This window comes from Rhyacophila brunnea, unplaced genomic scaffold (genome assembly GCF_057557595.1).
Source record: "Rhyacophila brunnea isolate RB1 unplaced genomic scaffold, BYU_Rbru_1.0 scaffold_18, whole genome shotgun sequence".
In the NCBI taxonomy this organism is placed as follows: Eukaryota; Metazoa; Arthropoda; class Insecta; order Trichoptera; family Rhyacophilidae; genus Rhyacophila; species Rhyacophila brunnea.
In genome coordinates, this window is record NW_028232837.1 from 26,690,060 (window position 1) to 26,811,955 (window position 121,896).

At 32.2% G+C, this 121,896-nt stretch overlaps 1 protein-coding gene across 1 annotated transcript; it reads right to left on the reverse strand.

Annotated features, from left to right (window-relative positions):
* Positions 1–16,615: 16,615 nt before the first annotated feature.
* Scr (homeobox sex combs reduced) lies at positions 16,616–120,901 on the reverse strand. The gene is made up of 2 exons (XM_085945483.1): positions 118,652–120,901; positions 16,616–17,899 (listed from the first exon to the last, which is right to left on the reverse strand). Exons 1-2 carry the CDS (start codon positions 119,250–119,252, stop codon positions 17,595–17,597), a joined length of 906 nt encoding a protein of 301 aa, XP_085801609.1. The 5' UTR covers positions 119,253–120,901; the 3' UTR covers positions 16,616–17,594.
* Between the last annotated feature and the right edge of the window lie 995 nt (positions 120,902–121,896).

The following is a 121,896-nucleotide window of genomic DNA, read 5'->3' on the forward strand; positions in this document are numbered from 1 at the left end:
TGGAAGTGTTCTAAGTTCAATAAATCAGTGTCGAGTCGACTAATTATTATTATATTATGTTATATTATGTACATACATAACAGTTGACACTTTTTATCAATTCAAAATTTTATATTATACAATTAGTTAGTCGAAACTGATGTAATAAGTAACGAAAATTCCTCATCTCTAGCGATGACGTTTACCTATACAAAGTGTTTTCATTGTTTTACATTTAAAATGTATCTTAACCTTGAACTGACTTTTCTAACAATCAATTCAATGAACAACAATACGTCTTAAATGCCGATCAGAACTTAGTTGGGCTAATTTATATACCTAGTAGGCATATTAATTTACTGTTTAATCAGCTCAATCAAATTATGCGTTGATTGTTAGGTACCTACTTCAAAAACAGACCACATACATCCGTGCCTTCTATTTTAATTGATAAATAAATAATACAAAGAAAAATGGATATAATTATCTAATAACGAAAAAACTTATGTAAGACGATTAAGCCCGACTGACGAAAAACCACCCGCTAACGTAACATACGACCCGATTTCGTCAGACCGTTTGAGACGGTTCGATGGTGCATCTACCCAATATCATTCATCCCACCTGACAGAATTGTGCTACACAATTCATCTACACGTGACCTGATATTACATCGAATACAACCAAAAAACCGTGTGGAGGGCCCTTTAGTTTTAAGGGGGGGGCGTAAATTTTAAAAATAAATATCCATAATAGGCGGCGGGTGAGGCCGGGGTTGACAAATCTAGCAAGTGGGACTGACTTCCGTATTTACCCTGTATACTACATATAGCTTCTCGATGCTTTAAACGTACTATCAAAATTTTCCGGGTACATTCCCCATATAGCGACACACTGCACTTAGAGCCTGCAACTCGAACTAGCTGTGCATGTTGCATCCTCAAATGGTTATCGAATGTGCCTGGTCTAACAGGCATAATTATTAGGATCGTTAATGTCCGTTTGTGTCGTCCACACTGCCTTGTCTTTTAGACATGCTGCGTCGGAATATTCAAGCAGACATTCGATATCCCTGATGACTGTACCAAGATAATACCCAACGGGGTCAACCCGTTGAGAAGGCTGTTCGACAGTCAAATTATCCGTCAATAGGTCCTGATAGACAACCCCCCGCCCCCAGTTGACTTATTCAAACTGGTTTCATTCATAATCTATCATGGATACGGATACCTTCATATGCCGATACATACTCCAGTTCACATATGAATATGGTGACAAACGTTAAATTGTGTCTAAATATTTTGAAATGGACACTAATAACGGCCTTCAATTTCTTTCATAGTGGTCTCTCCATACTTTATTCAATCTCATTCTTCATGACATAGTTCATAAAAAATGCGCATTATGTGAGGTTGCATACCCACCTTTATATCACTTTATGGTTTTTTTTGTATAGAAAAGCTATCAGCAACCATCGTCCACTCATCATTAGCGTAGTTAGTTAGGTAGATATTTTAAGCCTTAGCCCGGTCGCACATGGAAATTCGTTGCGACTGCAACAGACAACTGAATAGCAAAATGTCACATCGTGCAGAAGCTGCTTTCTTCGGCTAGAAGTTGAGACGATTTAGTATGTGCGACCGGGCTTAGTAATAAAATGTCTCCCTATTTTTATATTGTTGCAAGAAGGTGAAATGACATAATTTATTTTCATATTGAGAACTCATATCCCGGAGAAATCATCGGGCAGGTAGGTAGCAGTGGCGAAGGGTGGTAGTAGGCTGTGCATACTAAAATTTGTCCGTCAAACGTGTTTGTTTTCATTGCACTAACAGGCGTATGCATATAACAGCAAACTGCGTTCAAGCTATTTACTGCAAATTTGCATGCATAAACCTAAATGTATCTGACGGATAGTGACGTCACGTCGCGGACGTAATACGCGTCATGCCATGGATAATGTTACCTAACTTTAAATTTAAATTTCCCGAAAATTAATTTAAAATTTTGAAATTGTGAATCGGTGTAAAAATGTGCAAACGGTACCATATAAATTTAATAATTATAAATAAATAATTATCATGACCTTTAAATAATTTATTTTTTATAAAATCATATTTATTTCATACATTATACACATATGTGTAACTTTTTGCAGGTCACTTCTCACCATCGGGAATATCGCGTTTCGAACGACATCTTTCGAAAATCGAAACTTGTTTCGAAATTCCACCGCACTATACCTTGAGTATGGGTTGTCCATATCTCTGATGTATCTTTTTTGCAGTCGCAAGCGTCTCCTCCTTTCTGTTTCACACACATTTTCGCAATAATTTATAGAACCTACGAAGGTTTCAAGCCTCCTACTAAACGTTTGTTGTGATGAAGTCATTGTGTATTAAAGTGAAACTGACAGCTCGCGCAGATCGCCGCCATTTTAAGTTTGGTGCGCATTTCTGTGCGCATCTCGTGACGTATGCATTTTTTATAGTTTCCTTAATCGGCCGATAAACGGCTTACTACGTTGAACGCAGTTCAAATGTATATGAATACGGCAGTAAGACTACAATGTGTAGATAGTGTTTGTTAGTTTTTATAATTCAATTTGACACTGCTTAATTCAACCCTTGGTAGATAATAGTAAAAAAAATAATCATTTATCTATAAAATATCTATAAAACATAAATTTTAGATATTTTATAGATAGAAGAATGTTTTTTGTCGATTATGGTATGGTGAGAGAGGCCTTAATGAATCTAAAAAAACTAACCAACAACATTTGTAATATGTAGGTATTCTTAATTCAACGAAAAGAAATAAGTACCTATGACTGACAAAGTTAAGTGTGCACTATTAATGTCAAATCTTAACAGCCTATCTATTGCAGTCAAATCAGATCACAAAAGCTTTGGAGCCACATACGAAGATTGCATTACTAACGCTTCTGTTACCCTCTACCTTTCCATGAATTATGAGTTGGATTTAATCATATTTATCATTATATGCTAAAATATGCAGCCGTTCTGCGTTTGATGGTATCTACTGTATATTTATATTGGTTTATTGACTTGTCTTCAAACGTCAGAGTGTGTAACGAGATTTCAATGCTTTCAATAGGTTCTGTGTGAGGACGATGTGATACAAACAGTTCTAACTTGTGAGCTTTCACCTCCAGGCAATCGTAGAGAATGTGATGGAAATCTACCTACTAATTCTTAGATAAGATTAACATTAAAACAGAGCATATTTATTTTCTCAGTTAAAAGCTAAATAATTTCTATGTGTTTGACTAAAGCTATTTAATAATTAAAATCAACGAATCAATTATAAATATTCTTTTAAAAGTCGTCCTACATAATCCACAAAATTTTATTTTCCTTAACAGAAAACTAAGAAAAATAGCAAAATAAAATTACAGGTGTCTTATTAATTGTTTGTTAGGATATCTATATTAGGTACTCATTTCAAATCATTAGTAATCAAAGTATTTTTTCTGGGTACAGGCACACAGAATTATAAAGTTATATATTATCTACATTAAATAATACCTACTACATTTTTTCGTACTATAAAAATACAATATCATGTTGAATAGTTGTCAACTTCTGAAAGTAATAAAAATAAAAGAGTAAAATATCTGTATAGAAATTGTAGCCATTATTCGTGTAGACGGGTTTTCGTATTCGCCATACAAGGAAGTGATTATTAAAACACCACTGAGAAATGATTTCTATTAAATTGAATTGATACATCGGTGTCGTCAAAGTCATATTACATTAACCAATGGGATATATATATATATATATATATATATATATATATAATATACCTACCCTTCTTTCGTGATGTAAGAGAAGTTATAAGTTTTTCAAGAAATATTTTCACAAGAATCTAGTCTGTGAGTAGGTAGATAATACGAGGATGGAAAAAAATACACGTATAAGCTTATTATTGATCCATTTAATGTCATTTATCTTCGTATTATGATAGCAATCATAATTTTAATTTAATTATAATACGGTGTTTTGTATTGCACTTTATTGTTGAGAACTATTACTGCTTATAATATTCCAACCTAAATATAATTCTCAACCCGCTCATGGGCTGGATTAAACCAGTCCAAGGCTCTACTCGCAGGGATAGTTGCCCCCCCCCCCCCTACCATGGCCCCCTCAAGGGGGTGAGGGTGACAGAGCTCTAGCCTAGGGGCCCGGGCTCATGGGGGGGGGGGGGGTGGCGCCGTTGTGGGACGACCAAATAAATGAGATAAACACACATCTTAAATTTAATTTGCTTTAATAGTAAAAAAAGTCGCCTGCGGGGCTAGTTTACTTTGGGGTTATTACCATTTTAAAATATATGGTTGTGCGATGCATTTTTTGGTTGTAATGTGTTGATCGAAAAATACACTGAATTTTATTTGACCTTGAACTCCATTTCAAGCGAAAACGCCAATGTAGAACGTCAGACTACCTTTAACCTTAGCGATAGGTAGAGGGATCTGTCAAATATCCTGGCCTGAGGACCCCGCTTCAGGATGTGGGGGCCATGCCCTAGTTAAAAATATGTGAATTAACTGTACCAAAGCCATCTGTCAATATGTTGTGATTAGACAGTCATTTGTGACTGTCGTGTAACTGTTGAAAATTAAAATGTGTCACTTGCATTGTATCTACCAACCTACCTATTGGTGGGAGATCTAATACTACTACATTAGGAAAGTATTTTTCAGAATAATGTGGTGACGGATTTTCCCAATGAAGATATGACTAACAGCTGACTTATACCTATGTGTTGAGGTTACGGTGCTTATATTAAATCTGTTTAGGTATATTATCACCTCTTGTATACAAATATAACATCTTAAAAATGTTAAATTTATGTATTTTCTATATTTATATCGCAACCTTGCCAATCTCTAATCTCCAGCGAGAGCCGCAAAACATAACCAAGTCAGAGGTAGAATTGATATTGGATACATTGAATGACAATTCGTCGACGAATTTAACTTATTTATTTAACTTATTTATTAAAATGCTAAATGTTAGTCGGGAAGACTTGAGTTGCAAAGAAAATCAACTAGAATTTCGAGTTTATTAAAATGCTGAATGTCATAATATTATGTAGGTACTCGTCGGGTGGTGAATTGGTGAATACGATGTTTACATCTCGTTTTACATATTATAAGTTATAAGCAGAGTGTTGGAGCGGACCCTTTTTTGAGTTGCTCCGCTCCAGCTCCGCTCCGGGACCTAATACTTGCTCCGGCTCCGCTCCAGGGTCTGCTCCGCTCTGGTTAAACGTTTTAATAAGTATTATATGTAGGTATACAAATCTTAAAAAAAATAAAAAAATAAGTAGTTTTAAAATAATCGTCATTTTCATTATCAATTCTATTAAACAAAATTCCGATAGCAAATCGTCTCTCATTATTTGCCTCTTCTGTCAAAAAAGTGAGGTTATTTATCACTTGGCAGTGTTGCCATATTTCAAATTATTCCATTGTTGCAAAGTGTCAATATATACTATTTTCATTGGATTTTAGTCTCCAGTGCTCCGTGCTTCTGCTCCGAGGTCCGCCCCAACGCTCTGGTTATAAGATCTATTATTTCGTAGGTCATTTCTGCGATTGAGACCTTTTAGCCTGGTCTCACGAGAGATGGTTTCCAATATTGACATCCTAAAGAATTTGAATTTATATGCACCCGTCAATTACCTGCGTGGTTGCAGCCATGACATCTTCTAGGTACCATTGGAGAGGGCTGCGAGATTAGTCAATGCGCTCCCTAAAGACAGACATTTTCAGTGTATGTGCTATGTATTTTGTATTTGAAATATCAATTTATTGTTAAACATTGTTTATTTTAATTTTTTTCGTCTCTATTGGGTATTAAAAACTATAATATATTACTAGGACTTACCTATATGTATTTGTATTTAACTTGTTTGAATAGAACTAGTTTTTTTCAAGTTAAATCTCATGTTGTGAACGTCCTGAATTATGTTGTGTTACGTCCATAGCCCACAATGTGTTTTTAATAAATAAATAAATCATTATGAATCTACATAAATATTTAAAAATATTTTTTTGCAATTAATAAATAATAATATTTTCTAATGGATTCAATAAATTCAAATTCCATCAAGTACCTTCAGTCGATAGTATTAATGTAATAATATTTTCCTTAAATTTAAGTTTTATATAGATATGCTATCTCTATCGATTATTTAACATGTGTTTCGATTCCGTTCCTTCTAAAAAATGTATGTATGTATATAGTTGTAGGAATTTTATGAAGATATTGCGAGAGATGAGGGATGCTAAGTGGGTGTTATATTTATGCGATCGTGCAATAAAGACGCAAACTTTCTCGCATGAAAATTTACGTGAGTCAGAAAGAGACAGCTTATACTTTACAGACAGGCAGATATTAATATAATAATAGGCGAGTAAACGGTGAGGATAGTTAATATAGTTAGTAAAAATATTAAGACAATAAAAATAGCAATGCAATCTCCGGAACTCCGATATTTTTAAGGGTTTTCGGTTTCAGTTCGTCGTTCGACTTAAAGAAAAGTTTCCTTTTCCGCTACCAAAATTATTAATCGGTTTCCGGAGTTCCAGGGTTCTGTGCAGATGTTATTTCCAGCTCTGTGTGGTAGGTAATTAAATGATGAATGAAAGAAAAAAAAACGAATACGAACTGTGGTGGCTGTAATCATCGAGTATGCTTCTATTTAATATTGGTGTACAATAGCCATTACGGCAGAAGTCATTAGTCAATATGTCAGGCTGTTATTGTGAACGGTACCTCGCGGACGAGTGGAGCATTGTCTTACCTGCTTCAAGTCGAGTCAGGTTCACGTTCTCCCGGACTGCTGAGATGTTATGCCGTTCCATCAGATTGGTAAACGCTTGTGGTGATCATTTTAATATCTTCGGAAGCTGTGGATTCTTAAGAAAGATTAGGCGAATTCCTTAACATTAGAGTTATTGCACTGGTTAGTTGTGTTTAATTACCGATTTGGGTATCTATTCACAGCTTAGTCAAATTTATTCACAAGAATGTAGGTAAGCAAGATTTTCATTCTTGAGTTTTGTTAAGGCTATACTTCAGCTGGGGCACGGTCTAAAACGATCGAGACTACGCGACACGAAGATTGTACAAACGACGCGGGCAGAATAAAACATAATTCGTCATAACAATTCAACATGCGTCATTTTATGTTATGTTTATTGTTCTATTAGTAATAATAATATTATATTCATTGACATGTTTTCTTTCTCAAGTAAATGGGTAACGTTTTTTAATCATCTTTACACGATTTACGAGTTAATTCCCCGGACGCCAACATAAAACAAATTGACGTGTTCACAGCTCGACTTTCGCTCTCTGATTGGCAGCCAGTCCGAAATTTCGTCGCACCTATAGTTGAAAATAATTTTCCGTTTCACTGAAGTATGCTCTTAAGACATAATTTTATTTGGAAAAAGTCTACGGTACCTACTTATATAATGATAATTTTAATACCAGCGGAAACTGTGCATTTTTCAGTGGTATAATGCTAATTAAAATTTTAAAAATCCAACCACTTTTTCAATTTTCCGAATGTATACTTTTTAATGTGTCGATGGTAAAGTACAGAAAATTCGAAATTTCACCTTTCTAAGTAAAAAAATGTTAATTAATAATTAACCATAATCACATCGGAGTTGAACTGGCTCATAGTTTCTCTTGAATATACCTACCCTCTATATTTACCCGGTATAGTTACATACATTTAGGTTCTTGATTATTTTCCCAAGTTAAAAATAAGAATAATATAAATGTTTATAGTCACCTGATTAAAAATTATTATATTGATGAGAATTATTTGGCGTTCCGGCCCTGAAAAAAGTCCCGGGCGCTCCGGCTCCACTACACGAATATATTCATTCTTAATAATATAGGTAGTTCATACTTGTTTAACTTCGACCGTTTTCTTGGTTTACTCGAACTGTTTCAGACGGGACACCGGTGTCGCGCTCGTATATAATAAGGAAGCCTCTGTATTCGAATGAAGGGGCATTTGTATTATGTTTATGAACGACCCAGAGTTAATGAGTCAACGCGTGTCCGGTACATTTTTCCGTCGGCCGCTACATTCTCAAGCCGCCGATACACTTGGTTTTATTACCGCAGCCAGTTTTATGTTTTAATTTATAACGCGAAATTATGCGTTGACTCATTAGCTCTGGGGCGTTCATAAACATAATACAAAGACCCCTTTATTCGAATACAAATGCCTCCTATATTATATATGTGCGCGACACCGGTGTCCCGTCTGCAACGGGCCTTACTGATTTGTATCACAGTTGTATGCAAAAGCTCTGTATGGTGGATAAAGTACCACGCTGTAACGCATTTTCTACCGGCCCAATCGGAGAAATCGACACTATACTGAAATTTTGTTTCAATATTTTAGACTTTTCAATCAAAAAACAATCGTCGTTAAAAAAAAGTCGAGACTTCAACGGGAAAATTAAGAATTTACGTTGTTTTTCTAAAAAAGTCCCGTCGAATTTCAAAAGTTCCGGTTGCGGACGGGAGTACCTAGTACTAGTTTCTCGATTTCTCAAGAATCTTGTAGTTGATTTCTCGAGAAATACGAATTTTCAAAATTTCGGAAAATTTATTTCTCGAGATTTGAGATTGGCATTTTTTGATTATTCCTTGAGAATTCTGGAGATTTATCGATCACAACCACAACCTCTAGGACCTCTAGGTCCTCTAGGGGTAGTCGTATATTAATATATACCCATACGAGTTATTGAATGCAAATACCTAATTAATGCCTTCTTCGATCGGTATATAAAACTTAAAAACCCCGATCTCCGCCATAGCTTCTGTCAATCTGGCTTGCACCTCTAAGCGAAGTCAACCTCGGTTTTTGTGGCATTCTGTGCTTGCAGTTTCACTCGTATCTTTGTTACTGAGTTCTGTGAAACATAATGTATACTACTATTATATGCAGGAAAAGAGGTCAAATCAACGTGATAAATTAGTATATATATATAACTCAAAAATATAGAAGTTCACAAAATACAGTTGCATATTATATAAAACTCAATTATTATTTAATTCTCCTGAAAAGTTATATTCCGGTTAATTTCGTCTGCATATTAAATTTTAGAGGATATTCATAGTCGGACACCATATGTGTTTTCTATCGTGTGCCATACGTATTTAACTTATGATTTCTGTTCATAATAACATCTTGTATTGAAGTGGTACTGTAGCCGATATATTTAAAATTCAATTCACAATCGCTATTGTCAAAACATATGGCACTTATGCAATAATAATGATCTTATTGAAAATGATTGTGGTGAGATGATGCTTAAATCATATTATGCATTTTTTATATGCTGTGTAAGTGAGAGATAAATCATTAGAGGTAATTAAATTCACATCGTAAAGCAAAATGGACAGGACTTTGATCCGGGCCGACCCTGCTTAGTTTACGAGTGCGGATCTGGTGGATAGATTATCCGAAAACACTGCAGCGACATGTGCGCTGATGGATAATTTTATTTTTCATTTAATTAACTGTGGAATAAAAACATGTAATAAAAAAGACGTGTCGTGCAGCACAATTAATTGATTTTAGGCAAGTACGGATTAAAAATGAGAAAACTTTTAATATTATGTCATTTGCATCGAGTAGTATGACGAATTTTTCGTTAAGAAAAATAGCACCATAACGTGTTCTAATGTGTTGACCATTTAAGATTGTTGGCATTGACTTAAGTAAGTATATTTTATGATAAATCATTTCGTAGTAGATAATAATGTGTTTGTATAGAAATAGTCCATCTGTTTACTTAACTTAAAATCAGATTTTTAGGCTGAGTAACACCGGCTGCAAAAATAAGTCAATGTTGACGAAAAAACTAGGACCGCGATTTTAATTTTAATACTATATTTGTGAAAATGTAGTTGAATGAGGTCGGTCGGTCGAAATCCACGTTAGCCTAATTGGCGTAGAGCGCCTTTGTATACGTACGAAACCGTGAGCAGCTACCAAGTGGTTAAAAAATTGTGTTGTTTTTTCAACGTATATTTTATCCAGTGAAAAAAAATCATGCTTCAGATCAAACGTAGGGTCCCGAGTAAGACCAGGTGTGGTGTAAGGTGTAAGGCGGGTGTGGTTTGGTGGGTTCATTAACTTCAATGGTCCAGTGTAAGACCCAATGTATTGGACGTATAGTTATCAACCAATCAAAAATCTGTTAATACAACTTTCTCTCTGTGGAGGCCCATATGGTCAGGATAGGATCAAACATGGTAAAAATACTTACTATACTTACCCCACCCTGCAGCGTTGCTATAAGAGTGATCAACGTGCTATTGTGAAATGGTAGGGCATCTAGAAAAATTACTTGACATTCTGCTTGCTATGTTGTGAATGACAGTGTGGAGTAGTAGTAGGTACGTATCTGTAGTAGTAATATTTAATTTCGTGAAACCGGGTGGCAAAAGAAGAGTTAGTTGAACTCGTACAAGATGAGTTGAGTACAAGATGAGAAGGATTGGAAGAAACCTGGATGAATGTTGGAGGGAGCCATGACCCGCATAGAATTGTAGCATAAGGAAGAAGAATGGCTACCTAGTATTAGTAGCAGTGAGATGTATCTATAGTCTATGAGTAGTGACCAATTGTTATGGCTATTATTGTGCCACTGCTTTATGAGTGAGCATATGATGCTTCGGGATACGACAGATATTTATAGCTACAAATTAATTTTCTGAAGATGGGATAAGAGACCGAAACAGGTGACTACATTGATAACTTGAAAATTATAAAATTAAAAAAACCATGAGTGGTTGTTAAAGTTGACGAAAACGCGATGACATGAGTTGAGACCGGTGCTTTCCTGGTGACAACCATATGCTTTTGTGTTGGTGACACTAGTAGGTTTTGTTTCTGTAGATATTTATATATTATCGTCTATATACTGCCGCCATATGAGTGATTGAGTAAATGAATTGAAAATATAAAAAAACAACATATCTATTATTACCAGATCATACAAGATATTGCAATTATTGTCTTTCGATTTCATCATACAATTGTGCTTATTATATGCAGCGATATGAAGTAACTGAAGACCACATAGCAAGTATAACAATTGTTCACAAATCGTAATCCACGGTATACAGGACACTGAGCCAAAAGGGAAAAAGATAGTTATTTATACAATCAGCATGTCTACCATGCTAATCTTCGAGACTATTCCGTGGCGAAGTAACAATTATTTGTTGTTAGTGAAGAATATAATATGCACTAAAACCAATAAAGTTATTATTTAAAATCGCTCTTTTGTAAATTTCGGTTAAGAAAATCGATCCAAAAACTTTAAAAATCACTATTAAGTATTCATCGGTCTTTGCATTATTTGATTGGTTTCAATATTAATTAAACAATTCAACTAAAATATATTCTTCTTTTCTTCTTTCCACCATGTCCGATCCTAATAAGATCATATTATGGGCCTCCACAGAGTGGAGGTTTGTATTAACAGATTCTATTTTTACGAGAAATGGATGTCATCCACTTGCTCAACCTTTTAGGTCCATACTCTGACTCATACACAAATTGAAAAATAATATGTGTACGCCAGACCCAGGATTCGAACCTGGGACCCTTGACACTACAGACCGGTGCTTAAGCCACGCGGCTATCGTGGGTGTTAGTGGGTGGAGGGGGGGAATATATAACCACTAGAAAAAATCCTCTGAGACTATTGTAAAAAAAAAAATAGTTAATTTCGTCGTAATTAGATAAGATACGTATAGCTTAGTGATCTGAGCATACGGGTGAAAATCCTGAGCGGCGCAGGTTTGAAACCTGCTGAATATTTCTCAGAAGTAATGTATGTTCAATAAAAGAATGTTACATTCTTAAATTTTGTGAATTATTCATTGTATCAAAAAAAAAGTTTATTAAATTCAACAAGTCAGTCTGCTTAACTCATCCGGTGTACTTCCTTGTACCTATCTAATTTATATTTTTTTGTATTTACACATTTCTACTGTTTAATAACTTACTATCTATCACTATACTGATCTATCTCTTTTTTTATGTAATACTGTTTTATATTTCTTTGTTTCTAAATATCATGTTGTGAACGTCTTACACTTATAATTTTTAATGTCCACAATATGTTAAAAATAAATAAATCAATTGAATTGAATTGAATTGAATCTTTTTAATATAAATATAATTATTGTTATCGACGCAGTGGTCTCGGGGTTCTATGTGACATTGTTCCCCGCCGTCTCATTGCGATTTTATTCATTAATCATTTTTCAATACTATCAAAGTCGCTTTTTACCGCTGCTGACATGGCGACTCTTCGAAAAGGTTTTTATTCAATATTACCAGCTAAACACACGTTGCCCCAAACGACTCTCAGATTAATTGATTCAACAACTGCGAATGCTTTTTTCTCCTCTCTCAGTACGCCACTGGAAAAATGTAATTAGTGTAAAAATGGGGGATATACGAATAATAATATATTATTAATGATGTATTGAATTATATGTTTTTATATTATATTATGTAATCTTTGGACATTTTATCATTATCATACTGAGTCATGAGTCCTGGATCTATCCACTGTTGGATGCAGGCTTCTACTATATTTCATTTCTGTGACTACGTTTCCACATTGGTACTTACGTCCTACTTAAGAGCATACTTCAGTGAAACGGCAAATAATTTTTAACTATAGGTGCGACGATATTTCGGACTCGCTGGCAATCGGAGAGCGAAAGTCGAGCTGTGAACACATCAATTTATTTTGTGATGGCGACGGGGGAATTAATTCTTAAATCGTGTAAAGATGATTAAAAAATATTACCCATTTACTTAAAAAAGAAAACATGTCAATGAATATATTATTTTTATTACTAATAGAATAATGAACGTTACATTAAATGGACGGGTGTTGACTTTTTATGACAAATTATGTTTTGTTCTGCACGCGTCGTTTGCACAATCTTTGCGTCGCGTAGTCACGATCGTTTTAGACCAGAGGTATTCAACCTGGTCCCTACCGCCCACTAGTGGGCGTTCCAGCTTTCATGGTGGGCGGTAGGGGTTTTAAAAATACTTAAAACTACTTTAAAATTTACTTTCCTACATTCTAAATCACCATTACTGTGGATTTAACTAATCTAATGTCGTAAATCTGCGACACCACGCAGTAACATACTTATACAGAATTTTCAAAAAAAAATTTTTTTTATTATTTTCTTTCATTCACAAGAAAATTTGGCACCTAGAAAAAATAAAAATTTTCAAAAAAAAATCATGCAGTGACGGCGTAACTCACAGAAAAGAAAATAATTTATTTATTTCTGATGGCTGATGCTGGCTCGTTTACACGTGTATGGATTTACTGCTGACACTACGTAGTATGGCGGCCATAAGAAAATGCGCGTGTAAACATGTATTATTAAGTTGCAAGATTATATGCATGGATCAAAAAAGTTAAGTGGCTTCTGGATTTTCACGCGATTGTTGGAACTTGTGCGATATCTGCGCCTGCGCAGTAGTAGATACGATATTGGCAAACATTTTGACGTTTATTATTTTTCACAAACTGTCAAATACCACCATACAATGACAACAACGCGTCTCGCTTACGACTGAAGAATGCAATTGTCGATATAGTCAGCAATTTTGCGTGTAAATAGGTATTATCGCGATAGTTTAATTTACACACTATTGGTGCCAGTACATCCATACACGTGTACAGGCGCTAGAAGGCATTAGGAGAGCATTCTCTGAGATGGTCTATTTTTGTAGGACACATTGATAATGTAGTATGGTTTGATTAAGAAAATAAAAGAATATTCGTGTACTTTGTCATTATTTTTATTATATTGATTTATTATAATGTATATCAATCACTTTAAGTTACTTATACAATAATAATTTATTTATAATAATAATATTACGATACAATATTATATTCATAGCTTTACATGGAATGAATAATAAAACCTATCAAACACTGTCTATGAAAATTTTCACTTTCACACATACATAGGAAAATCAGTGTATTGTCTGGATAAGTAATTATGTATAACAAACATATTATACAGAAATATATATTAATTTTTATAGTTCGAGAAACAGTTGAAAATGGATATTTTGACAGTTTTAGAACCCAAGTATTATTGACGCATTTTATAACTTCAATTTGGAAATTATGTAATGTGTTAATTTACTCTTATTTATTTTCAATGCGTATTATAAAATCAGTATTGAAACAAAAAAGACTTGATTTCGCGATAGGTACTTATTGAAATATTAAAACGTAAATTAGAATTCATTTAGAATCTTAATCATCTAATTGGTATATATGCAAGTGATATGTAGTGGAAAAAAATATTTTTAAATATTCGTGAATAAACGGATGTCGTAGCTAATTTTTAGCAATGCATGATTTTAGCTGCATAATAACAAAATTATACAGAACCTTTTTTGGTTTAAAAAAATCAAAATAACTTAGTTACATATATTTTTTTTACAATAAAATCGTTAATCATCCCCCCTTTGAAACAGTGGTAAATAAAAACATCGAGATACAATTTATACCTTTTATTTCTAGGATTTTTTTTATTCGTAAACAGTATGTGAGGTGACAACATTTTTTATTTTTTTTATTTGTACAGTGAAATTTTTCACAAACATCACAAATTTCAAACAGCGGAATTGTCCGCTTCTTTCACATCCATAAATAAACCTATATGATTAGTCATACTACATTACTTTCAAATACAATCTATCAATATAATCACAAATATTTTTTTGAGAAAAATATCTTACAAAACTTCTTAAGTGAAGTATTTTTTTTAATAAATTTTCATTTGGTTCTCGATGAGCTTGACACCATGCAATTGTATTGTTAAAATATTTAGAAGATATAAATTACAAAATGAATTTTATACCAAGAGCTAGATTAACATTTATTTTTTTCATACCAATAAAATACGAGCCGCAATTGAACTCCAGTGCAGTGGAAAAAATATAATATTATTTTAAACTTATAATTAGGTTTACATATTATGTTCTTCATCTATCGGAACTAAATTGAACTGAAAGCTTATTTAAAGTTCTTTTAAGTAAATGATATTGTTTTCAATACATATAATAACTGTTTTTTTTTAAGTAGGCATCAAGCTCATGCGATTAGTCAATACTGAAGTTGTCATTATAAACTGGGTATTCAGTTTTTTTTATAATAATTTATTACGAGAAAAATACAAAGAGAACCTTTCAATTTGGCTTGGATCAATAATTGTTTATTGATTTATTTTCAAAAAGAAACAAATAGTGAGAATTTTTTGGATATTTCTGTAGGCATATTATAATTTAAAGTGAATTTTATTGCGTATAACCAGACATGTAAATAATTATTGTAAACAGAGGAAACGAAATTAAAATATTCGTTTTCGAATGTGTTTTTATATAAATAATACAATTTTGCAAAAATTTCAAAAGTTGGCCTATTTTTAAACGGCAATCGATATTCGATTGTCAATAATAAAAAAAAATGCTGACACACTTTCTCGTGAAATATTTCGCAAATAACTCATTTTGGATTCAGATTCGCATCATGTTGTGACTGAGTAAAACGCACCTCATAAATATGTCTACAAGCTTACGCAAATATTTTTTTGCTGCGTAGTTTTTTTTAACAATGTGATACCGGCCTAGGTTATGTTAACTGTAATCAATTGAGAATTGTTATCAAAATCATATCAGAAAGATATTCGTGTAAAAACGTAACAAAATTCTTGTTTTAGTAAGTACCAAAGTACATTTGTTGTTGGAAAAAAAATCAAAGTAGCTGCCATTTTTTACGAAAGATTCATCTTCTGTTTCTTCCCAAAGAAACTATTTTATATATTTACATGAGCATATTATTATTATATTAAGTACTACTAACACTGGTAAGTACTATATTTTTGATTCGAATTAATCATTCATTTTATTTATAAATACAACATGGCAAATTAAGTAATATGTACAATACTATATATCTTTTTTTGCTCACAAATTATGTATACTTACCATAATTTATATTTACTAAATAATGAATGTGCAATATTTTCAATTAACAAAATCGCACATTGTGAATTGAAAATACTTTAGAAAACATCTTTATACAACACATAGTGTTATATTACTTTATTTGTGACACATCAACAAACAATAATAACTGTAAGCAAAATATAATAAAAACACGTTTAAAAAAAAACATTGAATTTAATAATAGAAAGATAGATTTAATAAAATATGAGGTTTTTGAACAAGGAAAAGGAGGCTTTTTTTCATTGATTCATTATAATTTATATTTTAACGAAAAATTTAATAAAGAGATGATAAATTAATAAGTCCGTATTATTATATTGCAATTAAAAGAAAAGATTTTTTTATTGAAAATTGCAATAAGTGAAAAAGCCTTTAATAAAGTTGAATTACTGATGAGCTTTGACTGTCAAAGCTCCCTGTATATATCCGAATTTGTTTTTGATATATTGTACATAACAAAAAATATTATTTTTTATTTGAATTTAATGAAGAAAAAAACAAACCACCGTAAAAATTAATTAAACCGTCAAAAAGGAAATCAGTAAGGAGGAAAATAAAGTTAAACAAAGCATTAAAATTTCAACAAAACCTAGTAACGAACATATTCCTATGAAAACTTGATTTTTTTTCAGGAACTTAACACCACCAACATAAAATATTAACATTTCAAATATTAAAAAAGAAACTTTTACACATTTTAACATCGACGCACAATTTTTTTTTTTACACAAAACGAATTTTGAATGAAATTTTATATTAATTTTTTACTGTCTGATGATAAATATTATTTAATAAAAAATGAATTGTATTACTTTTGTATTGTTACAATTGATGTAAACTTTTTTTAATTTTACCGAAATTATCAAATGTAGAGATTTTTTAGCCTCACACACACACACTCAAAAATTTAATAGAATAGTTTTAATGACGATGATTGGTGAACACTCAAAATATTATAGATATACATTTATTATGTACTTCGTTTGATTAAACTTTGGAACAAGAATTAAAACATAAATACGATAGTCACTAAATTACATAATATTCACTTTTGAAATACAAACTAATTCCGCGTAGCAATTAATACGTCTAAAAATTTACAGAAAAACTTTCACTAACCTATTAAAAAATTTACAGTTATTTTAATATTCAATACACATTAGTAGTTTAAACCAAAAATCACAATAATTATAATATTATAATATCTTCACAACGTAGTGTTTAATAGTCTTTTTTTAAATGTCTATTTTTTAAAATACCGTTTCGGTATTTGGGTCGCGTAGGAAATTTTTCGAACAGCGGATAACATATTGAACCCCATATAACGATTAAAGATAAAAATTGCATTATGTGTTTTTTATTTTTAACCGTTCACGGGATCTCCAGTAGTGGAATTTGCATTCGTCTACCGGATTACACTTTTAGTAAATATGTTATCCACTATTCGAAAAATTCCACTGATCCTATGCGGACAAATGGGCGAACTGACTGGGATGGAGGTCGAACTGGTAGGGGTGACCATACGGGTTCATGTGGTAAGGGACGATGTTCATGGACGCCATCTTGTGCTCCTTCTTCCACTTCATGCGGCGGTTCTGGAACCAGATCTTGATCTGGCGCTCCGTGAGGCAGAGGGCGTGCGCGATCTCTATTCGGCGCCTGCGCGTCAGGTAGCGGTTGAAGTGGAACTCCTTCTCCAGCTCCAGGGTTTGGTATCGGGTGTAGGAGGTCCTCTGTCTCTTCGTCTCACCGTTTGCGTTCACCGTACCTGGAATTTGTCAAAAAATAATATTAGCTTTATTAACAGACAAGATTATAACCAGAAGTATTTGTCAAAAAATTGAAAAGGGGGCTTCAAAACAGTTTAAATCAGTTATAAAAATATTAAATTCTACCAAAATTTATAAAATATACGTATTTCTCCCAAATTGATGATTGTATATATTTTAATATTATCAATTTTGATTTCACAGAACAAACGCTAGGTAGATCATGATCATACGTTGCTATAGATAACGAATAAAGGCAGAAATGCCTGCATATTTTATAGTAGATTTTGTGGACGTGAAATAATAATTATCTTTTATAGTAAGAATCCTCAAAATTAGTCAATGCATCGGGCCTCTACGTCACTGCGCTACTGTAGACAGGTGTTTCATAATATGCGGTTTCACAAGAAGACTTGATTATTCGAGATTCCTCATAACACCATATTACTTAAAGTACGCCCTACCATGGTTACTAGTAAGACCTTCAAAAACTATATTCGCTTCCCATGCAGATAGTCGCCCTTTTTCGGGTAGGACGGACATAGGTTTAGTTGTTAATGTAAAGCTGAATTTAAATCTTGTTAAATGAATGTATGAAATATCGTGGAACCTTCTGTTGAGCAGTCATTTATCATTATTTTTTATAAATTGATATATTGTAAGCCAGCATAAATAAATAATATATAAATCTTCAAATCAATATCAGCTAGTAGTTGTCAACGAAGAATTTAACTAATTGTCGTACAAGCGCGAAGTAATACTTTGAAAAAGTGTTTGCCGTAATTTGAAAATTAAACAAAAAGTCGAAAGTGTCCGTTGAGACTGTCCACGGTGAATTTGGTCGTCTCTCAGCGTCGTGGCACGTTGCCAGGAGCGCCGCGACGCTTCTATCAACGAATTCACTTTGTTTATTTTCCCTCTACAATCTACATGTGATTTTAACAACATATCGCTTAGCCTTGTTGGCTGGCATTATCTTAAATATTCAAGCGCATACCTGCTTAATCAAGATATGCACATATTTAAATTAACTAAGTGCTTATATTATATTAGGTATATTATAATTTGTCGCATGCATGTATTAAAAAAAGAAATTTCATTGTAACAGAAAAAAATCAATTTGAAATATAAGTATTAGGTATTATTTATATAAACTCATCGAATCCATTATAAATTCCTGCCTCCTCCATTAAAATAATAACCAGATGGTTTTAAATTATTATAAATTATTAAAAATCAACAAAAATTAATCTTTTTCTTAATGAAATCTGTATAATACAGCGTTGATTAGAAAATATTATGTTAAATTTGTAGCAGTTTAAGTTTGAGTTCATTAAAAATTTTGTTTGAAGATGTCGAAAGTGAAAAGTAGAGATCCGGGTCGCTAAGACCAATATCTATGAAGCAGTACAACTTTCATAAGTTATAGACTTTAAATTAAATTAATATCACGGACCTTCAGTAGACAGTATCGAATTTGAATCAGATTGTTTATTGGTTACCATCGTTACCGTAATGTGCTCAGTTCATTTGAAGCAGTATTTTAGACTGATAAAAAATGTTTAAATGTAGTTAGGTACACTATAATATGTGGGAGATATATAATAGCAATTAAAAATTAATATAAGTAAATATGCCAATTTCTCATATAATAATATTATATAAAGTATTTTTTATTCAATAGGGTTCTAAGTTCTACAACATTCACCGATTTTCACCTTTTTTCTGAATTCCTCAATTCTTTGAATGGTTTATACTTCTCTAGCGGCTAGCCTAATCAACTCGATAATTTTAAATATAAAGCCCTTTGATACATTAAAGATATGGGTAGGCCTATAGAAAGTTATAGATTATAACAGACCTATGCCATCCCGATTATTGTTTTTTCATGTTTGTCTACAATATATTATTATTAAAGATTTTTTAAATTACATAATTATGTTCAGTTTCTTTTGCGCACAAATGCAAATGCAGTACCTAGATAAACATATAAGGAATGATGCCCTTGAGTGCAACGACATTTACAGCGATACGTAATTTTTATTCTAGATTCAAAATGGGATTTTAACTGTTGAGTTCCTATAGTTACAGTTAACGAAAAAATCATGGAAAATATATAAAAATAAAGGTGCTTTCACATGTCGTTCGCGAGACGTCATCGGTCCGGTTCTGAGATTCGTTGATCCGGACACGAATGCGCCGCGAAGTGAATAAATCCTTCCAGAATAAACATGGAAACGACAGGTGACATATGCAACGTTTGCTCTCCGACTCTCTCGTCTCTACATGGAAGCCAGAAAACTCTTAGACTATGTGAGCAATGTGCTTTACAATCATCGCGAGAGAACTTTTGCTAGAATTTATAATAGGAAAAACTTAAGACATTAATTTTGTTGATATTTTTATGGTGATATTGAGTAAACGGTTTTGATACATCGTCACTGTACAGGCCAAGTAGCGTAACTCTCAAATATCAAATTGTTCAGGAAGTGAAAAAAACTGTAGGTACTTATTAATATTTTATTACAAATTGAGTGGCTTACTCTGTACGTACTCGTACCATTGGGTCTATTCTATACATATCGACCGCTAAAGTGATAAAGTGATAAATATTATCAAACTTAGGGTAGGTTTGTATCAAAGTATTAGCACTTATTGTCACAATTACAATAAGTTGGTCGTAATTGTTGCAATAATTGCTATATTTTAACAGCATCTCTCTTTGTTGCTGTTAAAATATATCACTTATTGCAACAATTACAGCCAACTTATTGTTATTGTCACAATAAGTGCTAATATCTACTTTGATACAAAACTACCGTAGTTAACCGTCGTATTTATCACTTTATCACTTTTAGCGGTCGATAAGTATAGAATATAGTGAATTGACCTACATGTGGCTTACGTTTGGAGAAGGTTACAGCATTTGGCTGGAATATTTTTTGTCAAGTTTAGTTACAAATGGCTTAAAAAATAGTTTTGAATTATTTTGATATGAAATATTTTTTTGGGATTTATGATACTTGGCCAGTTCGTGTAAGAGTATGCAATAAGTCCATTACCATCAACATGTCACTTTGGTGAAAAGTGAGAGTTACGGCGATTGGCCTGTACAGTGACGATATGATACAATTGTATACCTACAGTATTTTATACAACTACCACGTTATGTCAGCGATTTCATAGAGATGTATAAATAATGTAGATACTATGTATAAGAGCGAGAGGATTTTCAGTTTCACAGATCGCCGCCAAGTCGTCCGCAGCCACGATATAATAATGGTGATCAGCGCTCGAAATGGAATATTTCACCAACCGGAGCGCTCAATATTTTATGAAAACGTTAACATAGTTAACATAGTTATCTAATTGCTGGTGTATTTTATAAAAATAAGTGTGTTATGCCGTGTTCACATTGGCAACAAGTTGCTGGCAACCTCATTAAATTTCGATTAAAATAATTTTTGGTCAAACAAATTTTGATAATTATCGTGAAATTTAATGAGGTTACCAGTGTGGACAAACTTTTAGATTTTTACATTAAATGGAAAATCTAGCTCACTGTCAATTTAATAAGTCCACGAGACGGAGCGATAATTTTGGGGATTTTACGAACCGGAACGGCGCTCCGGTGCGTTCCGGTCCATTTCGAGCCCTGATGGTGATACAGAGTTGATCATATTCTAAGGACTGTCTTGAAATGTTTACAGAAGTGGAAGACTTGCTCAAGTCGGTTTAATCAGGTGTTTTAATACACTTAAAAATGTGGCATCATACAGCGATTGAGAGGATTTCTCGTGAATTCGATTTTAATAAAAACTGCTGACATCTTACGTCATACATCACCTATTTGTATTTTGTGATACGCCCGTTAAAGATCGGGTGTGGTACGAGGTGGGATGGATGGTGAGTTTTATTAAGTACCGAGCCGTATTAGCCATAAACATCCGAAACTTTCTTATTTCTCCAACGTGTGGTGCTAGTTATTTTCATAAAAATATTAGATTGCATACCAATAATTTTCCACTATTTTCAGATGTTGCCAGCTCCTGGCGTCTTAATTTTATTACTTACGTATGAAATAATTTTTTTTTTTTTTGCGATATTCGTGGCAATTGCATTGTGTAAGTAAGGTACGAGTATTATACGCTAAAAATGAGGTAAGGATCTAACCTTCTTCAGTGTGTTTCTTACTATTATAATATACTAAAGTAGAATATACGTTTTATAACTTTGCACTTTTTTTGTACTTTTATACTACACTGATACGCCTCTTTGCTTGATTACCTCGCATAAATTAGATTGAATGATATTCACTTGTATTAACATTTGCAGTAATAAGAAAATAAATAGATATATCTAAACAAATAAAATATATTTAGAATATATATTACATAATTTTCATCATAGAGCTGGTGTACAAAGTTATGAAGCAGCAACTCTACTATTGTAATAAATCATATAGAAATATTAATTTCTGATGTGTAGGTACATTGGAATATTGTGCTCGGTTTCAAATAAAATTTTCGAATAAAAATACATACTTATTAAAAATTCTTTCAATCATATTTTTGAGACTTATGACGTATTCTTCAGATTGTTTTTATTATATTATTATTAATACATAAAGAAATGAATCAAGAAAACATCTGCTAAACAATTTGTCATTTTCGGTGTACAATAATTATATTAATTTATATAGAAAAGATTTATTCCTCAAAAATAATGATCTTTTAATTCAGTCGAAGTTTTTGGAGCGTTACATTAGTTGGTTCTCTTTGATTCCAACACTTTGATGTGACGAAAAACCCACTTTTGAATTAAGTGAACATATAAAATGATTTATAGCTAGCTATACCACAAATAGTTTTAATTATGATCTTTCACACAGTGTTTTCCTTTGAGACTACAGTCACAAAGAATACAAAAAACTAACCATCAAAAGGGGATCACTGACAAATTTGTGTAAATTATTGCTTATGCAGAGCAATATAACACATGTTTATATTATGTACTATTACTATAATATGCAAACCTAATAAACAAGAAAAGAGGAATAATAATATATATATATATATATAAGTAGGCATTCAAGTGTATGGTCATGATCAACATAATGAAGTAGATACAATGCCTCAACAAAAACGAAACAGAAGTGCGAATAAGAAAATATACGTCACGCTTATATCTCCGCAATACGGGTTAGACTAAGATAGAATTTCTACGGCTGAATTAAATATGTTTTGTACGCGTCGCCGGTAAATATTGATTTGAATGACTAGATTTATTTAAGAACTGCGAGGGTTGCTGAAATTTATTGTTGTGTTAAATATAAAGTAAGTGATAATTTAGTACAAAACATGGTTAATTATGTTGTGTTTATATGGTAGCTCTGCTGAAAAGCAACATGATGGTATAACGTTTCTCTATAACTTTTCAGTAAATACACTTTGTTTACATTAAATAAGCTGACTATTTAATTAACATAAAAAGTATTTTTCTGTACTGCATGTATATTGTAGGTAGGTACCTACCTACTTAAAAATGCTGTACCTATATATTATCTATATGGGATGGTTAAAAAAATTATGAAAATAAACCAAGATTAACTGTTATTATAATAATTATTGGTCACCCTATTTTCACCCTAGTCACACAAAAAATGTGCGAGTTTATTGCAGTGTTATTAAAAACCTTAGGTAGGTAAGTATATCTATGTATTGCATTATTTTTAGAACAAATTCCATGCTTGTATAATATAGTCTTCGAGGATTTATAATTTACATTATTTATGTTTCATCATGCGCTAATCAAATCAATCGATGAATTAGGTAGGCCTTAGGAGGACGTAACAAATTTTTTATTCACCAAGAACGCCGTGAAACGAAAAAGTTTGAGCTCTGCTGGGCCATAGTTCAAATATTTCTCTCGCATCATGTGTTGCAATATTGGCATTCTTTTGTTTAAAAATAATATGGAATTTATAATATATACCTACACCTAACCAATGGGCAGTCGGTTATGTTATATTTGTAACGAAATAAGAATAACTAAATGGCCAGGTGCCGCTATATGACATGGCTTCCTGATTTATTGAATTATAAAACAGCTCAGTTGATAGGGATTAACTCTTGGATTTATCGTATGAGCAGCCATTATTTCTGCATACCAAGTGCTGACAAAATGGTTGTGTAAATGTAAATGCTAAATATTATTGCGTGGAGGAGGTATGTGTTGTGGGAAAGATGTAATATGATTGCAAATGCAAGATATAGTTGAGTAGAGGGGGTGGGAATTTTTAATTGGAAAATCATCACAAGTAGGGAGTTATTGGGATTTAAAATGTTATTTAACTAATGCAGTGTTTTCCAACCCTTTTGATTTAGTGATACGTTTTATATCTCATTAGTATTTCACGATACATAATCATTGTTAAATTAAGTTTGCTTGTAAGAATAACATATTTTTCGTAACAAAATTCTCCACAAACTGGTTATATTGAATTAAGGATTATTTCACACTGTACAGTTTAAACAGTACGGAAAAGAGTCGAATGGTAAAAATCCGAATCGGCAACAAGTTCACACTCTTTTCACACTATACGGTTATGCACGGATTTTTTTCCGTCAAAAGCTCAGTTTGTGGTTGAGTGTTGTGCTGACCGTACGATTTAAAACCGTCTATGTGAAAAGGTGCATAAGGTCATGTATACCACTGAATCATCAGTGGCCGTCTGGGCGCCGTGAATGCACTGGAAATGGACGGCTGCTACACGGTGCCGTTTTGGTTTTCAAGTGTCGCCGTGTAATGTGAAATGAAAAGGGCCATGCTCTTCTTCGCGCCACTAAAAGAATGTCGCCGTTCGATTTTTTGCCGTACGGTTAAAACCGTATAAGGTGCATTGGGGTAATTCCGAATATGGGTATATTCCGAAAGTTCAAAAATTCTACCAATCGAAGCGATATTTTCCTATTGGCAACATTTAGTCGAGACACCATGTTCATTGTGCTCACCTCGACAGTCGTCGCTAGTCGCTAGTGTCAACAATGCGTGCATACCATCAAGTTTTTTCGGAGAAGTGTTTTTCGCGCCATTTTTGCTGATTCGTAATTACCCCAACTTACATATCTCGGAATTCTGGTAAATTATTTGAATAAGTGATTGCTTTTACGATAGATTGTCGTTTTTTACGAATTGTGAGAGGAACACAATGTCCTAGCTCTGTTTTTAATTTTTTTTCGGAAATACCCCTTTGGGGTTATTCTGATATATATTCATTCCGCAATAGCCTACTTAACTTTTTCATAGTAATTGGCAGTGCTTCTCAATCTGTAAAGATACTAAAATTATATCTAATTTAGATGTACATAATATACTTCATTAAATTAATATTAAAGTAAGTAAATTTAGCGTCGTCCTAATAAGAAGCTATCGCACGTCCTATTATATATAATCTTGGGTAAGTGCGGTAACACCAGCCTTCACTTAACAGCATAACTAGTGTATCCGACATCATGAGCGAATATAGCGATTCTGATATTATAGATTATCTTGATTTTGAAGTATTGATGGGTGAATACTCTGAAGATGATTTAAAAATATACATGGAAGAACCAAGGTCACAAAAAAAACAAAAGATGTGAAATATGGTGAAAGTTTAACTGACGAAAAGATGCTCACCAACAACGATTCAAATTCTCTCTGTACTAAGAGTAAAGGTGTTGGCAAAAAAAGTAAAGGTAAAGAAAATCAAGCGGATAAAACAAACAAAAAAAACGAAGAGAAAAGACACATTGAAAGAGATGACAAAGACAACGTTGATGTTTTTATAAATGGAAAAAAAAATATCACAACTAGAGAAGACTCAGAAGAAAAGGGCAAAGATGAACAACTGCTACTAAAACTGAAAAATAAAGATATAGTATACAAAACTCAAGAAAAAGACCCTCAAGAAGAAGGAAAATTACAAATTAAATGATTCAGTGCTTGTCAGATATTCAATCAGAAAAAAATGGAGGTACTATATTGGGTACATAGAAGAAATAATAAAACATGAGGAAACATACTTCTCTATCAACTTCTTAAAAACTATGAGACCACAGCAGTAGCTAACCTTTATTACGACCAAAAGAAAAGATAGTGACAAAGTTCCAGGGTCATTATAGTGAAGAAGATAGATATACAAAAAAAAAGTGCTGATGAAAAAGAATATTACTTATGTAATGATAAAGATAGAATTTATTTTGACTGATTGCGTACCAAACCAATAGATCATTATTATGTATATGTGAGGCTTTCAGACCGTGTCTTAATCAATTCTGTTATATTTTTTTAACAGTGTAGCCCGCATTTTAGTTTTAGGTTTGCTAGCAGGAATAAATTATAAGTTTATGCCATAAAAGTAGATGAAAATGATTAAAAAGACAAGTTCCGACTTTGATTTACCATTTTTAATGTTGACTAATTTAATTGTATGGGTATAAAGAAAGTTTATTTTGCTATGCAAAAAGCAGTAAGTAAACAAAAGACATCTTTATAAAAAATATTGTTCTATCAAGGTAGGCAAATGAGAATGTAGACTCAAATAAAAATTGATTTTTAAAATTATCACTTTCTTTGATTTTCCTCGTCTTTATTTTATTGATTTAAGGTGGTAGGTACTTGTGTCATATTGGGATATTTTTTCTCATTATTTGTCACCGGTGGGAACAAAACTGGTAGTGACAACCGGGAATAAACCTGCTCTGCTCCATCCCGTTCCACAATCCCTATAATCCTAAGTACTTAACTGAAATGTTGAGAACCACTATCTTTTTTTGGGGTAATTCCGAACTAATAGTATCAAAAGTTAGGGATTATGGAAACTATTAACAAAATTGATGATATTTTGTGTTAGGAGTAATTACGGTCGAAAAAGAAAGGTAAACCTTTGGTCAAAGTGCAATAAAATCAACTTTTGAATAATTTCGGAATTACCCCAAGATAGTTCGTAATTTCCCCAATGCCAAAAAAAAATGACTCAATATTTCAAATTCTCAATTCAAAGAACCCAACTATATATTCAAGAATCTAATATATATTTATCATACATCTTTTCTTTAAGTACACAGGGGTAAAACAATAATGGCAGTAAATATAAAACACTTTGAATAATTAACCGAAATATATAACCTCTAGTCATCTCATAGAAATTTCTGTCGGAATTACCCCATTGCACCTTACTGTGAAAAGAGCGTTATTGCTGTTATGGTCATTTTCAATAAGGTGGTTATGAAAGTAGGTATTAATATATTTTTAAATATCTATGTCTCTTAAACCGTTAATGCAAAAACGCGGTCTAGTTAATTGTTATATATTGTTAAAAACGAATCATATTCAGAGTATGAAAAATGTACTGTAAATTAGCTGTCAGTAATAAATTAAAATTAAAAATATATACATCTAACTTAGTACCTATATAATATGTACGGATTTTATTAGCATTAAGTAAAGCTATTAACAATTATTCTCATATAAGACAAGTAGCCTAATAAACTAGGCAATTTGAATAATTTTAATAAAGCATAATATCAAACTTGTTTTATTTCTTTACATAAAAAATGTCAGGTTTAATTTTTTTCCAAGCATCCAATTATAATTAACTGAATAAAGAAGTCGTAAATAACATTTGCGCGGTGGCTTGGCAGTACGATTTCGCCTACATGTTTTACAATTTGAGCAAGTCTATGATAAAAAAAAACCACATCTCTTTAATAGACTATGAGAGACAATTTAATGAAATATCCGGCTAATCTGAGAAATATGTACCAGTGGATATAGATAAATAGACTCATAGGTATTATTGTTATTAAAACTCTTAATTTTGAATCAACTATATATTCATAAGATTTAGTTTGTAAGTGGAAATCTATAGTTATAGCTAATATAATAGATAACTACATAAGAGATTATTAATTACACAAATAATACTGTGTGACCTTGAAATTTCCGCCTAGTTGGTGTTATATCTACTTAATATTATTGCAAATTAAGGTAACATCTCGCGTCAGAATTAGGCAAGTGTGTGATAGCGCGACTTATAATTTAAATTAATTATACGCATTTTGGCTTCATGTTTAATCTACTAAAACTGTTTAGATGCCTTCACTTTAGTAGAGGATTCCATATTTATGAGAAAGTTATGTGTTAAGTTAATATGTTATATAATACAGTGCTCAGAAAAACACAGTAGAATTTAATTACTTAATTAAGGTGCAATTAATTTTAATGTGATTGATGAATGAAAATCGTCAGTATTATTAATAAGGAATCATGCGTTTTTGAATGGATCTAGGGAACCTTTTTTGGTCATAATTCATATACCATATTTCTTACTGTCTTTAAAAAGATATACTTTTATATGTGTGTTAAATTCTACTCGATCGATTTAAGTTTTTTTATGACCCGGGTTTCGCCTTTTGGCATCTTCAAGCACTATGAAAACTCGCCAATGGTAATTGTACACTGACAGAGGGCGAAACTGGGGTCGCAAAAAATGAGTCAAAAGGAATATTTACAAAACTTAAATCCATTAGAATTTAAATTCAAATTCCATCAAGCACCTACCCTCGGTCGATAGTACCTAATTATTATTTCTATATTATCTAAATATGAATTAATGTAATTATCGTAAAACATTAGCATCTGGACGGAAAATGTTTTTTGCCCAAGAATGCAGTTCTTCATATCTAGCTGCAAATATCATATCATTGGCGATCACAATATGGTTTGTATTATTTACATATTAAATGCTAGATCGCTTATCATTAGCGAGGATTATACATTGATTGATGAAAGAATCCATTTAATACGACTGCAGGCAATCGCATACCGATATCTGCATACCGATGACGTTTTCCATCACAGAGTGCCCGTCGCATTCCTTGACCCGAAATCCATTTGAATAATTGACTGCAAGGTCTCTCATATGGGAGTTCGCTCGCATCATCTGTCAGGCGGAGGACATTCGTGCATTCAACATTTGGACAATTTTACAAAAGGATTTGTCAAATATCTCGTGGACGATCGCAGCTCGTGGTCTGCAGAAGAACTATTTTTAGTGCCGTTTACAGCGTCCACAGGCGGTAATTGGCAACCAGCGAAAATATAGTTGATTAAAAAAAGAAGATTTGGTGAATATATACGTACAGTATACTCATCTCAAGAAGGCTTCTTCACATAGAGGTATTATAACTTCTTCCACTTTGCTAGGTAGGATGTGCAGTAGCAACATTCGAGCGATATACTGCCCTTCCAAGGAAGAAGACAGTAACTCGCAAAATTTGTGAAATTGAATTATGAATGCCATCCGTTAGGTAATTTTGAAAGCTATTATTATATTCTGTTCACTTTAAAATCAGTATTATCACTAAAATACCGTTAAAATCCTTAATTTAAAAAAAAAATGGACATCTGCTATGGACACTAAAATGGACCCATTTCTTAGCAAAAAGGCAGTCATAGTAGGTACCTATTTATTGCAGTTATGTATAATACTGCTTGTTTATTATTACCTATTTTGTTTGTATTTTAACATCTTCCTACTAATAAATAAATAAATTGAATTTTGACTCGTATTTTCGTTTGTCCATCAAGACGTGATAATATTGTTTATGTTTATTTTTATTGAACATTTTATAAATGAATTATTGATCAAATTTTATTGTGTTATTAAATATTAATCATAAATATTTGTGTTATAATATAAGTGCTTTTTGCTCCATTTTTTGTTTTGTGTTATGTTAATAATTTTAGAATATTTTGTGTAGTTGTCCTTAATGATGTAGTATGAAATATTAATATCCAATCTCATTAATTTAAATTTAATTGTTAGCGACAAAGTACTATTGGACGGATAATGCTATGTATTGGTAGATTATATGTGTCGCCTTTTTGAATTTGTTTTGGTAAATGCCTGTTTTATAAATATTATTCAGTTGAAAATGTCCTTCTGAGGCGGACAAAACTGGTCCAGATTTATTAAATAATAAAAGTGGAATAGGTACTTAAAAAAATTGCGTTTTATTAAATTAATCAATACGAAATATTACAGTGTTTTATTAATTCACAGTAAGTACAAAAATTTCAAAACAACACATGTCATTTATCTCGAAAGTGTGTGAGAGTCAGTTACTGCCAATGACATTATTAATGGACGACGCACTCAATACAGTAGCTAGCTAGTAAATTCGCGCATTCGCATGTATAGGTAGACGTCACGCAATTTCCATTATGCGATATCACGCATCGGGAATTTATAGCAATATGACCTTTATTGTGATGGCGTTAGAGCAGTGTTTCTAGTGTCAATGTTCATTTGAGCGAACCGAACCATTCGGCAGACCCAACAAAAAGCATCAGGAATTTATAGTAATATCACCTTTATTGTAATGGCGTTAGAACAGATTATGCCATTCGGCAGACCCGACAATAAAGTGAGTGTCATTTTCTTTTCCAGATGATTCGTCCATATTAATGTCATTGGTTACTGCCTTCTTCCTTGGAAGGGCAGTACCTACACTAGTCTGTAGGTACACGCAGTCGGTGGAGTGGGAGCGTGATATAAATAAACAATATGTATTTTTGAACCAGTTATCTATTCAGAAGGTACCTTTTGGTGATAATGAGAGTTTATGATTTTATTTCCGACTGCAATCATTTATCCAAGACCTTTTCCTTGATTTAATTTGAGGTCTTTTTATAATTCAAGCAAAGTAGCAGAAGAGACTAGAGAAGCCAATTTAAGGCTCTATCCCTCAATGGGCACTGACCAGGCGGCTCTCGTGGTGCAGTGCGTAAGGCGCTTGCCTTCCACCCGAAAGTTCCGGGTTCGATACCCGGTGAGGACACAACATTTATGTGTTTTTCTCAAAGCATGGGTGTTTCTGATTGTTGAAAATTACTATCAACCACCTTGTACGAAAAAGCAGGGACATGGTTATTAATAATTCTAAAAAATATATGGACACTGACCATTCTTAGAGGTTGATATATAATAAAAATACATTTAAAATTAGGTACCTATGGGTATGACCAAAATGGAAGTACTTATTGTCGAACAAGAACTTCTTGTCCACGTGTTAAAACTGTGAAATAGAAATCTCCTCCTGTGTAGTTAATCGCACATCCGTTTTCAAATAAAGAACGCCCCCAAATTTATTATTTCATTTTATGCTTCCGTGGTGCAGTACAAATCTATCAAGTTACGTAATTTGATGCTTTTATAATAAAAATATGTCTAAAACGATCAGGAGTGATGTTAGAATTATTATTAGTAAACTTTTGGTTTAGTGCGAAGAGGAAAAGGAGTCGCATCTAAAAAGAGAGCCGATACATTATTTAAACACGCGTTGCTGCCATGACACGTACGTCACTGAGAATTCTTCTATATGCGACTACAGCGACTTCCTGTTATCGACGAGATCTTGTTGTCGGACAGTACCTTTATATTTGACGCATTTAAAATAACCATTAAAAGCTTCATGGCAGTAGGTAATTGCAAGAATATGTACCTATATCCTAATTATAGATTATTGAAAACGATTGAATTATGGCACGAGTCTTATGAGAATTAAATTGACTTTACTATCCATTGGTAATCTTGTTTTTTTTTATTACTTGTTAATATTTATTAGTGATTCGCTAATATTTAGCAGACGTTCTCTACCACTACTTCACCGCGGACGCGTATAAACAGAACCGATGCTTAATATAGGTGGCAGTGCCATCTGTAAATATGTTTACTCCACATACAGAGAGATAGAAAGAGTGTACGCTGTGCTACGTTGCGTTGCGTTACAGACAGATAAATCATTACAAATGTATGATGTGATGATGCCTACGTAGAAAATCGAATATAATTTGTATTAAAATTCTGCATAAAAATTACTGAAACGAATACAATCATGTATTATTGGTTGCCAACCACTGATTAAGAATGTTAAACAGGTATCTGCCATATTATAGTTTAAACGTTTGATAAACTGACTGTTATTAATAACGTGGATATATATCCTGTAATCTTAAGTATGCAGGAAGTTACACTTGTACCTACAAGAAGGCATGATATGTACCTTCATACATAGAAAGCTCACAATGAGCTTTAAGCTTTTAACACTACACTTATGTAAGTATAACAATGTGATAATTTAGTAAGTACTATTGTTTTACGAAAATGTCTTTTGAATACAATAAAAATGCAAACAACATCTTTTCCAATGTAACTTTTTAAAATAGACAATTTCTATTGAATTATTAAGATCAAATCTAAAATAATAACAAAGTAATTAATTGACTGAATATGCGGTGAAAAGTCAGTGGTTCAATAAATGCGACTACACAGCAGTAGCAAAGGGTGGAGGTAGGCTGTTAATATTCATCATAAATAGTGTAAATTAAACTTTGTTAGTCATACATATTTGTTTTTATTGAACTAAGTTACAATTTACAGATGGTATTGTTTGGTACCAAACCATACTATTTTTGTTATACTTTGTGCGATAGCTGCAACAAAATTGTGCACATTTTTTCATTCATACTTATTATTGCTTTCGTTGGTTTAAGCATACATATTATAAATTTAATATTGTTGGTTAGTTTTTTTAAATTCATTAAGCCCTGCCTAATTCAAACTAAAATAGAAAAAAATATTATTCTATCTATAAAATATCCAATGTTATGTATGATTTAATTGCATAATTTTAGACATTATATATATAGACGACTATTTTTTAACTATTATTTATTATGGCTTAGTTTTCGCAATGTTTAATTGAATTTTAAAAACTAATTAACACCATCTGTAAATAATTGCAATCTTATTTCAATGAATACAAATATGTACCTATGACTGGCAAAGTTTAGTGTGCACAATTTATGGCAGATCTTAACAGCCTACATCCACACTTCGCCACTGCTACACAGCCTTCCCAATGATGATGCCAGGTGAGAAACTTCTACCTATGCCTGTGCAGGACTTTGCAGCTTGGAAGATGATAAACGGCGTACGGATAGGAATAAACAAAATTCATGGTAATCTTATGAAGAAGTTGGGATAATCTGATGTCTTACACTTGCTACGTTCATCTATTGACACAGTTCACAGGTACCATCGACGGTATATTGACTTTAAATGAGACAGCTATAGCGGTGACTTAAGAGTGGAAAAGTCTAGCTCTATGAAGAGAATATATTATTTTTTAATTAATTAAACTGAAGCCTAAGTAAGCGAGTATTAGTTTGATTGTTTTAATAGCTACCTATGATACAGCAATAGAAAAAAAATGTATCCCTAACATATGCCATAGATAAATTCTATATAAAGGTATCATGTATTGTAGGTACCTATAAGTGATTTGTCAAACTCGTGTCAAACTTGAATGAAACAGTCCATATATTAACACATCATGAAAATATAGTTCACAAGAAATTACTGACCGTATCTAACTGAGAATTCAGTAAATATAATCTATTCATAATAGATATGTACGTTATTTAGTTCTGCAAAAACAATCTTTAAAAAATATGTAATATTCGAGTGAGTAAAAATTGTCTCACGTCCGTCTCAATTCGCTTCAATATTCCTTGTATGGCTAAGGAATGTTTATGCATATTAATCTGTGCTTGAATTTTTTTACTAATTTTTTAACCCGCGAAGAATCAAAGATTGATTTTATTGTTTAGCACAAATTTAATTTATGAGAGAGAGGGGGTTGTTTCATATCGCAGGGTGATCCAATGTGGAAGATCATGGTAATAAGTCTCGCCTGGAACGTGTCGAATACGTCGATGTGACGTCATCGTCATTTACAAAACACACGTTGCACAAATGGAGATTGATCGAATGCGACTATTTAGTTAGGGAAAAAAATCTGCTGTTGCAATCGACAAGTTGCATGTTTCTCGGGATCCGAGTCGAAGACGCCAGGACGCATACAAACACATACGAATTGGTCATTCCTATACCGGCTCGCCAAAAGCCGCATGCAAATATCTATACGTTTCGAAGGTTACGTGCGACTGTCGCTAGGTAGATCTGCACGGTCTTCATATGCAACACCGGATCACCGTTCTTGGAAGGTATTTTAATGTACCTCCGAACACAGTTCGAATGCGTCATTTTAGTATGAAAAAACAGCTGGTGTCGCAAGCAACAAATTTCATCCAAAATGTGATGCAGGTAAAATACCAACATGTCGCACGTTTCATTTTCGCTAGCCGTGACATCACTGTCCCGGCATGGCATCGCCTATGCGCACAGAAAAAAGATGCAACATTGCGCATAGTTTTTATTTATGACTATATCCCAGTCGAAACGATTTTAAATGTGCGATTGGGCTAAGTCTATCAGGAAAATAAATAATGTGATGCATACGAGGTATAAATGAGAACTCTGCCATTCTGAGCAGTGTTGACCCGTGTGTCCCAGATAACTATCTTAGAAATAGAGAACATCAGTTGTTTATTCTCTCAAGGTGCAGAACCAACCTGCGACTAGTAATGCCAATTGGGAGGGCGATAACTATGTTCAACCAAATTGCTTCGGGTGTTGATATATTCCACTTGCGTGAGGGTGCGTTTGGGTGGACGTATATTCTTAAAATAGGGTCTCCTCAGCACACTCGGTGTACTTCTTTAAACTTTTATAGATGTATAATTGTATTTTCACTGCTTTCGTATGCTTATATTATGTTCTATTTTTATATTTTCATTTTTATCGCTTTTATTACGTTTTTCTTTTTCTTTATAATAATGTTTCATGTCATGTTATGAACGTCTTAAACTTATAATTTGTAATGTCTTCAATATGTTAAAAAAAATGAATTGAATTGAACTATTGTGAGAAGATACCGAGGACATGTTTTACCTGCGGCTTTAATGAGATTACATATTTGTATTTTTTATGGTTGTGCATATAAGAGTTTTAAAAATTTTATTTTCATGTTCTTTCACTATTTCCAAATACGTATCCTCGTTGAGCCGTTAAAACCTACGATGTGACAAATTGTCATGATTAGCGATTTACATTCGTTTACTGCATAATTTAATTAACCCCTCAATGATTTATATTTATATCCCCCGGCCATCTGTTATTTATATAAAAACCCAAGAAATAGTCTACCTTAATTTTTGTTCTCACAAACCATTTTTTGGTCTCTACTGTAAAATTTCAATTGAAAATCTCAAGGATGATTTACCTGCTTACCAGTGGCGAGCAGTTCATACATGCTGTAGGACCTTCAGTGTAGGTAGATGCAGATCATCCCCAGAAATATTAGATAAATTACTATGAATGATCCAAATAATACTTCTTCGAATAGTTCTATCACTTATACATTGCTTGTGATTTTCCAAATTGATTGTTATTATTGACATTATATACTTATTATGAATATTAAGTAAATATGTTTAGAATATTGCAGATCTACCACTCTGCAATAAATCACACCAAATTACTTCATTGGCTGCTCACAATAATCCAATTACGTAGTTACAGAATATACCCAAGTAGATAATTTAAGTATAACTGGTAGCTAAATAAATATTAGGTAAATGTATATTTTTCAAATAGCATCGCTTTAATGAAAAGTCACCGCACGTCATTTATTGAAAAGGAGCGCGAAAAATTTAGCTGTTGCTCCATGGTGCAACTTAAATATTCAAATCAATAAATTATTGTTTGTGAGAAAGACATTCGGTATAAGGAAAAAAGTACATAATTAAATTCTATTCTGCACCTGTAGGTACTTAACACGTAATAAAATTTTCAATTTATAAACAAAAAATCTTGTAATTATAATTTTTATTTCTGTTTAGTAACTACCAGAATATCTAGAGACGTTGTACACTGTACAGTGTGTCCTGAACATAGTGTGCTGCGCCAGTAGAGCGACCGTGAAAGCTTTTGCGGAAGATTGATGGAGCACGACTTTTTTGAACATGCTTTACATTGTAGAGAGAATTGTTCCGCGAATCCGACATGTGTATTGTATAATATTATCTCTAAATGGCAAATGATACAACATAGCCAATACTTAACTTTACATTATGAAGAAACATCATTTGGCATTGTATTGTAAATATTTTGAAAGTGAACGTTTATAACTAGATACTTACATCTAATATATTATGACTAACGTTTTGTTTGGGATCTTTTTGATGTCCGTAGTATAGTCTCATCTCGAATTAGTTTATATTGTTTAAAATCATACAAAAAATAATGATAAATTATTAGAAATTTATATAAGTAGGTATAGTTTATATACGCATTGTAAGACTAGATTATAAACATGCATAGTAAGTCTTACATAATAATAATAATAATCATTGATTTCACTGGGAAATATTATAACCTATAACATCAATGCCATTTTTGAAATGACGTACTACATGCAATTTCTTTTTATTATCATTGGGTTTACAATTAAACACATATTTTTTTCGAGAAAATGATGGTAGCCTCTTGCTCAAAATATTAGAATAATGTTCTTTATCCTGACCTAAGACCTGCGATTCGGATGATTTTTTAACACAATTTTATAAGTGAACATCTTATTCGTATCAATCATCCATAGCGGGCGTATTGCAGTTTATAATATTTATTAATTATATTCATTCCAAAAACGTTCAGTGTTCATAACGACAGTGAAACACGTATTGTAGAATAGCTTTTTTATATTGTGGCGGATGCCAAGTGATACAATAATTTTGACTGAATATACATACCTACACATGACTTATTTTAATTAGTTAGACACAGTTGACACAGAATTAATGGGAAGAATATGGGATAAACTTAAACACGTGTTAAGAATACGCTTGTTCTTCATTCTGACAACTGTTCTCGGTTTATGCACTGAAGTTTATTCAATATTCGTGTATTTGAAGATTGTAACACACACTATTGCACGTCTATAATATGTGTTTAATTTTCGTACGACACTCACACATTCAAAATCCTGTTTCAAAATATAGCGTATATAGCCAATCGGAATTATATTTATTGATCTGTTCTGTGGTTACACAGTTATACAGATTTTTTAAAAACCTCGTAACATAACAAAATCCTAGATTTATTTGACACTTTAGATAGCGTAGATATTAGCAACTATTCGTAAGATCTACAGTTGGTCGGAGGCCTAACGCATAATAACAATATTATAGCCTTTAGTCAGGAAAGTGCACTGTGTGAATCCATCTCGGTCCTAATTAATAGTTCAGAGGTTTTCCAAATTTATGTATTTCAATAAAATTAATGTTAAGTAGGTACTGACTGAAATTGTATATAATTAATTATTTTTCTTCTTCATTAAACTACTTAATGTTTATTGAATGACTGACTTCAGGATTTTACTCAAAAGCTTTGGAGTGATTAGTGATTGCACTGATATTTAAATAGGCAAATCATATCAAGCCCCATTTTCTAATTAAGTATGTTTCTAAAGTAGATATCCGATTTAACATATTAAAATATATTTAATAAGTATTATGTATTCTAAATAGTTTAATGTATTTCGTAAAACATTAATGTCATATTATTCGTTACTAATTACTGGTTGTAAATTGTACGTAAAAGATTTCACTGTGGCACAGTTTTCCGTGAGCTTTCTTATCGGAAAGAGATGACTGTATACTTTTTTTTTTTTTTTTTTATTTAAATGACTGTATACTATACGGTCTCCAATTTTATTAGATTTAATATGAACATTAATTCATTTTTCATAGACGATTTTGGCAAAATTCATGAATTCAAGATTGAAAAGCTAACCTAACCTAACAAATAATCCAGTATATCGGCTATTTTCAAAATTTCCTGTAAACCGACAGGAACCGTGTTTTATTTAGACATTAATTTTATCTCAGTAGGTACTATACGACCCAAAGAGGTTGGACGGTCTTTAATATACGACCATATATTTATGATACAACATTTCACGGTTAATAAGTGTGATACGGCGAACTGCATACGTACAAATTTCCGGACACGGACATTATCATCGTGAAAATTTATTCTCAGTTACACACATTCAAATCATATTACTTGCCTACGTTATAAAAATATAAATTCAAACCGCAAAAGAAATATATTGTGTTGCAATAAGCAGGTCCTAAATTACTATTAATTTATTTCCAAATATCCTGATTGCATAGATTTTATAATAATATTTTATTATCGATTTAAAATAATTGTAGATATTATCGGATAAAAATAAAATGTAGCAAACACCAACTTTAGAAAATATATTTCTGTCGTTAAAACCAATGGCGAGTTTCTGGATGTGGATATCCGACGCACTCACTGGTTTTGGTTTTGAGCCCCTCCGATAAAAAATAAATGAAAGCCATAAAATGACACGCTTTTACTAAAAATAGTTATATAGGAAGACAGTAATGACACATAATAATATTAATGGTTAATTTTTTGTATATAAATACGTATACCTACTTATGTACCTATAAGTGGTTTTTATAATGGGCCCTTTTGATATTATTTCCAGGGATTTAGTTAAGATTTTGGTATAATTTATTGATTGCGTGATCGGTATGAACTGTTTCGAGGCTCCCTTTTAAATCTTCTGACGAATCAAGTGCGTCATCTAAATACCACAATGAAAATCGCTTGTGGTTAAAACGGTTGAGTGAGCTCTCGTATGACACATTTTCAATATTCTTATGATTTCTTGTAGGTAGTGTATAAAATATAAATTCCATACCTACATATCTTAGTAATTAGGTAAGATTTATAAATACGTATAGTATTTTATTATTTTGATAAATGTCTCTATTTCTTGGAAATCATTTTGTAAATAAGTAATACTTATAAATAAATGCAAAAAAAATAAATGACGTTATTTACATATTTCTGGTAAGTATCTATTTATGTTACTATTTTATTCGAGTTGTATTAATCTTATCATGCCAACTTTGAATAAAAAAAGGTTTGTCGTACCTAGATACCCACCATTCAAAACTACTGATATAGTACAGCGAATGAGTTGTGGTAGTATTGTTACCTATACATTCAATTTGGCGCCACGGTGGAGTAGATGGTTGAACGTCCGTCTATGGAAGCGAGGGTGGGGTGCAAATCCCGCGTTAAATGTCATGTTGTTTCTTCAATGTATCTTACGTCCAAGGTGTATTTAAAAAAATGTCTTTATGGATACCCCGCGTTTAGTAATAAGATTTCATTGAGAAGTTTAACAACCAAATTACCTATTCTACTATTATATGCTAATCAATGTGCCGAAGAGAAAATGTATTATTAAAAATCACTCCTTCAACTGTGTCGGTTATTATTAATTATTTGAATTCGGTCGTATCTTGGAATACAATTATAAGACAATTCGGTGTTTATAATAAGTGTTTGTCTCTTTTCATCAAGTGAAAAAAATATACCTAAGCATTCATCTTTTGAGCATATATACGGTTGGTGTAGGTAATGGTTAATAACTGGTCCTATCAAATATAACATCAATTCTTAATGGTCCGATTACGAAGGTAAATGAATATTAACTTATTATAATATATACGATCGGTAAATGACATCTTCATTACACCATTAATGTATAGTCAATGTGAATGTAGACAAAATATTTTGTAAATATTATGCATGGATACCACGCGGCGTCTCCAAGAATTCCTGTTGCTTGTCAGTTTTCTTCCGTTTTTTTTTCGGGTAATACTAACATCCCTTAGCTTCGCCGTATACACCATGTGAGTGGTATTCAGCGACTTTCCGAGATTCCGGAATCTGGTTAACTTAAAGAAATCGTGTTAGATCCAACGTCGCTTCTTCACTTTCAAAGATGGTGACATGCTGCAAGTTCTTTTTTATATTACTTTAATATTCATAGTAAAAATATTATATATTTTTAATGCTTATTTCAAATTCATTTCGGATGTCGTGGTAAGTTCGCTCAGCTATAAATATAATATTGCATACAGCTGCATTTATTTACTCACTACCACAACAAGAGTTGTAATACTGAAAGGTTAGTTCGGCGTATCTAGAAACATAACCGTGCGTTGGCTACAGATACAAGATATAATCTCGATTCAGAATCACCGAGGAATGGTCATAAATTATCCTATAAGTCAGGTGACTTAAAACAAAATTAACCTTATAAATAACACGGCGAGAGGAGGCAAGGATTCGATGGTACCATAATAAATTGTAAAGTTTTGTTGACGGACGAATTAATAATATAATATCAACTGCTTAATTTGTTTAGGTTACAAACTAGTATTTTAAATATTAATTTTATGATTTTATAAGTAAAATTTTTTCAAATAAAATGTAAAATCTTAATTAATATGACAATTAACTAACTAACTAGTATAATATTATGTTAGTGCGTAAGTGCAAAACAATAATTCATGAAAAAGAAAATACATGAGTTAATTGATGTCAATTTTATGATAGAAGTTTCGGGTAAAAAAATTATTTATAATTTCCTACAAATCCTCACCGTAATTCTATTTTATATTAATGTACGATTTATTGATTTTGAGTGAATCGAGTTACAGATTCGAAATTATATACTTACTTACATAATTATTATGTTTGTACATACGTATGTAGTCGAAGATTCACTTAAAGAATATAATTTATATGATTTTATTTGATACCTATATAATATACCAACAATCAAAAATATCCACGATCGGTGAGTGGACAACCGCTAGGCGAACTGCTAACTACATAAATGCAGTCATACTGTGGTAACTATATAACAGAATAATAAGATAGAAATGCAAAAGCCAATCGCCGTGGATCAAGCATTTGAAGCCAGTTTCAGTTTATAACTTGATGATAGACATGTCATAAAACGCAAGAAATATAAAGCCCCCTAGAATTATTGCCAATATTGTATGCGCGTTTATTTTACGTGACGAACTTTAATGCATGTTATAATACAGATTTAACTATTGAAAAATACGATATTATTTAACACGTGTTTAAATTAACACTCAAAATTTAAACCTTCTTACAGCTTTATCTACTATTTTTATGTTCCGTAGTTGGTACCGATTTGGTCGACCGTTATAGATTCGCCAATATAAGTTGTCCGCTGAGTGAGGGCGCCACATGTGAACATTTGTCATAATATCATTCGGTACTTTTTATACTGTGATGAGCTTTGTTAGAAATTCGAATACCGGACAATTTATGATGGTATCGATAAAACTGCTTGAAATAATTCAAGGGATCCTAAACAACCACACGACCGCCATGAAACAGGGAAAGCTTTAATTTAGCAGTGGGTCGACACCGGATTTTGATGATGAATTACGACCTACCGTGGATTACCCATGGCCCCCACAATGGAAGGGCTGACAGGGGTTTAGCCTGGGGGTCCGGGCTCAAGAGGGGCCCGGCGTGGTGGGTCAACCAGATAAGTGAGATACACATAATAAATTGACCCTAATAGTAAAAAAGTCGCCTTATTTACTTAATACTTAATGTTGATTATGATTTTAAAACATGTAGTTATGCGATGCAATCTTTGATGTGTATCGATACTCGACAATTCAATAATTCAAGTGGATGTATTAAAAAATAATACTCTTAATTTTACCTGGAACACCATTCGGAAAATGTTACTGTAGAGCGCCATACTACCTTTAATCTTAGTGATAGGTAGGGGGGGCTAGCAAAGATCCTGGCCTGGGGGCCCGCTTCAGGGTGTGGGAGCCATGGAATTACCTATTTATTTTATAATATACGCCTATCTCTTGGTCGATAAGAAAAATATTTTATTTTTAAGCAATCGGGCGAAAATATTTTGTTACTTTCGGCTGTTGCTCCCCGATTCTGTCTTCCCAACGGTGCGGTTATTTATGGGCGAATCAAATTTTTTTCTTCGGATTTTTTAAACTATTTTTTTTTTTGTATTTATTCCCTGCTCGAGTCGAAACGGAACGTCGAACCGCACCGGTCGTGTGAGCCTCGCATTATGCGCGGAACGCTAACGGAACTCGAAACAAATATGCGATCGCAAATGGAATTTTTGTGTCAACATTTTTATCCCGCACTTCCTAATGGAACTACAGATATCAATGCTGCGCATTTCGTGGACTTTAGTTGGCGTCTTCAAAATATTACAACATTGGCAACGACAAAACCGCACAGCGTAGGTACAAGTGCCGCGGATGACAATATATTATTTTTTCTGAAAAAGAACGGAAAAAATAATTAATAAATAAAATAAATTTAATTCGACATTTCATGCACATTCATCTAAGTATAGGTATATGCACCACGTGTCAAGCTAAAGCGAGAGCAATACTAGCGACAATTTTCTTCGACGCTGATGGTACAATAGATTCATCAGAATATTTAAAAAGGGACCTTGAAAAGTTAAAACCAGTCATACAATAATTTAATGATATCAAAATCTTTTTAAAAATACATATATATGATTCTCTCAGAAGTTGAGTATAAAATGTTAGGTAGGTACCTGCCCAAAAAACATAGCAATCCTTGCAACTAACATCAAAATTAACTATTACATAGCCATTCAAATATATACGAACTTACACACAACAAAAATAAACTTAAAAATATTCAAAAAAAATTTTTTTTTCATATATTATTTATCTAATTATTTATTTATTATTACTTATATTAATACAAATGAATATCATTTGATCTAATTTTATGAGAGGTAATCTGGCAAAGAGGCGTATCAGTGTAGTAAAAAGTGCGAAAAAAGTGCACAGTTATAAAACGTATACTTACCCTAATAATTGGATAGAGAAGAGATGCATCGATATTTTTATTAGGCTCTAGTTCGAATATATGGGTTTTATTTTATTTTTAATCGTTGGATTACCTAGTACCCTAGAAATCACTCAGTGCCTCGGTCGTTGAGTCCTCCACTTAATATAGCATATAGAAAGGCAATCTGTTGCAGAAATCTTAAAAAGTTATAATTATTAATGTGTGGAATATTTTTATTTTTCACCTAAAACTTAGTCCAAGTCTTAGGTTATATTGGGAAACACTAAATGGTATTCAATATACATGGAACTGAATTAAACCATTAAGGATTTCCATGCATTTCAGGGTTTTAGGGTTTTAAGCCACGTCAGTGCGAATTAAGGAGTCTCCGCCATTTGGTCCATGGTGGGTCGTTATAATAATATCTTGCAGTAGTTGTAAGCAAAAAAATAATAATAAATATATCACTTAGCAATGAATATCCAAGAATTTTGTTAAACACGAGATAAACACAAAGGACATTAGTGGATACTGGATACCACAAATTTCTACAATAGGTATTTGATAATGCTATTGATTGTTTCATGGGATAGGGTGGTGGCGTAAAATCCTTTGTAAAATGAGGATTGTCTCCATAATGGAATTCCTAAATATGTACGCAGATTGACAATGACATAAGAACGACTAAACTCATAAAGTTAATTGTAAATAATGGTAGTTGATAAAGATGTCACAGAGAGCTTACAATCTATTAATGTTTGTTCAACGGAGAAATTTGTTTCCGAGAAATTACGTACCTATTGCAAATGTTTGAATTTATGACGTCCTTTCACCTTATTTGCTTATAATCGATCATTAAATTCGTTACCACGTTTTTATTAGCTCGTATTCTTGTTTGTCCAGTACAAATTTTTTCTTATTTGTCCAAGATTTCTATTGGACGATTGAAGATTTTTAACTAACTTCCCGACTAGCTAGAGCTAGACATTTCAAACTTTTAGAATATATTAGAACGACGACAATCCATTCTTTTAATACTTTTAGCCATCTTTAAGCAGAATTGAATTCATTTTCAGTTAATTCTGTCTTGTATGGAAAGTTATTTAGGATTTTAAAAAAAGCTTTAAAAATGTAGAATTCTTTTTATTGAAAACATGTTTGATCATGTTACTAGGTAATAATACATTACAAGGCTAGTACTTTTTCTTGAAAAACCTCAGATAGTGTAGTTATTAGCACTTATTTGAAAGGACAGTTGGGTCGGTAGCTTAATTGCTTAATAGGTAAAAGCCATCCACTGGAAAGCCAAAGGTGTGAGCTCGAATTCTCACTAGGTATATCTTTAATTATTACGATGTAGCTCTATTATATTAAAATATACCAAATTAAGGTGCTAATTAGAAAAATTTAAGAACCTGTGATTTGCTTACAAGGTATTGTTGATACAACTCTTTTGTGGGTGTGAAACGATAATATCGCAAACAATACAAATACAATATGGCGGATTTGCTAATACGTTTACAAGTTAGTGCATATTTTTGGGAAATTCAGTGACTGTACGTACGCCTCGTGAAAACGCGAATATTTTCCCAGGAAGTCACCGCTCCCGAAGGCGTTAAAGGTGTGTTTCCCTTGACGTGTCGCGAGACGCACGCAGCCTTGGATGACGAACGACCATAAATCTAATGCATGCAAATTTCAGCCTTCGTGTTTGCATTCGCCGACTTGGGCGATTTTTGGCCGACCGGTAATTTATGGAATCGCTTAACCCAGATAGTGCGGATTTGTTTTCGTGCGGTCCGCGTGCATTATTACAATATGCTACGTGTGTTGGCAACAATTGGGTTAACGTTAAACAATCACACATTTACAAGTGCCGTCGACTACCATTCGTCAAAGCATGCGCCGCAACGGTGTAATTCGCGAGAGCATTTTTCCAAATACGGCGGCGTGTTTTCAAATTCGCTAGCAGCTACCAAAGAACTAAAAAAAATGGATGAAAGATTACTAAATCTCTTGATTTCGACAATACCTTGAATGAAAGTCACAAATATAGTGGCCAATATTAAATGAAACTTGATAATATATCGTTATTACATTACATAGTTATTAGTTGATTTCTGTCGGTTTTGGTATGGTGCAGATGACTTAATCGATAAAGCGCATTGGCCAGAATATATTTTAAAAAACAATATTTTTTCTAATGTGAATGTTTCTGAAGTATTCCGCATTACATAATATTATGTGTGTTATATTGTGTATCATTCATTGAAATAATTTAATTTAAAACATATTGTTTCATCGTCGCTTTTCCTAGTTACAATGGTCGTATTATTGCATCTATAAATTCTCAGATTAAGTTAAATAAACACATTTAGTGTTTAGGTAGGTATATACAGAAATATTAACAGGAAGGCGGTCTCGTGGTGTAGTGCGTAAGGCGCTTGCCTTCCGCTCGAAAGTTATGGGTTCGATTCCCGGCCAGGACACAATATGTATGTGTTTTTCTCAAAGCCTGGGTGTTTGTGATTGTTCAAAAATACTAACAACCACCTTGGACAAAAAAGAAAGGACATACCAATAGGTTGCCAGATAATTTATGTCAATTCCAGAAATCGACAATGCTGGACACACTGTGTTCACGAAGTAGATATTATACCTATATTATATTTTTAAAACGGTTCAAAATATTTATAAACTATTCACAATTAAATTTTGTGCGAAATGTGCATTGTTAGGACACTCAGGACTAGGTAAAAATTCATACAATTAAATAAATGTAACATAATTATACCACGGTAGCATATTACAGAATGATAGAGTAGAAGTGCGGTGTCTTTTAAATACAAGCAGTTGACATTAAAAAATTAAAATTTAAAAAGAACTTTTTACATACTTACCATTTTTTTAAATTTTCTGTTGAATCATATAAACTTCACAAATATATATATTAATAAATAATATAGAATACTGAAATGTTATTTTGACATTGCACGTATATATTAATAATTTAGTAGCTAGGACCCACTTAGCAACCAATAATAGTGAGTAGTAAATATTAATTTTAACGGTGTTTTCCCGAAACATACAAAACAGAATTAACAGAAAATGAATTCAATTCTGCTTAAAGATGGCCAAAAGTATTAAAATAATGCATTGTCGTCGTGTTCTGATACATTCTAAAAGTTTCAAATGTCTAGCTAGTCGGGAAGTTAGTTAAAAATCTTGGACAAACAAGAAAAAATCTGTACGCGACAAACAAGAATACGAGCTAATAAAAACATTGCAAAATATTGCATGAAATACGACATAACAATTTGTTATCGTCAAATATGTATTGTGGGGAAGATGAACCAATTGACATGTTAAAATGTACCTAGCGTAAATTGGACTTTAGTAAGAATTTAGGTATTAATCCATTAACCATACTTTTGAGAGAGTATTCTGATATTATTGTGCATATGGATAGATTCAATTTGATTGGATTTTTATAGAGTGCACTGATAGGTAAATTGATAGATATATATATATAATAAATGAAATATTATTACGGAGTTATTTGTCACATAAAAAGAACGCAGTAATTCTATTATTCTATTATTAGATACAGTCAAATATTATGTGCACAAAAAAAAAGTTCTGTATCGCTGCCTTTAAAAAAATGGCAAAAATGGCTGCGCTTTCGCAATTGCCGGCCACAGACGGACAGTTCTCGTAACAGGTTGAACATGCCAGTTAATAACTATACAGTTATCTTTGGTAGATAATCTGCGGCGCCCATAGACGGACACTTTTCGACCTTTCAGATATGTGCCATGTTCAAACTGCCAGCGACCCCCCACTCCCGTGTTTTTGTAAAACTGTTGGAATTTCAACTAGCCGAAATGCCGGCCACAGACGGACAGTTCTCGTAACAGGTTGAACATGCCAGTTAATAACTATACAGTTATCTTTGGTAGATAATCTGCGGCGCCCATAGACGGACACTTTTCGACCTTTCAGATATGTGCCATGTTCAAACTGCCAGCGACCCCCCACTCCCGTGTTTTTGTAAAACTGTTGGAATTTCAACTAGCCGAAAGTTCTCGTTTGACGTTAGATGCTGGTAACGTAAAGTAGGAGTAGCTGGCGCGATTTGGCGGCAAATTTTGACAGTTCTGTCATAGTTCGTTCGTAAGAAGTATATTATTTTTGTTGCGTGTTAGTTCTTTTGCGAGATACTCATATTATATAATTACGAATATTGTGGTGTCAACTAGGTACCGCAAACAATATTTTCCACTACTTAAATGTAAATAAAAAAATAAAATGTAAACTTGATGTAAAATAAATCTAGACAAAAGAAATATGTACTTACGTAAATTTAGTATTAAGTTAATGTTATAATATGTACCAAATTAATAGATATTATTCAAAACCAATAAGTAAATTGTTTTGGTGATTGAATAAAACATATTACACAAATTTAATGTATATAACCCTGATTTAAATAAAACAATACGTATGTATTTTATCTTAATTAAATTTTATTAAAACAACAATAAGTATACTATGAATAATTTATTCAAAATAAAAGAATCTGGACATATATTTACACAAACAATAAATTGTAATCATAATAAATCTAACAAAGTAAAAATATTCGTAGATCAATCGTTCGTTCAAGTATACCCTACTTAAAACTAATTTAACACATGGCACCCCTGTGTATGATCTCGGCGAACATAACCTCCATAGTTTTTGACACTTGATCTGCCACAGACAATAACTGTACGTATATGGGCACGTCTGTTGACAGTTCGACAGATTTTAAATGGGGTAGTTAAACTGATCTGTGGTGTGTCCACTAACGTACAGTTATTGAACAGTTATTGTCTGTGCCATGTTCAAACTGCTACGAGAACTGTCCGTCTATGGGGGCCTAATGACCATAGCAAATCTCTGCAAATCTTTCATTTGTTTAATAGGCAAAACGATTTTGAGAAATGTCCTTGTTGCTTAACAAAAAAAAAACTTCAAAGGTGGTTGAGAAAAAGTATAATAGTGAAAATAAGAGTTAATACTAATGGGGTAATTATTCAAAGTATTGTAAAAGTAAAAGTGAACAACATGGGGGGTGGTTTTTGTATGGAAATTTGTAAAAATGCATACATTATTATTAGATAAGTGAATAATGAAATTTCACTGTTGTTGACGGTGTTGGTTTATCGGTATGGTTTCAAAGGCTTTTGGTCTTCTATTGTTCAAGAAAATAGTATGGTAGATTTTCGATTTTAAATTTGGCAATGCAAGGGTATTAATCTTCCGCGTAGTGGACATAGCGTCCGACTATAAATCAGTGAGTTCTGGTCAGCGACGTACCGTGGGTGCAGGCAGATTGAGCGTCGCTTGGGGGTGGCAGTTACTCTAAGGGCGGCAAAACGAGGAGAATCATTTGCTATATATGGAAATAGCTACCAAAGCTGAGTACTTAATAACGAAAATATCTTTCCTTTAAAAAAATCAGCTCACTGGTTGGTAACAAAACGTATTAATTAACATAAAAGATTTAACATGTATTTTTTTGTCGGGTTCGCGATGTCTAGTTTACTTCCGTTGCCCTTCGACGACCCTGGTGACCAAAAATGACACGAGCACGGATGATAAAAATTATTGTATAACAAATGGGGCGGCATAATGGCCCTGTCCAGGGGCGGTATTTTGTCTTGAGACGTCACTGGTTCTGGTTTAGTTATGTGCTTTTTTTCAATGTGTGTGCTGGATCGAATCTATTAGAAATTTCTTGTAAATACGTATGTAGGTATTAGTAAAATAATTTGTCTTGTAGTAAAAATGACAGATTTTTACGAAAATTGAAAATACAGCATGATTTATTTACTCTACCAGTAAGTATTATGTAGATATCAGTGGCGAAGGGTGGAGGTAGGCTGTTAAGATTTGACATACCTAAACTCTGGGCACTAAACTTTGTTAGTTATACTTATTTGTTTGGAACAAGTTCCACAAGTTGGAAGAGCTGATTGAACAGCAAACAATCATAAGATACTGTAAGTCCCAAAGACTACGATGGGCGGGACATGTGGAGAGAATGCCTGAAGTTAGAGCGCCAAGGATCATGACGAAGTGGCTACCCCAACGGAAGAGACCCAGAGGCCATCCAAGAAGGAGATGGGCTGACGCCGTAGAAGTGGACTGGCTTCATATAGGAAGACCCGGTAACTAGAGAAGTGTGGCGAGAGACCGGAGTGAGTGGAGAGCGGTTGTGGAGGAGGCCAAATCCCACCCCGGGGTGTAGCGCCGTGGAAGAAGAAGAGAAGAAGAAGATTACAGATGGTGTTAGTTAGTTTTTTTTTAATTCAGCTTTGCCTAACCAAAGCATAGTCGATAAAAAATATTCTTCAATCTAAATATCTAAATTGATTTTTTGTTTAATGGAATAATTTTACATATTTTATAGAAAAATGAATATTTTTTGACTATTTTTATTTATGGATTGGGATAATATTGACTTACATAGTTGAGTGACCACTATTTATGTTGGATCTTAATAGCCTACCTCCACACTTCGCCACTGGTAGATATTCCATTCAATTATTTATCTAGGCATCGTTTCAGTAGATTAGTAGTTTTGCAATTATTTTGAAAAATTACACATTTTTTTTGTCGATAGGTAATTTAGTTTTGCAATTTAGTAATTATTATAGTCTTGTTAATAACGTGAGAATTTTTGTAAAATAACTATCGCCTAAAACTAATTCATTATTAGTATTATTGTCTTGACTATTAATTATTGAATATCTGTTGACAGATTTTTCTTATCGAGTTAGGATAAAAACTTATCCGTTTTTGGTCTACTGAAATGTCCTCGAATATCCATTCGTGATAATATTGTGTCGGCAGATACTTTGTCATTAAATAACTCTCGGACTTTCTATTCAGCTGTGGATTAATGACTCTTGATAATGATTGCCTAATGTTTCCTAATTAATGTAGCAAAGATATATGCGTGATTTCGAAATTGATTAATATCTAAAATATTCATATTTGGCTTTGATATCTCAATAGTTGCCCATGATGAAAGTTATTTGATTATTTCATTTCATCTAATGCGTGGACATTGTGAAACTTGTTTACGTCTTTATTGAAACAAGATGTCTTCCTACGTTACCATTCGTTTATTGCGTTTTTTTGATTTCAAGATTGATGGCTTATTTTGAATCAAAATGACAAATTCAGGTCAACATATGCACATACTAAAAGGACGTGATTTTTTTTAGCGAATTTCGTTTCGGATCAGTGAAATGTTTTCGCCTCATTAGATTTAAAGCATTGTCAAATATAAAGCAGACAACAAAATTGTAAAAACATAAAAAATATATATCGAAAAAGACGTTCCTGTAGAAAAATGTCAAATATTTTGAAATTTAAAATTTGTTCTGTTCCAAAACAAACGAAGAACAACGGTTATTTTACTGAATTTGAATTAGATTTTAGCTAAGTGAAATTTCACAACAGCTGACGAGGAATTTGATTGTTTATAAAATAATACATTGCTCATTCCATGAAAACAAAGCATTCAAAATTCATTAGTGAAATGTATCTTTCATGTTTTTTTTATTTGGTTGACAAATATAACAAATACCGCGAGAATTAAGTTTACTTAGGAATATAATTAATCATTTAATTTACTAAAATATACCTATGATATAATATTTAAGTCATGAAACAAGTGAAAGCTAGAAAGAATATATAATTGTTTAAGCAGTATAAATCCAATACATATTCAAAAAACCATGTTGTTGATTTTAACCATTTAATTAGATATTTGTGTAAATAGGTACTTACTAGTTAAATTAAAATGCATTTTTTAAGATGCTTGATCTTTTTATAGATTTATTTGGGTTTTCAAAGAATTTTACATTATTGAATCTTGTGAAAAAAAAAATATATATTAGCAAGTGCAAGAACATTATAACTAAGTACGATTAACTCATGGTGTTAGCTACAATTTTATTTTTCTTAGTAAGTAATAATAGGTATCGTTCCCTTGATTTAAATCACAAATTTGGTAGTCACCTCTCGAAAGCATTTATTTTGAAACATATTAGTTTTTTTTCCAAAGGGACAGTTGCCAAGTCGAAACCCAATTGGTACATTTTTACTAACATTATTATTGATTGCTAATATGTAGGTATTCGGTTATAGAAGCGAATGGTGGACCAACCGATGAACTTGAAGAACTGAGAACTTTTTTCGAACAACCCATTGTAAATATAATAATATATAATATAACTATGTACTTTGTATCGAACGTGAGATTACAGTTGCTCATTTATTAGTCAAATGGGTACCTCACATATGTACTTATATTGAAGTAGTTTATGAGTGGAGATACTATAGTAATATATTTTGCTTGTATATGCCGGATACTACCACGTCTAGTAGATCCGAGCCAATTGCGGTAATTATCAAAGACTACATAATATTATAACAAATGAGTTGCGTGAATGCAACCGACAAATTAATTTAAAACAATATATTTTTTGCATTCCTTGGCCACCGTGTTAGTGAAGCTTCAGATTAACTTTTTAAACACTTTGGAATTAATTTATAGCTGTATTATAAGTTTTATTTATATGTTTGGATACATATAATGGGTTTATTGTATTATCTAATAGTAGTTAGTGTCATACCTAAGAGGTAACTCCCTAATTCTTGTGTTCTCTGCTTTAAGCTTAGAAATTTAAATTTAAAACTGATTCACAAAATAAAAGTAACAGGAGGTGAGGTGTATGAAGCTACAACATGAATATTCCAGACGCAGACTTCGACGTTTAACCTACACCTTCTGAACATTACACTTATGACTTAGTCACTAGTATACGAATATTTTATAGATAGAATAATATTTTTTACATATTATAGTGTGATTTAGGCAGGGCTTAATTAATTTAAAAAAATGAACCAACAATATGTGTAATATGTATCTATTCTTAATCCAACGAAAACAAATAAGTATGAATGAAAAAGTGTACCTACACAATTTTGTCGTGTCGCCCAAAGTATATCTAAACTATTATGGTTTGGCTTAGGTAGGATTTGATTATTTTTTAAAAACTAACAAATACCATCTGTAAATTGTAGTCTTGGTTCAATAAAATCAAATATGTATGACTAACAAACTTTAATTTACACTATTTATGACGGATATTAACAGCCTACCTCTACCCTTCGCTACTGAATACCTTGTACAATAATAAAATACGAATAGTCCATAGATATGATTTTGTAATATGAATAAAATATGAAATAATCTGTATGAAAATCGCCCTAAAGGATGCCCTAGAAAATCTATAACAACAACAAAAAAAAAAACAAATAATATCTGTATCGCTTCGCCCTACAGCGTGTCCTAAAAATAACATCTCTATCGAATCGTAGGGAGGGGGCAGCCGGCGGGAGTTTTCCGATTTGACGGATGTCTTGATTCATTTGCGGACGCTGTATCGCGAAGTCACTTAGCTTTATTGACACTGGACAAGTGCTTTCTTGGACTGGGCCGCACAGAACATCTTTTGCGGATCGGGAATAGCTTTGTGCTACCATTATTTTTTGCTCATCGCGTAAATATTTATAAAATTTTTTTTTTCATAAACGAGCGTAGGTGACTACAAAAAAGCAAATTTTAACTTGGTAAGTATATAATATCATTGATCTTTGTACGCTCGCCGTATACTAGTGACTAAGTCATAAGTGTAATGTTCAGAAGGTGTAGGTCATGGGTTCGAATTCAGCGTCTGGAAAATTCATAATATGTGGTTTCTTTCACAGTGTTCCAGGAAGCCTAACGAATGGTTAAAACAATATTTATAAGTATTATAACTACTATATACTTAAAACTAATATAAAATATATTATACATATAGCAGTGGCGAAGGGTGGAGGTATGCTGTTAAGATCCGTCATAAATAATGCACATTAAACTTTGTTAGTCATACTATTTGTTTTTATTGAACTAAGATTACAATTTAGAGATGCAGTTGGTTAGTTTTTAAAAATCAATTACACCCTGCCTAAACCAAACATTATGGTATACTTTGGGCAATACGACAAAATTATGGATAATTTTTCATTCAAACATATTTGTTTTCGTTGGATTAAGAACACATATTACACATATTGTTGGTTCATTTTTTTTAAATTCATTAAGCAAGGCCTAAATCAAACTATAATAGATACAAAATATTATTCTATCTTTAAAAGATTCAAAATTATGTATGATTTAATTGCATAGTTTTAGATATTTTATAGAGAGGCAAGTATTTTTTGACTATTATCTATTATGGCTTGGTTTTCGCAGGGTTTAATTGAATTTTAAAAACTAACCAACACCATCTATAAATTGTAGTTTCATTTCAATGAAAACAAGTACGGATGACTGACAAAGTTTAGTGTGCACTATTTATGGCGGATCTTACCAGCCTACCTCCACCCTTCGCTACCGTTATATAGGTACTGAATGTTTATTCCAAAAAGTTTAATAGCCAGTTCGTTCACTTTAACAGCACATTCTCAACTGATTTCTCTCTTTCATCTCAGTTGAGAATGTTTCTTTAAAGTGGATGAACCGATCAATCGCTATTATTAAAATATGTGGAATAAGTATTAATAATAATCGCAATGTCTTTGAATTTGTTGAAGAACCTTTTTTGGAAATGGCCAAGAGTCATATTAATGAGGATCTGGTGTATTGAGTTCCACGTGGACGGATTTTTTTAGTTAACAACTAACACATTTCAGTTAGGGCCAAGACCCGCGATGTTGAAAATTGACACAGACTGCGAAGCGTTAACGCAGGTCTCACTTGATCCACATGTATCCAATTGAAATCAAGCAACAACCATAGCAGTTTGCGTTAATTTGCTTCAAATTGCAACGTTGTGGACCTTAGTTCTTAACAGTTATAAATTATTAAAAACTGAGAAGACATGAATTATAAAAGCTTAGAAAAACATAGTTGAATGGTGGAATTTACACTTTATAAAACAAGAGGGGAGCGACTTGTTCATGCAATACTGGCAACTGATCTAAGAAGAATGACACCATAATATACATAGGTAACAACCACTCTGGATTTTCCTCAGAGTTTACAGAGTTATCAATAGTTAAAATCAAATGTTACGTGTTATATTAAAAACAATAAAAACTTTCTTTACTATCACTAATACTATTATTCCTTTAGTTTTCATCCCGTACCTATGTGTGTGGGTAACAGTAGATAAGGACCTATTTTACTATCGAATCATTAAATTTGTTACGTTATTTCCGATGATTCGACATAAAATATTGCACCAATAATGATAAAGCTGACAGATGACATATCTAATCAATTCTTTTGATGAATATATGAACGGTTCAATATTAAATCAATGAATTTTTAATATGTACCATTTATACCTATATTATAACGCTGTAATACCATATATATACTAGGGGTTCCAATTATGGGGAAATATACTATCCGGTTATCGTTTTTATCGATTAACTTGTTAAAACCGCATAACTCGTTTTGTTACTTACATCCTCAGAAATTTATGTAGGTAATTAAAAATACAGTTTTTAGCATATGTAGCTAATAATGTTATACTAATAAACATATAAAGGCTAGTGAAGCAATTTAGGGTAGGTTCGAACTATTATATTATACCCAATACATCGTACTGAGCCGTTACTAATATCTGTATACCAGAGGTAAACTATTGTAACTCCAAAAATCGTGAAATGGAGTTATTGTTATATTGTTACTTCATTACTTATCCTGCATACGTGGTAAACAGCTGTAACTCATATTACTCTTATTATAAAAGTTAAAAACTAAAAATGTCATTATAATTCCATAACTATTAGAGGTAAACAACAGTAAGAAAACATACAATTCTTTTGAAGAAGCTTATAATCGAACTACAGCGGTAAACAAACAAATAGGTTTTGATAAATACACAAATTTTATCTTTTTCCATTCACGAATGCCACAAGTTGAAAGTTCCAAAAATCACAAATTCGTCTCTCCTGCGAAGTTGTCATTTTGGATTTACCGTAGTTTACTTCTGGTATACAGATATTAATTCCTCACATATTTATTTATTTAATTTTCTCTTAGGTCCATATACTATAATTATAGTACACGTCGTTTTTTTTACTATGTCCATTCCTAATAAGATCTTATGGGCCTCCACAAAGTGGAAGTTTGTATTAACATATTTTTATTTGTTTTACGAGAAATTGATATTAGCCTATTATGTCCATACTCTGACTCAAATACAAATTGAAAAACAATAAGTAGGTATGTGTATTTGCCAGAACCAGTATTCGAACCTGGGACCCCAAGACGTTGTAAACCGACGCTTAAGTCGCTCGGCCATCGTGAGCGTACCTTCATTTATTCGAGTAAAATTACCCGGTTTTTCCGTTATCTATTTCTCTATTTCACCGGTTTCGGGTTAATCCGGTTTGGAAGCTCTACCTTATACATTCAAATTTTCAAACATGGAACTATTTTACGCACGCGCAGAATAATAATTTGTTACACTCTCAAAATCTAGTTTGGGATTGCCAGAGGGAACATACATAGGAGCAGCATGGTTAAGTTTGCGATAATCATAATGAAGATATAAAGAATATTATGCCATTATATTATGCCGGCATATATTTCGTGTTGCCAAACAGTTTTGATATAAACATTTGGCTATAAATCAAAACGGTGTATAAACTGAGGTAGGAATTTGCCTTGTTCTTGTCTCATGGGCGGAGTGACGTACACCAGCTGCGCCTCGAAGTCAATTTTGTGAGTTGAGAGTAGAAGTCTCACGAGAGGTTCATTAAAACCGATGTTTTGCTTAATTTAACGCAAGTTTAAAATCGTTTAGAAGCAATTCTCCCACTAATATGAGAGAAACAAAAAAAATACCGATAAAATAAGAATAATTACTGCTCTATAATTCTGTTTTGACAAACAATGTTAAAGGATTTTTATTCTATTGAGTCGGAGCTTTAATATTTTATATTTACGAATATTTATATGCATGCAAATGATATTAATAGTTAGGTTACAATGGTTTATTAGTATACCACCGATAAGTTTGCGTAAGTGGGAAAATTTACACTTTTGTCTCTGTCATAATATATTTGCAAAGGATTTACTGAAATATAAACTTGATAAAAAAGAAACAACTTACACAATTAATTAGTAATATTTAGATGAACTAGCACGAAAAATCGTACACTACAGTGTATAATTAAGTTTCTGAAACAACACATCAAAAGACCCTGTTTATTTACCACTACTGCTTGTAATATTTTTTATAGTCTTTAAAATGTGATGTAATTTGTATTACAAAAAGAATCTTTTTTAAAATTTAAAATACTGGAATATTCCACGCCGCACACTTTGGTAGCCGCTGCTTAAGTATATTATGTAGTACATAATCCTTTGCCAAGACAAACGATACTATTTTCTGATTCTTTCTTTTTTAGTTTCTTCTTTTTGGGTATTTCCTCATGGCTGAGGTGCGACCAAGAGTCTCCACCCCCACGGTCATTTGGTTAGAGCAATATTATAGTAACAATTTACCATGTCGACCAGCGGTGTAGCGCTAAATAAAGAAGTCCTGAAGCATTGATTAATTATAATATTTAGGTGCCCCTCCCCTATTTTATGGCCGCGCGGCTTAATCGTCGGCCTATAGCGTCGTGAGTCCTAGGTTCGAATCATGGGTCTGGCAAGTACACATATTGTTCTTCAATTTGTGTGTGAGTCAGGGTATGGACCTAATAGGTTGAGCAAGTGGCTGACATCCATTTCTCGTAAAAACAAAAATCTGTTAATATAAACCTCAAGACCCATATGATCCTATTAGGATCGGACATGGTCGAAAAAAAGTTAAAAAAAAGTAGAATAACGTCAGTCAGAAGTTTGTTATGTGATCAGTGTATCAACGTACGATGGGTGTGAATGATCAAATTGGGTAAAGCCATTGCTCACTGAAGAAGGAAGCCGATACATTACACGACTGGTCCTACTTTTTGCCCCTCCCGTTGTCTATGGATGACCTGTCATTGTTCTATAGAGTGCTCATACTGACGCGTCTGTCGTGTTCACTTTTCGGAGTATTATTAGTTTCAGATTTCTTTCAGATTATTTTAACGTATCTTGGAGACCTTGGAGTTCATCTGATTTAGTGGTTTTGTGTTATTAATAATTGAAAGTGACGATCAAAGTAAGTAAACTTCTTCTGTGTATAATAATATCATAATACACTAGGACGTTTGTCAATGTGACAGTCGATTCTAAACGACAATAACTTATTTATACTCTTCAGTCATTATAGAATACCAAACTCTGCTTGCAAGTACGTTATCAACAAATAGTATGGCAGTGGACCACTCGTTGCTTGTGCAAAAAGGTTTTATTAATCTAAAGATGGCTGGCGGTGGTAAAGCGCTTGAAGGAACAATTTCTTTTTTTCAATAATCACTTAGGAATTGAGGTTGGAATATTGGGTTTGAATATACCTATTAGACGGCCCACGTAGTCTAGTGCGCAAGGCACTGGCCTTTAATCCGGGAGCTTCAGGTTCTATCCCGGTGAGGTCACAATATATTTATTTGATTTTATTAAAGTCTGGGTGCTTGTGATTGTTTCACTTATATTACTAAGAATAATATATAGAGAAGAAAAAAATCTGTACGAATCGCCAGAAATTAGAAGTAGGTACCATCAAGATCATTCCCACAAATTTAATGTTAGTAAGTACAACAAAGAATGCACATGAAAAATCATTATAACATCTAAAGATAAAATATTATGATAGTACGTCAATTCAAAACATATTTTAAATTGTTTATTTTTTAGAAAAAGAAACACAACAAATTTAATATTAAAAGATAAGAAGCATGGCGTCATTTTGAAGCTAAAACACATGGTCGATGATTTCATTCATAAAAGACAGTGAAGAGTTAACTGAGTGACATTTGCGTACGGGAAGAGACAATACACGAGCGATAAGTGCTGCATATATCAAAGGAAACAAGTTTATTTAACAAAAAAATGCATTTCTATAGTTAAAAATAAATTAATTTTGTAAATTATAATATAATTTATTGATTGTAAGTAATAAAAATATTTTAAACGGTATTGTGGATTTATCCCAATAATATTTTTGATACACGTAGCACTCAGCTTTTGTTGGCTTTCTCATAAATCGTGTTCGACCTCAGAGGAGGATTTCGTATTGAAAACGACGTCCAGATTATGAGTGACAGAAATTTAGGCTTGTTATTAACGCGACACAAAACGACCCATCATAAGCGACATTAAATAATTCAAAGGATTATAATCCTTATTAATAATTAGAAGAGGATTTACTTTTGCTTGTCTGTAAGCTATGCAGAGCTTTTTTTATGAAAGCTTTCATGCGAATAGTTTCGGTGACAGAAGCTAGAACCCATCGCGGAAGGGCGATGAAAGATACGCGTATAATTGAGTGGGAATGAGAGATGTGTATTGCATAGTTTTAAGTGCTGACATGTCGTGAGCGCTGATATGTATTTCACAAATAGCCCGGTTGACGAGTTGTGTTGTCATTTGTTTTTATATTTTATTTTCTTTTGTTTTTGTTCTTAGTGTCGGATTTTACAGACGCATTACGTTACTGGATTATAGGTAAGCCACAAGGAAATTTTAATAAGAAGGTACCTCAGAGTAATAATATAAAGAGAGTGTGTATTTTTCATCTATATGAAGCCGTGTTTCTTGCGTATAACGCACAGTAGAACCTCGATTTTATTATTATTAACTTGAATATGGAACGTTATACCAAGATGTTGCTTCTCAGTACGGCTTCCAAATTTAAACACAACATAGTTAAAGTTAACCATATTTTCTAATAAATTAACTAAAAATAAACTTTATATTAAACACAAAAACAATAAATTTCAGCAACACGTGCACGTAATTTTTAAATGAATGTAGTCATTCAAATCAATATTTGCAGGTGACGTTTACAAAAAATATTTAATTCAGCCGTAGAAATTGTATCTTACTATAATGCATATTACGGAGAATATAAGCGTGCCGAATGCTTTCTCACTCGCACTTATGGTTCGTTTTTGTTCAGGGCTTGGAAGGTACTGTTTCTGGAAATTTTATAATATAATATTAATGTACCTACCTACTAACTAGAAGAATTCTTAGTCATCTTGGAGAAGTAAAATTCCTGGACAGTCCCTCATATATAACATAATACGTGAGCTATTTTTAACAATAACTAACTGTAAATTAAGTACCTATATAATTTATTTATTTTATTTTTTATTGTTTCGCTGATTAATTTTGACACAGAATTTATGATATTATTATAATAACCAAAAATCATGATGAAAAATAACTTCTTCTATCTAGAAGCTTAGTAGCGAAGGGTGGATGTAGGCTGTTAAGATCCGCCATAAATAGTGCACAATAAACTTTGTTGGTCATACGTACCTATTTGTTTTTATTGAACTATGACTACAATACAGATGGAGTTGTTTAGTTTTTAAAAATCAATTAATCCTGCCTAACCAATCCATAATAGTTTTGGTGTACTTTCGGCGATACGGCAAAATTGTGCACACTTTTTCATTCATACTTATTTGCTATAGTTGGATTAAGAATACATAATATTACACATATTGTTGGTTAATTTTTTAAAATACATTAAGCCCATCTTAAACCAAACTATAATATATAAAAAATATTATTCTTTCTATAAAATATCAAAAGTTATGTATGATTTAATTGTACAATTTTAAATATTTTATAGATAGACGAGTATTTTTTGATTATTATCTATTATGGCATGGTTTTCGCAAGGCTTAATTGATTTTTAAAAAGCAACCAACACCATCAGAATTATGTAAATTATTTTAGTCTTATTTCAATGTAAATATAATGCGTACGACTGACAAAGCTTAGTGTGCACTATTTATGACGGATTTTCACCCTTCACCACTGCAGTGTCTACTGACTAGTAAACTCCTAATTTTAGAAAATGTCAAGTTATCGTCTGTTAAATTATCTAACATTTATTTAGTATTTACTATTACTTTTAATAACTAACAAGGTTGAGCTGAAATATTTTAATCCGCGCAACATGAAAAAAAATGGAAGAAACATAGTATAGGTACATCTATGTTATTTCTCGGCTTGAATTATGCCCTTCTTGGAACCGCCGATCTGATAACATTTCATAAAAATATCACACGTTTAAAAACGGTGTATGATATTTTAGAAAGTTCACTGGTTAGTTAGTTGGTTATTCGGTGCGGAAAATTGTTATTAATTGCCTTATGAAAATGAAATTTCCTATGGCAAGCTACGTGCGTTAAAGACTATCATTAATTTATGGTTCAATCTCGATCTCCGATAAATTAGGGCCGAATAAAGGAAAAAGGCGTGCGCTTCCGCCCCTGGCGTGTTACCTCACACGCTAAATACACCCCTGGTAAATATTTTTAAACTTGTATGTGGTAACACTGGTGACGATAGTACCAACCTGTGAAATATTAAACGGAAAATTTATGTCGCTGGTTGAATTTTGGCATAGTAAATTGAAAATTCAGTTTTAGCATGCAGATGAAACAAAACTGTCACTGACAATTTTTATTTTTGGTGGATAGACATTATACTAGTTAATCAGAATAATAAGATAGAAATACGAAAACCTTTCTCCATAAACATAAAGCATAGACCAAAACATTGAAGCCAGATTTGGTTTATGGCTTAATTTCATTTTAACACTACAACATGCCATGAGGTCCAATGTGTAGTGAAACTGTTGTGTAATCAGAAATAATCAAAAACACCCAGGCTTTGAGAGAATCATATAAATATATTGTGTGACTTCACCGAGATCTAACCCGAAGCCCCCGAACGAAAGGATAGCGTTTTACTCATTTAGTGCTAACACCGCTATTGGCGCGTTCGTAGTCGTTGGAAATTATATATAATTAACATGTTATTTAAATGTGGTAATTAAAAGGTCAGCAGTGATTTTGTTAAGACCCTTTCAGTGCTCAAAGCACGCCTGGCGTTTGGCCATTAGATACATATACATTCACTGCTGACCAGTAAATTACCACATTTAATTATCATGCTAATTGCTACGTGCCAGGCGTGTCTTGAGCACTGACCGAGTTGTGGTAATTAACTGGTCAGCAGCCAGACGTGACATTTGAAAATAGAATATTGTGTTTAAGTTTATCCCATATTTCTCCACACTGGCGACACTCAAGAATTGTACCTTCTTACATCCACATAAAGAAGGTAACCAACTTCCCTTATTCTTAAAAGACTCAAAAAGTCTCAGAAAAAATCTTGGACCGAATGAGATTTGAAGATGAACACACGTCTTATCATTATAAAGTATGTATTTTCAAAGAATGCTACATTTGCTGTATGTATATATCCAGTATCGGATAAAAACTTGATACAAATAATTAAATCGAAATTATGGTAATTCAAATCGAACTCACTATACCTAATATAGCAAATATATAGTAAATATCTACTTGATCTATACAATTTAATAATGGTCGGAAGCAGTTTTGCTGAACAATAATTGATAATGTCTGTCTAAATCAGTCATGGGCAACCCGTGAACCGCTGGCCAGGTTTGGCCAGTGGATTTTTTTATTTGGTACGGTGTAGGAATATTTGAAAATATAGAAGTAATGTCAAATGTCATGCATGACTAAAATAATTATTTTACCCGAGGATTTATTGAATGCGAATGAATGAATATTAAGATAATTATATTTTATTAAACCATCGTAAAATATATAGATATGTACCTATATCATGGCAAAAACAGATTCTAAAATATTGAAATAACTATCTTTAAAATTATCAGTCAATTGTAAACTTTAAAGTCTAACTGAAGGGAAAGCTTATCGAATACGTTTGACTATATTATTATAATGATGATGAGTAACAATCTCATGTAAAATGGAGCTTTATTCTTAATATTTTAAAACAACATTATTTACAGTAGGTACCTACATAATAATAATAATACTATGTACTCTTTTATGGTATTAATATATTTTTAATTTTATGATAGAAAAGATTAGGTAAGCGCACTTTACGTAGAAAGTTTTTAATTTTATGGATATTGATTTAGACGTACCTAAGTATAAATCCCCGAGGTACCGAGGTATAAATCCCCGAGGTACCTCGAGATATCCCAAATTACACGAGTCATTAAAACAGTTGTATCTTTAGTTATACATTAATTATGATAACATATGTTATTAACCACCATCGCTCAGGAGAGGATGTGGAGACATCTACGGAGTGAGAATTATATTATTAACCAGTTGTTTACAAGGAATGGTTGTCTACCATTCGTCCAACCCATTAAGTATTAAGTCCTTGCTTTCGATAAAACACATCTTAAAAAAGTCACTATTATAAATATACCATATAAACGTGATGTTCTATAGTTTTGACAGAATATATGACGTAGTTAGAGCAGTGACGTCCCTAGACAGAATTCCGCCCCTAGGCAGTGCTAAAATACCGCCACATTTTTTTATACAGTACTTTTTTATCATCCTTTCATAACTCCAATATCTAAGAATTGTGTTGTATGGATACATTACTAACAAGATATTGGTACCTATACTACTAAATCTAACTTAAATGCCATCTCTGCTTCAATAGACAATATTGTGAGTCTACGGTTTCAGATAGGTACATTAAAAAATACACCTGACAATTTCCATAACTCGCGAGTGACTGTGAAGAACGTGATGTCCAAGGACAACGGAAGTAAACTAGACATCGCGAGCCCGACAAAAAAATAAAGTTCTGTTGGAAATTGTATAGTACCTACTTACCTAATTAATAGATAGGTATATTTTGTTTCCAACCAGTGAGCTGATTTTTTAATGGGAAGATATTTCCGTTATTACTAAGTTTAGGTAGCTTTCTATATATATCTAATGGTTCTCGTCGATTTGCCGCCCTTTGAGTAACTGCCGCCCCCATGCGACGCTCAATCTGCCTACCCCCACGTGACGTCACAGAGTTAGAGCGACGCCGAGCGAGAGGGAACGATGCAATAGGCTTCATATAAGAGCAGTCGGAAATAATAACGGTAACAATCATTTAATATTTCCTATGTAATTAATTATTTGTGCGCAGTAGAAAAAATCGCGATCGGCGCAATTTAAAGTATAAAATTGTTCCATTCATAATAATAATACTGATATGAAATGCAAATATATGTACTGAAGTTGTGGACATATTTAACCTATAATTTGTAATATTGCCTCATGTAAATATAAAATTACATTTAATAAAAAAAAACAAACATAAATTGTCAATCTGACAAAGTTGGCTGAATTGGTGTTGAGACGATTCTAATAGATCAAGAGAACAAGGAATTATGTTTTATATTCCGAATTGAAAAGCGCGAAAACTTAAAATGTTTCAAGAGAAAGAGAGGAAAAAATATTTTTATGAATAACATATTTTTCCAGATATCATTGAACGTGGGTGATTGGTGACGTCACTCAGAAACGTTTAGGGGTTGCGGGGGCAAATTTGTGAATGGGGGAGGGAAGGTTAGAAGGGCGCTCGACATGTGGGGCATTCTACAAGAGATGAGGACATGACAATTATATTGTTTTTTTATTCAAAATTTTATGTAAAAAGGTATGATAAATAGTGTGGAATACTGCTAATAATTGGCTGCTAGTTCTATAGGTTTAGTTGATGTTGGCTAAAATATACATTATGACATTTGTAGAAATTTTAATTTAATGTATTTAATATGGGTATTATTTAATAGTTAATCGTCAGCTGAATACAGAACTATTCTAACTGAAATTTGAACTATTCTCCCTTCTGTCAAACAGCCTACTTCAGTTAGGTATTTATTATTTACATAAACAATTTTATTGTAGGTAGGTTAAGGATGGGATAATTTTTTTATAATTTAAGTAGGCTGTTTCAAAGAACTCTCTTGTACCTACCTGACATATTTTAAATGTAACTTATAATTATTATTATAATTATTATTGATAGTGGTGTAAAGGTCAATAATATATATATTAGACCCTTTATGGGAAATATAATGAGTGTGTCGTGTAGAGCCGTGTAAAATTCACACGTAGTTTTTCAATGTACGAGTATGACAGGATCTGGAAGGTTGAGTTCAGTGGATAACAGCGATTAAGCGTAAAAAAAACTGAACTCTTTAGTAAGCGGTCAAGAGCCACTGGATGATAGTAAGGTTGTTAGATAGAGATTTTCAAAAGAACGAAACATGTGTAGTAAATAGGTCGATTTTATAATTGAAGTATTTTTTTATTCAATGAATTCACAAGATAATAAATACGAATGTTATTCACAAGATTCATTATTAAATCTTGTGACTTATTCATTGAATTAAAAAAAAAAATATTATCAGCAAGTTCAAGTACGTTAAAACTAAAATTTGGAGAGATCCTGACTTCTGCTAAGAATCAAGGTAAGTAGGTATATATAGTTAATAACTAAATAGAAATTACAAAAGCCGGTCATCAATAAATATTAATAAAAATTGATAAAGACTACAGTCGCATAGATAGCTATTATTTTTTTCCCGTCGTGATGAGGTATGGCACGGGTGGCTCAATTGGTAAAGCACGTTTGCCGGAATCCAGTGGATGCGGGTTTGAGTGCCGCTTCGTATAAATATTTTTCTAAAGTGTTCTAAGGTATGCATATATTTTATAAATTTTACACTGTCCTACTGAAGCGGATGGAACCGGTCTTGTTCATTGTTATATCATGTGGAATAAAAGCTGCATAGGTACCTACCTACTTATTGTGTTTTATTATAATAATGAATACAATGTTTTCCCAATAATAATTGTCAGTTAATACTATTAGAGTAATTAATTTAATTTTTGGCAGATAATATCACTTAAACAAATTTTAAAACTGAATTCGAATGAAAATTAAAAAAAAAAGTGTTTTGTACTTCACGAAGAAAATCTCTCGCTTCTTGCGAATTGTTTTTCACTTGTACATTATGTTTTTATCGTGCGTATGGTAGACTTTAGGTGCCTAGCTAGGTATGTACGAGCTCACTTCCCTATTATGCTACATCCACATTGTATTAAAATTGATGGATTATGATGTTTACGCGGGAAGGATGTTTACAGACCACCTTACCCCGGGGCCCGATTTTCTCAGGTCTCCCCTGTATTATTGGACTGATCGCTGTATATATTTTCTAATAGTTTCTTTTAAGCGCCATTATATGAGTGTAAATGTGTACATTTAATTGACGCAATGGCTTGTTGTTTATTGCATCAAATTAACAAAATATTTAAGCAAGTAAATAGGCACATATATCTGGTACTTGGCATTATTTATTTGGCGTACGAAGTAATTTAAACAGCCAGACAGTAAAACTATATCTTACATACTTAACACTTTTTCAATATTTAGAAGATAGTACAGTTTTGTATCAATATCAATGTGGATCATGTCATTTCCCTTGAAGGATTATAACAAAAACTCTATTACTCTATATAGGCGTATATAATACCATTATTTGTTCCCTGTCTATATTTATTTAATGTTATATTGTCTATAAATTAGTTTTGTTTATTTTTTATTCAACGACTATTTCGTAAGGTGTAAAGCCGGGTACTCATTACCGAGCTGTAACTGTAAATACGAAATAATTATTTATTAGGCTCGCGAACTAATTATTTGGCATCCATACTGGTTACTGTAGCTGCAACGGTCACAGTTACGGCTCGCTTATAAGACCCGCTACCCGGCATAAGAATGTAACATTTTTTATTAAACCAATTTGTGAAGCACTTCAGAAATGTAAAAATTACTATTTGATTTAGTCATAGTTACATTTGACACACGTTGCTCAATTGGTAAAGCACATTGGCGTGAGCCCATTGGATGCAAGTCCTTGTCCCGCTGGGGTCGTGTTTTTATATTTTTTTCTAGTAGGTATACGTATATCTGAGGTGTTTTCAAATTAATTGTCTAATTTAGAAAATATATTTCATTCATATTATAACAGCAATAGTAAAATAAGGTGATTTAAATTTTTTAAGTAAGTTGAGGGTTGATATACTTAATTACATTTTAAATAAATTAACTTGAGTAAGGATTTACCCGCAGAGCCGTAGTTGGTAGATTGATCGTCTACTTAGCCGTGAGTTGTAGGTTCGAATGCATGTTTGACTGCAATGATCCCATGGGTTGGACTGGACGACAAGCAAACAAAGTTTGTTCATGCTAAAACTGTTATTTATTTTCCATGACTATCTCTCTCTTGGATTACATTATAATGATATTAACTCAATGCTCTCAATAGTACCTATTAAGTGTTCAGCAAGGACACATCGTGTATTATGAAAATATTGATAATGACTGAAATTTGAATAAGGTAGCTATTGATTCAATCGTCACCAATTCTTTATCGTGTCGAGTTTTCACTGGATACAGAGTGTCACTTCCAAAGTTTACAAAGGAAAAACAATTTTCCTCAGTTTGGATTTCGTTGAACATGCATTTTTGAGGGCATGGCTTGCATGAAAATAGGTGAACCCTGCTTTTCGTCGGACTTGCAGGCATGAGCTTTAGAGAACTTCCATTTCCATACAATAGTTATCAGTCTCAGTCACAGCTTTCCACTGTCTCGAAACTGGCTTGGAGCATAAGATACTCTGCTGGCCTTACCCATTATTCGAGATAGCTAAATACTAGTTTCGTTTTCCATGCAGAAAGTTGGTCTTCTTCGGGTGTTGTTAAATGAACGGTTCGAAACTAATGAAAGTCTCCGAGCTTTTCTTTCCCATGGTACTTTTTATTAAATTATGTCTTTCAGTAAACTCAGTCAAAGCTCACTTGAGAGCGTGGCTTGGGCATCTGCTCCTGAAACATTCCTAAGTCTAAAAAACTGCTGATGCTTCACATCCAAATGAAGGGCCTCGTGATCGCTCAATTAAGACCTAGTGTGGTGCGGGGCGGGTTGGTTTGGAGGGGTCTATGTTTGTGTTGTCGCTATAAAGCTTCTCTTGGGTTTAATTTAAAGTCGAACTACTTTAACCCAATAAAGCATCATAAGCATATAGCCGTTTATCTCATAATAATCAAATAAACTGTGTTCTTATTATGATAAAAAGCAATATGTATGTAAGTGCCATTTACCTATTAGGTTTTAAGTAATAAAATTCGAATACTCTATCAAACAGAGTATATTTTTATTCGTACTGACTTCTAGAAAGTAACAGATGTAGCTATTTTTCACAGTGAGTACTAACAAATTTACAACGACACGGTCGATAATTTAAAAAAAGTATTTGGCAATTAAGTACTCACTAAGAAAAAGAATTACAAAGATACTTTCTAAAATAATTTGAAATCTTCATTTAAAAAAAATGTGATGATCGTCAAATAATTAGTTACTCGGTTCCTTGAAAGTTTAATGTTTTTACATATACCTATGTAAAGAATATTTTTCGACAATGTATGTACTTAATTACTTAATATCTATAGGTTTAAATAAACATATTGAGAATTCATCAGCATACTCAGCAGGTTCCAATCTACTGCTAGATAAAGGTCTCACCTAGTTGCTTCCACCCCTATTGCTACTCAGTTTTTTACAGTTAATTAGCAGTCGCTAATCTTAATCTATTCGCTGATTGAGCATGCTTAGAGTACCTCTTGAAGCCCACTATATTCAGGCCGTGACACGAAACTGTAATCTTTGATATTAGTACTAGTTAATACTCATACTCCGATTATAATATGGTAAACTGTTTGTAGAAAATGATGATTGTTGCATACTGAAATAAATGGTAATAATTTTAACTATGCAATCAAAAATCTTAATCGTTGTTACCGCATTGCATTTAATTAATAACTAGCACTACCATCGTAATTCGCCTTGGGCACCTTGAGAATAACATATGATTTCAAAAGATTAGCAACGATATTGATTATATCCCGTTTGCTTTCTTATATGATATGTTTTTGTGATTTTTCCATTTTACTAAGTGTTCCCAACATGCACTTTTCCCTGCCACGTAGATTAATTTTGCCGGCGCGGTTTTTTTATGAAGCAGATGAGGCAGTCTCGTCTTAAAAATACAAAACTCAATGACGACTTATTTATAGCACGGGCTATACTTTTGAAAGGGGGCCTCCAAACCTGTCACCGCATCATTAGTCAGAATACCTCAAATGGACAAAGCTGTGGATTTGTATATATTTTCTTTAACAAATCTGCAGTTGGTGTAATTTAATATTAATTATACCTATAATGTAATTGTAATGGTGGTTGGTGTAAATTTCTCACACAAAAACATTGATTACAGAATGGATTTTGTACTTCCTGCCATTGATACGAGTATATCTATACTAAGAGTGTTGAAATTGGCGTTATTAAATTTAACGGTAAATCCTATGGGTGCAAAATACATATGCATTTTAAATTCAAGAAGTTCAAAAACTAAGAATAGCATAACCTGTGACGGAGAAATGCATGTTGGGCATAACACACGGGGATCAAACAATAAATAAATGCGTAAGATGAAACATATCGACTAAAAACACAATCTATGTGATTTAATATTATTCACATTGTAATCATATCGTAAAATGGAATTCTACTAAATAAAAGCTTTCGCAATGATTAATAATAATGTTAAAAGAAGGCGATACAGATGCCTTCATCTATAAGTGGATTAATTGTGACTGCGATGATGAAATTTAATGGATTAACTTACTAACATTTGTCATTCATATAATATTATGTCATTTGATTAAAAAATGCATAACGCTGTCAAAACAATGTTAATAAATATTTTGACAAAATTTACTTAACTAGTGATGTAACTACAGACTGCAAAAGTGTATGATTTTTTTTTCTGTAACAGCCGGTTCGCTTTACCGGTTCTCCCGATCGATCTGACGAAATGATTTATTGAAGCAATGTCACCAAGTAGCGGTTCTCGGATTTGTTTTGTTACAGAAAAGTCTTATAGAAGAAAAAAAACACATCTTTTGATGCGAGCGACTTTTAGCCATACATATATATACATATATGTATAATATACGTACCTTCGCCGCGAAGAGGTGGGTGATTTTTTTCCTCTCCCGTTGAATTAATCGTTTTCAAAAGCGGTGTTTTTCAAAGGCTGGTATTTTTTGATAGCAATATTGCTAATTCAAATTTTCGATTAAATGTTTATCATTTTATTCTAATATAAGTAAATACAGGTAGACATATTCTATTTAACTCATAAGGGGCATTTTAAAATAATATCTAAAGAGTGGTATGGTAGATCTATGCAACATTTTGTCCAGTGATATTCCAATTTTGCATCAAATTATTTCTTAAACTAATGAATATTACAATTATTGCGATATTCACATTGCGCACTGGTGTAGAGTGGGTACATTTTATTAAATTATCTGGAAAAGTTTGTTTACTGGAACCCAGGCAAGAACAGCGGAAATTTTCATAGCCGATTTCGGCAAAATTCATGAATTGAAGAATGGTAACCTTACCTAACCTAACAAATAATCCGGTACATCACCTATTTTTTTTTTAAAAATTGCCATTGGCTTTCACTAAATAGACAAGAACAAAATTAGTTGTTAAATTAAAATCAACATAAAATTTCCACTGAATATACCTACTTACTAATTTATTATTTCAATAAAAGAAGCGAATCTCATATCATAATATAATTGCTCACATAGGTAGTAGTTCCGGACAGCTAATAATGTTATTATAATTATAATGCATAATTTACATTTTTTTCCTGAATGAATAAGAACATCCAAAAATATTGGCATGTCGTTTCTAATAATCGCCTACTTGTAAAAAATATAAGTTAAATTAGTTTTTTTTTATAGAATATTAAAAACGTTTTTAAATACACGTATGTAGGTATTATAAAATTGTCAGACGAGAGAATAATATACATAAATTATATTTTATTGAAATACCTTTCTATTTGTTTGGACAGTTTTATTTAAAATCAAGCTTTCAACGAGGTCAATGATATAAATTAGGTAGGCACTAAATTATTTTTCTATTCAAGAGCTTTACTTGTCATTGTAAGATGTAGATACATACGAAAATGTTAAAATTAAAAATTATACGATTATTAATACAGATTTTTTGTCTGTTTTGCACATTGATAATGGTTTTGCATGGATCAGGTATGCGGATAACATTCTAAAAATATTTTACTTGACGTGGCGAGAAAAAGTTTGAGAACTGCTGATTTTAGTTTTAGAGTAGGTACTTGTATTTTAGAGTTTGATTTAAAACTAATTTAGAAGGTCAACACTAGGTTCATATTAATTACTTATCTTATACTCTATACTTGTTCCATACGAGGTTCCAATGTAAATCTTACAAGTTGTAGTAAGTATTATCTGATATTATAATATCTGATTGAATAAAAGTAGCAAAGTACCTACCTATGTTAAATTTTGGTGACATTTTTACATAGTCCATAAAACACTTTTATCAATGAATTAAATACACTCAATTAATGTCATCAAAATGTAATCTCGGTGTTTCTCAGAACGCATCCTTACGACATAACGGATCATTAATCAATAATAATTAATCAGGAGTTTAATATCGTGGTATTTTAAAATGATAGAGACCATTTCGCAATAAGATTCCGGTCGCTCACACATTTAAATCGATCAAGGTAGGAGAAAATTTACTTAGATATTTACTTACATTGACAACCTAGATAAAATATAATATTACGTATGTTACGTACTACTACCTACCTAAGTCAGAAATTAGGTACCCCAATAAATATGTATATTTTTACGATTGTTCCATGTTCTTTGATTTTTAAAGTAATAACGTTTTCATCGCATAAGATATTATTTATTGTTTGTGTTATATCTTAGTAACGATCACCTACGATGGATTAACAGTAAACAAAGTTAATAATTATACTTATATATTTGAAGTACCTCTTAGCGGATATGATAGAATAGTGGCCAGAAGGTCTCAATTTAAATTCCGCGAACAAACGAACTGACGTATATTTTTAGGCTTAGAGCGCGATGCTGAACCATACTAAGGTGGGTAAATCTTAAAGATATGCGCCTATTTTTAAGATGCCAATGTCGGCAGGATAGATTACCTCAGTATTCATACATAATAATAAGTCAAACAGCAAGTAGTTAATCGACAGAAGCCCAGAACGACACGTCTTTATAAATTAGCAACTCTGATTGGTGTTTATTACTAAGTTAATCCAAACGGTTTTGCGTCACGCTCTTAGATTTAACTATCACAATTTACTGCAGCAAATAATTGCACCCGTGGATGGCAGGCTTATTAAAAACGCTTTTTTTAATATTTTCAGTTCACATTAAATTAAATAGTAAAACATAGTAAATTTTTCAATTTCGCTATTCCTGGATGGAATGAAAAACCATAAATTATCTATTATAAGTAGAACAATATTGTGAAAAGCCGGAATAAGAATAAACATACCTAACTTAATTATAACGGATAACAAATAAATGCTTTAAAAATACTGCCCGAATTGTTGGTTACATATAAATTGTACGTAAAACATTTCACCGTGACAATGTTCGCCGTGAAATTTCTATCGGAAAGAGATGATCGTATACTATACGGTCTCCAATTTTATTAGATTCAATATTCAATTTTCATAGCTGATTTTAGCAGTAAGAATTCAAGAATGAAAACTTAACCTAACCAAACAAATAATCCAGTATATCGGCTATTTTCAAAATTTGTTTGCTGCTGGCTTCCTGTAAAGTTTAAACTGACAAAAACCGTGTTTTATTTAGACATGAATTTTATGTCAGTACTATACGACCCAAAGAGGTTGATCGGTCTTTAATATACGGCCATGTATTTCCGATACACCATTTCATGGTGAAGTGTAATACGGCGAATGCGGATTGTTAGTGGATGAGATGGGTTCCACTCGGTTCAAGACTTTTCAAAGATTCTTTTCAATTTATATACTACTGAGAGAATGTTTCAAATTATGTATATTCAATAAAGAATGCTGCATTTGAAAATCTTAAATAAGTATTATTATTCAGTGTTCAATAAATAATAGTTTAATTTTAACTGTGTTTTTAATTGCGGTTAATGATTTTTCGACCGATCACCGGAATCTGTCCATGAGACAAAGTCTACAGTTTGTATTACTACCGGCTTAAGTCCGGACTCCCGTGGACTTTAAAATTAATGCGGTGTAGCCGCGTGGTGTCGTGTATGGACATTTGTCAAAGTAAATTATGTGATGTGTTCCATCTTTGTAGGGACGCACGCAACCAGCTTGAACACGCACTTGTTGTATGGAGAACTTTGGGTAATCGCGACAACTGAAGAGGCCGACCCATGTAACTGAACCATTTTTGATATTTATGGCAGTAGTCAGCCGCTGTGGCTAGGTTAGTATAGCGTACGACTATAGCGGAAAAGTTCGCGAGCTTAATAATAATTGTCGTCGGATAAATAAAGCTTTGTTTATATTTTTAATTCACTATAAAATGATTATTAATCTTATGATGGAAATAATATGTAAAACATCAGTCACCAGGGAAAATTTATGTTTATTATCTGCTCTTCGGAGCAGGTCAGTAAAGTTGTAAACGTATTAATCAAAAAGGCGTCTTTCTATGCTACATTTACTGTTAAATTTTCCTTATACATATTATAATGAGTTGGAAAATGTTATACTTTTGTCCTCTCATAATGCTGCTGAGGTACTATAGTTCTCTCTCTACTCTCAATCATTTTTGGACATTTGGACATCAAAATGGTCAAAGGGTTACATGTAAATTGTACGTAAAACACTTCACAGTGGCACAGTTCGCCGTGAGCTTTTTAGCAGAAAGAGAAATCTCCAATTTTATTAGATTCAATATGAACATTTATTCAATTTTCATAGCTGATTTTGACAAAATTCATGAATTCAAGAATGAAAACCTAACCTAACCTAAAAAATAATCCACTAAATCGGCTATTTTCAAAATTTGTTTGCTGCTGGCTTCCTGTAAAGTGTAAACCGACAAGAACCGTGTCTTATTTAGACATGAATTTTATGTCAGTACTAAATGATCCAAAGATGTATTTAGAGTTCTTTTAATATATAGACATATATTTCCGATACAACATTTCACGGTAAAGTGTGATACGGCGAACTGCATACGTACAAGTTTCCGGATACGCGGTCAAAGAATATTCTGAGAATACGTTGATACACAGTGAGAAAGTAGCGCTAACGTTAAACACTTATTAGTGACCTATCTCATTATATAACATGATTATTGAGTCTGTCATCGGAACAAATTTTTGAATGAATTTTCACGATACGCCTACTTAACATCATTAAAAGGTCGCAATAAAATATAACTACAATTAAAGTTTTCACAATGAATATAGATTATTTACAACATTATTTTCAAATAGATTTTGCATGCCAAATAAATGCTACTTTTTTATTTAACACATCGTACAAGTTTTTGAATGACTTTCTACCATTTGTGATTCGGCTTGATATTTTTCACTAATTTTATTTCGTAAAAGTGTTTATTTATATTAGAATATAAAATTTAACAACTACAGTCGCTGGACTAAAAATATACAAAGCTTTCGTTTCCAAACAAACTAAATAATAATACAAATGGAGAGAAAAACTTTCAAAGTTTCAATCATTTTTCGTGATAAACTCATGAATTATCAATTCGTTATTATCACGATACTTGATGAGGATCTCCATAAAGATTTTTTTACATATAATAATTTATGGAGAAGACTATATGATTTGATTATCATCAATATAATTTATCTAATATTGGCCCTGAAATTTGTTGTTTGTATATAATATGTAATACGAACCATTTCTTTATCTTACGAAGTGTGGTCGTTATGTGGATATTGTAAATTAATTGTTTTATTCATACTATAACAATATTACATAATATGAACACGGTAAATTGCATTTTTTAAACCACATCATTATGGGCCTCCACAGAGTAGATGTTGTATTAACAGATTCTTGTTTTTACAAAACAAAATGGATTATGCCACTTGATCAACCTATTAAGTCCATATTCTGGGTCCAAATACTTATGAAGTGATTTTATAGTTTTACGAACTTATTTTGATTTTATAACGTAATTCAAAATAATAAGGAAAACACATAAAACGCCAGGAAGACAAAATGCATCCTAAAATTAAGTAATCCTTGACAATTATTGAATCTATGAGTACTATAATTATAATCCCATAAGTCAAATTTAGAAAATAATACATCTTAATTTAAATAAAATGATACCACCACCGTCAATAAGGGCTATTTATTACATTTCACGTTGCGTAAGTGTTGACTCTCAACTAAATTTAATATGATAAATTCAAATTCAAATTCGAAATTATTTTATTACACATAGTGAACTTTACAGATTACAAAGGTTCATTATTAATATATGTATAGGAACATAATATGATCAGGAAATCTGATTTGTTACAAATTTCACAATCTCTTTTGATGCCAAATGAACTGAGTACATACACTACCATGTTTTCGTACATATTTACGTTTTATATATGTGTACACTGTACAGTATAAATAATCTCTACCGTTTAAAAAATCAGCGATACCATAATTTTATACAATAAGGCACATGATTTAATCTGGACCATCACATTGTTATTAGTTACGAAGGTAATACGTAAGTATGTAATTCAATTTTTATGTATGGATATAATGTGCTGTGTGCTCTTGCTTATTATAAAATTAAAATGTTATTTAATTACTGCTATTTAATTAAAGGTATGTGGGTTCTTCCGTAAATATACGCGGGGAAAGTTTATAATTTTGTATTATTTTAAGTGTACGATATACCTACCTATAAACGGCATTCATATCAAATTGCTTGTAAAAGATCAAGTGGAAAGTTTACGTTAAAAAAAATAATTGCTTAATATACGGGCGGGGAGCTTAAAGCACTGTATGCATGTAAGACTTTTTCAGCAGGTATTATTATATAATTTACAAAGGAAATTGCTGTTTTAATTTAGTGAGTGCGATAATAAGGTTGCTTATCGTTAAAGCTTTGCTACTTTTGTAAGTCTGAGATCGATTTTCGTGTCTCAAGTGCAAAAGCTCACGTGACTACGGGGAAAGCTCTGTCATATTTTTAAGCATTGCGAAAAATGTATTTTGTATATTCAATATGCAGTAATATTTTCATAACTACATATGTCGTAAGTTTATTGTTAATGCATTATATCCCAACGTATATAATAAACATTGTGAGTAGTATTGATCCTTCTAATATTCCCAAACGAAAAATTTAGATGTGTTCTAAAACGGGAATGGGACGACTGGCCTCCGGACAATTGGACGCCGCACTGTCGTAGACACGCGTAGACGAGGTATTTTAATCAGTTTCTATCTATATATACTTAGTATATATATTCTATATATACTTAGTAGTTTTAAATCATTTTACTCTTAACATAATGTATTCTTTATCGCGGATTGAGAATTACCATGCCTAAGGCTTTATATAAAATAAAAAACTCTTTTTTCGTTGGAACTTAAACATATGCACGATTAAATCATTATTTATGTCTGCATATTTACATTCTCACCAACTATTAAATCATAACATAATCATTGAAATATAAATAATAGAATTGAATATTTTTTTAAAGTACCTATAAGTACCTAACGTCTATTTATTTTTGAATTCCGTGGCGTCCAGTTGTCCGGTGCCAAATCGTCCTAGACCCTCTAAAGTTCGGTTATTTTAAAATATACAAGTTTAAAATCTAATATCTAATGATGGAATACAAATGAGCCCCCGAGAGGCTTCTCTTCAATGGACCATAAGAAAAAAATCGGGCTGTGTTACCTAGGTCCTAGACTTCAGTGATTGAACTGTCACTGTACATATTATTATATAAAAGTGGACACGTTTCTTGGGCGTAGTAAAGATCCACATTGGGTTGTAGTGATGAATGAATATTTATTATGAATGAGTAGAGCCCCAACGCCTGAAAGACTGATCTTCGTTTTAACGTACAAATCGCATCATCCGATGGTAGAGTGGTAGGTACCCAATATCGATGATTAATTTTAGAAAATATATCTACTATGAAGCGAGATGAGTAGAGACTAGAAGCTGAAGCCTTTTAATAACTAACCTGCATTTGGTGATATCAATTGGGGAATGCTTATAGCTATGTTCCAGCAAATTGCTACAGTTATCTAGGTATTCCAATTAAATATATCTAAGTGAATCTAGATTAAAATTATTTTTTGTTTATCCCATTCGGTATAGTAGACACCTCGCTGTTATTAATGCACGTATTCATTTATTATCACTATTCTAACCTTACATTATTTTTTATTATTATTAGTATTATTAAATACTTTATAACTTTCGTTTGTTTGAAAAAACAACCAAATGCAATATGAAAAATATATTGAAGACATCATTTTTAATGTAGGTACCTATCTAATAATTGATTGATTTCAAATTGAATTGAATTGGATCCAGCACTGAATCGAGAGTGACTAAAATGGTGATCATGTCGAGGAAATATAAATAAATGTTATGTTAGTAGTGATCTGCTCCCTGGCCATCTTCCGCATTCAAACTCCTCACACCCGCCAGAAACCCTACCCTCGATTTACTTCACGTGAAGAATGCACATTAATACGAGTATAATGTTAACTTCTAATATCTCGGAAACTATATAGGCGATATACATTTATACTTAGAAACGATAAAGATTTCAAATCGATATGATCATTAACTAAGTTTCTTTTTTCTGTATGTATACAACACGTTTGGAATAGCGGAACACCCCCAAATTTTAATAATTTATAGACTCATAGTGCAGTACCTGCATGGCCCCCACAAGGGGGGGGCTGACAGGGCTCTAGCCTAGGGGCCCGGGTTCAGGAAGGGCCTGGCGTGACGAGTCGACTACAAATTTGCTCTAATAGTAAAAAAAGTCGCCTGCGGCGCTATTTTGCTTCAATAATTAAAATATTTAATTTTACAATGCAATTTTTAACTATGTGCCGATACTCGACAACTCCATAATTCAAATGGATGTAAATGAATGGGAAAAATACAAAAAATCACTAAAAATACACCTTAATTTTACCGCATACACCATGGAAAACGTTAATGTAGCGCGTTACCGTTAGTGATAGATAGGGGGAGGGGCACGACAAACATCCTAGCCTGGGGGCCCGCTTCAGGATGTGGGGGCCATGAGTACCTGTGTACCGAATTTAAAGTCTCTGAGTATAAGGCAAGTATGCGAAAATCGAGCGCAAATGATTTATTTTACAGAAATCACTGCATATTTTAGTTTATTATTTTGTATTATAGTATAGATGGATATCTATTGGCAAAATTCTGTTAAATATTCCGCTATGAGTGAACATTTGGCGTATTCGGTGGTTTAATTCGTAGAAATCTCGCACCGTCGATGATTTTTCTATTCATTAATAACTGTCTCTCTATTTCCTTTCTGATGTCTGTTGTGCATTTGCCCCCCTCCTTTTTCTCCGCCGGCAACCTCTCGCCCTCCGAATCACCCCCCTGTCTTTCAATGCCAGCACCCTACTGCCTGCTATAGGGATGGATTAGGAATTAATCGCATACGAAATACACCGCATAAAGCCGTCAGAGGAAATGGGTCAAATGTTAAAGTGCTTTATTTTGTTAGAGTAGGTATGTAAGCGTCTAAATATATATTTTGTTAGTATATTAACGTAACTAAGTACACATTTCAACATTTAATTTAATTTAAAATGATATTTTTTTTCAGTTTATCAACATTAAAGATGTACAAGTTTTAATTTGCGTACATGCTGTACATTGTCTCAGGCTATAAACATTCGTGTGTTGAGGATTCGACTCCTGTCTTATGTTTTCAATATAATTTTGTATTTTATATAATGTTTGAGGCTTGCATGGTTATTTTTTATCGTAGTAGATATGTGGGGGGTGCCGGACGAAATCCCGAATGGCCGGAATCCCGAAAAATACAAACATCAATAATTGCGCAATTTTAAAACGAGAGACAAAACCCATTTTTATTTTTTCGGGATTTCGACCCAAACCCATTTTTCGGTTTCCACCGTGTGTCCATAGCCGATTTGGGTAAAATTTATGAATTTCAATAATAAAAACCTAACCTAACCTAACTTAACCCAACCTAAACTAACCCAACCTAACAAATAATCCAGTATATCTGGTATTTTCAAAATGTGTTTGCCACTGGCTTCCCCATAACCGACTTGTACCTTTGGATTTTTCCCTTCTTGCGTTTAAATACTTCTACATTTTGGATGTATTCTACTTAGGTACATAGATATCTTTAATGATCAACTAAAATACTACATTTCAAAAATCGATAACTATTTATATAAAAAGTACTTCTAACACGAGTGTGGCAATGTCATTATTAGTTACAAGTTAAAGTCTATTACAAAGAATAATACTGTTTTTATTGACTTTTATATGTGAAAATAGTTATTCGAAATTGTGATTTAAATTCAGAGTTAAGTTTGTGTTTAAATATTTTAGTTACAAGACATCCGTGTAAATGTATACATAATACAACTATACCACAATGAGACAAGTAAACTCAGATAAATTAACGTTATTCGAAAATAAAACACATTTAAAAATAATTTTATAATAATTAACAAGATAAAAATAACTTTTTATATACAACGTTTTTAAATTTTATGTTGAATCATATAAACTTAATTTGACTAGCTTAAACGATCAAAAAAATTGAGCTTGATATAAATAATACTGTAATGTCATTTTGACATGTCATATTGATTTCCATAGTAACGCACGTATATATTAATAATTTAGTTGCTAGGACCCCAGACCCCCCTAGCAACCAATAATGGTGTCGAAATAACTTTTCATAGAAAACAGTATTAACTGAAAATGAATTCAATTCTACTTTAAGAGGGCTAAAAAATGCATTAGCATCGTGTTCTGATATATTATAAAAGTTTCAAATGTCTAGCTAGTCGGGAAGTTAGTTAAAATCAAATAAGAATACGAGCTAAGAAAAACGTTGTAAAATAGTCAGATCGCGCGGATTGTAAATAGGGTATGTCTCTAAAAAAAATCCTCTTCATAAACGTTAATTTCTATAAAATAAAAATAAAGCTTAGTCACTAGATTATTAAAATTTCAATTTTGCATTCTGAAACTTTCGCCAAAATTGTTTGTAAGTCGCTTTCTGCAATAATTAGTGCATTTAATTTTCAATGAACTTAAATATTATATAAATAATTTTATGGTAGACAAAGTTACTATAATGAATGTTATACAAATGTATTGTTATATTAAAGTTTTCATACCACCCACCTTTAAAATAAATTCTGTGTTTACAACATAAGCCACGAGGGATTATCATTTTATTTTAAAATCACTACCAGAGAGTGGGTGTATTAGCAAGGGGTTGATTGGATTTGAGAGAGGGGTTGATTTATTTTCATACCACATGTTTAGAATAATTGGTTGGGAAAGTATGTCGGTAGTTTGGTACCCATTTAGTGCAGGTAGGTACATAACATTTTCACTGTACGCATTTTTTAAGAAATGACTAGTTTAACAAAAATATATAGGTATATTATCATGCCTTATTAGTAAAATAGATAGAATGGTGTATATTACATCACTTTGCAATATGCATTAATGAAGAACTTAATCATCGTATTAGTTTTGTTTAAATACATACGACTGACCATAAAGACTTCATAATATGACTATATCTTTATATATTATTTTATAAAGATTGTTATCCATTCGCTTAACTCCTTACTTCATATTCTAGTTCGAAACGCATAGTAATATAAAAAAAACATACTAAGAAGTTTGTGTAGGTAATTATCGTATTGCAACCCGAAACCCATAGTAAATGAGTATAATGTCATAATTACCATGTCGTAAATAAAAGATGCTTTACACTACATGTAAGTATGTAGTACCTAGGTACCTACTATTTAACTAAAAATATTTTTCTGATATAACTGAGTTAAATTGTTCATTGCCATGGCTAGCATAGGGTACGTAGGATATGTTTAATTTATCGATGTATGTAAATAGCAGACACATCAGTCGCACTAACTATTTCGCTTGTGGGATGCATGATCCAGCATGTGTTATATCAATCAGTTATTGGTGGGTAGATAAGAGTATTTTCGTATTTGAGTAGGTACCTACGTTTATCTACTCAAATGAACAACACATACCTATTTAACATGAAATTTTTCATTGTTGACGTGGATTATACATATTGTTATTACTTATTTCTAAACAGTACCTCTGTAGGTACATAGTTAACATTATGGCTTTACGGCAGTTGTCTAAAATCAGTGTATTTAATTTTGAATGTAATCATAAAAACATATTTTTTTAATTTATGTAATACAACGTATATTATTATATGTAAATTTAATTTTTTGAGTAAGTACCTACATAGTTTAACTTATAAACAGAGTTACGAAGTCATTGTACGTACGAATTATGCAAAACTGTCACGTATTTTAAATAACTGTAATTTGTTCGGCAAATAGGAATATAATAAGTTTACATACATGCGAGTATATAATTATTATTATATAAATGCTTTGTCGTTAGCACTCAATCAATTATTTCCGAAAGGAAATCTAACTAGGGGAGACTGTACGCTGCATAGTGTGCGCAGTGGTGTGCTGATAAAACACAACGGGAGCTAAGATAAAATTGGATATTTTAACATCAAGTAAGTATCAATATGGTTTAAATACCACTACAAAAATATAATTTTAATTGTAGTGCATAATAAAACATATTGTTTAAATAGTGTATCTATGCACAACACATGATCATATGTTTAGGTAGATATCTAATACAATTATGGAGAAAAATTGACATTAGTTATATAATAATAGCGCATGCCTCCTTTTCGTCTAATTTCCATGACTTTTTTATCAGTGTACAATGGACCCAGCATAAATATAAAAAGTTTATTGTGAATGTTCATAAATTATGTACCATGGATATGAAATACTGATTTACCTTGTAACATTGGTTTTATAATATTTCGAATGAGCTTTATTCAAATATTCTGAAATTATAATTTATTAAATATAGTGGAATATTACATTTTGCATAATTAAAAAAAATAATGAATTTATTTAGCGCACTTACATAATTTTTATTTGCGACTATGACAAAATGTTCCTTTTACAATGGTTTATTAAAACTACATTATTTTGAAATATGACAGCAATATCTTTCATTTTCCGAGTGAGTGCTTTCAGCCAATTAAGCTACCGATAAAACTGTCCCTTTTACGAATAATATCTAATAACTAGGTACGCTATCTGGGGTATTTCAAATTCATGGCAAGACATGGATACAATGTAAATTTATGTCATTTCAATTAAAACAGTGTTATATTTTTAAATTTCATTTATATTCAGACTTGAATAAAAAAAAAATATTACTTGGACATCTAAATCTGCTCATGGATTGTTAAAACTTGAAAAATTAAACGCATAGAAATTTAACACACATTATTGTGTGTGGTATATTGAATGTGGCCGAAAAATTAGCTCCACCAATAATGCAATGATTATGCATATATACCTACCTCGTGGCTAGGCAATGCGCGGATTGCGAGTCGCAGGTGCAAATGACGCAATATGCTGAACGAAATATAATTTGTCATATAAATCCAACATGCGTCCATTTAATGTTCTGTTTATTGTTCTATTAGTAACAATAATAATATATTCATTGACGTGTTTTCTCTTTTTTTCTCTTCTTTTTGTTTTTTTTCCCAGTAAATGGGTAACGTTTTTAGTCATCTTTACACGATTTAAAAATTAATACCTCCGTCGCCATCACGAAACAAATTGACGTATTCACACCTCGACGTTCGCTCTCCGAATGCCAGTGAGTCCAAAATGTCGTCGCGCCTATAATTGAAAATTATTTGCCGTTTCACTGATGTATCGTCTTAATCTTCAAACCAGCTTACTGCACTTTTGAGCAAAAATGAGATTTTGATGACATTTTATAGCATGTTTTCTATGCTTATACAAAATTTCAAATTTCTGAACTTATATATAAATGCGTTATCGTTCTAAAGTGCCAAAATCTTTTCTCTTTCTATAAATTTTCTTTATATATAAAAGGGAAGCTAAAATATTGTATTAATTATTCATAGTGCAGCTTATTTGTAAACAAAAAAATTCCAACTGCATTTTTGGAATCGTTAAATTCTGCTCGACAGTTAAATTATCAAGATTTTTCTCATTCCTGAACAATTTTCCCAAATGGAGTTAACCGGTTTGCAGATTAAGCAGTCGATATTGCAAAATCGCGCTCACGTTTTTGACCTGCTCTACTAACGTGTCTACTTACATATTGAGAATATGTTCCTAGTGTTGTGTCAATAATGACAAAAGTAAAATAATAATATTGAATGCATACATTTTGCATGCCACTGAAAATAATAAATTTCTTACCTAGTGTGTATATTTCACCAATAGTGACATGTGTTGTTTCACAACTGAATCGTTAAATCATTATTAAACGTAAAATAATTATTGCAAGTGGAAACTTTATATCGAATATCGTCATTTGCATACCTGCCCACGTTTTATGTCGTGACTCAATACAATTATTGATTATTTTATTATTCCTATAATAAATGTTAAAATATTCGGTAAATTTACTATTTACTATTGAAACATGGCAAAGATAGGCAGGGTCATGTCAAGGATGATTGCCGCCCAAGAGGCAGCTCAAAGTTGCCGCTCCCATATTATATAAAAATTAAAGTTTAAGTAGAAATACCAAAAAAAATATTTTATTTCAATCAAAATATTTATAGGTAAGTAACTCTACTAATACAATTTTTGACATGGAATTTTTCTTTTTGGAATAAAATGCGCTAAAATCAACATTCCACTAAAGCGTTAAATGATATTCAAACAGTAAAAATTTACTGAACTAGGTATCTACTAATAAATAATAATCGAAACTGTAATATTGCGCAAACAGAGTTTTATTTAAAATAATGCGAATTTTGGAAAACAAACTTTTTACTATACCACATGAAAAACCATTTAGGTATAAAAAAAACTTGCTCTTTCAAATATAGGTAAGTAGTAACTTTGTGACTTCATTTTCTGGCTTATATACCAATTTTATTTGGACTATGCGATAATGATTGACAGTAAGTATTTTTGAATAGGTTCAACTGTGGTGCATTCGACGATAATCTGAGATTTTAATTGTTTAAATAAGAGTATACAATGACGTATGTATTTGAAAATAATATTTTGGATTCATTCGTAAATCGGCCGTTTCTAAATGGGTGCGCACTATATTTTTCAACATAACATTTAGTTAAGGCAGTTGAATTATAAAATATTTGTATGTATTTAGCCGCCCCCTGAATTCTGATGCCCGGATGCTGTGCACCATCGTTTAATGCGGGTTTGCTTAGGTCTTAGATATCAATATTTTTTAAGATGCAGTGTATATTATGTTTGTTGGAATAAAATTTTCTTATATTAAATGTATAATTTAGATTATTATTAAGAAATTATTATGAAAAATAAATCCTAGTATCTACGGTTTATAGAGACACTGTAAAGTTCAGATCAAAACTCCTTTCAAAGAAAATAAATCTAAAATAGACCTCTACGATAGCCTTGTCTCGCTCATATTTACATAGGCAATTTAAAAAATATGAAAAAAGGTAAAATATATTGGAATGGAAACTACTGAGAACTCAGAACGGTTGTTTGCAAATACGATGGCATAGTATTAATATTGCGATTAATGTATTGTAGTGTAGACTATACGCAGTGCGAGTTTTGAAAGTTTTCAGGTGTATATTTAAATGTATCTGAAACCGAGGACACGCAATATTGTCTGTCGAAGTATGGCATTTAAATAAGATTTAGTGGTATATATTATGTTGTTAGTAATGTATACATACAGTAAATTTTTTAGATATTGGAGTCTTGAAAGGATGATAAAAAATACTGTATAAAAAATGGGGTGGTATTTTGTCTAGGGACGTCAATGAGGCTTTTGGATTTGAGTTTGGGTTGAGTATCTTCTATCCTTGGTATGGCCTGTCCAACGGAGTCATCACAGTTTCAAATGTGCTACAACAGGGCGGTCACTGTATCTCGCGAATGACTGGTAAATATATTTGGATAATTAGGTTAATTAGGTCAGTGAGTATGTACCTACCTACATATAATTCAAATATAATTCGCAAATATGCACGTGTCATTGCTAGTCATCAAGGATGTGACGTCCAAGGCAACTTACAAAAAAATTAGGCCTGTTAAACCTTTTATGTTAGGTAATTAATATACATATTTTGTTTCCAACCAGTGAGCTCAACCTTTCAATGGAAAGACATTTCCGTTATTACTAAGTTCAGATACCTATTTATATATACACCTAACGATTCTCCTCGATTTGGCGCCCTTCGTGTAACTGCCGCCCCGAAGCGACGCTCAATCTGCCTACCCCCACGGGACGTCACTGAAAAGGCTTCTCTTCAATAGAGCGGTCGGGAGACCCATGATAAGCATCCCTAAAACTAACAAATTTGATGACGACGATTCCTTTAAGCTTCAGCAAGCAGCCATGGACCCACAGTGGATTGTATTGGCGTTTATGGTAATGATTGTTGTTTAAGCTAAAACAAAATAATATGTAGTTGGTACTTGCTGAATATTATGTATTATTCAATATCGACTCCGAAAATATGTACGGAATATTGTATCTAAATATGTTTTTTACGTGATTTATTGTCAGCTCGACGCTTAATCCCGATATCAGTGTTACAATATTTAATATTCATGGACATAAATATTTTTTTACAATCAGTGGTCCTGATGCACGAAAAAGAGTTATAATATTATATCGATAATGGCGCGTATATCTGTTTACACCTGTGGTGGAGTAGTGTTTAAGTCGAGTCAATTATTGTTCAATATAAACAATTTAAATAACGAATATTACATACGTATTTTTTTAATATTCTCGATACATAAGTAAAGATTATTTAAATATTATTATGTTTTTTTTTTCATCGTGATTATTATTTTGTATTATGAGTCAGTTCCACTAGTACCTAAACCTGTTTATTCAATAGCTCGTAGCGGCCTCCTAAAAACAAACATTTTTGATATATTTCGTAAACATTGTAAATGAAAAAATATACTTACATACTGAAGAAAGACATGAAAGATAATATAATCAAGTTATAGAATACATTTTTTTTACAATTTCATAGGTACAGTATATTGGGGTACATTGGGGAGATACACAAATATTTATCATAAGCATTCCTAATATATGTATTTTTTTATACATAATTATTACAACATATATTTTAAGGTTGAACTGAATGTTAATTTTAATTATTGATAAATACGTCTATCAAATATTTGATTAGAAGCCAGGTTGAATTTCGCATGGTTTAATAAAAAAAAAATCTTATATTGTGTTAACTTGTTCATTGTATTAACAGATTAACGGTAAATAACGGTATATTAACTTAATCATAATAGGTACATATTGATAATATATGAATTACGTAGTATCTAGTGACCTATAAACATAACATATCGATCATTTAATAATTACATTCTACAATAATAAGAAAATTATAAAAAAAACTATCATTTATTTTTAACAAAAATTGTGATTCTGTCACCGGTTAGTAATTAAGGTAAAAATAATACTTTGATTTTAAATATAAAAGTGGATTGCAAATATGTAACGCAATTTAGAAAGTGCTTTAGAGAGTATTGTAAAAACGATTAGTTAACTTCGTCGCAATTATATAGGACACGTATAGCATAGTGGTTAGTGCACACGGGCGCGAATCAGGTTTTTTTTTTATTCAAATTGCGACATATTTTGACTAACGAGTCAAAATATGTCGCAAATCGTTTTCTCCATACTGACAGCAGGTAAGTATATGAAATATTGTTTTGATTTAGAACTGTATTGTTGATATGAACTTTTGTATTTTAATAAAAAGAAAACTTGTTGGAAAAAAATTAGACACATGAGTTAAAGTTACCTACAATTAAGTATAATAAGAAAAAGCATATATTATTGTCCTCTCTAAATTGAAATAGGTAGGTAAGCACTGAATCATTAAATACAGAAAAAAATTATTATATATTTTGTTGAAATTGCTAGAAACAAAAAAAAGTGATAAATATAACATTCCATTAAATAGTGCAATAGCCAGAACGGATGCTTCCGTTTTACAATGTTCTTTTTTTAAAAAATCAATTTAAAATTTCACCCAAGCTTGCACGGAAGATAAAATTACCTAAACAGATAAAGAAACCCTTCAGTATCTATACTAATATAATATACTATTCGTCGAGAAAAAACGTGAGTCTTACATTTAAAACAGTACACAAAACTAAATTATTAAGTACTTTGGGATTTTCTGTTTTCGGTGAGGATGACTATAGTTACTTTTATACGAGGGAGTAGTAAGCAGAAGTAACAAATACCTCCTCTCCTATTCCAAATTCCTTGCGCCCAGTCGATTGCACATAACGCGGATCTATCGCGAGGAAATTCCTTTACAGATCGTTGCTTCCCTGGTTTATACCGTGCACTAAATTTTCACGAAAATTAGAACTGTTGATCCGACTGGTGAGAGGGGAGACTTTAACGTTTTGTTTGGCGTTGGGTCGATAATGGTTTGTTTGTCTGACTTGTTTAAGGAAAATAATTAGAAAAATATTTCTGGTTACTTTCAGTTACAACGGATAACTTTGACTCGTCAATCTAACTTTGGAGCAATTTTAGAATTAACTATTAGTAAAGTCTAGTTACGTTAATTTATATCGCCTAACTTCGGCTAGCACACAGTTTGAATTAAGTAATTTTATTGTCATCATATCAACCGAATAATATGTTTTTTTTTATTTTTACGATAATTCCATTAATTGTTATTGCTGACCGAGATAGAGGAGAGAGAGAGAGATTTGAAAGTTTTCGTTCATGGTTTGGTTATGTGACTTATTGAAGATATTTACTTAGAAAATATACACGCGCGTAGAGTAGGTATAAATGTTTTATAACTTTGCACTTTTTTGCACTCTTTACTACACTGATACGCCTCTGCCTGATTACCTCACATAAAATTAGATCAAATGATATTTACTTGTAGATATTAATATAAGTAGTAATATATGTAAAAAAATGTTTTTAGAATATATTACACCATTTTCATCCTAGAGCCGGAGTGCAAAGTTATGAAGCATATACTCTAGGTCTAGACTCTAGACTCAGATGAGCTGGTCACATTGTTAGATGCGATGAATCTAGAGCTCTCCATAAAGTTTTTGAAGGAAATTCTGTTAGCACTCGGGTCCAGCTCCATCCTCGGGGGAGATGAGTAGAGAATGTCAAGAAGGACGCAGAGAGGCTGAGTGTTACCAATAATAGGAGAGAGAGAGAGAGAGTTTGGGATATAGACATATTGAGGTTAGTTGTGCACATGGTCATATATCTGATCGGTGTATAGCGCCAGCTTAACTAACTAACTAATAGTTAGGTAACCAATTAGAAAAGAATTTTGGAAGGGTACGGTTATATCGACAAACTTTGGCTCCTCGGTGTAGCTTTGATCCAAATTTTGAACTATTTTTTCATTTCATTCATCTGAATAATCACATTGTTATTTTTAACAAAAGTTTACGAAAATTATAACCAGTGATTCAATATGAATGTTCTGATTGGCATTTTACTAATATTATAATAATCGTTTATTTGTGTGAAGTCTTTAGGCATATGTTACCTAAATCAGTTAACGTTAGTTTGTTGGTCTAACTTTGGCCCACATTTTTCATGAATATTCCATAATATTATTGATAGTTTTGGGTAACTTTCACTCATTGGTATAAATTTGGCCCATATTATTTTCCTTGGTGTTGAAGTTCGTTAAAAAAAAGTAATGATGATACCCCAGCAATTGAAATACGCAAAGAAAAAAAAAATATGGCAAAGTTAGACCCGTCGGTCAAAGTTACCCACAGTTATTTTCACGAATCAGATTTAGGATTTTGTTACTTCTGATGAAAGCGATATAGAATTGTATCTATCGAGTTGGTTAATTCTATGAAACAACGTAGTAGTATTATATTATTTAAAAAATAAATTTGAGGTTCGTTTTAAAGCAACCTGTATACGCGCTTGACCGCTGATAGCATAGCATCGCAGCCTCATAAAAGAGATCTGAATGCGTGAGAATCAACAAAACCTGAATAACAACTACCTACCTACCTATTACCTATTTAAATGCACGGGCGTTTATTATTAAAATTAATACGAATTAAAAAAAAAACGGCAAAAAATGTTATTTATTGTCAGACAGTAATGGATCTGACTAATATCAAAATAATTCTATCAATGTATGCAAATGTGCACGATTTAATTAAACTTACATATTGTATAGACTTATACTGTAAGTATAGAGACACTTGTTGAGCATAAGATAAGTAGTGCCCGAAAATCAAAATGTAAGTACGAGTACCTACTTGTTTTGTAAAAATAACATACCTATTATGTATTTTAAATGTTTGACAACGTTTAGGTAAACTTTTAAATGTTGATGTTGCTCTTAATTTTATTTAGGAGAAATCGGTTCCGAGAAATATGGATTTCATATAGTTTTTTAATAGATCATTTAGAAATTATCGAAATTATATTAAATGAAAAAATATCCATAGTGCAAAATCTGTTTGTCAAATCTTACATAATTTGGCTAACTAAAAAACATTGAAAAAAAACTATGTTTATTTTAGTGAGGTTCACTTAGAAATGGTAGGTAGGAATCTTTAATTATTGTTTATTTATTTAGCACTCACGATGGCCGAGCAGATTACGCGTTAGATTATTTTGTCGTGGGTCCCAAGTTTGAATCCTTGGTCTGGAAAATACACATATTGTTTTTAAATTTGCGTTTGGTGTCAGTGAATGGACGTAATAGGTTGAGCATCTATTTCTCGTAAAAACAAAAATCTGTTGATACAACCCTCCACTCTGTGGAGGCCCATATGATCGATCTTATTAGAATCGGACATGGCCAAAAGAAAAAAGAAAAATAATTCATTTTAAGGAATTTGGATGACGGTTTAGTAGATAACAAATAATATAGAATTAACATAATGCTGTTTTTTAATTCATTATAATGTGGTTCTACCATGTAAATGCAAATGATGTGACTAACACGGAATCGAAAATCTGTAAATATATATATATATACCTATATATAGCTAGATGCATACCTATAATCTGTAATTTGACATTAAACAATTGGCGGTACAGCTGTAAATTCGTTATTTATAAATTATTACAGTGCTATTATACTGTAGTAGAAATTAGTGTACATTTTCAAATCGACAATATTAAGATTTTTATAGGTCATTTATGAAGGCTCTTTCATTTTTCACATATCATATTATCATATTGTGTATTATTCAGTATTAAATACGAAATATTTTAATTTAAAAATAGTACAGCACTGTGGGATAAAAATAAATAGTTGCTGATCGCTGACTATGGGCTATGAGATAAAGAAATAAATCAGCTATATGACAATTTAAAGTGGTTAAGGCCCACCGAAGGAACCGTTTAAAATTGTTAGGAACAAAAAAAGTATAGATATGTACCGCGATACCCTTAGTCCTAAATTATAGACCCCAAAAATTGTGGGGCTGACTCGCTCTATCGATTGTTCCAAAAACGGCCGCGTAGAGAATTTTTATAATACCGAGAAAAAAATATGCAATAAATAATTAAATTGAATAAAAAATAGTTATTGCTTTGTGGCAATTGTAGCAGTACGGTAAATTTATTTTTATTTACTGTTAAATTATTAAATTGACATAAATGATTTAATGCTATTTACCGCATTCATTTATAAGTTATATTGTCACTACGTGAAATGGATACATTGAAAATAAAATATTTTAAATACATCATTTAAATTAAATAAATAAAGTAGTATAGGTACCTACTGCAGTATTACGCCTACCTTATACTAATTAATTGTGTAACTATTATCATCCCTTTGGTATTTTTAGTTGTAGTTTTAAATTAAGAATTAGACGTGTGAACTGTGGACGCTTAGATAAAAATATGTCTTGAATTAGCACAACGTGACATAGAACAATGCATGTTGAACATAACACTGAAAGATCACGAAAAATAATTGATACATAGGCCTACCAGAGTAAACGATGGTATATAATGTACTATATAGATTAAATGAACAATTACTTTAAAAAAAGTCATGCGGTAGTACTCAATGGTAGAGGTAAATCGTTTTACAGTGGCACCATGGGTACGGCAAATGCGGCTTGCAGTTGTAGTGGTATTGTTTGCTAGCATTGAAACAGGCATTGTCGCAAGCAATTCAATACACGCGTGAATCGCCTATGGTGCCACTGTAGAATGATTTACCTATACTAAGCTATCACAGGATCCCTCAAAAATCTAGAACATGAACTCATGAATGACGTGGCAACATAGAATTAGGAATCGAAAATTGAGCCTTCATCCTGCAGTGGATCAAACCCTGCAGCTGATGATGATGATATATCATTTTGAACAAGAAATTATTGAACTACATGTTGGATTTTTTTTAATTTAATGATTTATACTACGGTATCAGCTTTCATGGCACTGACAGGAAATACTTTATTAGAGTCAAAATGCTGATCCCTGAAACGGGAAAATTACAGAACGAACCAAATCGACTATTAAAAATATTATATCGTTTTAAGTTATATTTTAGTACCTACCTACTTTACCTGTGAATGGCTCAGTTATTGTCAATGGGAGTGTGGTAGGGAGCTACCTACATACTCCTTATTATACGCCTGTGGATGAAATAGGAATTAAAAAAATAAATAAAAAACAAATTGACACTTTGGCGAGAAATCGAGAAAAACTAGAATAAAAATTTATGATGCCGATAAAAATGTTATCTATCCCTAAAAAATCGACTAAAGGCAAATCGACCGGTCTGATAGTGAGCAGGGGCCCACCGCCTATGCTTTACGATCTGTTAAAAGACCAACAAGTTATTGTTCAAATTAACACAAAATAAAGTATAAATAATTTCATCTACCGTTCTCAATAAAACGAATTAAAAAATAAATAAAAAAAAACGTCAAAATATTTTTTCCGATGTTTGAGGCGGCGCTCTTTGGACGGCGGGTAAAAGCAAACATGAGATAATAAAAAAAATGCACTGAATAAAATTTATTGCATCAAAACAATAATTCATGAGATTCTTTATATCACATTTGTGTTTGATGCTTTACAGAAGATGAGTGGTAACTGATTTGGTCGCAATGAGTAGGTACTGAAACATAACCAAATACAAACTTACAATAATAATTATGTTTTTCAATCGAAATTGTTTTGTATTACTTCAAACCTTTTTTTTATAGTCAACGACATCGCAGATAATTTTTTTGTAACATCATATTTTCTATTAAAGTATTTATCAGTGCAATAATACTAGAAGCTCGTCCTAGTTGTTGAAGCTATTTTGGTAAATGCTTATTCGGTATAAATAGACAGATGAAAAAGGGAGGTATCATGAAAATCTTCTACTGAATTTGACTCATATAGAAAGATTCAAACCCGAATCTATCGATTGGAAGCGTATTTTTTACATAAAAATATACTTAGAGTTCATAATTTTAAAGTGACAAAATTATTTATTCATTTGAGCAGAGGAAGGACAGATTCCTCTGGCATTGCGGCCACGATGAAATCGCTTTAGAACGGTGTTAGTGTCGTTTGAAAGTAACGATACCAACACCTAAATGAGTCGCCTGCACTACCACGATACAATTATATATTTGCAGGTAAAAATATTTTGATTAATAATACAAGAGATTGCAACCATAGACAAGAATTTCAATTCCGGAATTAAACAAAAGTAATTGTTTTTTTTTAGTTCTTCAACTCAAGACGATGTGTGAATGTATGATAAAGAAAAAAAAACCATAATTTTAATTATAGTTTGGTGGATAATTTTATAGTTACCTAAATCTGTATATTATCCATAACCAAAGAAAATCAGGGGATCAATAATAGCATATTCCACAGTTAGTTAAATATTTTGAATAAACTCGCCTTCTTAATTGATTTTTTTATTGACAAAAAATATCTAATACACCTTCCTTGAACTCAGAAATTACTGTGGGATCCCGGGATTGAGAGTCTGAATTGGTCTACGGCAATCCAAGGTTTTCTTCAGCAATTAAAACCCTGATAAATACTTCATACATATATTTTCGTAAATTTACCACCACGTATATTATATAGATTAGAGAGTTTAGTTAGATAATATGTTAATATCATAGATATATTAATGATACAATGGCAGACAGGTAAACGAATTAATTTATTAAGCAATAGTTCTGCTTTCAGAAACTGAGCAGAGTCGTTTGAATTTTGATTCGGTTTTGTATTATTGTACGAGTATTGAGTTGACAATAATGGAAAAATTATTTATGAAGTAAAAATGAAGATGTCACTCTTGAGAGCTTTATTTGGCCATTGTTTACTCCATAAATGCATTTTAGGTAAAAAATATGTCAATGCCTTTTATAATGTGGTGCAGATAATATAACTACTTTTTATTTCAGATATGGAGGTACTATGGCAGTTTCTACGGATTAAAGATTCCTGCAGATCTATAACTAGACTGTTAACTCGTCATGGTTATTAGCTGACGTACATACGCATTGCTCTACATTTTTACTCTCGTATGGAGTAATTCCGGGCAACTAATACCTACCTATTATTTTGATTACATATTATATCTAACAATATATTAGTTGCGCTAATTTGCTTTTCTTCAACCATAAATAAAATAATATGTGGGCATTTGAATGAGTAGTGGCCATAGACTTTCTATTATTAGATGCAGAACGTGGAAAAATACAACTCTACCCGAAGAAATCTAAGCCTGCATAAACAAATTTCACTATTTAGTAAATAGATATATACAGAATACATAATGTGGTTAAAAATAAGCTATATATAACTAACCATATTGCAATATATGTCATAATCACAAGTTTATATCATTTATGGCATCTGCTAACGCGTCTACTGTGAATGTTGTATTCAATTGTACCTATACCTACTACTATGTATGCAGTTGAAAAATGAATTTCATGTAGGTACATATTGCAGTAAGGGTGATATTTTTATTGTAAATTTTCTTTCATGTCTTTAGCCAATTCTAATAAGGTGTTTACTTTAATGTTAGCATTTTGTATAGATATAATGGAGTACCTATATTGGTAAATGTAAATAGTACCTAGTAGATACCTACTTGAAATATCTGAATACCTACTATAGGAGTAAGAATGTTATATTTAAATCATTGAATAATAATTTGTACGGTTCTTGTCTATTTAGCGGAAGCCAGCGACCAACAAATTTTGAAAAAACCTCGATTATTATTATATAATGTTTGAGGCTTTCACGGTTGTTTTTTATCGTAGTATATTCTTGGGTTTTCACCGTGTCTCCTTCTTCCTTCTTTACTCGACGTTTCGGGCTCGTTGCAGAGGCCATTATCAAGATATATGTTTTATGATGAAATGTGGTGTAGGTATGTGAATGTAAACGTTGCTCTAAGAATGTCAAAAGGAATCCGATTATCTAAGAGCAAACGTTGCTCAGAGTAATCTGTCAATCATTACGACCGGAGATACTGGCTCGAATATTAGATTTTGCTGATAGTGCCGGTAGCCATGACGTTTTTAATCGTAATCCATCATCCCTATTAATGTTTTCAGGGTTTCTGTGGATTTCAATGGCCTCCTTTACCAATCGTGCGAAATATCCTTTATTCCGACCCAATATCTTGGTCTCGAAGTCAAATTTGTATACTATTTCCAGGATACTTCGGAAACATAATATTGAAACAATATTCTCAACATCGACAAAGGTCCGAAATATGCTAAGACCAGTAAAGGACTCACAGCCTTTGTACTCGGCAGGTGTATAAAGGTGTATAAAGGCAGGCCCAAAAAAGTATATAGGCCAGACTTCTAGAACGGTACAGAAGCGTGTGAGTGAACACGAGAGAGCATACCGTCTTAAACATTACACGATGTCGGCAATTGCCGAGCACTCGATGGATACAGGGCACAAATTTGACTTCGAGACCAAGATATTGGGTCGGAATAAAGGATATTTCGCACGATTGGTAAAGGAGGCCATTGAAATCCACAGAAACCCTGAAAACATTAATAGGGATGATGGATTACGATTAAAAACGTCATGGCTTCCGGCACTATCAGCAAAATCTAATATTCGAGCCAGTATCTCCGGTCGTAATGATTGACAGATTACTCTGAGCAACGTTTGCTCTTAGATAATCGGATTCCTTTTGAAATTCTTAGAGCAACGTTTACATTCACATACCTACACCACATTTCATCATAAAACATATCTCTTGATAATGGCCTCTGCAACGAGCCCGAAACGTCGAGTAAAGAAGGAAGAAGGAGACACGGTGAAAACCCAAGAATATACTCGATTATTATTGTTAGGTTAGGTTATCATTCTTGAATTCATTAACTTTGCCGAAATCGGCTATGAAAATTGCCGCTGTTCCCGCCTGGCTTACAGTAAATAGACATGTACAACCTACACGTTGTACTTTTGAATACTAAAAATTAAATACCTAATTAATTTGTTCACAATCATCTTGCAACACCTAGGTCACTCACATTACGCCTGGCAAGTCGCCGCTAGGTTTCCTCACAATCGTGTCGCACTCTAGTTGGAAGCTTTAGATCAGAAAAGGTTGAACATTTTAGTAGAGTCTAGCTAGGTAAATGTTTAGCAATATGAAATTGTAATCTCCGTGTGATTAAAAGCTTTTGAAAATTTATCAAATGGGTATTTTTTTGAATAAAGTAAGTGTTAACCACACTATTAAAATGCTCATTGTTAAAAATAACGTTCAGTGTATAGGTATAAAAGCAGAATTAGCAAAAAAGGAATGGAACTATCACTAAATAATAGATGTAGGTAGGTAGATAACTATGTCTATTTACCATCAATAAGAAATATTCATATATTACAGTTTTAACACGCCACTGAAAATTAATGTTCGTGTCGGTAAGATATACCTACAGGTAGGTACCTTTCACATTATTTTAATTTGATAAATAATTAATAATTATTACATACAACGCGAACTGCAATTGGCAAATATGCTAAGACCCTCCCAATGAGATTTTTTCATCGCGTGATATGTCGAATTATCGAAAATTATTACTCACCGAAGTTCGTAGCTTGAGGGACTAATTAAATTCTAATGACGTAGGCAGAATACCTAAACGAAATAAATTTTATCACACGGCCTTAGGATAGTTAGGCAGATAAGTCTACTTATTTTATTTAAAAAAAAAATACAATATAGGTACCTATTAAAAAAGCTCTTTCATTTAGGTGAATGCACATTGCACACAGATGGCTGCATTTAAGAACAATGGACAACAACAGGAGCAGACACGAGGGTGTGGGGTTTCGTGTCCAAAAACAAAACGCGCGTTCAATATTTGAGGACAGTCGGCGTGTTTTGTGTTCTTTGGGTTGAGTTATAAAATAATAACAATAGCCCTTCTTCAAAATCTTGGTTTCAGGACAACTGGTTTTAAATTTCTATCTTATTAATCTGTTCTGTGATTATCATCATCAGCCTGGACCAATAAACCCCGTTCGGATGAATGGCTTTCTAAGAAGATAGGTAGGTACCATTTTGCTTATCTTGGTTCCACAACACAAGACAATGGAGTAAAAATGAATTGTAACCATATTCAGAAAATACAACTTTGGAGTCAAGAAATTGAAATATGAATCGGAAAGCTACATAATGAAGACGGTATCGAGTACTTATTAGTATTAATATAATCGTCGTGTTGATAAAAACTTTAACCGCAGATGTGAATGACTCCATCGAGTAAAAGTTCACGAAGACAACTCGAAATAGGTAAAATAAATAACTCGGACTAAAAATAGAGCAATTAGACCCCTTTGTTCTTCGTTGCATCGCATTATACTAATTGCGATTAAAGTTTGCTCCTGGACAGGGCATGCAACAGAACAATTAATCATTTGGCTCGCTTGCCATTATTATGCTATCAATGCAGATTGTCTAGGTCGGGATGTACTTGAATACCAGTGGCTGGCGTATTGTAACAAATTTAATGTAACCTTTGTACTTATTACCTATTTAACGTTCACTTTGTGGTAGGTAACTGTCACACATATTATTTGAATTAGGAATATAAAATTAAAATAAATAGATACTTAGGTACTTATGTTTTACTTAAAAGTCAGTTTACTATTATTTTTAATGAGTTTGTCTCATCTGTTATTATATGGTGGTATACAGGCGCATACAAAAGGGTTCGTGTCCGGATCCTCCCCCCCAGGAACGGAAAATAAAAGAAATTATTTAGGCGAATGGAATATTACTCCTCTTTATTCTAAGCCAGGATCTCATAAATGAGGATCGTCACGCGTATTATTTGGCTCTCAACGAGTCAGCTCCGCTCTCTTCGGTATTCTACGATACGCAAGGCCTGTGTTGGTGGAAGACCCGTGCCACTTGTGAATTGGTGCAACCGTCTAAAGTATCCAATGTTTGCTTGAATATTCTCACGTGGCATGTCTTAAAACAATACGGCGATGACGATACAAACAGACACTAACAATCCTTATAATTATGATCGTTAGGCTGCGTGTACCTATTTTATTATCACCTGTGGATATGACACGGCACAATAACTTGTCAGGGAGCGAGTTCATCGTAATACTCAAAGTGCGGACTGTCTGGGTATGAACAATTTAAAAGTGCGGGGGTCTGGGTTGAAACGACGAGAAGCTATAGATATTAGACGGGGTATATGCGGAAGTCATTGGCACCGTCAAAATTTTATTAATTTCATCTTTCTCGCCTCCTTAAAAATCAATAAGACAATATTATTATGGATATTTTCTCGAAATGGACCCCCCCACGTACCATTTTTCTGCATGCGTGCTTGTTGGTATAGGTGTAACTATCAAACAGCCTGGAGATGAGTATGATCACTGGTGACGTTAAAGTAAGGAGGTCGCAAGAAGGGAACTGAAATGACAGTAGCTGAAGCAACCACATCAGTACAGGATCACTCCAGATAGAAGAAGATTATTAGTAAAGCCTGTTATTACAATGTTTACCATCTTCTTTTCATCAACGAGACAAAGAATATGAAGAAAATATTAAATCGTTGCAGTTGTGGTGGTAACCCAGCGCGATTTACTTGTGGATGAAGTTGGCAACAGAAAATGTTACCAACTCCGAAGTCAACAAAAAGGCAACTAACTGGGTCGCGGCATCTTGTCACGGTAGCTACATTTATAATTTGTTCAATGTGTTTTTGGAATGTTTGGATGCACATCATGTGCCCAATAAGTTGATAAGATTGGTTTAAAACTATTTCTACAACTCTCTATAACACAAGAAACTTCCTTATGAGATGACCACTATCATTAATCCACGTGGAATGTAGATACGTTAACACAGACAAAAATAACATAGTGGGGAGTTGTGATTACAAAACCTTCATTTGCAATACCTTTTCTCAGATGTAGTCGATGAATCGGGCCGAATTTCCGTTAGAATGATATTGCCAACTTGTGTGTGTACTGATTTTTATGTACCTACATTCATTATGTACATAACAAAACATAGTATTAGGTGCAAAATTTGATTTACATACCTGACCTAACTTTGTTCAAGTTCAACTTTTTCAAATGTAAAGCTCAGATGTAAACTAATATTTAGGTAATTATGATTTATTTTTATTAGTTATGATAACACGAAAATTCAACTAAAATCATAAATAGATATTCTTATACTGATAGATTATAAACATATAGGTATTTATTCTTATTACTTACATACCAACGTTTACATCTCTAAACATATTGTTTGGCCTTTCGACTAAGCTAATTCCGTACGCCACTGATTATAGAAATCCGATTTACCTGTAAATTGATTTTAAATACCAAACACGCATACGTAGGTACCTACATATGTATATATGTTTTATTTTAAATTGCACGATACCTACTGTATAAAAAATAGAATAATTAATTTTATTTTAGATGAACATGTAAAAATGAGTAGATTGATGAATATTTATTTATTTGAGATTATGGAATCACATTGTGTAGGTGTACTACTTATTTATTCAATTAAAAATGTATGATTTGTTTTTATACCTAGGTACCTATATATTATTTTGTACCGGAAGGCAGGTACCTACTTAATTATAATAAATAAAGTATTTTCAGTAATAGCTTGGAAGTTTAATACTTAGCCAGTACGTAAATAATACTTATGGGAATCAATTTGCAAGGAATTGTTTCAAAATCAATTTAAAATAAAATGACCATAATGACAGGGTGTCCGAGAATAATTGGTCTATTTTTTGGAGGTGTAAAATTTGCGTGCAAAAAATATCGACAAAAAATATAAATTATTATGCACAGCGCGCTTGTAAGTGAATAAAATTAAAATTCATTTCACGTCTTTAAGTAGGTGCGCCTGGTGGGGGGATATTTAAAATCGTTTTGATCTTTTTTACCACAGATCGACGATAAATATAGGCCGACCCGTCTAGCCTGATAAAAAATTCAGAATCCCTATAGACCGCGGGGCTTGCTGCATCTTACCTATTCATAAACCATCTTCTGGCCCACCCTATACATAATAGGTATTAACACTTTGCATACCATAGCTTCCCATTCAAAAGTTGAACGATGACTAAGAATATAAATTTAAAAAAATGATGAAACAAGAACATAATACATCTGGATAGTATTTAGTAATTTAAATAATTTTCAGTAGGGCGTGTCAATCAAATATGTGTTATATTTAAAGGGTGTGATTTTAATTGTTTTTAATTCTCCGCTCGTGAGTAGATAGACCATCGTCTGACAAATAATCGCAAGTGACTCGTTAAGCCGCATTAAAAATAAAATTAGTTGGGTAGATATTTAACCTACGACTAAAATGGAATCATATACCAAAACGTCACTACAGGATTGGTTTGTCGAATATCCGTTTTTGTAGAAGTCGACCTTTTAATGCTGAATGATCTTTTGTGTCTAAATGGATCAGAACTATCCTTTTCATTAAATTACATTGTAATGAATACAGCATTCATATGCTCTAAAAACAACAATTTAAATACCTCGATGTATTTTAAAAGAAGATAATGAAATTTGTATTTCATCTCTTGAAAATTTGACAATTGGTCTATTCGACAAACTTTACAAACAAACCTACAGCGACGAAAAGTTGAAAATGGTTGTAAAGCATTTTTTATGTTTAAATCAATTTAAGTCCCTTTCAAATAAAGCACATTTTAATAAAAGTTGATATAAATATTCTTATATTTTGTCAAAACAAGAATGTAACAGCTGTTATGAACTGTTGAATATTTTGACTAAATATCAAACAAGCCCATAATAGAGTACTTATATGATTCGTAACTTTGCACTCCGGATCTACAATGAAAATGATGTAATATTTTTTTATACATACATAAGTAGTTATTATAAATTTATTTTAATATTACATAAGAACTATATTGATACAACAATTGAATTACATTTGATCTAATTTAATGACAGGTAATCGGGTAAAGAGTGTAAAAAGTGTAAAGTTATAAAACGTATACTCCACCTATATGTTTGACAACGAGTATTTGATTTGGTTTATTTGAAGAATTTATAATGTAGGTACCTATTTTATTAATAAGTAAGTTTATTGATTTTTCAGAAAAAATTTGCAAAATCATTATAAAAAAATGATTAATTTGATATCTTATATAACTTTCATAATATGTAAAGGTAATGTAATTATAAAACTGTATTATATAATATAATATTATAATCGTTTTTGAGTCATCACTTATCTTTCGGTGGTGTTTCCATAACACTCTGTATACCAGAGTACACAAATCAACTGGCAGCAACGCGTGTGGATACTTTACGACCATTTGAGGGGTTAAAAGAGTTTTTATACTCAATCATTTAGCAATAAAATAAAATTTATACGAGCTTTTAATTGTTGCTAAGTGAGTCATGGGTGATGATTTTCATTAAATTATTACTGCCTACTGCAAATAGCCAAACTCGTAAATAAAATGATGAACTAAGCTACCAAGCAGGTGTAAAGGTAATTTAAAACATTTTATTGGATGTTTTGTTATAAAAAATCTTTGATGTCATTTTTTTCCTATTTAAAAAGTTTGTGGATATTATTTTATTACATATGAAAAGAACACTCACAACAATGCTCATTCTACCAGAAGAGTTATTCTATCATATCACTTAACTTCGAAATCAATAAAAAAATGATAAATAATATGATAACGTCAAGGCCTGAACAAAAACGATGCATAAGTGCGAGTGAGAAAGTATTCGGCACCTTTATAATCTCTGCGATACGCACTAGAGTAAGATAAAAGGTTTACAGATGTATAGAAGATTTTGTTGTCGGCGTAGCCGCCAAATCTTAGTTTTTTGCTTAACTAAGCGTCGATAACCTGCGAGCGCGTGTTGCTAAAATTGATATTTTTTGTGTTAAACATAAAGTCAGCGGTAAATATTTTTAGTTAATTAAGTAGAAAAGATGGTTCTGTGTGCTGTATTAAAATGTGGTAGCCGTACTGATAACCAAGAAGATGGTATTACGTTTCATAGGTAAGTTGATACATGTTCGTGATAATTTATTTGTATATTATTATATATTTTAATATCAAGTGACCGTGTTTCTTTAAAATAACTTAAATTATGGATATTTTTACCTAGTGGTTGCAGTTTGAACGTAAAAAAATAGAAAAATATATTTTAATTCTGAGCGTCTAGTGCGAGCACTTTGGGCAAGCACTAGCGAAATGGTCTATGGTCTCGAAAATTTGTATACGAATGCGTTCGCTCGCCCACAAATCGAACGCACGGTACGCAGCTTCATTTAGCAATGCAATGGGTGGCGTTTAGATGCATCTATAGTCTGAGGATAATGTAGTATTCAGGCATTTCATTATCCCCGGCAGTTAACTGCGATGTGTGATATTTTTTAACATGGCCGCCCATGACTGCGTTAACCGCGAGATGTCAAATATCGTTGAGTAACACTGTTTACACGTCTTATTTGATTCAAAATGCATCCCATTATAATCAAGTAAAACGTGCTAACTATGTTAAAAATTACTGTAGATAGCCGCCTTGTTTATGGAATCGCTCCGAGTGATATCCGTGTTATTTTGGAGCAATAACAATACCGAACAATGGTGAAAATATATAGAAACCTATACCTACCTATTTACTATACATACAAAAAAATGACAATAAAACTGACCGGCGAACGAATGTGTCACCCAGGGAACACATAAATAATGAGAACTGAAATACCTAATGGGTGTGGAGTAACAGGGGACCGATCACGAGTGTGGGAGAATATGGATAAACTTAAACACGTGACAAGAATACATCATTCTGAGCTTGTCCTTCATTCTGATAACTGCTCTCGGTTTATGCACTGACGTTTATTCAGTATCAGAGTATTTGAAGGTTGCAACACACTATTGTACGTCTATAACGTGTGTTTCTTTTTCTTAGAGACCTGGAAGCCCGAGACACTATTGACTTTGAGGCCCCCTATGATAAAATAAAAACCATACCTACATTCTAACTACCAACGAACCTAGTAAAAATGGCTATGTATCTCTTTCCTAGTAATACGGTGACATAACGTCGCTATAGGATTGGTTTGTCGAATATCCGTTTTTGTTGAAATCGACCTTTTAATGCAGAATGTTTTTTTGTATCTAATGGGCCAGAACCATCCTTTTTTTAAAATTACTTTGTAATGGTAATGAATACATAATTCGTATGCTGTAAAAATAACAATTTAAATATCGGATTATGAAATTTGTTTTGCGTCTCCTGAACATTTGGTCTATTCGACAAACCAATCCTACAGTGACGATAATATAATAATATTATTGGTGTATTTTTTGTGTCTATTTGAGCGGTCGTGTTATAGGTTTTTTTGACGTCAGTTGCAAGGATTTTTTGTGCTTTGAATATTATTTTATACGCAATATGTACAATGCATCTTTTAAACATTTTGGTATATTTTAATAATAATAGTGTGATTGTTTTCAATCGTTTTGAGGCCCTCTTTTAACTTTTCTGACGAATCGAATACCTGAGAGAATCGAAGAAATAATGAGGAAAAACATGCGGTGATAACACAAAAATTTAGAATTAAATTGTATACTACGAGTACCATGTGGATATTCTTGCAAGTGTTTGGTTTCAGCATTAGATGAAAGAAACATATATAATTATCTAAGCGTCTACTTAAAAAAAACTTACAATAATAATAATAATAATAATAATAATAATGTGATTAGGTATATAGGAGCAATATACAATAATATGTAGCTTGATTACTGTAAACTAATAATCTAACTAAATAGTAAGCCACTCATTTTGATTCCCCCATTATTTTTGGCGGTCGTAAATAACCAGGCGCTCTCAGTGTTAAATAAAAAAAAAACGCCCCAACCTACCCCGCTATAGTAGGTATAATATTTTAATTCATAATTCACTAAAGCGCAGGTCCAATTTGATTTATTTATGACCAGTGGTCGGCCAACTAATCTTTACTGGAATTTAATTTTTGTTATTATTTACTAAGCCCCTCCGAAATAATGAATTGCGTTCCGTGGACGACATGAACCCTAAGAAAATATCACAAATTGTTAAATTTGTTTTGGCTTAGTGGTAAAGTGCTTATATACTTATTAACTTTAATTATATTAGCTTTATAATAAAACTGATCGATTCTTTCGCAGTAAGTGACCGCCAATTTTGGTCAACGGTCGGCATGTGGCGGTTGTACCTAATACCTATATTGTTTACAACCGCCACCATTCATAACACTGTTTTGCGTGTTTATCAAGTAGGTACGTATTAATTATTGTGGTTACGTGTTACTTGTACGTAAAACATTTCACCGTGGCACAGTTCGCCGTGAGGTTTCTTTTCGGAAAGAGATGACCGTTTATTTTATTAGATTCAATATGAACATAAATTCAATTTTCATAGCTGATTTTGGCAAAATTCATGAATTCAAGAATGAAAACCTAACCTAAACTAACATAACAAATAATCCAGTATATCGGCTATTTTCAAAATTTGTTTTGCTGTATCGGAAATATGGTATTGAGATCAAATCCATGTCTAAATAAAACATTTAAATATACGAAATAAAAACCACCGAAATACAAAGAAAGGACGGAAGAAAATAAGTAGGTAGGTACCTAGGTAAATAAATTCGAAAAAACAATCATATCGCATAGGTATACTTATATAAAATTCTGGTAGGTGCTCGTAAGAAGGTATCAAGTTGTAGGTATCTATCAAATATCAAATGAATATTATTCTTATTGAATCTAACAAAATTTGAACAGAACCTACTATCTGCAATGCTCCACGAACATTACATTATTTTTTTATCTCAATGCTATTCAGCCATCTCTTTGCGTTAAGATAGCTCACCGTAAACTGAGTTACTGTGAAATTTAATACGAAAAATGTACATGTAAGTAACCCTGTCATGACGTTTTGGTATTTTTATGATAGTTCATCTAAATAATTGTACTAATGATGGCTTGGTGTGTGGCTACCGACAATAATTGACGCGTTATGTCTTTCCACAGATAGAAAATATATTTGTATTACAAAGTGAATATTTTATTTTCGGTACAAGTCTACCATGTTTCGTATTCAATTAATGGATCTATGCAGTAGGTATCTACCTAATAATAAAATACAGTGCGACCGCGGTGAAGTATTCAAGTTCAGTGGTTTGTCTCGGCAATATCAGCATAGTTAATAAGTTTTTCAATTATTAACACTGTTTGAATTTGCTTGACATGATTTCAAATTATGTATGTTCAATAATATAATGGGTATAGAATGTTATTTTCTCAAATATTGTGAATTATTCGTTGAATAAAAGAAATCGTTTATTATATTAGGTATTATGTTGAAACATTTGAGGTTTTTAACAGGTGCGGGTGATACCAGTGCAAAGTTTGCTACGAACGAACCTGCAATGCGAAATGTTTTGAATTATATCGAATGCTTTCTTCAACGTCTTTGGTTACAATTTATTACCTAGGTATTTATTCTGCTGCCAAACACGATCTCCACGATTATTCAATGTTTTTAGTAAAATCGCAAAGACTTAACTCATTTTCAAGACTAGATTATGTTTCTCAATAGATCTCCAAAGCTTTTTTTATTAGGCATGGGTGAGTCAGGTGAGTGAATCCGTGTGAGAATATGAAGTTCAGTTCTTAATAAAAATAATCAGATTATTAAATAAGATACCTACATTTAGTTACATAATATTATCATAAAATATAATATAGATAACTGCTGGGTTAATATTATTTATCTTATATCTGAAATAATTTGTCGTTTTCGTGTTATTTATTACATCAACGCCGTATGATGAAATTATTTGTGTCAGCTATTTGCTTTCTGAAATGCATTTAGCATTTTGACGCAATAGTTCTTTTCGTAAATAATGCATTTGAGATTAATGGTAGTAAATTAGATTTGTATGTATTTTCAAGCGTAAGTAAACCGGTTTAATTTTATTTTTAATAATAGATAATAGTGAGGTAGGTACGTACCTACATATAAACCTAGTTATGATCGTTTGTTTCTTGTAACTGGCAGCTACCTCATTTAAGCTGACTATATAATAAAATTACGTTTGGTAGAGTAAATACCTACTATACTTACATGTTTATTGCATAAGAAAGATTGTAAAAAATGTCAAACTGAGTTAGATACATAAAAAATTTACCTACATAATATGTAGGTGCCTGCAAATGTGAATTATCATTGTCGCTCTGATGCTGACAATTTGGAAATTTAAAGAGAATATTGGGTATTTGCTCTGAATAAAATACTAGTCGAAAATAATATTAGATTCCAGGGAACTTGAAATAATGGGCACTGAAATACCTAACGGTTGTTGAGTAATTGGTAACCGATCTCGAGTGTGGAAGGATGTAGGATAAACTGAAACTCGTGTCAAGAATACGCTTGTCCTCGTTCTGACAGCTGCTGTTGGTTTATGTATGGACGCTCATTTAATATTGGTGTATTTGAAGGTTGCAACACACACTATTGCACGTCTATATTATGTGGTTCAATGTCGTATGACACTCAACATTCAAAAACCTGCGTCAAAATGTAATGTAATGCGGTATAGCTTATTGGAATTCTATATATTAATCTGTTCTGTGTTAAAGCCGTTTTACACGAGACACTGGTGTCCGGACACTCTCTGTCTGAACGCGCCCATTCATTTATGTGTGATCCACGGCTTTAGAGAGGTCGCTTTGTTAATATCTACTACACGCGATAAATAAGCAGGTATCTACTTACCTAAAATTCAATATTATTCGTTAGGTAGTGTAAATTACTTATTTCAAAACTGAAAGTATAAAAAATAATAGTTAAATAGTAAAAACAAACCTGTTCATCAAAATTTAAAAAATTATAAATGCTCTATGATTACTATTAGGTAATAAATATTGATTTATAATTAGTGTCAAGATTTCTCATTTAATCTGTGGGTGTACCTAGATCATGCATCGTATCTCAAATAAATTTTACCATACATTTAGAGTAGACGTTTTTGCATTTCGTTTCTGAAGAGTTGATCAATGAAAAATTCCATTCGGCTTTAGCGCTTGTCTGGCATTGAATATCAGTTGCGAAGTGTGACTTTTGGAAAGAGGTAGGCCGTGGAGATCTGATAAAAAGAGCACACTTGTCAGCTATACTTACGAGAAATAAGAAGATAATACGATATTACTACTAATGAATATGTACACACTAATGACAACGACACAGTAATTTAATGAAACTTCAAAAACTCACTGACGACATAAAATTAAGCGATCAGTTTAAATTAAGTAGGTACGTATTTTTTCAAAACATTTATACACATCAAAAATCATTAGATAAAAATTCTTTTTATTTTTAAAAACAGTCTATATTTATTAATATTCAATTAAACACCATAGATTTTTTTAATTATCTAATTATTAATTATTTAGTTTTAGGCTCTGCGATCGGAGCTTACCTTAGTTCATACAATTCGATAGACTGTGCGGGGTAAGGTAACATAAAGTCCATATGAAAAAAATTGAGAATTATTTGAAACATAATCCGAGACGTACGTCAAGACAGATGGCGCGGTGTGGTATATTTTAAAAAACCTTTGCAGATTGTTTTGTAATTATCAGTATCATACATTTCTACACATGCGGCATCTCTTGTTGGCAAAATAAATTATTTTATAGAATATAATATAATCAAGTGATTATATAAATAAGTCAATATACAATTAAAAAATATTTAGTATACATAGTGTTTGGAGTCTTCACCACTGTTGAATATGCCTGTTGGTTTCGGCCAACTCTCCTTCGTGCAAGTGGTTTCGTATAAATCAGTGTATTTACAATATAACGTAGAAAAGGTACTAAAACTAAAGAATTAAAACAAACCGTCGTAGATAGGTTATCCTTCAGTTAAAGGGGGATTGTTGCTAGCTAATAATAATTGAATATACATTTAAGTATGCCGATCTAGCATGAGGTTATGAAATATTTAACTAAGTTTAGCCAGGTTTATGCTTATTTACCTAAATAATTTCAGATTGTGTAATAATATTCATTGAATGGAATTAATATTTATATTTTTCATAAAATCGATTGATTTATCTACAAAAATAAATACCTAAGTCATTTTTTTCGTCAATTAGTAAACAGTTGAGTTATTTATGTAGTCAGCTGTTTTAGGCTATGAATAAATCTTTAGAACGATATGTAGGTAAGTACCTACTAAGATAATAATTAGCAGAAAACTCTGTTTTAATATAAAATCTTATAATGCAGTTTTACCACTACCTATCTAATCGCTAATTCAATTATAAAGTAATTTCATATTCAATTTATTGGTGTTAAAAAAATACTTATACTGATTATCAAACGTAGATAAAACATTATACTTAATCATACGTAAGTAGGTAGTTACTTAGGTACTTAAGTACTACCAACCTACTTAGGTATCTCATATTAGAACCTACCTATCGTGATGACAATATGTTAAATCTTCTTTTTGATTATCTATGATATATATCTTTCAAAAGCTTTTCCGAAGTACCTACCTACATAAGTTCACGTATTTTACGTGCCTAAACCTCACCTTGCAGCGGTGCTACAAAAGTGATCTACGCGCTGCGGATCTGGCATGGCGGAAAACGTGAGAGTTGGCGATGGACCGAGGGAAGTGGCGCGAACTTGTACTTGCCATATGCTCCAATGCTGGGGCGTGACAGAGTAAAAGAAGAAAAATAATAAATAGGTATGTATATTTGTCGTAAAAAAATTCTTGGAATTTCAAATGCTATTTATCTTTTTGATTATAAGGTAAATTATTGAGATATCGATGACTACCCTGAATAAACACTAAATACGCCACTGCACTAAAAGCAACTGAAATAAAACACATGGTGACCACATTATTGAAGCAATATTTCACCTCCCTTTCAGGAATACGCAAGGGCATAATTGCATTGTTAACAAATTCGTCCGAATGCAACAAAACAATTGTTTTTTTTGTGTGGTCCTCGTTTGGGTGATAATCTTGGTTGTAATTACCAAAATGACCTTGCGCAAAAACAATGAGTGCACACAAGGAAGTTCCTGTGGTGAAAGAATCATAGAAACGTTCCCTATTCACAATACTAAATGCATTATTACCTTTCTTTTAATCATAATGAAAATTTGGTGAACATACAATCTTTTGTCAATTCCTAAAAGCGACAAGATCCAGGCAACACAAAATATCTATTTTATGGTATTACGCAGGGACTGTAAATCAGGCATGCTTAATATATTGTGTAGGTACAAGTATTGCACTTGTCATAACTTTGTGCAATATTTGATAGATACTCACCAGTAGTAAAGACTGCCTGTTGGACTGCAGTAATTAATTATAACAAACTAAAAAACCTATCAAAGCACTTATATAATAGCATGGTCATGTCCCCCTCCCTCGCACCTTCCATTTTTTTCAAACCTGAATAAATAGTACGGAAAGAAATTTTTGGGTACAAGTCGGTTATGGGGAAGCCAGCGGCAAACACATTTTGAAAATAGCCGATATACTGGATTATTTGTTAGGTTGGGTTAGTTTAGGTTAGGTTAGGTTTTCATTCATGAATTCATGAATTTTGCCCAAAAATAGCTATGAAAATTCGCGCAGTTTCAGCCTGGCATCACCATAACCGACTTGTATCTACCAATTTTTGTACCTATTTGAATTGGGTATTTTAAGACTTGGAGATATCGTTCAATAAAATGGTATAATCCAGATATCTAAGTGTTGTTGGACCTATACAAATCTAGTCGGAAAATCACACAACTAGTTTTCTTTTTTATTTACCTTAGGTATCTAGTCAAACCACTCACGTTTATGTACTTATCTAAACCACCCTTATATCTATACACCTACATACCTATATAATTTAGAAATCAATAAAAAACAAAATAATTATACCAATAGTTAAATATTACAATGATATACTAGTAAATATAAGAACACAGTGAGGATTATCGCTTTTATTTCTTCCATATTTCGAGGGAAGCTTTTGGTATCTTGTTTGCGACGGGTTATAAAATACAAATACCTAACCTCTGAAAAATAGAAAATATTCACACAGATATAATTATCTAGTTTTTCCAAAGAATCATATTTTTCATATTCATAAGATGTTTGTTATGAAAACAAGTGTTTTACTCTGTATCACAAAGTTGACTATACAGACTATGCGGTGAATTCTTCTTGTATCCATTAATTGAAAAATGCAACAACCATAAAGTATGTATACAAAGAATTGTGAAAAGTCTTGATAATTAACTATGTTTTTCGTATGCGCTCAATTGACCGCGGCAGTCAATTTTCCGTGAAACGCACATACCCACCAAGATTTATATTTAATATGTGATATGCACATTTACTGTTTTATTTATTGCCTTCTAATAATATCCATGTATTAATACTTTACAGTTTACGGCAATATAATGAGTATTTTATTTTCCGAGTGTGTTGAGACCTGCGCAGTGTGAACCGGGCTTGGTTTTTTATATTATTTATGAATTGTATGATTTATTTGATTGGCCTCTTGTACCTATATCATATTGTTGTAGAACGTGTCCGTATAAGAAATGAAAACTGGACGTTGAAGTAGTGGGCAATCATGCTTTTTGAAGTCGTATATTATATACCCTGAATAAGAAAGTGCATTTATAATACTCGTTAGGTACGAGTACTTACCTAGATAATATTGCTCTTTTTAAATACATATCATTCTGTTGGTACCTATTTCGTACTAAACTATAGACAAATTAAATAAAAAGTTACTTAATAGTGAAGTTTATATTATTTTACACTTTTTTTAATCAAAGTACATAAACTACCATTTTCGCATCACAAGCGTAGCATTATGTATTCACAATGTGAATCCATATTGCGAAGATTATATTATTAAGTACCACATGTTATAAGAGGAATGAAAGTTAGTTATTAACAAACTTATACGGTCCATGCTCCGAGTGAAGAATATTATATTAATAATTTTGTGAATTTTGCACAAACGCGGTATTTGAGCCCAAATCCGCGGTTCCAATATGCGCAGGTTTTTTCATACAACTAACTTGACAATATCTACTGCAATAGAAACCTACATCAGTTTTCTTTTGAAGCCTCTATAATTCTGAAGACAGTAGGTGGGTATAGGTAGAATATTATACAAATACCTACTTACTTATATACTAATAGATAAAAATACATATGAAATTATACTACTTTCTATCTGAACGGGTGAATGTCGATGAGACAGAATTTATCAATAACTACTTAATTTTCGATTTAATTATAGCGGTATTCCTAAGTAATTAATTTGAGTTGATTTGGTTATATCTGCGTGGTGACTTATGTGTTTATTGTTTTTGGTCACTATTGCCGGCAGTGGTTGGATCGCACATGTTGTATCGTTAAGCCTCGCGCGGCGCTCATCCCACTCTTTCCTGTATTCTGGCTTAAGTAATCCGGCCTAATACTGAATGTGATACATATATAATAGTCTACCTCTAATATCTTTATTATATTGTGGTACCCGAATTGATACCCACTGCCTAACTTTTATAATTAAGCATTATTATTGTTTTAAAAAAACTACTCAGTTATACCTAACCAATAATAGGTAAGTAGTGATTTTTTTGTTGATATACTTATTATATATAGTTTTAATTAATTTATTTTTAAGCATATCTGAGTATTAATTTATTGGTATTATTAGGTGTTTTAAATACCTATTGATTAAATCAGTATGTCACCTGGTTTATGGCATCACACATTTGTTATAATTATTCTTCTTCTTTGACCATGTACATCCTAATAGGATCATATGCCTCCACAGAGTAGAGGTTTGTATTAACAGTTTTAATTTTTTACAAGAAATGGATGTCAGCCACTTGCTCAACCTATTAGGTCCATACTCTGACTCATACACAAATTGAAAAACAATATGTGTACTTGTCAGACCCAGGATTCGAACCTGGGACCCTTGACGCTATAGGCCGGCGCTTAAGCCACGCGGCCATCGTGGGTATTATAATTATTATTAATTAATTATTTGTTATAATTATACTTTAATATTAAAATAAGTAAAAAATAGTTTAGACATGTAGGTAGGTACGTCTTATTAGTTCGTATAATTGTCTAATATGTGTAAAACACATAGGGAGTACCTACTTATAGTACATTTATTTTATATTTGTACCTAAAATTATTAAATTATCAAAACTCAGGCGTATACATAGTAATATTTAGGTAGGTACTTCTTCCCCCAATTTGAGTGAAGTGAAGTGAAGAAAAGTGCTGTAATTTTCTGCGAAGTAAATTCCTACTCAGGTTCGTTATTTTTTAAGTTTCGTTTTCCCAAAAAAATAATTATAAATACTACACACAATATGTAAAACGGCATTCGAGAGAGTCGGTTGGCCGACCCGTTCGCAATAAATCATGTTCCATCTTGCCCTTTGGAGATAAATCTCCCGGATCACATTCATTTTATAATCTTCGCCGGATAACCGCGAGCCGTTACTTGTCTTTTTTTCCTGAGGCCATCCTTATCAAGAAAAAATGCATAATATTATTTATTAGCATTATATGCTCCGGGAGGGGTCAGCTAATTGTTTTTCGCTTTGGTTAAATTGCACAATTTTTCATGTAGTGTGGTTGGAAAATGGGACACGGTTTGACACCGTAAAAATATAATATGAATTGATATTTAGGTAGGTACTATTAACTGAAAATACTTGTTGGAATTTAAATTTAGATTTACATTATAAATGATTTGTAAATCGATAAAGAAATGCTATTTTGCCTGTTTTTTCCGAATCTCCATTCCGCAACATCATGACGTTGTGACAGCAATATCACAGAACTATAAAGGACGGAGGTAGGGTTCAGGAAAATATATATCTACTTACTTGAAAAAGTAGGGAGATTTGTAGTACAACATATCACTGTGAATATACCTATATGCCGTGATGATATCATATTACTAAGATGTTACTTAGCGTGGAAAAATTAGCAGATGTGATGACTAGATCATAAAAAAATAAAAGTTAAAATAATAATGTACCCCAATGTACGGTATTATTATATAGTTACCTACTTAATAATATTGCTATGGTAAGCTCAGTACCTACGTATTTTCAAAATACCTAAGAACATATTATTACATTTGACTTTATAGTTGCCACTGTTGGAAATATTCAATAATATTTTTAGTAGGTACCCAAATAAAATAATTGTTAGCATATAGGCACCTTCCTACATCAATCAGAAAATTGATGACATTATGTAAATACAATATTAATAGTAGATAGGTAATATCTATACCTACACCTGTTATTAAATCAGCCTAATTTTAATTCCCGTTGTGGAATAGTGTCAAATTGACTGTTTTTGGTTTGAGTCTGGCAAATTTAAAATGTTCTCAAAAGTATCTAACGATTAGTAGGTATTAAATTGATGGTTGGTAACTATTCCTCGTGGAATTTTTGTTAAGATAAGCTACATTATGCGGTAGTCTATATAGGTAAGCTCAGATTAAGAATGAACATATTTGACAAAATACCTAATAACAATGACATTTTTGTATTTAGATATTTAGAAACTTGTAATAAAATATTGGAATACAGATTCTACATCTGAAATAGTTGCAAATTAGTGAATAAAGAGTTGAAGTGTTCAATTTTATATGATTGCTGAAACTCTACCAAAGAAATTCTAATTGAATTCAGTGAATAATAAGACTTGCAAATAAGTTGGTATCAATCTAACTTAAGAGCGTTTGATACTTTGGCAGTGATAACTATTACGAATGAAACATGTTGGATTACGAATTAAACTTAATATTTTTAAAAGCGTATGTATCTATTTTTTTTTTCGACCATGTCCGATCCTGATAGGATCATATGGGCCTCCACAGAGTGGAGGTTTGTATTGACAGATTTTGTTTTGAGAAAAATGTATGTTAGCCACTTGCTCAACCTATTAGGTCCATACCCTGACACACACAAATTGAAAAACAATATGTGTAATTGCCAGATCCAGGATTCGAACCTGGGACCCCGGCTTTATATTCCAACGCTTAAGCCGCGCGGCCACCGTGGGTATCAAATAGGTAATAGGTATCTAATTAAATGTTGAATAACTGATAAAATTGTATAGGTATATAAGTGGTGTTATCAGCTATGTCATTGTTATTTGAGAAGAGAGAGGGTGGGTTCTTTTATTGCTAATTAATGAAAGGATTGTTTACATTTTTTTTTGTATAGCACCCACTGTTAATAAAATTATTGATGAATCGATACAACTAAACAACAAGTATTTGTTAGTAATAAAAATTATAAAAAAACGTTTGCATTGGTATAATGGTAAATTGAATGGTTGATTGATACCAGTTGAATATATTATGTGAATATATTGTAGGTATAAATTCTTTATTTTTTGGTATTTTTGGGTTGTATAGAGAAGTTGTGTGAAAAATAAACCCGTTGACGAATTGCCGGGATGGCATTTCTGAACGCGCGAATGGCCATTTGGTAAACGGGCGTGTAAATGGAAATCAATAAAGTCAAGCATAGCGAAAAGTATGCTAGGTGTAGGTACCAACTATAAGTTAGGCTTTTTGCACGAAACTTACTCATGTTTCGCCCATTGTCGGCTTACTTTAATTCAGAATCAAATAGTATGCAAATTATAAATCCGGCTGGGGTTATAGGTAAGTATTAAAATTTCAAATTTGGAATCACCGTTATTTGTATTGAAATATTGAATTTGTTCCATTTTTAAACATTGAATAATACGAAAAAAATTTACTCGTTTACTGATTCTGTATTTAAAAAAATTGTTTCAATATTTTTTTATTTTATTTGCACAATACTAATATAAATACGTTTAAGCAGTTATAATTCTCTAGTAAATTGTATATACTTAATTGCAGTCAATAACAAATATTGATAATACCTATAAGTAGATAGGTAGGTAGATATACATAGTCAAGAATATGCCAATTACCTAATCAACAAGACACTAGGTAATACCTACAATCTTAAATAACTTGTTTATACGCAATGTTTGTTTGTTTTGTTGAACATGTTAAGTATTTCAATTAATACTATATACCTATATAATATTATACAATTAACGTCTCTAAATCTAATTTTAGTTATTATAAAAAATACAATGATGTTTACAACTTCATATTTTTTAATACACAGAGGGTGTATAAGTATATAAATTTTAGATAGTAGGTAGGTTACTCAGTATCCACAAACTATGATCTAGGTATCAATATACTAATTTGTATTACGCAATTAAACCACTTAACGTTTAACATGATATAAATAGAAGCATGCAGTGGCTTTTTAACAACCCCATGAAATTAGAATTCAGTTTAAGTATTTAAAAGATTTATAGGCAATAATAATAGCTTAAAGTAAATTAATTATTCATTATGTACCTACTTACCGAAATATATAGATACATTGATTACCTACATTATTAAATTTAGAATATACCTACCTACTTATATAAGTTATAGGTACTTAGGTAAATATACTTATACTTTATAATAATTTAATGTTTGAACTTAGTCATTTTATTTTTATTTATGTAGTTATTAGATATCGTAAAATTGTAGCGATTTTGTCGGTATGGGCACTTGCATATTTTAGAATCGACGATTGGCACTTATATTATATAAGTATTTATATACCTACTCGATGCGATTAAATATTCTAATAATAAGTACCTAGGTACATATTTATGAAGACGTTGCCACTAAACCATTTCTATTTTAACATTTTTTTCCTAAGGGAAACTCTGTTCAGATATCTTAATCTCTAATCTAAGTGTTAAATCTCTAGAATCTTAAATCTAAGAAGTTCCAAAAAATGGGTAAGTAAAAATGACATAGGTACCTAAGTAGGTAATTATAATTTTTCAACATGGTTGCAAAGTCTTTGACATTTTGTTATGAAAATTTTGGACTCTGCGAGGTCTACCTTTAGCAACTCATTGCCTATAAAAATGGATTACATACACAAAAGTTACGTAATAACCGCTAGAAACACATATAATTTTTACCACAGAAACTTAGGAACAGAAAACCTAAGAAAAGCAAAGCCTCCGGAATATTCTCAAATATTGCCAATATTTAATGCGCGTTTTTTTTATGCGACAAACTTTATTGCATTATTATGACACTATTGAAAATAACATATCGACGGTGATCTGACAATACTATATATCTGACATAGTCATTTTTTCAGGGGCTTAAAAAACTGTTTTTATCGGTATCAGTATTATTTTTTATTTTTCAAGAGAAATGATTTAATATTAGTACAAAAACGGTTATTTCAAGATGTATGGAAATAATTGTAATGTCATAATAAAATAAATCAAGTAGATAGATAATATTTCTTTTTAGTTTCTAGACACTTCGATGCAGATAGACGCTATTATCCACGTACAATTCGAGCACTTTAGGATTTTTTTCGTAGAATTTTTTTTACAAAATACATCAATAATTCAGAATTCGCCAAAACTGCAGATAGATACTATTGTCAGATCAACATCGATATTATCCTTTAGCACGTCTTTTAAGTTTATCATATATTTCTCCACTCAGAATGCAAGCCACATCCTATTATTTTTGTGTTACCTGATTTCCACCATAACAATAATATGTAGTCACTTAAAAATAGTGGGTGTGTTATCATATTAGATGACTATACTTTTAAAACAGAGCTTCTAGTCATGACAATGGTATTACAATGGAAATAGCTATCAAATTTAGTATAAGTAATTTATTTATATTATCATTTCTAAAACAGAAGTTTACATTTCCATTTGAATTTTATTTAACCTAACCTAACCCAGCCATTAAGTACAACTTTACCACAAAACAGTACCTATTTAATATCAAAATACTATAAATAACTTAATAATAAAATAACGTTGAAAAAAAATGCCGTTTTTTGTTGCATCTAAGCATTTCATTGGTATTGTTCTAATTATTCCAACGAATTGAAAACAAAGCACATAGCCAACTAACATGACTCATTATAACAATATACATAATAAATCTTTAGCGAAGTAGAACCACTTGTTTCGTGTTTCGTTTTTGTAACCAAAATCCAAATGATTTATGTCCTCAATCGTACGTTAAAGCAATGCCTACTCTTTTCCGTCTAATTATTGAATTATTATGGTCAAATTTGAAAAAAATCCGAGATTAATTTATTCATAAGTAGATTCCTACGTATATTTTTTCCCGTTACTCATAATTTTTATTTTTATTTATAGCCTGCATGATGATATTTTTTCAATGATATCTTCACTAGCGGGTTTTGGAAATAATTATTATTCAAACAGATATTAATTCATAAACATACTTAGTTAATGAATAAATATAAGTAGATATTTAAAAGTCTTCAATGGCTACTATGGTCAAAACTCAAAAGCATGATAACATATCTCAATAAATACCTAAATATAAATCTATATTATTACCTAGAATACGTACTAAACAATACTTTCTATTATAAGATTAAAATAAGTTAAAGTATTAGGTAGGTAAGGTAAATTGCAGAGATTTTTAGCTATTGTAGTCTTTGCAAATTATAGTGTTTTTGATCAGATGAATAAAATTGAGTTAATCGTGACTTCACGAAATGTTTCAAAGAACTCTTGTTGATCAAAAATACACTGGTTTATTTATGTATTAATAAATAAATAAAACCAAGTATGTATAAACAATGTTATGATTTTTATATTATTTCTCATCATTTATCACTTTTTATTTAAATGAACACTGTACCTACTTGAGACATTTAAATTGCATCCATTAATGTATACTATTATTCGAGATTGCTATAAAATTGTATAACAGAAGTCGATATTCCTACTACCGATCTACAAATAAGTAGAGTTGTTGAAGTAAACAATACTATATAATAATATTATACTCACTGATCGGTGCACATGCTAAATTTGTTATAAATATAAAATCAAGTAGGTAATGCGTTCATATAAGGACTCTTTTGAATAACGATTCATTACTTTTGCAGTTGTTGTAATTGTAGACTTTTCTTCTGATGCGATATTTTTTTTTATCTAGGGTAATAATTCAAATGAATTTATAAAAAAAACCAAGTGGCGGATACTGAATATGTGATTGATAAATTTTATAAATTTATCATATTTTTTTTTCATTCAATACTGAACACGATTTTTACATAAAATTTAAGAATATTAGATTTTTATTACGGAAAAAACATAATTTTAAAATACCTCAGAAACATAATATTTTGAAAAAATGTAGCTAGTGGGACTCAAACTGCTTTCCCCTCTTAAGCTATCGGTCCTTTTATGATTCATGTGAATTATTTCTAATAAGCATCTACGTTTTTAACTGACGTAGGTACCTACTTTAAATTCCACCAGACCATCACACCAATCAGGAGGTAATATTACGTATTTGACCAATATTTCAAGTAAATTACATTTCTAACTTGTAACAGACGTCCGGCGCTAGCCAAATTTTTATTATTGACGTTATTGTACTAAGTAATAGTATAATTATAGGTACCTACTCACACAAGATTTAAGAACGTAGAAATGTAGAAAAAAACATTGATTTGAGATTTTTTTAAATTCATTCTAATATGTAAGTGCCTACCGATGTATCTGAGGTTTTCAAAATTGTGTTTTTTTTTTTAAATTGTGATACTTTTCAGGCATTTGAATATTTGTTGTCGATACACTGAATATTATGAATAAAAATGCCTATATAGATAAATGGTGAGTTTATTTGTAATTAAGAGATAAAAAGGCCACCGATTGAAGTAATCCTAAATAATTACGGGTTACATGAACGGTTTTGACGCTTGGCTATATAATTTACCGACTTATTATACAATAAGTATGAAACTTTAGGATAGTAGCAATAATAATTATATTTTATCTTGACTACAATCAGTATGGCTGCGCGAAGCCAGTACAGAAGTATTTGTTTCATTATAATTAATTATAGCTGTACTTGTGTTATTTGTATTCCATTTTCTAGCAGTTACGTGGATACGTCATATAATTTTAATAATAACTAATATTATATTTATTACATTACTTAAGGTCATAAGTTATTGTACTTTGTAATTTATGAGGATGTAGTATCTAATGTGGTTACGAAGGATTTTACATCATACAATAGAGCATTAATTTACTTTAAACTGCATCTATTAAAATAAATATGTTTTCATTGTGGGTATTCTTTACTCACCAATCAATATTAATTTCGATTTTTGTGTTATATAAATGATTACAAAAATAAAAAGATAAATAATTTTCAATTTACTGTAGCTAAGTGTATTAAAATATTGATGTGAAAGCCTACTACGAAATAATAAATAGGACGATTTTTATAATTTGTATTTATTATGTATTATAGCGCATTGGCTAATCGCTGTAATGCCATAATACTATTTTCTAAATAAATAAATAAATATTTCATAATAAATATAAACCGTTTAAATGCCTATTCTGCCATCAATATTTTTTAAACCCAGTGTTTTGAAATCAAGATGAACATAAAACACATAAATCTAGGTGTAACTAGTAGGTAGGTACTTATATAATATTATTTAAAATTCTAGGTACTTAACCGAGTATTTTTTATAAAAATATAATGCATTTATCAAATTTATTAATAGCTGAGATATTCAATGAAATCATTTGAGTTTAACGGGTAAGTAATTAGTAAACACAAAACAGTACCTGCCTAGGTATTATTTACCAATATAAATAATCTACCCATCAAATAAATAGCTTTAAAAAATTAACGTGATGTTTATTTTGGGATAAGTAAATAGGATGACTGAGATAGCTAATAGTCGAATTAAAGTTAGATAGAAAATTGAGGCTTACTTTGACCAAGGTGCACTCGTTTCATCCAGGGGTAAATTTGTGGAGGGTTTCCACTGGAACTTCCTTTTCCACCCTTAGTGGAAGCCGCAGCTCCCGGTTCAGTGCTGGACGTGCTCGAAGTACTTGACGCTGGACTGGAGACGGTGCAAGGTTTATCAGCGGGAGACGCAAGCGGCGTCGCAGGTGGAGGCTTCGGTGCCAGGGGGGAAGCTCTCCCAGGCCCGGCCGTGGATAAATCCTGAGGAGAAGCCACTCCAGCCGAAGAGGAAGATTCAGCATATTTGCAAGCAGGTGGAATGGGAGGGGCCGGCGGCAGCAGCGCCGGAGATAACGCCGTCGATCTTGGTTGAAGTTGGGTATAATCTGCAAGACCAGCTTGCGCACCGGGGTATTGCTGATAGTGGCTTCCTTGTCCGGGTGAATAACATCCTCCAGGATACGCCGCTCCAGGGCTGTAGTAATCAGCTCCGGGAGCAGGTAGAGCTGGTTCTCCTGGGCCTCTAACCCCCGAGCTCGCTCCCTGTTGTCCTCCGTAGCACGAGGACAGGGAATTGACAAACTGGTACGAGCCCATCCCCGCGTTGTAGTTTAAGTCATTCATCTGGAGACCGCGGGTTCTGGCTTCAGTCGGCAATATTTTCAGGCCTCCGGTCCACTCATGTGGCTGACATCAACGGACACGGGAGTAACAGGCACCTGTTATAGAAAACATCGGGGGATATCAGCCTCGCCGATCGGAGCGTGTCACTGACAAGGATTTCTTTTTGATTAATGTTTTTCTTCTTGCCTGATTTTCACAAACGCATTTTCCGACACGTACTTGTTTCAGTTCGCGGGCCATAAATGTGGAAAATTAAAAGTCACTAAAGATTGAACTTTATCACCTAAATTATCCCAGTTCTTTTTACATACAGTGACATAAATACTTTTCAATAAAACACATAATATATTAAGTTCTTTAAACACTCAAGTATTTATATATTGTTAATTTAAACACTAACTTATAAAAAAACACTACTATTTGAAAAAAAACACTTTTATAATTTATATACTTTAAACAGAGTCATCTTCATTTGAAGTTTTTTTTTATTCAAGTGGCATAGCAAACTGCCATTTTTATAGCGATCATTGTAAAGTAAATAAAACTATTTCTTTATTATTTTAGTTAGCCGGTGAATTCTTTGCTAGTCGAAAAAAAATGTTACAGTAGATTTATATGCTTGCTGTTTTGTCTTATATTACTGCTGAGGAAGTTGAATTTTTTTCATGAGACAGTCCCTTTATGAATGTCATAGGATCATTTAATTTACGGCTCTCTTGACTACGGGCGGCATACCACGTGTTGTTCAGGCCTTTACGAATTTTATGACCCAGAAAACACCAATGATTACTACCCACTTTGTCGTTTTACCACTTAGAAATTGCGATATAATACCATTATTGTATTGAATAGTTTTTTCTTACATAAAGACATCTTACTTATTCGTTATAAAAGTTAATCATTACACTAAAAATAAGCAATGAGATTTTTTTATGATTATTTTTTGAATGCTCTAAAAATCTTTTGCACTACTTTTACACTAAACACTAAGTACTAAAAACTGGTTGTTAACTTAAAGAATCCATGCAAATTTGTGGCCGATTTTATTTCGTTATGCGTATTAAAGTTGGTGTACACATTGCCGTCTTCAACCCCTGGTTTTGATTTACGTTTTCACGGTATAATCAGCCTTTTAAATAATTTCATCGAAAAGCTCTACGGACGATAACGCTATTGTTTATTCTAAAGTCCGTGTTATTATTCTTTGGCGCCGTTTTTACCGTATTCCCACGAATGATTTACGCACGTTTTATTACTGTCATTACACGAATCTTATCACTTGTTTATTAAATGTCACTATTTAACAATAATTTTAGCGGAAAACTTTTATTCAAACATCACCACAACCGGCGCGATAATTTGAAACTTGACAATTTTCCGTCGAAGTGTCAAAAGAAAAGTTTTTATGCGGATATTTTTGATTAATTCATTGTTTAAAATATAAATTGTTTTGATTAGTAATTAATACACTGATATCAGATCGCTGTTATCGAAGTATTGTTTTATTGGTTGTTTTTTATGATAGGTGGTGCCTGGTTGGATGCCGACAGCCAAGTGATCGGCTGTTAAGAGTTGGTATGATGACGTACCGCCGCGTCACAGTATCAGAGCCCGACCCGAGCCGTGGGGAGGCGCGACACGAACTGTTTCTCTTACATCGCGGACCACGTGTATATACATAGTTGGGCGGGCCGTCGTCTCAGATGGCCCCGGCGACCTAGCCGTAGGACGGGCGGGGAGAATTTTCTCACCATGCCGGCGCAGGTGGCGGACTCTTTGACGTTTGGCCGCGGACGCGGGTGCCGTCGCGGCGCTTCCGACGTTGCGGGATTGACATACGGGGTGGGGGTTGATGCACTCTTCAGGTTTGATTTGTTGACAGCTTTGGAGTGGTGAGGTAATTAAGAGGGCAAGATGAGAAGAACGCGAAAATGCAATAACAAATATAACAACGCAAGACGTCTGCCTAATCAAAATGGTAACAAGCCAATGCACTTATAATTAAATGAAAGTATTAAATTGAATGCTACGTTCATATTTTTATATCTAAAGTAGTATCTACGCTAGAATACTCGTTCATTGTTCCATGAATAATTGAATAGCCGTGTTATTTTATAATTAGTATGTACCTAAGTATGTTTCGATCTACCTATCGTATAATTTGCGTAGACCCATGCATGCGTTTCCTGCGTTTGCGTTATTATGACTAAATGGCTAGCAGTGGTAACACCCAATCCTCGTATAGAAAATATTAAGTTTATATTAACATTAAGATACTCGAAGAATAAGCTTTAATATACGTTATTATGTGTAGTTAAATAAGATAAATAGTTAGGTGACTCCGACAGTATGAAATTAATAGCCTTTCATAATTATAAAATATTCCATGCGGACATTATACGTACAGAGTCGATTGTTTTAAACGAATTTGTTTATGGAAAACCCATAGGTAAGAGGTTCCCGACCTTATTCGGTTCATGGCGGACTTGGTGTGTCATGATTTTTCCAAACCGTCAGAAAATACCTACCTAAAAGTTGTAATAAAACAGACATAAAAAATACACCCTAACTTCCTTATCCACATTGATTTTTGGACGACAGATACTAAGTATTGGAATATTAAGCGGCACCCCAGTAAGCCAGT

Excerpts from the sequence above, each read along its gene's own strand:
- Scr (XM_085945483.1), bottom strand. The coding sequence starts at position 119,252 with ATGAATGACTTAAACTACAACGCGGGGATGGGCTCGTACCAGTTTGTC. Across the intron at positions 17,900-118,651 it reads ACGAGTGCACCTTGGTCAAA|GTACGGTGAACGCAAACGGT; the intron begins GTAAGCCTCAAT and ends GACAAATTCCAG.